The sequence below is a fragment of the Dipodomys merriami genome, unplaced genomic scaffold, assembly GCF_024711535.1.
Source record: "Dipodomys merriami isolate MVZ:Mamm:240054 unplaced genomic scaffold, mDipMer1.0.p SCAF_51, whole genome shotgun sequence".
Lineage (NCBI taxonomy): Eukaryota > Metazoa > Chordata > Mammalia > Rodentia > Heteromyidae > Dipodomys > Dipodomys merriami.
Genome location: NW_027206080.1, coordinates 8,841,095 through 8,985,273, shown reverse-complemented (window position 1 = coordinate 8,985,273; position 144,179 = coordinate 8,841,095). Strand labels below are relative to the sequence as shown.

Sequence of the window (144,179 nt, the reverse complement as noted above, 5' to 3'; positions counted from 1 at the left end):
AACAAAAAAGCTGGGCATTGTAGTCCATGCCTTCAATCCCAACTACATTGGAGGCATAGGCAGGATGATTGTGGTTTGAGGCTAACCCCAGGCAGAACAAACAAACAAAAGCAACAACAGACCTTATCCATAAAATAACTAAAACCTTTTAAAAGGGTTAGGGGCATGGTTGAATGATAGAACCACCTAGCAGAGACAAGACCTGAGTTCAAACATGAGTACCACCCCTCCCCTCCAAAAGAATGTGTCCCAGTCTCTCGAGGAAAATGTAGTAAGTTCCATGATGATAGGAATAAGGTCTGTCTCTAGAATCCACCCTGCATTTGACCAAGAGTAGATATTCAATATATTTTATTGATAGTATCATGGTTGATAGTATATTTGGCAGAAATCAATCTTAACAGAATAATGAGAATCAGTATTTGTATCTGAAAACAAAATATCCATATTGTTTTGTGGGGTTTTTTTGTTTTTGCTTTTGCTGGTCCTGGGGCTGAACTCAGGGTCTGGGCACTGTCTCTGAGCTTAATTTGCTCAAGACTTGTGCTCTACCACTTGAGCCATAGCACCACTTCCAGCTTTTTCTGTGTATGTGGTACTGAGGAATTGAACCCAGGGCTTCATGCATGCTAGGTGAGCACTCTACCACTAAGCCATATTCCTAGCCCCAATATTGTTTTTTACCCCTATGTTATGGAGATCTCTCTCTCTCTCTCTCTCTCTCTCTCTCTCTCTCTCTCTCTCTCTCTCTCTCTCTCTCTCTCTCCCCCTCCCCCCTCCCCTCTCTCTCTGTCTCTGTCTTATTTCTCAGTCTTGGGATTCTTGCTTGCTTGCTTGCTTGCTTGCTTTTTTGTTGGTTGTGGGGCCTGAAGTCTGGGCCTGGGCCCTGTTCCTCAGCTCTTCAGCTCAAGGCTAGCGCTCTGCCACTTGAGCCACAGCACCATTTCTAGCTTTTTCTGCTTATGTGGTGCTGAGGAATCAAACCCAGGGTCTCATGCATACAAGGCGAACACGCTACCACTGAGCCACCTTCGCAGCCCATCTTGGGATTATTTTTATTCTTTCTTGTGGGGGCATATCCTGTGCACATAGAAGTTTGGCAGAATCTCTGATTGTTAGCAGTGCCTTACTCTCGCAGTTGAGTTCATAAAAATGTCTGCAGAGGGCTGGGAACATAGCTCCCAGCTTGCCTTGCATGCATGAGGCCCTGGGTTTGATTCCTCAGCACCACATAAACAGAAAAAGCTGGAAGTGGTGCTATGGCTCAAGTGGTAGAGCACTAGAGTCTGTAGACTTGGTCTCTATCCCTGAGCAGAAAGCAAGAGGTGAGTAGGTAAGGAATACATTCTAGTTGAAAACTGCTCACTCTTACTGTATGAACACAAAATCAGAGCTCAAGGAATGAGTAATTCCAGGCATAAGAATTCTTTCAAATGATAACATTACTAAGAAGCCATAAATTTAAAGGCAATATTGGTTTCATAAGTAGGAATAGTTACCTCAGTTTGAAGGAAAGAAATAACTACTTGTTTTGATATTAACTCAGTTATGAAAGAGGTATATAATAATAAAAAGTAACTACTTTGAAGGAGTCTTATGTTCATTTTACTCAGTCATTTATATACTTGGCCTTTAAGAAATTGTGATCAGAAATCAAATTAGCATCAATACCTCTAATTAAAATACGTTTAAAATCCTTCCAATAAGATTCCTTGCTAGTTAATGACATTCTTGTTTTCTTAATCATGCGCAGTTCAGGCTCCATTAGCCACAGAGGGCAAACTCTACAGATGACTGGTTTTATCTTGTGGGTGTTGTTTGTTTATGCCTGGACTTGGTTTCTTCATTGCTAAATGGAGACAGTGTTCATATCTACGTACATGTTGCCAGACTTCAAAATCCCACAAGTAAATTGCTTAAAATAGTGACTAACACTCAGAAAATCTCCAATTACCCATTTCCAATGAGTGTTTAACATTAAAGGAAGCATTTTCCCACTTCTTTTCTGTATAACATTTCTGGCTCATCCATTCCACTAAATCACAGTAAGCCAAGGAAAACAACTTTTAAGATTTGATGGGTGCCAGTGGCTCACACTTGTAATCCTAGCTACTAAGGAGACTGAGATCTGAGGATTGTGGTTCAAAGCCAAGACTAGGCTGAAAGATCCGCAAATTCTTATGTCTAAAAAACGCAGCAAAATGCAGAAGTGACATGGTGGCTCAAAAGGTAGAGTGTCAAACTTGAGCAAAAAAAGCTAAGCAAGACCACAAAATCCTTTGTTCAAGCCTCTATACTAGCACACACATGTACACACACACATACTGATCTATACACTGTATATTCTCAGTCCCAGTAATATATTTCTGAATAAAATAGACACAGTCTCTTACCTAATGGTGCTTCCAGCATAGTGAAAAAGATAAGTATTTAAAATCATATAAGCTGCAAGAAGGTAATAAATAATGTATATCGTATATAACTTATATTAAGACATCTTTAAAGGCATGGCATTTAGGTGAGATGTGAAGCATGAGTAGGTGGTAGACAAAGACAGAAGGCTACAAACAGAGAAAATGCATCACAAATGCTCCTGGGCAGTTAGATGAGAAAACTAGAGAAGGAATAAGATTGGATGCACAAATCTGTGCCAGTATTCTTTTTTCATAATTATTTTATTTTTATTATTATTGGTATGTGCCATTTGTCTTCTTTGCTATTGTAAATGGAAAGTCAAGAATGCATGAGAAAAGCACAGTTACATTAACCATTTCTTAATGGTTTGCCCCAAGTTAAGAATCTATTTCTGTACCAGCACAACAATATTTATTGCAGCATTATTTACCATAGCTAAGATATGGAACCAACCCAGATGCCCCTCAGTAGATGAATGGATCAAGAAAATGTGGTATATATACACAATGGAATTCTATGCCTCCATCAGAAAGAATGACATTGCCCCATTTGTTAGGAAATGGAAAAACTTGGAAAAAATTATATTAAGTGAAGTAAGCCAGGCCCAAAGAAACATAGGTCCCATGGTTTCCCTTATTTGCAATATCTAGTATATGTATGAGTCAAGCGGAAAAGGTCAGATAATGTGATGTCAGGAAAATGAACCCTTAGATATGTATTTTAATGTTTTTTTCTTTCATGCATGTGTTTCTAACGCATTTATAAGATTATCTCTTTGTTGCTTTGTATGTCCCTCCCCCACAGTATAACCCCTGCTTTCACTATATTTGATGTTAGTATAACTTGAGGAGGAGATGGGGAAAAACCAGTTGTTTAAGGATACAGGTGGACCTGTTGCAACAATGAGAAGTACAAGTTGTCATGTCCAAAACGAGCTTTACAATGTCGGTGCGGAGGGGGGGGGGAGGGGGGGAAGGAGAAGGATTGGGATTGGGGGGGAGGGGGGAGGCTGGGAAGGGATGTGAAGGGTAAACAAAAGGAGGAGGCTGCAATGCTTGGTAAGAAATGTACGCATTATCCTGCCCATGTAATTGTAACCCCTCTGTACAGTATGTTCACAAATAAAATAAAATAAAAATAAAAAAGCATTTGCAAACATGGAATCTTAAAAAAAAAAAAGAATCTATTTCTGATTTACGTTTCAGGGCATAACTTCTTTTTTTCTAGGTGAATCGTATCAATAACAGTAACAAGTACTTACATGGCATTTGTTCTCTGCCAGGCATTTTTGTTTTGTTTTGTTTGGTAGTACTGTGGCTTGAACTCAGGGATATGACACACTTGCTAGGCTGGCACTCTATCACTTGAGCCACACCTCCAGCTGGCTTCTTTATTCAGTGGAGTGGTTGTACAAAGAGGTTTTGATTCCACGTCAGGGTATGAATGTAGTGGATCTGGATCCATGCCACCCTTGCCATCATTCTCCCCTAGCTGGCTTTTTTGCTGGTTAATTGAAGATGGAGTCATAAAGACTTTCTGCCTGGCCTGACTTTGAACCATGATCCTTCAGGTCTCAGCGTCCTGTGTAACTAGGGTCACAGGCATGAGTTGCTGGTGCTTTGTATTCTTTTAATGATTCAAATAAAAACCTGTATATGATTTTTTTTGTAGGTGGCAGTCCTGGAGCTCGAACTCGGCCAAGACACTAATGCTCAACTTCTTTTGCTCAAGGCTAGCACCCTACCACTTTGAGCCACAGCTCCATTTCCAGCTTTTTCAGTGGTTAATTGAAGATAAGAGTCTCATGGACTATTCCTGCCAGGGCTGTCAGGCAATCCTCAGATCTTAGCCTCTGAGTAGCCAGGATAATAGTCTCATGGACTATTCCTGCCAGGGCTGTCAGGCAATCCTCAGATCTTAGCCTCTGAGTAGCCAGGATAATAGGTATGAGGCACCAGCCTGGCTTCTACCAGATTTGTTTGTTTCTTTTTTGTTGGTCTTGGGGCCTGAACTCTTGGCCTGGGCGCTGTCTGAGCGATTCAGCTCAAGGCTAGCGCTCTACCACTTGAGCCACAGCACCACTTCCAGCATTTTCTGCTTATGTGCTGTTGAGGAATCAAACCCAGGGTCTCATGCATGCAAAGCAAGAACCACCTTCCCAGCCCAGGATTTTTTTTTTCAAGTATCAACAGAATGCTCTCTTTTATACAGCATTTTTTAAAAATGTATTTACTTAGTGATCTTTTTTGCTTTTTGTTTATGTGGTACCAAGATACCCAGGGCCTCATGCATGCTAGGCAAGCATTCTACCACTAAGCCACTTCCCAGCCCTATACAGGCATTGTTATGGATTAAATGGTGGTGTTCTCTCCAAAACTTATAGTGAAATTTAACCCTTATGGCGCAGCCACAAGAAGTGATTAAATCACTATAGCTCTGCTGTCATGTGTGAGATACACAAGGCCACTGTTAATGGGGGCTTGAGGTTGAGGAGAGGTCTCCTTCCATCTTCTTCCCTTCTGCAACATGAGTGATCTCCTTAGACAGCCTTCACTGTCTAGTGAAGTGAAGCCTCTTGACCTTAGGCTTCCTAGTCTCCAGAACTGGGGTAAATATGTTCCTATAGTTTATAAATTACCCAGTTGAGATACTTTGTTACAGCATCACAAGTAGATGAAGACAGGTACTAATTTGATTCATAAGGGCACAAAGCATTAGCTATGCATTTTATCATTTCATAGTCTTGAAGTTCACTGATCAATATAGATCATATAGGAATATAAATTACATCAAACATGAAGAATATGGGATCATGATTTTTAAATAGTCTTCCTACTACCACCTCTCTTCCCACAATCCTCTCCTTCCAGATCCCATTTACACACGTTGTGCTGCCTTAAGTTTCTTCACAGCTGGCTGAACTCTGCTCATTTCTCTTTCTACTTGTTTCCTCTCTTTGTGCTTTATTTTAGATAGTTTTTACTACTATGTGTTTAAACGTACTAACCTGTTTTTATTTTTTTCTCCTATGGTGTCCAATCTACTGTTAATTCCCTCCAGGGATTTTTTTTTTTTATGTCTACAACATTTATAAGTTTACTGTGAGTTGTAGCATCTATGTATTTATGAATTTGTGATCATTTCTTTGATATTATTTTACTGTCTACTAATTCTGTGTCATAGGTGCCATTTCTAGGTATGTTTCTATAGACTGACATCATTTTCAGTTGTCAAATGATCCTCTTCCCATATTTTGAGCTTTGTCCTGCGATGCAATTAAGTGACTTTAAAATCATTTGATCTTTCCAGGGCTGATTTCTAAATATGGGTGCCTGAAACCAAAACAATCTTTAACTAGTTCTCATTTGGCCCCTCTAAATGACAATAGCCTTTTAAGCACTCTATTCAATATCGCCTAATTATGATCATTTTTAAAAAATTCTGTTTGGTGGGAACACAAATTATTACAAGCCAAGAGGGAACTTGAAAGGCTGCTCCACTTCCTCCTTCTTGGTGGTATGTTCTGTAGCCTCAGGAGCTTTCCTCCCTAGTGTGTGCATAGGGGACCCCAAGCCATTCTTTCTGCACAGTCCTTTCCTAAACAGTAATGCAAATTGTAACATTCTCCATCTTGGTTCTCCCTTTCCACTCTGCTTTCTTGCTCAAGGAATCCAAGTGGGCTTTGTTTTGGGTTTCTTCTTCATGAGTTACAGCCCAGACACTCTTTTTTTCTTTTTTCCTTTTTTTTTTGAACTCAGGACCTGGGCACTGACCCTGCTCAAGGTGAGTGCTCTACCACTTTGAGCCACAGTACCACTTCTGGTTTTCTGGTGGTTAATCGGAGATAAGGTTCTCACAGACTCTCCTACCCAGGCTGGCTTTGAACCACGATCCTCAGATGGCAGCCTCCTGAGTAGCTAGGATTAAAGGTGAGAGCCACCAGCACCTGGCTTCCACACACTCTGTAGGTAATAGCAGGGACAAGGGTACAACTCATCTGTTTTCCTTCTTCTAAGGAACACTGTCCTGAGCATCCATGTTGCCCACTGGGTGGAAACCAGTTCTTCCTATCTGTGACTCAGTTTCTTGATTAAGGAAGGAAGATTGAGCCAATTCCTATGGCCTCACCACAGTTGCAAGCAGAAACTACTTCATGCTTTTAATCTGTCTCGGTGAGCTCACTCATAGTCTGACCTCTAGTAATAAGGTAAGTAGGTCTATAATTTGAGTCATGCACATAGTCAATTTTCCACTGTTGATCAGTGATATTTTTTGCCTTGTTTTTGGTTATAGAGATTAAATTCAGAACCTCATATATGCTAAACACTCTGCATTCCCAGTGCAGTGATATTTTATTATGTGCAAGGAATTACAGCATTTTGAGTATTTTTGAAAACCATTATGTTTGCTTGTCTTTTCCCCCTCCTCATCCTTCCTCTTCCTATCTTTCTTTCCCCTCCTCTTCTTCCTCTCCTCTTCCTTTTCCTCCTCTTCTTTTCCTTTTCATACAGTGTGCTACTAAATAGCTCAAGCTGGCCTGGAACCAGCAATCCTTCTGTTTCTGCTTCTAGGGAGGTAGGATTGATTACCAGTATATACCAAATGCCTGGCTCTACCAACTTTATCATTATTGTTCTTATCTTGCACAAATACTGGGGCTTGAATTCAAGGTCTGGGAACTGTCCCCTAGCTTTCTCAGTTGAGATTGAGGCTTTACCACTTGAGCCACAGATCCACTTCTAGGTTTTGGTGATTAGTTTTTTTTTTTTGGGGGGGGGGTCCAGTCGTGGGGCCTGAACTCTGGGCCTGGGCGCTGTCCCTCAGCTCTTCAGCTCAAGGCTAGCGCTCTACCACTTTAGCCACAGTGCCACTTTCGGCTTTTTTCTTTTTGCTTATGTGGTGCTGAGGAATCAAACCCAGAGCCTCAGGCATGCAAGGCAAGCACTCTACCACTGAGCCACCTTCCCAGCCCCTTGGTTATTAGTTTGAGGTAAGAGTCTCATGAACTTTCTAGGCTGAGCTGATTTCGAGCCACAGTCCTCAGATCTCAGCTCTCTGAGTAGCCAGGTGACTCTTTAATTTTTAAAAATGTGAGGCCTGGGGCTGGGAATGTGGCCTAGTGGTAGAGTGCTTGTCTAGCATGCATGAAGCCCTGGGTTCCATTCTTCAGTACCACATAAACACAAAAAGCTGGAAGTGGTGCTGAGGCTTAAGTGGTGGAGTACTAGCCTTGAGCAAATGAAGCTCACAGACAGTGCTCAGGCCCAGAGCTCAAGTGCCAGGACTGGCAAAAAAAAAACGTGAGGTCTATGTAAAATCTGAAAACAACAAATAATACACCTCTGTAAGCCCTTTGTCTGGATTCTCCAGTAACAACTGGTGGTATTTTGCCTCATATGCCTTATCCATCTTTTGATATTAAAAAAAAAATCATCCTCGCATGTCACGACCGCCTCCACCAGCAAGGAAGACGCAACACTGAGCTCTTCTCTCTGCAGTTTATTCAGGACCTTTGAGTAATCTTCTGACCCCAACCCCGGGGAGAATTCCCCACAGCCTTAAGTACCCGCTGGGTAGCCAACCCTGATACACCACGTGGGAACCACCAATGGGTTCAGGTGCGCAGAAGCCAGATTCTTTGCCTTAGCCATATAAGGAGTTGTTTACCATAGAGAGCACTTCCATCGGGAAGGCGGAGGGCGGAAGCCGGCGCCATCTTCCAGGTGCAGCTGCACACAGCTCTCTACACTCGCATCTTCCAAGAAGAAATTCTTGGACTGGGAATATGGCCCAGTGTTAAAGTGCTTGCCTCATGAATGAAGCCCTGGGTTCTATTCCTCAGTATCACATGAATAGAAAAGCCGGAAGTGGCACTATGGCTCAAGTGGTAGAGTACTAGCCTTGAGCAAAAGCAGCTCAGGGACAGAGCCCAGGCCCAAAGTTCATGCCCAGGTCAGGCAAAAAAAAAAAAAAAATTCTCGTACAAACCACAATAGCAAGGCTGAAGGTGTGGCTTAGTAGTATGATGCCAGCCTAGCCAGTCTGAGGCCCTGAGTTCAAATTCCCAGTATCTCCAAAAAACTAGAATCACAACAGCACTGCTAAAAACCTACGATGTATTATACTGACACAGTATTAGCTCATATATAGCTCATGTTTAAATTCTTTCCTTCCTTCCTTCCTTCCTTCCTTCCTTCCTTCCTTCCTTCCTTCCTTCCTTCCTTCCTTCTTTCCTTCCTTCCTTCTGTCCTTTCCATGATTCTGGGGCTTGGATTCAATACCTGGGCATTGTCCTGAAGCTTTTTAGGCTCAAGGCTAGTGCTCTACCATTTGAGCCACAGCTCCACTTTCTGGCTTTTTTGGTGTTTAATTGGAGATAAGAGTCTCATAGACTTTCTTGCTGGCTTTGAACCAAGACCCTCAGATCTTAGCCTCTTGAATAGCTAGGTTTACAGGCATGAACCACACTTTTCTTTTTCCTAAATTATAATCCAATCAAGAATCACTCACTGCATTTGGTAATTATGTCTTCCTTCCTTACCTCTTTCCCTCTTTTCATTTTTTGACAATACTGCAGTTTGAATTCAGGGCAAAATGTTTACCAAGGAGGTGCTCTATCTACTGCTTGATCTATGCTCTCAGACTGGGTTTGTTTGTTTTTGTTTTGTTTTGTTGTTGTTGATTTTGCTTTAGCTGTTTTTCTGATAGGGTCTTCTGCTTTTTGCCAGGCCTGGCTTCAGACTACAATCCTCTCAGGTAACTAAGATTACAGGCATATTAGCACTACAGCTGAGTTGTTGGGTTAAGGTGGCCTCTAACTTTTTGCCTGAGGGGCTTCAAACTGTGATCCTCCCAGTCTCTCAGTTTCCAGAGTAGCTGGGATTAGAAACTGTTCCTGTACTTTGTAGTTTTCTTTTTCTTTCCAAAGAAATGGCCCTCCCAATACCTTCCTCTTTTGGCCTCTAGAGTGCTGAGATTACAGATGAGCACTGCCAGGCCTGGCTTCATTCATTTCTTTATATATGGAACAATCCCTGGCATGATTTTAGTATTTGTCATCCCATCCCAATTTATATGTTAAAAACATGAACTTCAAGGTGAGCCTTCATGAATTAGATGTCTTTATAAAATAAGCCCAAGGAGCCTCCCTAGCACCCTCCACCATGTAAGTACCTAGGCCCATGAGGCTATCTATGAGTCAGAGAGTCTCTGTGGAACACCAAATCTGCTACCCCAGGATCTTAGACTCCAGGACCATGAGAATTTCTGTTGCTTAGAACTATTTTGCTTATTCAATTTGGTTAGAGCAGCATCAACAGGCTAAGAAAATGTCTATTACTTTTCTTACATAATACTGACAGTGTTGAGGAGCACAGGCCTGCTATCATCTTATTTTAGATTCTAAAGAACTGTGACAGAAACAGTAAATTTTATGACAATTTAAAAAGAGAAATACTTCATTATTTTGGACTTACACTCATCCTGTCACTTCGAAGAAGATTCTAAATTTTGAACATGAGTAGGTCTTCTTTTACAAATTAATATTACCCTAAAATTGCTCAGTGACTCAACCAAGCTATTAGAGAACTTAGAACTAGGAAATAGCTAATACCACATTTTTTTTTTCCTTAGTGAAAGGAGAAGCAGTAGAGATGTTTTAGCTCTATTTGATTTTGTCATTTTTTTCTCCACATTAAAAAGAAATCAGGAGGCTAGGAAGGTGGCTCAGTGGTAGAGCGCTTGCCTTGCATGCCTGAGGCCCTGGGTTCGATTCCTCAGCACCACATAAGAAAAAAGAAAAAAGCCGGAAGTGGCGCTGTGGCTCAAGTGGTAGAGTACTAGCCTTGAGCTGAAGAACTGAGGGACAGTGCCCAGGCCCAGAGTTCAGGCCCCATGACCGGACCCCCCCCCCAAAAAAATAAAATCAGGCTGGGCTGTCATCTTAACTACTCAGGAGGCTGAAATCTGAGGATCGCAGTTGAAAGCCAGCCCGGCAGGAAAGTCCTTGAGAGTCTTATCTCCAATTTACCACCAGAAAACTGGAAGTGGTGCTGTGGCTGAAGTGGTAGAGTGCTTGCCTTGAGGTGAAGAGCTGAGGGACAGCGCCCAGGCCCAGAGTCGAAGGCCCACAACCGATCAAGAAAAAAAAAAAAAAAGAAGAAGAAAGAGAAGAAGAGGAGGAGGGAGAGGAGGAGGGGGAGGAGGAGGAGGAAAAAGAAGAAGGAAGACAAAGAAGAAGAGGAGAAGGAGGAGGAGGAGGAGAAGAGGAGGAAGAGAAAAAAAGGAAAGAAAGAAAGAAAGAAAGAAAGAAGGAATCAGTATCATTAGCTTTAAAAGCAGGTTTCATTGTTTGATATTAAAAAAAAAACAACAATTAATGAGGCCAGGCCTGGTGGTTTTATGTCCGTTTATGCAGACAGTAGACCTTGATCAGACTCACCCTCTCTCTCTCTCTCCTGTCACCCTTCCCCTGTGTCCAAGCCAATTTCAATAAGCTTCATGGGTACTTAAAAACGTGGCCCAACTTTTTTCAGTTACCTGTTTAGCAGCTCATCTGATCACATATATCCCTAAATGAAATGGAAGAGGAAAATGCTTATGTTTTAGAACCCCCGATATGAGGATCAGACAAGTAAACTTACCTTTTTCCTTTGAGGAAAAAAACGACTTCACTTTGCTTCCGGAAATTTCAAAACTGCCATCTGGTAGTCAACCCTGTTTTTCCACCAGATGGCAATAAATAACCCATAAAAGGATGAGCAGGCGGAATGGAATGTACACAAGGGCACCTCGTACACTAGGGCACCCTGTGAGGGCACGCCCTCGTGAGCATGAGAAGGGCTGTGAGCGCTCACTGCGGTGGTGTCGGGGCTACCGAGTCCCAGAAGAGGATAAATAATGCATTGCTAAATCTAGCATGCTGGCAGCCAGCCACACCCATCATGGGAGGGTCATGCCATTAAGTTTTGGGCTATTAGTGCAAAAGTCAAGAGCAAAAAGGGTTGTGGCATTTGTTACTCCCTGCACCCCCACCCCCCACGCCTGCCTGGCATTTGTTACTTTTTACATTTTGTTTTTGGAATCACTTATTATGGAACAGCTGTGGAGAAGTTGTTGAAATTCAAACAGAATTAAGATGCGATAGCAAAAAGATATTGTTTGTTCCTAACAGAAGTAGTGAGATCAGAGAGAGTATTTTAGGACAAAAGAAGAGAAAGAAAGCTGAGAAGTTGCAGATGCTATTTCATTGGTTTTTGCTTGTTTGGTTGGTTGGGTTTTTTTTTTTTTTTTTTTTTTAACTCAGGACCTGGGTGCTGTTTTAAGGCTAGTTACTGGTCTGCCATTTGAGTCACAGCTCCACTTCTAGCTTTTGGTGGTTAATTGGAGATAAGAGTGTCACAGACTTTCCTGCTGGGGCTGGCTTCAAACCACCATCTCAAATGTCAGCCTCCTAAATAGCTAGGATGACAAAATCCTCAGATTTCAGCCTCTTCAATAGCTAGAATTACAGGTGTAAGCCACTAGCCACTAGGCTAGGTGCTGTTTTCCTTCTCTGAACCTCTAACTCATTTGAAAGTTCGCAGACTTTCTCTTTCCAACTCTGTTTGAGTATATCCACTGGTTTTGATTTTAAGTATGTACTAGAAATCCAATCCAGCCAGGTGCCAGTGGCTCACACCTGTAATCCTAGCAACTCAGGAAGCTGAGATCTGAGAGGATCTCGGCTCAAAGCCAGCCAGGGTAGGAAAGGCTGTGAGATTCCAATCTCCAAATAACCACCAGAAAATGGGATGTGTCATTGTGGCTCAAACTGGTAGAATGCTAGCCTTGAGTGAAAAAGCTCAAAGACAGCACCCAGGCCCTGAGTTCAAGTCCCATGACTACCACTTACCACCACCACCACCACCACCAACAACAACAATAACAACAACAATGAAAAAGAAAGAAATCCAATCCAATATTTACTATCTTCTGCAAATAATTTGTAGTGTGCTAGAGTCCAACATTGATAGGTTTTATGTTTAAGTCATTTTAGTTCTATTTCCTAGGAACTATAAATTCCCTAGATGCTCTGCTTTCTTGAAGACTAAACTATGAAATTTTATTACTGTTATGATTTTATCATTTTACTTTTTAAAAGTAACAACATGGCCAGTCAACTGAATTTTGAACCCAAGTTTCTGGCTTGTCAGATAAAAATTTGAACTTTAAGTAGAGTTCAAACTCAACTAAAGAATCTAAACAAAGATGTTCATTAAGGGACCACACCTATATAATTCTCCATTCATGGAACTGAGGATTGAACCCAGGGCCTTTAGCTATATTCCTGGCCCTTTTTGTTTTTATTTCATTTTTCAGATAAGCTCTTGTTGCCTTTGTGTAAAAATAAATTGTAATTTATTTATTTACTTTTGCCAGTTTGGGGCTTGAATGCAAGGCCTGTGCACTGTCCCTGGTCATCTTCATGCTCAAAGCTAGTATCTACCACTTAAGATGCAGTGTCACTTCTGGCTTTTTTGAGTAATTTATTGGATATCGTCTCACGAGGGACTTTTCTGCCTGGGCTAGATTCGAACTGTGATCCTCAGATCTCAGTCTCCTGAGTAGCTAGGATTATAGGTGTGAGCCACAGGCACCTGGCTTGGAATTACATTTGTTTTTATTAGTATACATTAGTTACATAAGGTGGGGTTTCATTGTGACATTTTCACACATGCATACAGAGTATTCCAATCAATCTCTCCCCTCCATCACTCTCTCTTGCCCCTCTCCCCATTCCCAAAACAATTCCACTAAATTGCATTATTCTCTTTTATTTTCTTTTAATTAAAAAATTTTAAAGCCAGGTGCCAGTGGCTCATGCCTATAATCCTAGCTACTCAGGAGGCTGAGATCTGAGGATTAGGATTCAAAGCCAGCCTGGGCAAGAAAGTCCCCGTGACACTCTTATCTCCAATTAACCACTCAAAAAACAGAAGTGGTCCTGTGGCTCAAGTGGCAGAGCACTAGCCTTGAACTGAAGAGCTCAGGGACAGCACCCAGGTCCTGAGTTCAAGCCCCACGACCAACAAAAAAATAAAAAAGAAATTAAGTCATCTTTAAACAGTTGTACAAAGGGGTTTCAATTCATATATCAATGTATCTTGTATCATGTACAGTGTATCTTGATCAATGTCTGTTTTCATACATGCGAACCATCTATTTGGTTTCAGGACCTTTATCATGGGCTGGTCTTGAACATCTATCTTCCTGCCCCTGCCCCTCGGCTAAATGGGTTTATGCCACCTCATGGGTCATATACCTCTAAGGAAATTTAGGAATATTTTCTTTTGTTTTGGCAAGGAGATTGTTTGTTTAATACAGGTGAAGCTGTACACAAAACAAAAAGACAATTGTAATGTTGTCAAGTGGTGAGATCCAGAGAATTGTTTTTCCTTTTATTTTGTCGGTTGTGGGCTTGAACTCTGGGCTTGGGCACTGTCCCTGCACTTTTCAGCTCAAGGCGAGCACTCTACCACTTAAGCCACAGCACCACTTCCGGTTTTCTAGTGGTTTACTGGAGATAAGAGTCTCATGGACTTTAATGCCCAGGATGGCTTTGAACTGCCATCCTCAGATCTCAGCCTCCTGAGTAGTTACTATACAAGTATGAGCCACCGGCACCCAGCTGTACTTGTTTTTAATGTAGCTGAAAACACTTCACAAACTGTCAATTGCTTCACGCTGTATGGGTCAGACAAAGCGAACTTTACTAGACATTTATTTTATTTCTTCATTGTTTGCTACTATAAATAGCACTGTGACAAACTGTTTAGGGTGCACAAAATAGTTTCTACATTGTAAGTTCCATAAAATAGATTCCCAAGTGTGAAATTGCTAGTTTACACAGCATAAAAAATGTATGCTTTCATTTTGCTTTGCATCACTCTCAATTTTCTTTTTAACACAGCTGAATCTATTTATAGAGCTACTAACCATGTGTAAGAAAACAGCTTTCATCTGATGCCAGGGCAGAGCGGGGTCCCCCAAACAACCAGCCAAACACTCTGGGAAGTGGCCTCTCACTTTATTGTGTTTTATTCTGCATGCTTTTTGCTTACTTAGAAAATAGCTAACCTTCTCAAATTATTTATTAAGCAATGGAATTTCCTCTTTGGTCGATTGTCCACTATGTCCTTTGTCAGTTGATTTCTTGGGGTCTTTGTTAACCCTATGTACATAGAAAACTAAGAAGCTCTGCTCAGAAAAAGGCTTTCGGTGTGTGTGGCATTCTTCTCCATCCCAATTATTACATACTCAGCCTTTAGACAGCAACATGGAGGGGAAACTAGCAAGAGCAAGAAAGGTGAGTGACATATTTTTCTCTGCTAGGGAAATAAAATCAAAGTTGATGTTACTGCAGCAAATGGATTCTCTTCCTTTATTTAAGCCAGAGCTCATTTTATTACTATATATGATAAGTTATCTAACAGTGTATCCTGTATACTATGCAATAACAGGGGGACAAAGTAACCTAGCTCACTGTGTGGGAGACACCATGGTTCCTCTGAATAGTGCCGTTCCAGACTCTTCTCTTAAAATGATTTCATTAGAGTGTTTAACTAGATGGAATTCAAATTGATTCTACAGCCATTTCCTGAATTGCTGAAAGTTCTGCATGTAATTTTTCTTCCAGATACAATTAGATCAAGGGCAAGAGGGAAACATTAATATAGGCTGCCTGGCTTTGAAATGAAGGTAGATCAACTGAACTATTTTCATTCCAGACTGGTGAATTAGTATCCAAAGCCAGGCTTTAAGACCAGTCCATTGGATTCAACTGCTACTAAGATCACTTCACCATCTAAGGAACTTTCCTGAGTTTTTCTATTCAAAACATGGGGATAACAGTAGTTCCTTTCCCTATTCAAGGACTGTTTTATAATTCATTCATTCAGGCACATATTAGGCAAGCATTCTATCACTAAGCTACATTACCAGCTCCAAGGGGAACAAGGTAAAGGGTATGTTAGAGTCCTAGAGTGTGGCTGAGTAGAAGCCGCAGGGTTCAAAATAAGCAGCTTTAAAAAAGATAAGCTTCTTGAAGATATTTCAAGAGAAAAATATTTTTGAGAATGAATAGGGTTAAGTACTATTATATGTTAACAAACAGCTTATTTATTGTGTGTGTGTGCGCGTGTGCCAGCATTGGGGCTTGAACTCAGGGCCTTCTTTCTCACTTGGTTTTTTCACTTGAGACTGGCACTCTACTGCTTGAGCCATATCTCCATTTCTGTTTGTTTTTTTTTTTGCTGGTTAATTGGACATAAGAGTCTCATAAACATTTCTGCCTAGACTGGCTTCAAATCTTGACACTCAGATCTCAGCATCCCGAGTAGCTAGGACTGCAGGTGTGAGCCACCAGTACCCTGAACAAATTGATTTTTTGTAAGTATAAGTTAAAAAACAAAAATGACTTACTTTTCCTGCTTACTTTGGAGGTCCTCACAGGTCCTCCTAAGAGGGAATAGGTCCCCCCTAAAAGGGAATATTGGGACTGAATAGGCTCTTAGAATCATCTAAGCCAACACCCCCATTTGTCAGAGGAAGAAACTGAAGCCAGGAGAGGTAATATCCAAGGTGACACTTGTCCAAGATGGTACTGCTAGCTAGTAACAGCTAGAATGTTCATTTGGAAGGCCTGAATCCCCTCAAGAAATGCCTCTCTTCCCACCTACGGTAGCTAAGAAGTTACAAAGTACCATCAAGTAAAGAATATCATGTTATTTCCTTACTATTATTATTGTTGTTGTTGTTGTTAGTATTTTGAGGCAAGGTCTGACAATGTAGCCCAGGCTGCTCTCAAACTAGTAATCCTCCTGCCGCAATGCTGAAGTGATAGGATCACTGGTATGCTCAGTTCTTTAACTTCTTTAATAGAAATTTCTTTCAGCAGCCCCTTCCCTGCAGCAAAATCCCTTCCATTTTAAAAAGGTTACAAATATGTACACAAAGTTTTTGATGACGGAATGAGCTTATGTAAACATGAAACCTATGTCTAAAGGTTTGAAAAATAAGTAGCAGAGAACAGATTTTAATCAAACCAAATCCTCTTTTTAGAGTCAGACATAATATTTTCTCTCAGCCAGTGGATAGTGCAAACACACAGAACGAAGGTCACTGAAATGAAGTGGAACCAGTTTGACAGAGAGTATGTAATCTCATTTCAACAGATTGATTAATATGAGAAAAAAATACAGTTGTTAGCCACTAAGGAGACAGGTTCTAGAGGCTTTGTCATTTAAGAGAAGCTCATTAGGAAAGGGAATAGAACCCCCTTCCCTCCCTTAAAAAAAAGTTAACCATTTAAGTAAAAGTGAAATAAAATTCTCTATAGTACAGATTGCAATAGGGAAACAGTATCTGATTGGGAAAACAGGCAGCAAGCTAGTTTGTGTGAAGCCACGAGAAATTACATGAACAGATATTGATGAATGAGGGTTAAAAATTCAATTGTTTGCTAGGTGCTGTAATCCTAGCTTGTAATCCTAGCTACTCAGGAGGCTGAGATCTGAGGAGTGAGGTTTAAAGCCAGTCCAGGCAGAAAAACCTGTGAAACTCTCATCTCCAATTAACCACTGAAAAGTTGGAAGTGAAGCTGTGGTTCAGTGGTGGTACAATGCTAGTCTTCAAGTGAAAAAGCTAAGGGACAGTGCCCAGACATTAAGTTCACGCCCCAGTATTGGCATACATGCCATTATACAGACACAGACACACACACATGTTAATAAAGCTAGATGCTTAGATGTAGAGCTGATACAATTTTTCAAAATCAAGAATGAGGATTTTTCTTTCCTTCAATTTCTTTCATATTCAACAAATTCCCTTTTTCTTTCATATATTTTCCCCAATGTAAATAGGATTTAACATGTATCTATATAAACAGAATTCTCTTTCACTGCATACACATGCACGTGCATACACACACACACAAAATAGTACAAAAAGTTACTCAAATGAAACAGAATGATAAATTTTGTATGATAAGAACAATTATGGTACTTTTTCAGAGCAGCCCATTTTTACTCCTTTATTTGAAATAAGATGTTCAAGTTTAGCACACCGTGGATACTCAAAAGTTGTTTCAGAATCCAAAGTTCACTTTGATCTCACAGATCTTATGGAACGTGCAAAAGATAGGAATTTATAACCAAAGATTTGAATTTGGTACACCTGACAAATTCCAGCTCTTCTGATGTTATGCCAGAAAATAAACACTTAACAGAGTTCATGTGTCAGCGAGTACTTTCAACGTCTTCAATTAAGACCAAGGCAATAGAACAGAGCTGTCAGTTTCACATTCTCATTGACCTTTCAACCCCCAGACAAGTGACGAATATGATGGTGATTTTCCTAAAAGACAAACATAAGAAAAATAAAGGCAAAAATAAAGAAAAATTAGGACATATTAGATTTTATCTCAATAGCAAGGGCTATCAAGTTAATGACAAGAGTGAATGAGAATATCAAATTTATGACCAATGAATGAAGCTGACACTTTGTTCCTGTGGAAACTCTCACAGATTGCATAGTGGCTGCATTTTATGTTTCCTATAATGGTGCCTTCTAGCAAGGCTGAGTGAGAGCACTGGTATTTTTCTGACTCATGGGGAGAGCAGTGTGCCGCCTTCTGAATCACCCTCCTCGTTTCCTGGGGTGCCTGGGTGTTCCAAGACATTAATGGAGGATTAGATTAAGGTTGCCATGACAGCTACCTAAATTCTGTTATGATAATATCAGCAGATTAGTCCAGTGTTCCCTAGAAGTTTGAGTTCTTTCCCTTCCAAAAACTTTCGATAGTTTTAGTAAGTAAATTTCTTCAATAAGCAAAGTTGACTTAAAGAAAGGTAAATCTTTTTTTGGACTAAACTACATAGCTTGACCTACTAACATCTAACTCATCTTTTTTTTTTTTTTGTCGGTCGTGGGGCTTGAACTCTGGTCTTGGACGCTGTCCCTCAGCTCTTTACTCAAAGCTAGTGCTCTACCACTTGAGCCACAGTGCCACTTCCGGATTTCTGGTGGTAGTCTGCCACTTGAATTATGCCCCTCATTTATCCATTTCCATCTAAAAACGCACTAAGTAACATCAGCAAGTTCCAGACAGAATAAATTTTATGTAAAAAAAAAAAAAGCTGGGCGCTGGTGGCTCACGCCTGTAATCCTAGCTACTCAGGAGGCTGAGATCTGAGGACTGAGGCTCAAAGCCAGCCTGGGCAGGAAAGTCCGGGAGACTCATCTCCAATTAACTACCAGAAAACCGGAAGTGATGATGTGGCTTGAGCTGAAGAGCTGAGGGACAGTGCCCAAGCCCTGAGTTCAAATCTCAATACTGCAAAAAAAAAAAAAAAAAAAAAGAAATTAAAATGAATAATATCAAAGTTGAGGTAAAAAACAGTAGTATTTTTTTTTTAAATATGGAAGTTCTAATTTGAGAAAATGTAATACCTTAAGTATTAGCTAGCATTACTTTGGGGGTGAGAGAGCTGGTTTTATGAGTGCCAATGTTTATGCAAACTACCTTTTGTCACAACCCACCTATGGGTCAATAGAGCCCTCAGTGAGAGCAGAAGGAGTTCCTACGAAGCCTCTATTTTTACTTTTAGTATCCCATTCTGGGCAGGTTTCCAGAACCTTCTGGGAGGATTACCCTAAAGCCTCAGCTCCTCAGAAACATAGTGAGTCATCAAACTGGACATTACAAAAAAATTCAGTGACCTCAAGGCTTATTAAAATGCTGTCACTAAATTTTTTTAACTGAGTAGGTCTTGAGCCCTTCATTTTTGTTTGTTGTTTGTTTTGGGTTGTTTTGCTTTGCTTTATATTTTGAGATAGGGTCTTGCCACGTAGCCCAGGCTGAGTTCAAACTTGTAATCCCATTACCTTACCCTTCTGAGTGCTGAAATTACAAACATCTGCCACCATGCCAGGCTGCTGATGAGTTTTATATAATTGTTTTCTCTTTTTGTTTTTGTTTGGCCTTAGGATGTAGGAGTGAAAAGCTGAGTCTCCAGAAAGGGTGCCAAAAGTCTGACTGGGGCTATATTCAGAATGGAACCCAGTAGCCATTTGTTAATGGGGAGATGGCTGTCACATGTATTTTGTATTCCTGGAAGAACTATAAACTGGATTTTTCAGCCCTTTTCAGACATGTTCCCATGTTATCTAATAAGGTGAATAGCCCTTACACATGTAAGTCTCATTTTGCCACTCAGAAAGCTTTCTGATCAGTTATGATCTCTAATCAACCAATTAGGACTAAGTAGCCAGTGGTCACGGCCATATTGGATTTTTTTTTCTTAGTCATGGGGCTTGAACTCAGGGCCTGGGAGCTGCCCTGTGCTCTTTCTCTCAAGACTAGTGCTTACCCTCCCCCATGGTATAACCCCTGTTTTCACTGTATTTGATGTTGGTATACTTTGTGGAGGGGAAGGGAAAAAACAAATTGTTTAACTAGGGATGGACCCATCGCAACAATGAGATGTACAAGATATTATGTCGAAAAACCAACTTTACAACTTTGGTGGGGTGGATGGGAAGGGATGGGAAGGGGAAACAAAGGAGGAAGCAACAATGCTTGATAAGAAATGTGTTCTGGGGCTGGGAAGGTAGCTCAGTGGTAGAGCGCTTGCCTTGCATGCCTGGGTTTGATTCCTCCACCACCACATAAGCAAAAAAGAAAAAAGCCGGAAGTGGCGCTGTGGCTCAAGTGGTAGAGCACTAGCCTTGAGCTGAAGAGCTGAGGGACAGTGCCCAGGCCCAGAGTTCAGGCCCCACAACCGGACACCCCCGCCCCCCAAAAAAGAAATGTGTTCATTACCTTGTTCATGTAATTGTAACCTCTCTGTATGGTATTTTCACAATTTTTTAAAAAAAGACTAGTGCTTAACCACTTTTTTTTTTTTTTTTTTTTTTTGGTCGGTCGTGGGGGCTGAACTCTGGGCCTGGGTGCTGTCCCTCAGCTCTTCAGCTCAAGGCTAGCGCTTTACCACTTGAGCCACAGTGCCACTTCCAGCCTTTTTTTGCTTCTGTGGTGCTGAGGAATCGAACCCAGGGCCTCATGCATGCGAGGCAAGCACTCTACCACTGAGCCAACTTCCCAGCCCATCACTTTTTTGGGGTGGGGGTCCAGTCGTGGGGCTTGAACTCTGGGTCTGGGCACTGTCCCTCAGCTCTTCAGCTCAAGGCTAGCACTCTACCACTTGAGCCACAGTGCCACTTCTGGGTTTTTTCTTTTTGCTTATGTGGTGCTGAGGGAGGAATTGAACCCAGGGCCTCATGCATGCAAGGCAAGCGCTCTACCACTGAGCCACTTTCCCAGCCCTGCTTAAGCATTTTGAGCCACTGTGCCAGTTCTGGTTTTCTAGTGGTTAATTGAAGATAAGGGTCTCACAGACGTTCCTAGCTGGGCTGGCTTTAAACTGTGATCCTCAGCTCTGTGATCTCAACCTCCTGAGTAGCTAGGATTACAGGAGTGAGCCACCAGTGCCTGGACCAAACTAGATATTGTATAGTTTCCCTTGATTATAGACTGGGCCTTTTCTGAGCCCAGATCCACAGAGCAAGCTGAACTCTATGACCTCCCCAGAATGTGCCTCCAAGCTAAGGCTCAGACTGCTAACCTCTATACAGACAATAGAGATGAAGCACATGACTTTAGCATACTCTGGAAGCAGAGAATTTTAACTTTCTGAGGCTAATAGTAAAAAAAAAAAAAAAAAAAAAAGGCCCATGTCTTTGTCCTCTTGGTTGCCATTCCAGCTTGAAGAATTATTATTACCACTAAAGTCCAAGGTCACTCCTCTGCCCAGATGGAAGAAAGCAAAGCTACTGCCCAAGTGGCTGCATTCACATCTCTCCTGCCGCCTTAACTCCAGACTTAGCCACTAGCCAATAAAGACTGAAGCTACTTCTCCCACAGCCAGGAGAGAGAAATGGGGGAAAGCAGGCCTGTCTCTTTGATAATGAGACATCTTTTTTATTTCGTTTGTTTGTCTTTATTTTTGGTTGAGACAGGGTATTACTATATAATCTAGGCTTGTTTTGAAAATTCATGGTTCTTCTGCCTCTGCTTTTCCAATGCTGGGATTACAAGCATATGTGATGATGCCTGGCAAATAGAGATGGGCTCAAATCAGGGCCTTGCCCTCCAGTCAACCTTGAAAAAGAAAACTTATTACTGTTGGTGAGTGTGTGTGTGTGTGTGTGTGTGTGTGTGTGTGTGTGTGTGTGTGTGTGTGTGTGTGTGTGTGTGTGTGTGTGTGTGTGTGTCTTACCCTTTATTTCTGACTTAACTGGCTGTAATATTGACAAGATTGCGACGAGGAAAGCAACATTAGAAGAAGTCTGCACCAACTGCTTGTAATTCAGGAAATGGAGGCAAGAGGATGGTAAATTGGAAGTAACAGATCCTGTCTTAAACAAATTGACCAAATAAGAAACCCTGTCTCAAAGAAAAAAAAAAGAAAAAAAGAGTCCCACAAGAAATGTGCTCATTCCCTTATTGATGTAACTATAACCTCTCTGTACAGCATCTTTACAAGAAAATAAAATTTAAAAAAATGTCTGTACTATAACCTGGAAAGTTATTTCATGCTTCTTTTTTTTTTCTTTTTTTTTTTTTTGGTCGGTCATGGGGCTTGAACTCTGGGCCTGGGCACTGTCCCTCAGCTCTTCAGCTCAAGGTGAGCACTCTACCACTTGAGCTACAGCGCCACTTCCGGTTTTCTGGTGGTTTATTGGAGATAGGAGTCTCACGGTCTCTCCTGCCCGGGCTGGCTTTGAACCTCGATCCTCAGATCTCAGCCTCCTGAGTAGCTAGGATTACAGGCGTGAGCCACCAGCGCCCGGCTATTTCATGCTTCTATGAGTTACTTTTCCTTGTCAGCTGGTCCTTTCACAGTCTAGCAATTAGACTTTATCCAACTTCTCGCCTTTTGAGGATATAAATATACATTGCATATGTATTGAGCTTTGTATGTTTTTACATTGGGCTTGAGCTTTCCTCTGCATCTAGGCTATGGCCATGCAATACCTAAGGCCTTAATAGTTCCTTGATCAGGAACTTCATAGTGACTAAGTGACTCATTTTATAGGACAATTGTTCAAAATGTTTATAAAATCTAGATGATCTGCATTCCCATTGTGTTTATCATCTCCTATCTTAGTGAAATGAATCAATGGAATAATAAAAGCTAGTGGGCAAAAGTTAGTTACGACATTTAGTCAGCCTGAGGTCCTTCTCTTAGTTCTTAAACGTTGTCCCAGTCTTCCAAGAAAACATAACTCATATCCTTTTGAGATCACACCACTGTGACAACAAACCTGGACAAAGAACTTCTCTAGCCTGTGTTCTGTGAAAGGACACAAGTATAGTTTTGAGCTGAAATGGCCCATAAGGAGCCATTTGATAAATGATTACTTCCCAGCATATGCTGCTACTGGGAGGTGGTGGGGGCTAGGAGAAGGAAGTAAGGTCATTTTGGGTGTGCCCTCGTAGGGGGAACTGTTTTCCTCTCTTTTTTGTTTCCTGCCTACCATGAGGTGAGCCCTTTGGCTCAATTTTGTGTTCCTACCATCACATCATCTTTTGCCTTGTTCCAACTGACCATGGAACTCAACTGACCAGGGACTGAAACCAAGGACAAAGTATATCTTTCCTGTTAACACGAGAACTCCCTCGTCACCACAAGGAGCTAATTAACATCCTAAACCATAATACGTTGTTAAAGTTGTTGTCAGTGATATGCTCCCAGGAGGTAAAGACCACTCTCACAACTTTAGGCCTTGAGATTGACATTATGTCTATTGAAAAAAGATACTAGCTCAAGGATTCCTTCTTGCCCCCAAAGAACGTGTGTGTGTGTGTGTGTGTGTGTGTGTGTGTGTGTCTGTGTGTGTGTCTGTGTGTGTCTGTGTCTGTGTGTCTGTGTGTCTGTGTTCCAGTACCAGGGGTTAAATGCAGGATCTGGTGCTCTCTCTTGGTTACTTTCGCTCAAGGCTGGCTCTACCACTTGAGCTACTGTTCCATTTCTGGCTTTTTCCTAGTTAATTGGAGATGAGAGTCTCACAGATTTTGCTGCCTCAGTTGGCTTTGAATCTCAATCCTCAGATCTCAGCCTCCTGATTAGCTAGCATTAAGGTGTGAGCCATGAGTACCTGGCTTATTAGATACTCTTAACTACCCTATGTACCACTACATTCAATGGTGGCTACTCACTGATTTGTACCTCTCACTTAAAATAAGCTCTTGGTTTACCTGCCCAGTGAACTCCTGATCTCATCATGATACTAAGATCAAGTTGACCAGAAACCAGACAACTAGGACAAGAAGACAGATGATAGTTGAGATAGACAATGAACCTAAACTCTTGGAAAAGGCCAGGAAAAAAAATCTCATGTCCCTTGCTGCTTCTTTTGGGGTTCTCTAATACTACCCACGCCACTCCCTATTCATGGAGGGACATCACTATCATTCAGCTCTTGTATTGTGGTTTCCTATTAGCAGCCTGACTGCTGGATCAATCATGCCTTACCTTTAATTCTTTTTTTTTTTTTTCCCGGGGGTCCGGTCGTGGGGCCTGAACTCTGGGCCTGGGCGCTGTCCCTCAGCTCTTCAGCTCAAGGCTAGCACTCTACCACTTGAGCCGCAGTGCCACTTCCGGGTTTTTTCTTTTTGCTTATGTGGTGCTGAGGAATCGAATCCAGGGCATCAGGCATGCAAGGCAAGTGCTCTACCACTGATCCACCTTCCCAGCCCCTACCTTTAATTCTTTTAATTCTTTCTCAAGGGATAATGGTTCCCTAGGCATATTATATTTCTAACCAATTTCTCTTCAATTCCCATGTTTTATATATCTAAGGAGGTTACCTACTGAGTTTATCTCTATGTCCTCACAGCTAATATGCCTAATGTCATCGGAAAACTCACCTATAATGCTTTCTGGGCCTATATGCAACAGTCCCATGTGCTATAGTTTAAAAAACTGTAAGAGCACTAACAGCTGTCTTCTAAACATTACCTACATACTGGCCCACAGTTTATTAGATTCTTTTTTTTTTTTTTTAGTTTATTAGATTCTTACAGGGGACTTGTTGTGAGAGGAGACACACTATATCAAACTTCCCTATGTACACATGCAACCCACAGAGATTCTTCTTTCTTCATCCCTAGTATTCCTTCAACTATGTTAGATTAATTTAATCTAACCTCATCTGAGTATGCATCTTTGCCGCCATAATCTCACCAAACTTTCACCTAAAAATTAAACACCAGGCTTCCAAACTTGGGAACATGATTGACTGAATTCTTGGCAAATGGGAGGACAGAACTTACTGAGGTGTTTTATCTTCCCACTTTTCATTCTCCAGTAAATGATTCATATGGTACCCCATTGCAATCCACATCCTTGCCAAAGGGGAGATCATCCCATTATCTCTATCCTTGTCAAAGGAAGGATCATTATTACTGTATAAGGATCATTATATCTGTTATGATTTGTTACAGTAACAACAATCTCTAAGAAAAGAATGGCCGCCCTTGAGAATAATTCATTCCCTTTACTAGGAGGGGGTTGATTTTATGTCTGAACTAGATTTGGAAAAATGTTAGGATCCTTTCTAAGAACTGGCACAGCTAAATGAATGCAAGATTAAAAACTTTCCCCATACTGTTAAAAACAACAAGGACAACAACAAACCTTTCTACAGACCAAAGAGCTGTGATCTGCAATCAACCAATCAGTACTGAGTGATTCCTACAAACCTACATACTTGCTCTTGGTTTACATACTCTGGGTGGATGGATAGCAATGATCTGTCTATGTTTAAGTTTCTTGATGTTACCAGAGTCATCGTGTCCAGCATGGACTTTTTTGCCCAGAATGGCCTGGTACTGAGTTCCTCCCAATATTAGAACACTGTGTAGTTCGGGATGTTAGGTATGGGTTGAGAAGAGGTCTCACAAGCTTCTCCCTGGCTTGGCCTTAAATTTTGATATTCTTGTTCTCAGCCTCCGAAGTAGCTAGGATTACAAGCATGACACCAGTGCCTTGCTTGGCTATTTTGTTTTGCTGAGTTGTTCCCTAGAATCCTTCGGATTTCACTTGTATAAACACTTACCAGAGAGATCTGACATGTTTCGAAACTGCTCTTTGTTAGGAAAACAGTTAACTGTCATCAGTTGGGATTTTTGTCAAGAAAAAGTTCACTCAAGTAAATTTAATGCAAATGAACTTAAGGAAGGGGCTGCTAACAGAGGGGTGAGCAAGGTTATGGGAAACAAAGGGGATGGTGAGGCACCCTGAGACTTCTAGAGTCAGAGCCCACTTCTACTTTTATGTCTTTGGGTAGAAGAGGAAAGAACAGTACTAGAGAGCCTGGAGGGACTGCACAGTGGGAAGGAACTGCTTTGGTGGAGGTAAGCAGCTATTTCTAGGACCTTGGCAAGGTCATATGTCCTCTTACCTCTGCTTCTTGTCAATGCCTCCCAATGAAAAGAAAGGAAGGAAGCAAGGAAGCCGAGTTGGTATAATTCCTAGTAATGAGCCTTTCGGACACAGAATGAAAGAGGGGTGGAGAGTGGATGGAGAGATGGTGGTAGACCAAATGAATAAGTACAAGTTTTGTGCATGAACTCTGTTCCACTGGGATGCCAACCTTTGCCTCACTTTCTTTTCCTTCTTTTGTTACTTTTTGGTTCTAACTATAGTTAGATGGTACGACTTACAGTTTTGTAGTTGTATTATCACAGTTGAATTGGTACTGGGAAATGAAAAAGTTTATGTTTCATGTAGCAATAAAGGTAACAGTGTATATTTTCTAATTTCTTTACCCCTTTTTCTTTTCTTTTTTTTTTGAGACAGTCTTTTTGTAGAGCAGACTGACTGGCCTTGGACTTGTGATATTCCTGTCTTAGGGTTCTGGGTGCTGGGATCACCATACTCAGCTCTATTCTATTTTTTTTTTTAAATATCATTCTGTTTCTTTTTAAGTATAGAACTGAGAAAGTTACCTGAAATGGATTCCTTAAGCCATCATTATATTCAAGTATCAGGGTGAAGTGGAGGTATATAACTTGCATACAGTATAAACCTCACATCATCAGTTAAATATTTCAGAGGAATGCCAAGCACTGGTGGCTGATATCTGTAATCTTAGCTACTCAAGAGGCTGAGATCTGGAGACTGAGGTTTGAAGTCAGCCCAGGCAGAAAAGTCTATAAGACTCTTATCTCTAATTAACCAGTAAAAAGCCAGCAATGGAACTGTGGCTCAAGTGGTAGAATGCCAGCATTGAGTAACAAGGCTCAGAAACAGCACCTAGGCTCTGAGTTCAAACCCTAGTACTAGAAAAAATATAGTAGCAGAGGTTACTGTGGAGTTGGAGGAGTCATTTAGCATCTCTAGGACACTGGTTTACTGCATACTATATAGATTGAAAATCTCACAAAGTCAAATTTATATTTGACCTTAGACTGCTACATTTTTTGTTTAAAATTCCTCTCTGTTCTCAGGATTAGCTCTAGTTGTCTTGAATGGCTTAATTATGTATCCCTTATTGGCTACCTACTTCCTACCTCTCTTCCTCATTCTAGAAAAAACTCTTGCATTCTAATTCTTGCCTCAAAGTCAGCTTCTGGAGGAACCCAAATTAAAAAGGAGTATATTCTTATCTTGGATCTGAATAAGTCTGTTAAAAAGTTGATTTTACACTACTTTCTACCAAATTATCCTCTTATTAGGAGTTGAAAAATCTCCATAGAATTTCAGCTTGATCATTTACTGCCCAGTTTTGCTTCTGGCAGTATTTTAGATGATGCCTCTGAGTCTATTCCTATATATTCCCATTATAATTGCTTTCTAAAACCAAACCAAGGGCAGTTGCAACAAAGGAAATTGTGACTTGATAAGAATGTGCTGATATATGTTATTCATTTCACACTCTACCAAGTGTGGTAGACTAATCAAAAAGATTTTATTTTTTTATTTATAAGTCACGGGGCTTAAAATCAAGGCCTGGGCACTGTCCCTGAATTCTTTTGCTCAAGGCAAGTGCTCTACCACTTTGAGGCACAATGGCACTTCCGGTTTTCTGGTGGTGAATTGGAGATAAGAGTCTCACAGACTTTCCTGTTTAGGCTGGCTTCAAACCATGTCCTCAGATCTCAGCTTCCTAAGAAGGTGGGACTACAGGTGTAAGCCACTTGTGCCTGGCTCATAGGGATTTTAATAATGTGACTTATTTGGAAGTTTTATCTACTATACTAAATTATACAAATTTGCATAATTTGCATATCATCCATTCAAATGTGATATAACTCAAAGTCACTTATCAAGACCTTCAATACATATTGACTGGAACTGGAGAAAGCAAATTATTTGCTTTGTTTTTGATATTAAGGAATCTCAAAAAATGCGATTTCTATTTTAGCTGTTTCTTTTTTTTTTTTTTGTCGGTCACGGGGCTTGAACTCTGGGCCTGAGCGCTGTCCATCAGCTTTTCAGCTCAAGTCGAGCGCTCTACCACTTGAGCTACAGCGCCACTATTTTAGCTGTTTCAAATAGAAATTCTGCACTACTTTGACCTAAATGTGACAAATAATGAATGTTTTATGTGCAGTGTAAGTAGGCTTAAGCGATGAATTTTCAATTACTACCTAATGGTTGCATGAGACGTGTAAACTGAGTTCATTTTTAATTTAAAGGCTATGATGAGAATAAATTAGTTTAATTATAATTTCTTATATACTTTAATTATATACCTGAACTATTGATTGGCTGATCACATAAATTTGAAGTCCAATTACTAACTTTTCTCCCTCTCTTTCTCTCTCTCTCAGACACTCACACTATGTAGCCCAGGGTGGCCTAGAAGTTGTTATACAACTTAGGCTGGCCTTAAATTCATAGTCCTTCTGCCTTATCCTTCTGAGTTCTAGGATTATAGGTGTGTGCTACCAGAGTAGATAATTTTGCAAATAAAGCTGTAGGTATCAATTTACAAAGCAGATCATGTAAGTTTACATAGTAAAAACAGTGAGATCTCATAAGAAAATATTAATAATCTCTAGAGAGATGGTGTTCTGTAAATTTGATCACTATTGCAGTTGTAACCATAATTCTCTTTGAAACTTCTGGAAATTAAGGACACATAAAAGTATATTCAAACAGTAAAAGATAAAGGCAAAAATCATTTGCAGGGCATATGTCTAACCCATGGAGACAAGAGGCCATTGACATTACAAAGTGAGTGCACAAATGCACACAGAAACACATATCTTTATTTATTTATTTTTATTTATTTATTTATTTTTTGTCGGTCGTTGAGCTTAAACTCTGGGCCTGGGCGCTGTCCCTGCACTCTTCAGCTCAAGGCGAACACTCTACCGCTTGAGCCACAGCACCACTTCCGGTTTTCTAGTGGTTTATTGGAGATAAGAGTCTCACAGCCTTTCCTGCCTGGGCTGGCTTTGAATCGTGATCCTCAGATCTCAACCTCCTGAGTATCTAGGATTATAGGCGTGAGTCACTGGTGCCTGGCTACACATATCTTTAATATTTATTCAAACACATATTTTTCTTGACCTTAACAAAACAATGGTTTGTGAAATTCCCATTTTATTGTTTAAAACAGAAGATCCAAAGATCCTTAAAACTTGTTTAGGACCTACTATAAGAAAATTACTTTTAAAAATTTACAGAACCTGGGGCTTAGTGTTAGAGGATTTGCCTAACATATATGAGGCCCTATGTGGAACTCTCCAGCACTGCAAAAAATAAGTATATAATTACATATAAATAAATAAAAAATAGCAACAGACATTTGATAAGATACATATAAGCCTCTAACTGTGATACCTAGACCTTAAACTATTAGTCAGAAATAGGGATTATTCATTCTTAAGAAAAATTAAAAGATTTTTAAAAGTTTTCTTGACATATGTACTAGATTGTCTGATACAATTATTCTAATCAAGTAAATTTAAAATAGGAACACTAGAACACTAGCCTTGAGTAAAAATGCTCAGTGATAGCATCCAGAATAGCACAATGAAAAAAAAGTTCTTTTCTTTTCCTTTCTTCTTTCCTTTTTCTTTCCTCTTTATATTTTTTTGTTAACAGCTGTATAATTCAATGTCTGTCTCTACCAAAATTAAAAAAGTGCCCTACTGATTTATGTTATTCCAGTATTTTACTATTTTCAATAATATTATATACATTCTTTTTCCATTAATACCAGCCCTACTTTGGCTCACAGGTATTTTGGATTCTGTTCTTGATTCATCGGTCCTGTTGTGTAGGAACTGCAGTCAGGGTGCATATTATGGTAGGAGTATGTAATGGAGCTAAACTGCTCACCTCATGGCCAAGATGAGAAAGATAAAGGGACTGGGGTCCCACAATTTCCTTCAAAGTCACCTGTTCCCAATGACCTGAACACCTTCTACTAGTTCCATCATATTCCTATGTGACCATCCTGGGGCCCAAGCCTTTAAAACACTTATTCAAGCAATGGCACTATCAGAAATACTGTATCTTTCTTATGTGTGGAATGATATCTTTGGGATAAATCCCTAGAAGTGAAATTGGAGGTTCCAAGTATATGCATTTGTAATTTTGATAAATGTTGCCAAATTCCTGTTTCTAGTAGCTCAGCCAAAGTAGTGATGCCAGACATAAATTTAAAGTCTTTTCAGTGAGGAATAAATATACAATGAAAGTAGGTTACCTATTAAAGAATTGGAAGAAATTAGGACAAGTTTAATTCAGCAATTCAGAGCTCATTTTCACTGAAAAATACATTCAAAAGAACTTCTGATGCATTTAAGGTGTGCCAAGAGCTTTTAAGAACTTGGGATATGTTACACAAACAGATCAGACTAAAATCTCTGCCTACTGTGAAACTTACATTTAAGTTCTACATGCTGGAACTCTCTGCTACTTCCTAAGAAGCCAGTTAAATGTCACAATCCTGAAAATGATCTGTTGAGATCCTGAGCATGGGTGCCAGACATATGCTACAAGTGTTATTTAAAAACCAACTAGAGGCAATGTTGCATATGATTTCGTAACTCTCCATCAGGTCCTTTAAAAACACACACTAGCAAGAGAGCTCTTTTTATCTGACTCCATCTGCTGTTGCTGGTGATCAGCATACTGTGGACATTGTGGTATCATCTGAGATTAGGTTGTGAAATAGGAAGTGGAGTTACAAGTGGAGTTGCAAGTGTATGCAAACTGTTGGGTTTCTATGGCTTGCAGAAGCTAAGGGTGCCGGATTCAGGTTTGGGAAGTAGGGAAGAGAAAAGTTATCAGCACATTCTTATCAGGGCACAGTTTCCTTTTTGAGACTGTCCTTGTTTTGATTTCAGAAAGAGATTTCAGGGGATTCTATGGAAAATAGCTTCACAAGCTTACAGCAGCAATACTCTGTAGGCTGAACAAAGGCATACTTGTACATGCTGAACAAAGGCATGGAAAAGGGAACATATTAGAAACTGAAGGAGACAGGACGGTGAAAGCCAAGGAAAGGGAGTAGGTTAAGTGTAAGAATGTTTGTATAGTCTCAAGGTCTTTGTGCTGGAACTCGGGCTGGAACTATCCTTTAGCTTTTTGGCTAAATGGAGGAGCTGTTACTTTACCATTTGAGAATTACACCTCCATTTACTGCTTTTTGCTGATTAGCTGGAGATATGAATGTTGTGGACTTTTCTGGCCTGGCCAGCTTAGTACCGGGATCCTTAGATCTCAGCCTCCTGTCTAGCTAGGATTAGAGGTGAGCTGAGCCACTGATGCTCAGCTTCAAGATTATTAAAAAAAAATCTCATTTTAAGCATCTTAGAGGAGGATATTTAAAAATGTTAGCCCCCACTAGTTAATAAGGTTCTGAGCCACAGCTTACAACGTTGAAAGCCTTGCCAACACCTCAGTGGATTTTTTTTTAAACATCCTTGAAGAACAATTGGAAGTTTAAATTGTGAAAAGGAAGTCAGACATGGTGGCCTTTTTAAGTATGTAACAAAAGCACAGAGAGCCATCTCCAGCGAACGCCTCTGAAATCATATGCTCGCTTCCTTCCTCCCTCCCCCCTCACCCCCACTTTTCTGGTCTGTATTAACTTTTCATCCGAGCACCACAGTCAACCCAATCAACAAGTGGTTTATAAATATGTCTGATGTCCCGAAGGGTTGTTTTTCCTGTCAACACATTCTAGAACTAGAAGAATGAGGCTTTAAGTCAATCTTCCCATTTGACAGTTGGAATCCGACGGGGGAAGTGGCAATTCCTGGCAGAAGCCAGGTCTCTTTCCCAATGCTCTTTCGGTCCCATCCAAACCCTTCCACCCGGGGAGACCTTCGGGTGGGGGGGACGGGGGCCCAGCGGGCACGCGCCGCAGGCTGGGGCCAGGGCGACGCGGCGGCCCCCACTGGACAAGCCGCGGGGCCCCGGGGTTCTTTAGGCCGAGGAGGCACAGCAGGTCAAGCCCCGGCGGCCCGACCCCAGCACGCCGCTCGCAGACCTCGTACCAAGGGGCTCGGCGCTCCGTGTGGCGCCGCTTCCAGCCTCCCCGGGCGGTGTGGGGCTGGCGGGCAGTGACGCCCCTCCGGGCAGGGCCCACGGCCTCGCCGCCGCTTCCCGGGCTCCATTCCTAACACCCCAGCCCTCCGCTGGCTTCTCGCTCGCCCTCCTTCCCTCGTTTCCCCTCACGGCGTTTGCACCACACTTCCCACTACATGTTTACAAAGTGCGGACGCCCACACCGCCGCCCGAGTGCCCCCCAGCTGCTCCCGCGCTCTTCCCGCTCCGCCTCTCCCTGGCCCCGCCCACTCCGCGATTTCCTCCCCCCCCTCCCACCTCTCCCCCCCCCCCCCCCCCAGCGGTGGCCTCTTCCCGGCGCGCGCCCGGCCCACCCGAAGGCCTCGCGCCCCCCGCCCCGCCTCGCCTCGCCTCCGCGCCCACTCCGGCTGTCACGTGAGCCTCCCGCCCCGCCGACCACGTGACCCCAGCCCCGCCCCACCCCCCGCCGGCGCCCGCCCCGCCCCCGCGCCGGCGCGCTCCGACGTGCCCTGGAACTTACCCTCCCTCAGAGACCAGCCTGCGGGGACGCCGGGCTGCGGCGGCCGCCTTGTGGGAGCTCTCCGGCCTCGCTGTGGTGTTTCCGCGGCCGCGAGGAGGGAGAGCTGCCCGCCTCGAGGCCCCGGGGCCTGCCTTCGGTAAGGTGTCTGGGAGGCGGGCCCCCCGCGGACCCAGGGTAGTCAGCGCGGCGGTGCACAAAGGCGCTCGAGGGCTCGGGCTGTGCCCCGCGAGGGCAGCGGAGCCTGGAGTGGGGGCGGGGGCGTGTGCGGGGGGGGGGGGGCGGCGTGCGGCGCGCGCGCGCGAGGTGCGGCCGGAGCGCGAGGGGGTCCGCGCCGGGGGAGGTGGGCGCGCGGAGGGGGGCGGCGCCGACAGCCCGCTCGCCGACGGGGGGGAGGGCACCCCCGGGTTTAAATGGGCCCGAAGTTGTGGCTCCTATGCCCCCTGGGTTTCCTGACTTCCTGTGTGAGGGCAGCGGCCGCCCCGCCCCCCGGGAGGGAGGGTGGCTGGGTGGCGTGTGCGCGTGTGTGTGTGTGTGTGTGTGTGTGTGTGTGTGTGGTGGAGGTGAAAGGCCGTGCAGGTGCCGTCCTCCCTCCCGGGCCTCCCTCTTTGCCCAGCAGGGAAACCCACCTGGGGCATCGCTGGAGGGCTCCTGACCTTAAACAGGACACTTTTCTTCTCCGCAGTCTTCAGATGTGCCCCGCCCCTAATGCATAGACATTTGCTGCCCTCCCAGCTCGGCTTGGCGGAATCTCCTCCCAAATCCTTGAATTAAAAAACCCTTTCCCCCGCCTCAGTGCACTATCCTCTTCCCATCTCCAGATTTGTGTTCCCAGGGTGACTGTCCCTTTGACGTGTCGTGTCGTGTCGTGTCGGTGAACTGCAGACCCTCTGGGGTAGAAGAAATGGCCACAGGGTGGTTGTTAGAGAAAAAGGCACGCCCTTCACTTTTCCAGGCCAGTGATGTTTTCCTTTTGCCTGAAGCAGCAGTTTAAAATGCTTTTGCAAAGGTTAAAGCCGAATGTATGAAAGAATACCTTTGTCCAGAAAGTTCTCACGTCATTCCAAATGCGATGTTGTTGTGGTTTGTAAGGGTTTTTCTTTATTTTTTTTTTTAAAAGCACTGTTAGGCTTGGTTGTGTATTGCTTTATGGTTTGTGATGACACACGGAAGTAGATTTTATTGATCATTGAGGCACACATTCTTCAGGAGAGGTAAATTGGAGGAAGGAGCATTGAGTTCTAGTCCAAATTCTGCCTCCAACTTGTAAAGGTGAGGCCTTGTAAGACAGGATGTTGCAATGAGAAATTATTCAAAAATATGTAGCTCTTAGCATTGCCTCGTCCACACTTAAAAGTTGAGAAATGATGGCCTAGAGACATTTGTTCAAAATACCTACTTTTCCTTACCTGCTCTTTATGAGTAAGACTGTCTGACTGCTGTATTTTTGTCTTTCACTCCCTGGGAAACATTTCTGAGCTGGCCTTTGGGAGCCCTAAGGGCAGGTAATGAACCCAGCTACCTGAAGAATTAGACAAACTGGAAACAGTAACCGCTGTTCTGGAGGGGTTTCTGTGTTGGGAAAATGCAAATAAGAATTTAAGTGAATTGTAGCAGGTTATGTGTTTATCTGTGTCTTAGTATTTGGTAGACTGTCACTCATATAAAGCTCATTGACTCCTTTGTACAGCTATTTAGAGATAATAAAAAAAAGTCAGAATGAAAGTAATGAGACAAACCACAATAATGTTTTTGAAAAAACAAAGTGGGGTGTTGCTTATTGGTTCCTAATATGCCACCAGTTCAATGAGTTATGATTATGTAATTGTTAGTACTTTTTTGGGGGTGGGTGGGTATTGGGGCTTGTACTCAGGGACCCCCATCTTTTTACTCAAGGCTAGCCTAGCACTCTACCACTTTGAGCCTTAGTGCTACTTGCGGTTTTCTGGTGGTTAATTGGAGATAAGAGTCTCATGGACTTACCTGCCCCGGTTGGCTTTCAACCTCGAGCCTCAGATCTCAGTCTCCTCAGCAGCTAAGCTTACAGGCATAGCAACCAGTGCCCTTCTCCTCTTCCTTCTCTTCCTCCTCTTCCTCCTCTTCCTCCTCTTCCTCCTCTTCCTCCTCCTCCTCTTCCTCACTTCTCCTCCTCCTCCTTTTCCTTATCCTTGTTCTTTCTTCTTTTTCTTCCTTTTCTTTTTTACTATAAACAGTTGAGTCATGCATATATATTTATATAAATAGTGTAGGAACTGGTATATTATTTGTACCTATCAGCCAAAGTTTCTTTCATTAAGTAGAGGATATCTGCTCAGTGCTTTTTTTCAATAGACTGATAAAAAGGAAGCTTTATAAGTTTAAATTCAACAGATGCCATTATTGAGAAAAAAGATAATAATCTGGGTTTTTGCTTTTCATATTCAATAGTTTAAAAAAATTAATCCAATAGGAATAATTATTAAGGATGTATGTGCCATACACAGACCATGAAACTAACTAGAAAAGTTACATGTATTCATAACCTTATCACTCTAACAGGGTAATCAATTTAAGTGGACTAGAATAACACAGTGAGCCAATAATCATGACCTGTGAAATTATTAAGTGGTTCTGGTGTTTAACTTTTCAGAGAAAATTTGCATTTTAATTTTATAATAAAGAGTGGGAAAGAAAAGTAAAATGAAAACTTTCTATATTTTAACAATTTTATGTGTGAAGATATTCTCCTGCTGCTGGTGCTAGAGATTAATCCAGTCTTGCAGTTAGTTTTGGGCAAGTGTTTTACCACCAAGGCACACACCCTTTGCCCAGTAATTTTAGTTATCATAAATATGCGTAATTTTGTAGCATGAATCACATAGGAAAAGGTATCATGCTAACACATAGCATCCTTGTATCTTACATCATTCTTAGTGGAGGACCTGTCAGCCAGCATCCTTGGGGCTTTTCTTTTCTTCAGTTAACCTGTCCACTTGTCAGAACTTTTTTGTAGATGGCTTTGCTGTGACCCAGTCATTTCCCTCCTGTTTTGCAGTTTGATTTTGCAAATGATTTGCTTTATATTTAAAGTGAACTGATAAATGCTGTTTCTAAACTTGTCTCCTCTGTTGAAAATCTAGAGCTTCTCAAGCTTTAAGGTGCATGGGAATCACCTGTACTTCTAACAAGTTCCCAGATTTTGTGGGTGCTGTTCTTCTGCCTAAATCACAGACCACTGCTGTCTCATAGAAACCTTGTAATTTTAAGGTTTCTAGTACTCATTAGAAGCAAAGTGAGAAAAGTCAAATGAAATAAATTTAACAGTATGTTCAAATTATTTGAACATATAAACAAGGAAATTGTTCTTCTTTTGGGCTTTTTACATATTTTTACACATATTTTACACTTGCTGCACATTTCAGCTTATGCTGCTCATATTTCAAATTTTTAGTAGCTACATTAACGGCTATTGTATTGAACAAGAGATCTGGGTCTAAAATCTAGACTGGAAGCAGTTGGCCTATGGCTAGTGACAATTGTATTGTGCAACATATCTGAGTGCAAAATCTAGACCATTGCTCTTCTAAATGTATTTTTCAGTCATCCCAACAGTAATCCTTGGGCCCCACCTCAAACTTAACTGTCATTAGAATAGCTGGGCCTGGAAACTCCTACTGTGAAGGGTATACCTCTGAAATGTACACTGAATGAGATCTGGAACACAGGAATAAATTATGGACATTAGAATAAATTATGGACATCATTAAATATATTTGCATGTGACAAATAAGCCATGTTACTATAAGATTAATATTGGGGATGGGAAGGGGAAACAAAGGAGGCAACAATGCTTGATAAGAAATGTACTCATTACCTTGCTCATGTAATTGTAACCCCTCTTTACCGGTATTTTCACAATAAAAAAAAGATTAATATTGGGAAGCTGAGTTTTAGGTATATGGAAACTCTGGACTGTCTTTGTAGTAATTCTGTAACTTACTAAACTCTTCTAAAGTAAGTTTTTTTTTTTTTTTTTTTTTTAAGATTTTGTTTAAATGATGCCATTGCTCACTAAGAGCATGTGAATCACTACATCATGAATGACTTGTCCACTGCAGTTCAGATGGGCAGGCTAGAATTAGGTCTGGTAGGGTAATAGTATTTTTGCCATCAGTGCTAAAACTTACATAGTGCCTGCTATATTAAGAGTTTTATGCATATTTGCTCATTTAATCATTCTAATTTGTGGTATGTACCACTATTAAGCTCCATTTTGCTGATGGAAGAGTATGAGGCTGAGTTCAAATGACATGTCTTAGGTTACCCACATACAGAGACAAGATATTTGAGGAGGGATTAATTTCATAAATGATTACTTGTGAATATTTTCTATTCACAGCTTTTGCTTCCTAGAGAATACAGTGATTAAAAATTGTTACTCTGTGTCAAGCTTTACCATTTTCATAGTTCTTTTTCTGTTCTCACAAGGATCTTTTGAGGATTATATTGTTTCATTTGTTTTATTGATAAGGTATCCGGGGTCTGAGAACTGATAAATGCAAAGCCTAGAATTAGATTTCAAGCCTCTGACTGACCCTGAATTCTGTGCCTTTTCTGTTCTTCTCCAGCAGGTTAGAATGTTATGAGGTAAGAGTGATACCTTTGAAACTTGGCTGAAAATAGTTTTTAAAAAAATTGTTTTATTTAGATACGTTATCCATATACTAACGTATATGGATACTCAATAATAAGAAAGAAATGAATAACAGATACAGAAGGGTGCACCTCAGCAGTATTATTCTATTTGTTGTTGTTGTTGTTGTTGTAGGGCTTGAACTCTGGGTCTGGGTGTTGTCCCTGCACTTTTCAGCTCAAGGGGAGGGCTCCACCGCTTGTACCACAGTGCCACTTCGGTTTTCTGGTGGTTTATTGGAGATAAGAGTTCTATGGGGTTGGGAAGTTGGCTCAGTGGTAGAGTGCTTGCCTCGCATGCATGAGTTCCTGGGTTCAATTCCTCAGCACCACATAAGCAGAAAAAAGCCAGAAGTGGCGCTGTGGCTCAAGTGGTAAGGCACTAGCCTTGAGCTGAAGAGCTGAGGGACAGCGCCCAGGCCCAGAGTACAGCCCCCACTATTGACCAAAAAAAAAAAAAAAAAAGAGTTCTATGGACTTTACTGCCTTTGAACTGCAATCCTCAGATCTCAGCCTCCTGAGTAGCTAGGATTTCAGGCGTGATCCACCAGCGCCAGGCATCAGTATTATTCTTAGTGAAATGAGTCAGACAGGGAAGGCTGCAATACCCTGTGATTGGCATTTTTCTACTAACAACTTTTACTTGAATAAGCAACGATCATCTTAGTACTATCATGCTTTAACTAAGTACTTCTTTTTTTTTTTTTTGGTCCTGTTGTGGGGCCTGAACTCTGGGCCTGGGCGCTGTCCCTCAGCTCTTCAGCTCAAGGCTAGCGCTCTACCACTTGAGCCACAGTGCCACTTGCGGCTTTTTTCTTTTTGCTTATGTGGTGCTGAGGAATCGAACCCAGGGCCTCAGGCATGCAAGGCAAGCGCTCTACCACTGAGCCACCTTCCTAGCCCCTTAACTAAGTACTTTGCTCACATTTTCTCTTTTTGTTTACAAGACTCTTGGAATTTGTATTTGATGTTTTACAGAGGAATATACCATTGGCATTCATGAGTTCATATGCCTGAGTCGTTTACAATTTGCGGCTATTATAAATGGTCATGTAAGGCCTTTGTGTGGGCTTTCATTTCTACATCTCTTGGATAAATACCTAGAAAGGAGATTGGTATATTGTATAATAAGTTTCTCTCTACCTAGAATATGCCAGATTTTTTTTCCAGAATGGCAATACTGTTTTTACATTCTACCTTCAATGAATGTGAATTTACTTTGCTGGTATTCTTCACATTAAAAATACTTTTTTTTTTGTATTTCTTAAAATCATTTTGGTAAATGGGTAATGATACTGTTGGTTTTAATTTGCATTAAGAGTTTTGTTTAATAGTATGTAGAGGTATATTGCTGCAAAATGAGCTCTACATATTTAAGAGTACAGTTTGGTGAGTGTGGACATATGTATATTCTTGTGAACATACTGTAGTTCGAATATGGGATTTGAGTGTGTCCAGAAGGGTTTATACATTGGAGTTCGGTCTCCACTGTCGTAGTTTTAAGGTGATATGGAGCCTTTTAAGAGGTGGTACTAAGTAGGAAGTAATTAGGTCCTTTGGAAGGACCATAGGGCCCGAGTGGTTTTGGCAAGAGAGTTGAGCAAGCCTGCTGCCTCCCATTAGGCTTTAGCTTCCAATTTTGCCATGTGATCTCTTCATCTCGTTCTTGTTCCTGCCTTTGTGAAGCAATTTACTATGAAGTCCTCACCAGAGTTTAGCAGATGGTTTATAATTGTGAGCTAAATAAACCTCTTTATGAAGTATTCAGCTTCAGGTATTTAGTTGACTAATGGAAAACTAATACAGAAAGCATGTCCATTATCAAGATAATGACCATATCCAATTAGTGATCTGCTTGCTGTCCTGATAACATAGTTTGCAGTTTTTATAGGTTTATACATCTTAGGTGCTTTCTTGAGTTTTATCAGCAAAATTTTTTTGCGATTTAACTCCTTTTGTGTTTTAGTAGGTCATTTCTTTTCATTGTTAGGCACTATCTGTGTATATAACAATTGTTTTGTCCATTTGTCTGTTCATTGACATTTGAGTTGTTTCTAGTTGTTACAAATAAACCCGCTGTCCTTGTGTGAAAGGATAATTTTGTTGCATAAGCACCTAAGAATAGGATTCTTGGGTCACACCATAGAGGTATATTTTAACTTTTAGACACTTGCCTACATTATTCTCAAGTGGGTTGTATTCTTACACCCCATCAGCCATATGACTACTGATTAGTTTATAATTTCCAGAAACCATAGTATGATTGATATTCCAGTAGATGTGGTGGTATTTCTTTTTATTTTTTGGATTAAAGTTGGTCTTGTCTTTTCTTGCCTTGTATTGTCTTTTCTTTTTTGTTCAAGGCTGATGTACTATCCAGTTGAGCCAAATCTCTACTTCTGGTCCTTTCATGAGTTTATTTACTATTGGTAAAAAATTCTTTGGAAAAGTCTCTTTAAATCTTTTGCTTTTTATTAGGCTGTTTGTCTTCTTGTTAACTTGTAACAAGTTCTTTTATATATTCTAGATAAGAGTTTAAAAAATACATTTTTGCAAGCATATTCTCCAAATCTGCAGTAATTCTGTTCATTTTCTTAATGGTGTCTTTTTAGTGGCCAACCAGAGGTCTCTGCTTCCAGCACAGTGGAGCCAATTGTTTCCTGATGGAAGCATTTGATGTTGGGGGATTATGACCTCTAAAGTTGGTAGAATACAAACACAATTGATGTATTCAGCCTAGAAAGAAGAACCTTTTATTTTCCGTACCTGTGAATTCTGGCTAAGAGAGCAACTTTTTCAAGTCCATGAGGTGGTTATAGCACCCTTACGCTATGGAGGTCTGGCTTCAAATAAAGGCTTGGTGATGAGCCAAATTAGAAATAAAGGATTAATTTAAACATTTTATTTGCTCACTTATTTTGCCCTTCTATTAAATTTTTTTTCCTTTGTTGGTTGTGGGGTTTGAATTCAAGGCCTGGGTGCTTTCCCTGAGCTCTTTTGCTCAAGGATAGTGCCCTACCACTGAGCCACAGGGACATTTCCTTTTTATATTTTTTATTGTTATTATAAAAGTGACGTGCAGAGGGGTTACAGTTACATAAGTCAAGTAAAGAGTACATTTCTTTTTCACCCTTCACTTGCTTTCTCCCAGTTTAAATATGCTATTTTAAATGAGACAAAGTGGACTTGGCTAGTTTGAGAGCAGTTGGCATCTTCCTTACTCCTGCCTTTCTGTGATCATGATCGCTGCTATCCCAGCGCTAAACACCTTGTCACATATTGAGGGAGACCAGGAAGAATTCTGTGAAGAAAACATTTTAATTTTGATGAAATCCTTTTTTACCCTACATGCTTCCCCTCCGCATCCCCACCCCCTCAGTCGTGGGGCTTGAACTCTGGGCCTGGGCTCTGTCCTTCAGCAATTCAGCTCAAGGTGAAGGCTCTACCACTTGAGCCACGGCACCACTTCCGGTTTTCTGTTGGTTAATTGGAGATCAGAGTGTCACAGACTTTCCTGCTCTTGCTGGCTTTGAACCGTGATCCTTTTGAGTAGCCAGAATTACAGGCGTGAGCCACCAGCATCCGGTCTCCCACTTGCTTTTTGTTTTTGCAAGGAACTTTTGTCAAAGTTGTGTGAAGGTACATTTCTGTAATCTCAGTATTTGGAAGTGGAAGTGGGAGGACACAGGGTCCAGTCCAGCCTGGGCTGGAGACAGTGAAACTTTGTAACAAACAAATATAAACAAATAGAATGGGAAGGGGAAGAAAAGACATGTCTGCTAATCTAAGAGCCACTAATATTTTCCACATGTCTCTAGAAGCTATATAGTTTTTAGGTCTTCTATTTAAGTGTACTATCAGTTTTGAATAATCTGTGTATGATTTGTGGTAATGAATGAAGTCTTCTCTCCCTCCCACATATGTCTGCCAAGTTGTTCACAGTTTGAAAAGTTTATTGTTGCCCAGTTGAACTGCTTTATCACCTTTGTTGAAAATTAATTGAACACATGGGCCTATTCCTGTATTTCCTGTTGTGTTTTATTTTTGTGTATATTTGTATCAGTTCTACATTACTTTAATTACTGTAGCCTTATATTAATTCTTGCCATCAAGTCACTTTCCAACTTTGTTACTTTTTGTGTATAGGGTTTGGATTTGTTTTTGCTATTTTGCACAGGCTAACCTTGAATTTGTAACCTTCCTGCCCCTGCCCCCCCCTCCCCCCCCCCCCCCCGCCCCCGCCCCTCTGCCCCCCTGCCCCTGCCCTGGCCTCTGGAGTGCTTGGATTACAGGCTAGGATTCTGTAACAATCGTTTTAGTTATTCTAGGTTCTTTTTTAGATTTTTAGAGTCCTCTTGTTTTCTTCCTTTTCTTCTCTTTTTTATTTTTTAAAATAAAGTCTTCTGGGGCTGAAGGTGTAGCTTCAGTGATAGAGTATTTGCCTAGCATTCACAAGGCCTCTAGTTGGATCTCCATATGGCAAAAGAAAAAAAAAGAAAAAAGAAAAAAAGAAAAAAAAAAGAACAAAACACTGCCTCAAAACCTTCTGGAATGTTGGTTTGGATTTCAGCGAATTTATAAATGGGTGGAAGAGCTGAGTGCCGGTGGCTCACGTCTGTAATCCTAGCTACTCAGGAGGCTAAGATCTGAGGATAGCGGTTCAAAGCCAGCTGGGGCCAGAAAGTCCATGAGACTCTTATCTCCAATAAACTACTAGAAAACTGGAAGTGGTGCTATGGCTCAAGTGGTAGAGCGCTACCCTTGAGCTGAAGAGCTGAGGAACAGCGCTCAGGCCCAGAGTTCAGGCCCCACAACTGACAAAAACAAAACAAACAAAAAAAAAAGGGTGGAAGAATTGACATCTTACTCAGACTTTTTTTTTTTAATTCATAATCACAGTAAAACTATATTCTTTTGAAATTTGCATACATTTGTTATACATGGAGTGATTTCATTGTGACATTTCCAGATGTTTTTGTAGTATATTCCAATCAGTCTCACCCATTCTATCACTCTCCCTTCTCTTTCTCCTATTTTTATTTTTTGAGTTGAGATCTCTTTAAAAAAAATTTAAATTGTTTTTATAAAGGTGATGTGCAGAGAGGTTACAGTTGCACAAGTCAGGTAAAAGTGTATTTTTTTTTTTTGGCCAATGGTACCCCTTCCCTCACACCCAGTTTTTCCCTTCCATCTGCACCTACAAGTTCTGTAGTTCATTCAGAGTGTCTAGTGAGTACCATTGCTGCATTTGTATACTCCTTGTCCCTCCATTTCTGCCTCCCTTACACTCCTAAAGACATTCTCACATTGCTTATGGCCTCAAATAAAAATTGTCCTATTTCAATCTCCCAAGTACTAGTATTATAGACATGTCCACCACATATAGCTGTTTTCTTTTAGGTTGTTTTTTGTTTTTATCTTTAAATAGTTGTACAGAGGTGTTTAATTCACCCCATTCTAAGTCTTTTATTATTTATTTATTTATGTTTGCCAGTCCTGGGGTTTGAACCCAGGCCTGGGCACTGTCCCTGAGCTTCATTTGCTCAAGGCTAGCACTATACTACTTGAGCCACAGCACCACTTCTGGCCTTTCCTGTTTATGTGATGCCGAGGAATGGAACCTGGGGCTTCATGCATACTAGCATTCTACTAAGCCACATTCCCAGCACCCACTTTAAGTCTTTTAAAATGACTTTCAGTAGTTTTTTGCATTTCTCAGTATGTAGGTCTTGTATACCTTTTGTCTTTGTATTTAATGTGGTTTTCTTTGAAATTTTAAAATTTTAATTTCTGTTTTCTTGTGCCTACTATATAAAATTAGATTTTAAACACATATCATGTATATAATATGATCTTAATTTTTAAAATTTTTTGGGGTCTGGTCACGGGGCCTGAACTCTGGGCCTGGGCGCTGTCCCTCAGCTCTTCAGCTCAAGGCTAGCAGTCTACCACTTGAGCCACAGCACCACTTCTGGCTTTTTTTTTTTTCTGCTTATGTGGTGCTGAGGAATGGAACCCAGGGCCTCATGCATGCAAGCAAGGCAAGCGCTCTACCATTGAGCCACCTTCCCAGCCCCTACTTAGCCCTTTTCTTAAGATTTTCTACATATAGGATAATGTATCTGCCAATGAAAACATTTTACTTATTTTCTATTCTTTATTTGCCTTCATTTTTTTTTTTTTCTGTCTTATACTGGCTAGAACCCTTGTAAAAAGAATTGGAAAGAGAGTTAACCCCTTTCCTTCTCTCTGATCTTAGGTGAGAAGAATTCAGTTTTTTTTTAAAGTCTTTTACCATGGATAATGTAACTTTTAATTGTGTGTGTGTGTGTGTGTGTGTGTGTGTGTGTGTGTGTGTGTGTGTGTGTGTGTATGTTTTTGTAGATTTCCTTTAGCTGAGTAATGATTTGATTTGTATTTTGATGTTTTTTTTTTTTTGGTCGGTCATGGGGCTTGAATTCTGGGCCTGGGCACTGTCCCTCAGCTCTTCAGCCCAAGGCGAGCACTCTTATCACTTGAGCTATAGCACCACTTCCTTGATTTGTATTTTGAAACAGTAGGCCTACTTACTATAGCCTCAGAATTATTATGTACCCCAGGCTGGTTTTGAACTTGTGATACTTTTGCCTCAGTTCTCCAAATTCTGCTATTACAGGTGTCTACTATATCTGGCTGTGGTTTGATACTTTAAAAGACTACTTTGTTGTTGTTGCTTTAAAAGACTATTTTGTTGTTGTTTCAGTTTCAGAACAAAATTGAGAGCAAAATAACAGATATTACTTAGTTCTTGCCCTCACATATGTATTGTTTTCTTCATGATCAATGTCCCCTAATGTAGTGGTACTTTTTTAAAAAAGTGAGTCTGTGTTACATATTGTTATCACCCAAATCTATTAATTTACATTAGAGTTCATATTCTACATTCCATGAGTTTGAGCAAATGTGTAGCATCACATATTCATCTTTATAATATCATACAGAGTAATATTGCTGTTTCCAATATTCTTGTGATCAATATAGTTAACAATTATATTTACCTCACTTGCCACCACTGGTACCCTTGCCAGCACTTTGTGTGTGTGTGTGTGTGTCTGTGTCTGTGTCTCTTTTTTGTGTGTGTGTGTGTGTGAGAGAGAGAGAGAGAATATAGTTGGTATGCAGTTATAATCTTGTTTTGATTTTAACACATAATTTTTTTTGGCTAAAATTAACATTTGAATAAAATCATGAATTACGGAGTATTTTCTTTTTTTTTTCTAGTAGAAGACAGCTCTATAGGATTTGTGTGCCTACTTAAGTGTTACTTCTCTCCCTTCCCTTCCCTTCCCCTCCCCTCCCCTCCCCTCCCTTTCCCTTCCCTCCCCTCCCCTTCCTTTCCCTCCCCTTCCTCCGTCCCTCCCTCCCTCTCCCCCCTCCCTCCCTCTCCCCCCTTCCTCCCTTCCTCCCTCCCTCCCTCCCTCTCTCTCTCCCTCCCTCCCTCCCTCTCCCTCCCTCCCTCCCTCTCCCTCCCTCCCTCTCTCCCTCTCTCCCTCTCTCCCTCTCTCTCTCTCTCTCTCTCTCTCTCTCTCTCTCTCTCTCTCTCTCTGCCTGGGTACTGTCTCTGAGCTCCTTTTTGTTCAAGGCTAGCACTCTACCACTTGAGCCACAAGGCCACTTCAGCTTTTTCTGGTGGTTAATTGGAGCTAGAGTTTCAGGGCCTTTCCTGCCAAGACTGGCTTTGAACCATGATCCCCAGTTCTCAGCTTCCTGAGTAGCTAGGATTATAGGCATGAGCCACCAGCACACAAATACTTCTCAGTTCCTTAGGAAAAGTTTATATGCTTGATTGTAACATTTATTTTGCACTTTTGTGTGTTTTGAGTAGGTAGGTTAGTAGTATTTTAAATTGTATTTTACATTTACTCAGTTACTCTTTTTTTTTGTGTGTGTGGTTAATTGGAGATAAGAGTCATAGATTTGATCCCCATCACCATGAAGGAAATTGTGTGTTTTAGCTTCTAAAGAGTAATTGTAGCCAGTAGCTAGCTACAATTACGCCAGTGGCTCATGCTTATAACCCTAACTACTAAGGAAACTAAGATCTAGAATATTGTGGTTTGAAGCTAGGCTGGGCCAACAAAAAATTCTTTTTTTTAACTTTCCCAAGTGCTTCTTTTGTTGATTCTTTTTTGTTTCAGCTTTAAATCTTGATTTTGTATTTCCTTTGTGGATTTTCACTTGATTGTATTGTCTGTTACTTTCCAGCTACTCAGTTCCTGTAATCTATTTTTGCTATTTCTTTATGGCCAGCCTGGTTTATTTTTTTTTCCCCTATGTATATTTTCCACCCCTTCTTTAGACAGTCTATTAAATTCAGATGTGAAATACTTTATATTTTATAAATATTTTATATTGTGTATCTATTTATCCTAAGAACACAAATCATTAAGAAAAACATGTTTTAAGAGTATAATAGTGTCCTATGTTTTCTTGTAAAGTGTACAATTTAGGAAATTACTGGCTTGAATAATTTCTGTTATAACTTGTTAGAGTTATTCTTTTTTTTTTGTTGCTCATTTAAGTTTAACAGCAACCTGTTCAAAAATTATTCTTTTATTTATTTTTAAATATTTTTGTTTTTATGGTGCTGGAATTGAACTCAGGTCCTGCATATGCTAGAGAAAAGATCTCCCACTGAGCCATAACCCCAGCCCTTCATTATTAAAGTTTGAAAGAATACTCGATGGAGTTAATGTCAAGAGTAAGTGCTTAATATGTTTAAAAATAATATCTTATTGCTGAATTGATTATACACATTGAGGTTGGCCTTCTATTGTAAACTTACTCATTGTGGTTATATTTACTATATCTCAAGATTTGGTGTACATGTTTCCTTTTTTTTTTTTGATGTACCTAGTAAAACAGGGTTTTTAAAAACAGATGTCTTGGGGGAGGAAGATAACATTTGCCAACGTTTGCTGTATAATTTGTGGTAGGCTTCTTGGTTGTTTAAATGGGAAAGATTTTTTAAAAAAAAATTTATTTATTTAATTTATCAGTTGTGGGGCCTGAACTTTGGGCCTAGGGGCTGTCTCTCAGCTCTTCAGCTCAAGGCTAGTGCTGTACCACTTGGGCCACAGCACCACTTATGGCTTTTTCTGCTTATGTGGTACTGAGGAATCAAACCCAGGACTTCATGAATGCAAGGCAAGCACACTACCACTGAGCTGCCTTCCCAGCCTGGGAAAGATTTTTTTTTTTTAAATGGCAGATGGAAAGAGCAGTGTATTTGATCATAAAAAGTAGTGTGACAGTTCTGAGTCTGACTTGGGGAAGAAGTGAAAGGTGTAAGCACTTCTGTGTGTGAGTTTGTATGTCTGTGTTCTTGTTGGAACGTGAGGAAGAAATGATTGGAATGGGGAGGAAGTAGACCAGTCAAAAGCAGGCAAAGCTTATGTGGGCATTTTTTAAACCCCTAAAATAACAGGGGATGTGCACTGGGCATTGGATATACAAAACTTTTATTTCCTGGTGATTTGGGTACCTAGAAGTTGTAAATTACACATTTACTGATAATTTCCACTTGAATCTAGTTTTTTAGTGCTACATTATAATTATTTTAATTTGTGTGCGTGTCTGTGTTTTTTGGTAGTATTAGTGTGTGAACTCTAGGCCTTGTGCTTGCTAGGCAGGCACTTTGCCACTTGAGCCATTCCTCATGTCCCTTTGGTTTAATTTTTCTAGTAGGGTCTCAAGTTTTGCCGGAGCTGGCCTTAGATTGCCATCTTTCTGCTAAAACTTCACATGCAGTTGGTATTACAGGAGTAGCTACGGAGCCCAATTATTTTAATTCTTTTTTTAGTAAAGTCTAATAAAGACTTTTTTGGGGGGCTCTTTGAACTATAGGCCCGGGCTTTGTTCCTGAGCCTCTTTGTGTTTAAGGCTAGTGTTCTACCATTTGAGCCATAGTGCCACTTCCAGCTTTTTCCAAGTAGTTTATTTATCCAAGAGTCTCACAGACATTCTTGTGTAGGTGGTTTTGAATTGCAATCCTCAGATCTCATCCTCCTGAGTAGCAAGGATTAAAGACATGAGCCACCAGGACCCAGCTGACTCTTCATTTTTATTTTATCTAACTTTTCCTAGACCTTGGATTGTAATACATAATTGCTGCTGTGTATCTTTCTAGAGATGTATTTTTTTAATTTTTAAAATAATTTTTATTGAGATTAGGTATTACATAAATTTCACAGTATTGTAAAAAGTCACCAACACATTTTAAAATTGTCATTATGTTTTTAATAGTTTCTTTTTTGCCAGTCCTGGGGCTTGAACTCAGGGCCTGGGCACTGTCCCTGAGCTTTATTTGCTCAAAATAGCACTCTACCACTTGAGCTGTAGCACAACTTCTGGCTTTTTGTGTTTATGTGGTACTGAGGAATGGAACTCAAGGCTTCATGCATGCTAGACAAGCACTCTACCTCTAGGCCACATCCCCAGCCCCTTTAATAGTTTCTTTAAGGTGGGTTACAGTTTTATTCTCTACCCCTCAACCCAAGGATGACTATTAATCAACCTCAGCTCCTATTCTGTTTTCTTACTATATTTACTTTTGCTCATTTCTTCTGCCTGGGTATCTAACTACCTTTCTATATAGATTGTATCTTTCGACTCCCTTTCTATATAGATTATATCTTTTGACTACTTCATCTACTTTCATTTTTTGTTTGTTTTTGCCAGTCTTGGGGCTCAAACTCAGGGCCTGAGCACTGTCTCTGAGCTCTTTTTTCAAGGCTAGCACTCTACCACTTGAACTACAGTGCCATTTCTGGCCTTTTCTGTTTATGTGGTACTGAGCAATTGAACCCAGGACTTCATGCATGCTAGGTAATCACTATACCGCTAAGCTACATTCTCAGTCCCCCTTTAGTTGGTTTTAACTAAAACTGTAGATTATATACCTTATATTGAACTAGTGAGACTGATTTTCTTCTTGTGCCATCTAATCCTCATTTTTCTCCCTGATTTCTCCTTCATATCTATTTCTGTAGTCATTCCAGGAGGTGTGATCATAAAACCTGACAGTGACAGAGATAGAACAGGAACTGGTCTTTTAATCCATTGTTCTCCCTTTCTTACTAGCACAAAATGAAACATTTGATATATTTAAATCTATATTTAATATCTGATACATTTAAGCTACACTAACCTTAGTTTAGCTGCATGTTAACTTACTGACCCTTCATACCTTGAAGATATATCTAAGTTAAAGTTGTTTTATTACTTCCCTGGAAAAACAAGAGCTCCAAGTCAGCCAAGGATAAACACAGTCATATGTCCCTTAGTGGAATATATTATGAGACATGGATGAGGTCCTCATTGTTGGAATCCCATATATTTACACAAATGTAGATTTGGAGTTTGTTTTTATCTTTGGCTGTGAGATGGGTCTCTTGAAGACAACAAATGGATGGATCTTGTTCTCTGATCCAGTCTGCAGTTCTTTATCTTTTTTATTCTTTTTCTTTCTTTTTTTTTGTCGGTCATGGGGCTTGAACTCTGGGCCTAGGCACTGTCCCTGAGCTCTTCAGCTAAAGGCGCGCGCTCTACCACTTGAGCCACAGCGCCATTTCCAGTCTTCTTGTGGTTTATTAGAGATAAGAGTATCACGGACTAGCCGGGCGCTGGTGGCTCACGCCTATAATCCTAGCTACTCAGGAGGCTGAGATCTGAGGATCGCGGTTCAAAGCCAGCCCGGGCAGGAGAGACCGTGAGACTCCTATCTCCAATAAACCACCAGAAAACCGGAAGTGGCGCTGTAGCTCAAGTGGTAGAGTGCTCGCCTTGAGCTGAAGAGCTGAGGGACAGCGCTCAGGCCCAGAGTTCAAGCCCCACGACTGACAAAAAAAAAAAAAAAAGAGTATCACGGACTTTCCTTTCTGGGCTGGCTTTGAACCATGATCCTCAGATCTCAGCCTCCTGAGTAGCTAGGATTATAGTCCTGAGCCACCAGTGCCCAGCTAGTTCTTTTTCTTTTGATTGATGAATTGAGTCCAGTAATATTTATGATTATTGGAGAGAGGTGTCTTGTGTTTCCTGTAATTTTCCTGCTTTCCTAAGTTTTTCTTCTTTCCTTTCTTCCTGTGCTTACTAAGTTGGTCTTCTAGTGATGTCTGTTTGATTTGGATCCCTGATCTTGATTGATTTCTTCAGATTGTGTTTCCCCTCTTAGTAGTCTTTTTTTTTTTTTTTTTGTCATGGGGCTTGAACTCTGGGCCTGGGCACTGTCCCCTTGCTCTTCAGCTAAAGGCGAGCACTCTACCACTTGAGCCACAGTGCCACTTGCAATTTTCTAGTGGTTTATTGGAGATAAGAGTCTCACAGGGCTGGGAAGTTGGCTCAGTGATAGAGTGCTTGCCTTGCATGCCTGAGGCCCTGGGTTCGATTCCTTAGCACCACATAAGCAAAAAAGAAAAAACCCGGAAGTGGCACTGTGGCTTAAGTGGTAGAGCACTAGCCTTGAGCTGAAGAGCTAAGGGACAGCGCCCAGGCCCAGAGTTCAGGCCCCATGACCGGACACCGCCCCCCCCCCCCAAAAAAAAAAAAAAAAAAAGAGTCTCACAGACTTTCCTGCCCTAGCTGGCTTTGAACCACAATCCTCAGATCTTAGCCTCCTGAGTAGCTTAGGATCACAGGCATGAGCCACTGGCACTTGGCTCTTATTCTTTGTAGTGCTTGATTATTGTTTATGAATTAATTTAGTTTTTCTTTACTATTAAAATTTTTAGTTTCTCTGTTGAATATGAATGCTAGCTTCACTGGATATACCAATCTGGGTTGCAGTTATTGGTTCTCAGGGCTGGTACTTTCCCAGGCTTTCCTTGAATTCATTGTCTGTGTGGAGAGATCTACAGTGATTCTTATTTTTTTTTCCCATTCTAGTATAGCTCCTTTGTTTTTGCTGTGTGCAAGATCATTTCTTTATTGTTAAAATCTAGTGTTTTTACTATGATGTAACTAAAAGTGTTCCTCCTGAGATCCTGACAAATGTAGATTTGGTCATAATTCTGTTACCTTTTTTTTTTTTTTTTTTTTTGTTGTTGTTGTTGTGATACAGCATCTCATTAAGTTGCCCAGGATGGCCTAAATTTTTTTTTTATTCTTCTTTCTCAATTTCCTGAGGTTTGGGATTACAGATGTGCTCTATCATGCTAGATTCCTTGTGATCTCTTGATGTAGTAGGAAACGCAGTTTTTTTTGCAGGGGAGGGGAACAGTTCTGGGGCTTACACTCAGGACCTGGGCACTGTCCCTGAGCCTCTTTGTGCTCAAGGCTAGTGCTCTACCACTTGAGCCACAGCACCACTACTGGCTTTTTCTGAGTAGTTTATTGGAGATAAGCATCTCATGGACTTTCCTGATTGGGCTGACCTTGAAACATGGTCCTCAGAGCTCAGCCTCCTGAGTTGGTAAGATTACAGGCATGAGCCACTGGTGCCCAGCTTTGGTGACACAGTTTATATGTGTTTGCTGCCTGTATAACTTGGCTTGCTGTTTTATGGCTAACATTTTAAAAAATGAGTATAAGGTACACTCTAAAATAACAATAAAAAGTGTAGTATAATAAACACACACCAGTAACAGTTATTATCATCAAGTATTGTGTACTGTATTTAATTATATGTGCTGTACTTCATATATTACTGTCAGCCTGGTAGGTTTGTGTATACCAGCATCACCAAAGGCAGATGAATAATGTGTTACAGTGCAATATTACGAATACTATGATGGGAATTTTTCAAGTCCATTGGGAGCTGAAAATCTTATGGGACCACTATTGTGTATGTTGTCTATGTTTGATTGAAATGATATTATATAGGACATGACTAAGTGAGCATAGATTTTTTTTTTTTTTTTTTGGGTACGGTCGTGGGGCCTGAACTCTGGGCCTGGGCGCTGTCCCTCAGCTCTTCAGCTCAAGGTTAGGGCTCTACCACTTGAGCCACAGCGCCACTTGCGGCTTTTTTCTTTTTGCTTATGTGGTGCTGAGGAATGGAACCCGGGGCCTCATGCATGCAAGGCAAGCACTCTACCACTGAGCTACCTTCCCAGCCCCATGAGCATAGATTTTTTGAAAATTTGCAGTAATAACATTTTGTAGGATTAAAGAACAGAGTGACTAATATACCCTTGTGTGAAAGTAAAGCTTGAACATTTGGAATGCTAGATGTGTGTGTGTGTGTGTGTGTGTGTGTGTGTGTGTACAGGTGTACAGGTGTACATGTACTGGGGCTTGGTCTCAGGTTCTGAGTGCTGTCTTTGAGCTTTTTTTTGCTCAAGTCTAGTGTTCTACCAGTTGAGCCACAGCTTCCCTTCTGGCTTTTGAGTGGTTAACTTGGAGGTAAGAGTCTCATGGACTTCCACGATCCTCAGATCTCAGATCTCATGAAACCTCCATCCTCAGACCTCAGTCTCCTGAGTAACTAGGATTACATGTGTGAGTCACTGGTACTCAACTTCTATTTATTATGATAGGAAAAACCATGGGGTAAGCAAATTTGTTAGACTACCAGGTAGTTTTAATTGTTAATGTGTCAGTAGTCCTTTTTTTAATCTTGAGGAATCTTTCCTTCTTTTTATTTTTTCATGACATAAACACTTGAAGAGTTAGGTTTTATACACTAATAAATGTCTCACTTATTGGGTTTGTTTTCTAATAATTGTCTTAAGTAAATATGCTTTTGATAAAAATACAATGCAGGTGCCATTATGTATGTTTTATTTAATCATACTAGAAGGAATGTATCATCAGGGTGTCTCACTATTGGTGTTGCTAAGTTTGATCATTTTGTTAATTGTAGAACTTTCATTATAAAGGTCTGTTTTTCTTTTCATAACTAGTGAGCGTTCTGTGGAGGAAATATGTTAAGACTCCCAATAACTTCATAAAAAGTTATGTGTTTTCACGGTATTTTCCCACTTAGTACTGTAAAGTTACTTTTTAAAAATTTTGCCGAAGTTGTTTCTTATATAATTAGAAGTGTTAAGTGACATTTCTGTTTGGCACAGTAAAAAGTAAGGGGCAGAAATGACGTTGGAACAGTGTGAGGCAGATGAGGGCAGTGGTAAAGCATGCCTCAGTGGCTCTTAGTGATTATGTTTATGTTTGGAGTGGGTGCTGTACAATCATAATAGATATTATACTGTCTTGTGTTTCTTATAGCTATTATTAAAAATTATGCTTCTAAAATTATAAACAAGATTATGTGTTTAGCCTCTTTAAGGAATCTTGGTTAGAGTTAATAAACATGTTTTATCTTGTAGGTTTAAATGTAACACCACGTATTTGCATCTCTTCATTCTAAGGTAAGTTTTATACTTCCATCTTTTTTGAAACAGTGGTACTGTATATTAAACTTGTTACCCAGTATTTTTTGTAGAAATAAATTGTAGTTACCCAAATTGTGTCAGTAATTAATTTATTTACCACCTGAGCTTAGTCACAGAGAAGAAAATTACACCCAGGAGAGTGATGGTTTCTGCAGTTACACTATATATTATTAGCTATTATGGTATACTATAATAGCTTAATACTTGGATACTGAGAAAAATTGTAGGTTGCTATGGAACCTGGATTTCAGCATCTTGATAAATCTCAGTTTGCCAAAGTATTAGCGTGTTTGAACAGTGGGTTGAGTATATTAGCTACCTAGGGCTCCTGTACCAAGTACAGGTTGTATATCCCTTATCTGAAATGTTTGGGATGAGGTATTGTTTACATTTCATGTATTTTTCAAATTTTGGAATAGTTGCATGTCCATAATGAGATATCTTAGTGATAGGATCCAAGTTCAAATGTGAGATTCTTCTGTTGTTCTTGTTGTTTTGTTTTTTGGTGTCAGTACTAGGGTTTGAACTCAAGGCCTATGTGCTGTCTTGTCCCTTAGCTTTTTTTGCTTAAGGCTGGCCCTCTACCTCTTGAGACATACCTCTGCTTGTGGCTTTTTGGTGGTTAATTAGAGATAGGAGTCTTACAGACTTTCCAGTCTGGGCTGGCTTCAAACCATGATCCTCAGGTCTCAACCTCCTGAGTAGCTTGGATTACAGGTGCTTGGCTTATTTGTGTCTTATGTATACCAGATACCCATAGCCGGAAGGGAGTTTTGCATAGTATTTTATTGAACCTTTGTTTTAACTGTGATCTATCACTTGAGGGCAGGTGTAGGATTTTCTCCTTGTACTATTATTATATTGGTCTTCAAAAAGTTGCAGATTTTGAACTGGGTGTGATGGATCAGATCTGTAATCCTAGTTACTTGGAAGGCTGAGATTGGGGGGAGCTCAGTTTGAGGCTAGCCCTAGGCAGAAGAGGTTTAGAAATTCTTTCCCAACAGAAGAAGCTGAGTGTGGTGGTATGTACTGACATTCTAGCTACAGTGGGAAGCATAAAACAGAATCAATGTTAGGAGGGGGCTTAGGCAAAAAGCATGACCCTATCTTACAATAAAAAAGGAATAGAGTCATGGCTCAGCTGTAGAGCACTTCTCTAACAAGTGTCAGGCCCAGAGTGCCATTAAGAAGAAAAAAATCATATTTGGGAGAAGAAAAAAATCATATTTGGGTATTTTGAATTACGGATGCTTTACCTAATCTAAAAACAAATACAAAGGGGTTGGGAAGGTGGCTCAGTGATAGAGCGCTTGCCTTGCATGCATGAGGCCCTGGGTTTGATTCCTCAGTACCCCATAAGCAAAAAGAAAAAAACTAGAAGTGGCGCTGTGGCTCAAGTGGTAGAGTGCTAGCCTTGAGCTGAAGAGCTGAGGGACAATGCCCAGGCTCAGAGTTCAGGCCCCATGACCGGACCCAAAAAATAAAAAATAAAAACAAATACAAAGTAAAATATTAATGCAAGGTACAATATTAATGCAGGATCATTGAGCTTCAGCTTTAACTTCAAAAAGTGTTTGGGTAATGCATGTAGTGAATCTAGCCCAGTGCCTGATTCATATTGGTTACTGTTAGTGAACCTGTCAGAGAAGGTGGAGAAAATTTGAAGTAGTGTATGAAAGTTAGGAAAGTTCTCAAGTTTTTGATAGTGTTGTGTTAAGTTGCTTAGCATTTTCACGGTCTAGTCATTAGTTTTGGTGAGTCATTACATAACTGAAAAATTAGATAATTGTAGAGTCAGAGAATGTTAATGTATGATAGTACATGTGATATTTGACATGTTTACTTCCTGGGGTTTGAGATTTGAAAGAAATATTCTATAAATGACCTGTGTTATGTAATGTTTGTGAGTAATGTCAAATTTAGATTACATTAAGTTTTTTCTTTGTTCTCTTCCATTTAAATAAAATAGCTATCTTAATGCAGCAAGCCATAAAGCCATAATGTGGTATACTGTCCTTTTTGAGAGGTGAATATTATTAAATAAAAATGGCTGACAGAGGTGGGAAGATTGTTCCAGGACAAGTGTATATTGAAGTGGAATATGATTATGAATATGAAGCAAAGGACAGAAAGATTGTGATAAAACAAGGGGAGCGATACATCTTGGTGAAAAAGACCAATGATGACTGGTGGCAAGTCAAACCAGATGAGAATTCCAAAGCATTCTATGTGCCAGCCCAGTATGTTAAGGAGGTTACCCGAAAAGCTCTGATGCCACCTGTGAAACACACCATTGGTCTTCCAAATAATTCTATGAAAATGATGCAGAGCCTACATCTTCAGCGATCCACAGAAAATGTGAACAAATTGCCTGAGCTTTCCAGTTTTGGGAAACCATCATCATCTATTCAAGGAACAGGTCTTATTCGTGATGCCAATCAGAATTTTGGACCCAGTTATAATCCGAGTCAGACATTCAACCTCAGCCTGGACCTGACCCATAATAATGGAAAATTTAACAATGACTCACATTCTCCTAAAGTTTCCAGCCAGAGTAGGACACGCTTATTTGGACACTTTCCTGGTCCCGAGTTCTTGGACATAGAGAAAACTAGCTTCTCCCAGGAACAGTCTTGTGATTCAGCTGGAGAAGGCTCAGAAAGAATACATCAAGATTCTGAATCTGGAGATGAGCTTAGCAGCAGTTCAACTGAACAAATAAGGGTAAGATTAAAAGTAGAATGATGAAATTTGCATACCACCTTGATGAAAAATGTGTATTTTAATTGTTAGTAAGGGTTATGACTTGTTTAGCTTTATATTTCCAGAATGCATAAACTCTCTTCTGATTTAAATAGCTGGAAAATACGTAAAATAACTTTTGAAGTTTACAAAGGGTCTTTTAGTGTTTTTTCCTAGTAGTTCTACCTTTGCAGGACCAGCACTAATTTGTGAGAACATTATTTCTTCTCTCTTTTGATGGTATGTGAGGTAGAAAGGGTTGACAATTTACCCAGTCTTCTAATAGAGAAGTTTTACTCTTTTCTAGCTCTTAATTGTTTTGACTTATTTCCAATAAATCTTCAGGTAATGATGGATATATAAGTTATTACTGGAATTATTAACTGCTATCTTATGCTCACTGAAATTTGTTCTTTGACTTTTAATACCAAAACAGTACAGAGGTAGTAAATCATTCCTTCCATTCATATACTTGTGTGTAGTAAGTGATTAAGGTAGATATACCCTTGACTTCAACAAATACTGGCCTGAAAAAACTTATATTTGGTCTGCTTTGTTTTCCCCCTTCATCTAACTTTATTTTGAGATGATATGTACACAGTTTATTTCTCAAAGTAAAAATCATTAAAAAAGAAATAAAATTAAAACAAGTATATTTGGAAAAGCCTTAATTTTTAAGTAAACTTAAAGATTAATTTTTTCGTCTGAAAGTCAACTTGGTAATGTAAGTAAGCTTATTAGAAGGTTGTGTGGTGAAGTTGTCTGGCATGGTGGTCTTGGAAGTTCTGTTCTTTCTGTAGGTTGTAACTTTCCTTGTTAGCTTTTTGAACAGAAATAGGAAAAAGTGCAGAAAAGTTCTCTAGAAAAACTTGTGGTGTTTGAGATTAGCTCATTAGGTAGCACTGTTTATCACTAGTTCCTAGTAGGCTTTTCCTCAGTGTTTGCCTGATGCTTTCACTGGGAATATATGATATAGAACATGACACAACTCCTTATAGAATGAATGAGCATTGAGAAAGATGTATTTTCTATTTCATCTAGCCATTACCATGATTTCACACTTCAAAGTATATTTTATATTTGTGTACACAAGCAATCTTGCTTTTTTCTTTTTTTGTTTTGTCGGTTGTGGGGTTTGAACTCGGGGCGTGAGTGTGGTTGCTTACATTTGCTCAAGGCTAGCGCTCTATCATTTTTAGCCACAAGTGGGTAGCTAATTGGAGAAAAAGAGTTTCATAGATTTTCCTTCTCAGGCTGGCTTTGAACCGCAATCTTACATTTTAGCTGCCTGAGTAGCTAGGATTATAGGCATGAGTCACCTGTGCCTGGCCAATCCTACTTTTATAGCCAGTGTTTTCATTATGGTCATTTAAAGTTCATTGCTCTTGAAGTTCAGAGTTTCTGACTACTGCTGGACCTTAGTAATATTTGGAAATCTTAATATAGTTCTCTGGCCACCTGTTTGCCTAATTCTTCACAAGAGCTGTTTTAAGCCTTTTCCTTTTTCTTTATTTTGCTGGTTCACTTACTTTCTCCTGTCCCTTAGCAGTGTAATACATTTTGAGACAAGGATGAGGTCCTCATTGTTGGAACCCCATATATTTACACAAATGTAGATTTGGAGTTTGTTTTTATCTTTGGCTGTGAGATGGGACTTGAAGACAACAAATGGATGGATCTTGTTTTCTGATCCAATCTGCAGTTCTTTTTCTTTCTTTCTTTTTTTTTTGTTGGTCATGGGGCTTGAACTCTGGGCTTGGGTGCTGCTTCAGCTCTTCAGCTCAAGGCTAGCACTCTACCACTTGAGCCACAGCGCCACTTCCGGTTTTCTGGTGGTTTATTGGAGGTAATAGTATCATGGACTTTCCTGTCTGGGCTGGCTTTGAACTGTGATCTTCAGGTCTTAGTCTTCTCTTAGTAGTTAGGATTACAGGTGTGAGCCACTGGTGCCTGGCCAGGCTTGCTTTCTTGTTTTAACAATTCTGATATGTAAGTAAGGTATCATATTGTTATTTTGATTCACATTTCTCTAATGATTGTCAATATGGACCGTCTTTTTTTTTTTTGGTGTGAGGGATTGAATCCAAAGCCCTGTTGATGCTGAGCATATGCTTTACCATTGAGTTACATTCATCTTGATATGTATGCGTATCTGTGAGATTTGCCATTTTGTCAGGTTTGCAAATATTTTCTCCTAGTGTGTGGCTTGTCCTTCCATCCTTTTAGTTAAAGTCTCTTGCAGAGAAAGTTTTTATTTTAGTTTTTGTTTATTTGTTTATTTATTGCCAGTCCTGGGGCTTGAACTCAGGCTGGGCACTGTCCCTGAGCTTCTTTTACTCCAGACTAGCACTCTACCACTTGAGCTACAGTGCCACTCTGGCTTTTTGTGTGTATGTGGTACTGAGGAATTGAACCCAGGGCTTCATGAATACAAGGCAAGCACTCCACCACTATGCCACATTCCCAGCCCAAGTTTTTTTATTTTGATGAATTTATATTTATCAATTTTTCATTTATAGATTATGCTTTTAAGTTTTAAAAGTCACCGCATAGACATTTTAGGCTTCCTAGAGAAACGGAACCAGTAAATTCATACATGTGTATATACATCCATAGAACTATTTTAAGAATTTGGTTCTTGTAATTATAGAGACTTGCAAATTTAGAATCTCTTGAGTGGACTGTCAGGCTAGATGCACCGGGAAAGTGATGCAGAACTTCAACGTTTGAAGACTGATGGTAAAATTTTCTTTTGTTTGGGGAGGAAGTGTGAAGGTCATTCTTACTCAATTCAGATCTTCACCTGATTGGATGAGGGCCTCTGCAGTATGTAAAGTCCACTTTTAAAAATGTTGATCTCTTCTAAAAGCATCTTCATGGAAATATTCAGGATTACATAATCAATTATCTGGGTGTTTTGGGCCCTCCAAATTGACAGATAATCAAGATGTAGTGGCAAAAGCCAGTAATCCCAGTACTCCTGAGTGGAGACCTGTGGATTGATAAGGACAGCTTGGGCTACCTAGCAGGTTTGAAATTAGCCTGGCACTTAGGGAGACCTTGTCATAAACAGAAATGCTCCAACCAAATTGACCCATAAAATTAACCATTACTTAAGCCCAAGATCTTGAGTGTTTCCTTTAGTAATTTTTCACTTTAACAGTTTATAGTTTCAATATTTAAATTTGTGATGTTTCTATTTTTAATTTTGTACACAGTTTGAGACTTAAATCACGGTCTTTCTGTTTATGGTTACCATAGTTATCAAAGTACAATTGGTTGAAAAGTCTGTCTTTCCTTTAATAAGTTGTTCTTTACACATTTTTGAAAAATCAAGAGTGAGCATATTTCTGTTTTTAATACTATGTACCCTTTCTCTGTCCCAAAGCTATACAATAACTTGAAATTAGTTAAACTGATTTTTTTTTTTCTTTGGTCAGTCATGGGGCTTGAACTCTGGGCCTGGGCGCTGTCCCTCAGCTCTTCAGCTCAAGGTGAGCGCTCTACCACTTGAGCTACAGCGCCACTTCCAGTTTTCTAATGGTTTATTGGAGATAGAAGTCTCACAGTCTTTCCTGCCCAGGCTGGCTTTGAACCGCAATCCTCAGATCTCAGCCTCCTGAGTAGCTAGGATTACAGGCGTGAGCCACCAGTGCCTGGCTAAATCGATTTGTTTTATTCCACTTGCTCTTTTTAATAGTTGCAATAGGCAGACTTATGTCTATCAAAGATACTAGTTTCTAATCTCTGAAACCTGTAAATGCTACCTCATTTGGAAAAGGAGACTTTGAAAATGTGAGTAAGGATTTTAAGGTGAGGAAAGATTATTTAGCGTCTTATAAGTAATCATAAATGTCCTTTTTTTTTTTTTTGTTGGTCGTGGGGCTTGAACTCTGGGCCTGAGTGCTGTACCTGCACTCTTCAGCTCAAGGTGAACGCTACCGCTTGAGCCACAGTGCCACTTCTGGTTTTATGTCCTTTATGTCCTTCTGGTTTAAATGTCCTTTTAAGAGAGGCAAAGGAGAGGGCACCACATAAACAGAAGATAAAAAGATGAAGCAGAGAAATATTTGACAATGCTAGCCTTGAAGATAAATGTTTTATAGCTGTAAGTCATAAGACTTGCATACCTGAAGCTGAAAGAGGCAAAGAATATGCTCCTGGAGTATCCTGTGTGTGTGTGTGTGTGTGTGTGTGTGTGTGTGTGTGTGTGTGTGTGTGTGTGTGTGTGTGTGTGTGTGTGTGTGTGTGTGTGTGTGTGTGTGTGTGTGTGTGTGTGTGTTATAAATTAAATAGAATATAACATTTTTTTTCTTGTCTTTAGTTTGAAATGCACACATTTTTCAATTCTGAATAAGAGTGTTATAAACGTTCATCATCTATCTGGCTGCCTATGTATCTAGTGTGTGCCTGTCCTGGGGCTTGAACTCAGGACCCCAGGTGCTGTCCCTGAGGTTATTGTTTTTGTTTTTATTTATTTATTTATTTATTTTTTTTGTCTGGTAGTGGGGCCTGAACTCTGGGCCTAGGCGCTGTCCCTCAGCTCTTCAGCTCAAGGCTAGTGCTCTACCACTTGAGCCACAGCGCCACTTCCAGCTTTTTTCTTTTTGCTTATGTGGTGTTGAGGAGTCGAACCTGGGCCTCATATATGCAAAGCAAGCGCTCTACCATTGAGCCACCTTCCCAGCCCTTATTTTTTATTTTTTGATCAAGATTAGTTCTACAACTTGAGCCACAGTTCCTTTTGAGTGGTTAATCAGACTTGCCTGTCCTGGCCGGCTTCCCTTCAACCCAGTGATCCTTAGATGTCAGCCTTCTGAGTAGCTAGGATTATAGGCGTGAGCCATTGGTGCTGGGCAAACACTCATTCTTTTGTGGGGAAATAAATTTTAGATCAGTTGTCCATTTGTTCCTTTCTAGCCTTACCATATTGATGATAATATTTCAAATTCCTTGTCTGGTAATCCCAACATCTCATTTATATCTGAATTTGATTCTGTTATATCTGACTTTGCTTATGGACTGTGTTTTCTTACCTTTTGGAATGCCTTGTAAATTTTTTGAAAGCAAGAAGTGTTGAATCAAGCAATAGGAACTGATAAAGGCCTGTAGTGTTTGTTAGGTATTAGCTTAATCTGGCTAGCTATTGGACAGTTTAATGTTTACTGTAGTTCTACATACCTGAGGCTTTGAATTCTCAAGTATCCATGCTTTTGTGTCCATTGTTTCTCAACTTTCTCTGAGAGCTACTTATTATGCATCTTGCAGATCTTTTCTTTATGATCCACTATGACTATATTGAAGCCCTGTTTGTGTGGCAATAAAGTCTATATTTGGATGGAGAAGAGGGGTGTAGTACATTCTGTAATCCTGTGATTAAATCTTAGTCTTGTAGGGTTTAGCTATTACTGTTTTGAGAACTTCTGCAGTGTCTCTTAGCTAGCTTTCCTTCAGGTGAGACCCAAGTCTGAGAAATGCCCTTTTTCTACCTTAGATAAGCTTTCCTTAGGTCTTGTACCCTAGTTGAACAGGTTTTTTTTTGTTTTTTGTTTTTTGTTTTTGTTATGTGAACTACTTGGGCTTTTTACACTTGGCTCAGTTTTCTTTACTATGTCAGAGCCATGGGTGTTTCTTTTTTGTCTCTCTACTGAAAGAACTTTAGTGGTGTTTCTGGAAGCAGAAATTAATGGAAGTATAGGGTCTTGCTTAAGACGATGGCTCCCAGATGTTAGTCATTACCATGCTAGTCCCTATTCAGCCTCCAACAACTCATTAAAATGATTACTGAAGTGTTCCTGTCAGTTTATAACTTCAGCAGTTTCTGTTCCAGGTGACTAGATCTCTTCAGTCTGGATTGGCCCCTTCCCAGATTTTGGGGTAGTGGTTTCTTCTTAAACAGATAGGCTTCAGAAATCCTTGATTTTCAGTTTGTTCAGTTTTTGTCTTAATTTTAGCATAGGAATAATCACTTCTGAATTAAGTTGATTGCAGTAGAGACACCTGTGTATGAGTGTGAGAGAGAGAGAGAGAGAATTCTGGCTTGAACTCAAGGCCTTCAGCTTTGCACATAATTAATGCTCTTCTAGGTCTGGCTTCTTTTTCCTGATTAACTGGAGACAAGAGTCTTGAAGATTTGTCTGCTCAGGCTGACTTCAAATCCCAGGGCTTGAACTCAGGGCCTGGGTGCTGTCCCTGAGTTTTTTTGCTTAAGGCTAGCATAGCAGTCCGCCACTTGAGCCATCATGCCACTTCTGTTAGTCAGTTGGAGATAAGAGTGTCTTGGATTTTCCTGCCTAGGCTGGCTTCAAATTGTAATCCTCAGATCTCAGCCTACTCTGTAGCTAGGATTACAGGTGTGAGCCACCGCAAGTATCTTGTTTAGTTTCCACTCGTTTGGAGATTTTCTGTGTATGTTTTCATTATTCACTTCTAGTTGGATTACATTGTGGTTGGAGAACAATGTCTGATTTAATTTAAAAAAATGTTATTTGTTTAATGACCAGGACTTGATCTCTTTGTTAAATTTTTTTTTTTGTTTGCTTGTTTGGGGCATGAACTCTGGGTCTGAGTACTGTCCCTCAGCTCTTCAGCTCATGGCTAGTGCTCTATCACTTGAGCCATAGCACCACTTCCAGCTTTTTCTGCTCTTATATGGTACTAAGGAATCGAACTCAGGGCCTCATGCATGCAAGGCAAGCACGCTACCACTGAGCCATCTTCCCAGCCTTTGTTCATGTTTTATAGATACTAAAGATGTTTATTATGCTGTTGTTGGGAAGTATGATTAATAATTTCAATAAGATCATCTGGTTGATGGTGTTATTTTATAGCTTTATTCTTTGCTTTTGCTGTGTGTGGTACTAGGTAACTCAGGCCTTGCAGGTGCTTTAACCCTTGAGACCCCCCCCCCCCCCCCCCCCCCCCCCCCCGCCCCAGCCCTTTAGGCCTTTGTTATGTTTTTGTATTAGGGCCTTAGATGTATGCCTGGACTGACCTGGAATTTTGATCCTCCTAATCTCAGCCTTCCACTGCAGTGACAAGTATATATCAGTGTCCAACTCTTGGTTGAGATTGGGGTTTCTTATTTATGCCTGGCTGGTTTTGAACTGTGGTCCTCTTGATCTCTGCCTCCTGTCTAGCTAGGATTATAAATAATGAGTCATCAGTAACTAAATGTTCTTTACTTTTTATTTATTTTTTGGTGATACTGGGATTTGAGCTAGGGACCTAGGCCTCACAACTTGCTAGTCAGGTACTCACCACTTAACCATCCCCAGCTCTTTCGTTTTTATCTTTAGTCTAATTTCTCTCTGTTGTTGAGATGGGATAATCTCAGTTAAAAGTTCCAATGTGTGGATTCTTTCCACAGTGTACTCCACAATGACCTGTTGTTCTCTTCTCTTGTTTTCATGTTATGCCCCCTTTTCTAATCCTTTTGCTTAGATTACACAGTAGACTTGAAGGGCTATGTTGGTCTATGCCTGTTGGTTTCTACTTTGCCAGATCTGAAGCCAATACATGAAGCCAAATTCACAAAACTCCTTACCGTGTCATTCGTTGGATCCTAAAGTCTCCATTGGTCCTGCCTACTTTGTACTTTTTAGGGAGTTCCTATTTGTTTCATATATTAAAGCTAGGTTTAAATTTGTATTTAGTGAGGGAATTAGGAAGAAGTACCATCAGTTTTTTCTCCTTGGAATTGTGTTTTTAAATAATTTTTATGCTATTTTAATCTCTTAACAAGTTTTTTTTTTTCTTTTTTTTTGGTCGGTTGTGGGGCTTGAACTCTGGGCCTGGGCACTGTCCCTGAGCTCTTCAGCTGAAGGCTAGTGGTGTACCACTTGAGCCACAGCGCCACTTCAGGTTTTCTGAGTGGTTTATGGCAGATAAGAGTCTCACAGACTTTCCTGCCTGGACTGGCTTTGAGCCACGATCCTCAGATCTCAGCCTCCTGAGTAGCTAGGATTACAGGTGTGAGCCACCGGTGCCCAGCTTCAGTGGTTTTTCTTGAGAAACTGACTAGCTAAATTGTCATGTTACTGACTTTTTATGTTTCTTACCCAGAATGCATTATACTACCCCCTTAGCTTTTGAAAAAAATATTTCTAAAATTAGTGATGGAAAGTGTGTTAAGTGGGTTAAATCTTTCAAAAATAAGTGAAATAGCTGGGCGCTGGTGGCTCACACCTATAATCCTAGCTACTTAGGAGGCTGAGATCTGAGGAGTGCAGTTCAAAGCCAGCCCTGGCAGGAAATTCCTCTGAGACTCTTATCTCCAATTAACCACCAGAAAATTGGAAGTGGTGCTGTGGTTCAAGGGGTAGAGCGCTCACCTTGAGCTGAAGAGCTCAGAGACAGTGCCCAGGCCAAGATTCAAGCCCTATGACCAACAACAATAACAAGTGAACTATTGATAACCAGAATGGACACTTAAGTTAAATAACTAAAAAGAATGCCCAGTATAAGAACAGATACATATGAAATTGAAGATATTGTAGTCAGCCTTTGATGTCTGCCTGTATATGTAGTAATATGTACATAATTAAAATCTGCAGATGAAATAATAAGATCATAGTTTTTTTTTTCACTTTCTTTTTAATGTTGCATTGTTCTTCAACTGAATGTGTCAGTATAAATGTGGATTGATGGTCATTTAATTCCATTCCCTTATTTTTATTTATTTATTTATTTATTTATTTTTGGGTCCGGTCATGGGGCCTGAACTCTGGGCCTGGGCGCTGTCCCTCAGCTCTTCAGCTCAAGGCTAGCGCTCTACCACTTGAGCCACAGTGTCACTTCCGGCTTTTTTCTTTTTTGCTTATGTGGTGCTGAGGAATCGAACCCAGGGCCTCAGGCATGCAAGGCAAGCGCTCTACCACTGAGCCACCTTCCCAGCCCTCCATTCCCTTATTACTTCTCCATTATTATCCTTTGCTTTGAGCATAGAAAATACTTCTGTGGAATAAGACTCCTAATAATCTACAAAAGTGATTATCATTTTTATTTAATGAGGTATTTGTTGTATTAAAATTGAATTTTATTTCAGTAGTGTTTTAATTAGTGAGAGTAACAAAATCAATATGTTTTTGTTATTGTTAGTTTGACTGCTTTGGGTTTATGTATCACCCTAAACTTACTGTAAGTAAAAAGAGACATATTTATGCAAACTTAAATTTTTCTAGAGTTCTTATGCTTTCCTTTTTTTGTATTTTTCTCCTTTGAATAGCATCTGAGAGGTTTCATGTTCTGTTTCTATTTCCTGGAGTTGTTATCTTTCAAATCTTCTAAACAAGAGAAAACACTGTTCTTAGGTTTGGGGATGTATATGCGTGTGTATGAGTGTGTGTAAAGTCACAGGACTTTGGAATTGCATGAAAATTGTGAGCCCTTTTCTCAAGATATGCACATTTACGTGTGCTTTACTATAATTTTAAAGTGTCCAGAAATCAAAATTGTTTTGAAGGTCTGGGCAAATAATTATGGAGTAAAAATATTAAAAAACTTCCAGGAGAGTTCAGACATAAACTAGTATACAGAAGAAAAATTGAGAGGAGTTAGACTATTATGATGTTAAATTTGCACCAAACTTGAAGGTAAAATTGAGCCTATTTATTCCTAATGATCTTACAAAGGCCATATAGCTTCCACTCACCAGGTAAATCTGGTTACAGTGACAGATGGGAGTCTTTCTTAAAAAACTGATAATTATGAAGTAAATACTTTAGGCAGTTTCCTTCTGGGGTAGAGAACCTTCTTATTTATCATAGATCTGTTCATCTGACTCCTTCCTTCCTAATAGTTGCTTGGTTTTTTACTTTTATGAGGATCTAGTAAAAAACCTGGACTATTGGTCCAAGAGAATGTCTGTAGTGTGCATTCATGCATACAAATTCATTGACCTACAGTCCATGTGAAAGTCCTCTATGTTCCCCTCTCTTATACCTGTTCCAAATCAGGTCACAAATAACTGTTGACCTTTTTCTCACCTCTTCCTTTTCTAATATAATCTGGTCTTTTTTTTTTTTCTTTTTTTGTAAATTCTACATGTCTCTTCGCTTTGTGTCTTAGACACTCTATTTTATTTTGCATTTATTTGCGTCTTGTTTTTTCTTCTTTCTTTGTCAGAACGGTGAGATGTAATTCCAGAAACCCAACTGTGACTAGTTTAGATGAAAGAGAATTTACTGTCTTCTGAAACAAAATTACAAGCTGGGTTTATTCATCAGGCTTTAGAGGCCATTGTAGCTAGGGTTTGTTTACTGTTCGTTTACTGTCCTCAGACTTTTTATTTCTCGGTTCTCTTTCTGTGGTCTTGTCACTCAGTTTTTTTTTGATAAATTTCTGGTCTTTTTTTTTTTTTTTTGGATGAATTGCTGGTAATTGCCAGAGGCATACCTTAGTTTTTCTTTTTCTTTTTTCTTTTTTTTTTTGGGTCCGGTCATGGGGCCTGAACTCTGGGCCTGGGAGTTGTCCCTCAGCACTTTAGCTCAAGGCTAGTGCTCTACCACTTGAGCCACAGTGCCACTTCAGGCCTTTTTCTTTTTGCTTATGTGGTGCTGAGGAATCGAATCCAGGGCCTCATGCAGGCAAGGCAAGCGCTCTACCACTGAGCCACCTTCCCAAACCTAGTTTTTCTGTTTGGTTATAATTGAGGAGAGAAGTTTTATTTACTTGCCTAGGCTTGGATTGGGATGTGCTTACAGTAAAGGCTAGAGACTTGATTGTACCTCATCCAAATGGCATAGTTAGAATTTGAGGAGAAAGAATCCCCCTAAAGAAGTGATATGTATGTTCTCAGAATAAGGGAGAGATGCCAAATAAACAACATTGTCTTCTCTATCCTCTTTCTTTTTTTTAATTGTGAAAATATAGAGAGGTTACAATTACATGGGCAAGGAAATGAGTACATTTCTTATTAAGCATTATTGCCTCCTCCTTTGTTTCCCCTTCCCATCCCTTCCTATCCCCTGACCAAAGTTGTAAAGTTCATTTTTCGACATAATGTCTTGTACATCTCATTGTTGCAATGGGTCCACCTGTATCCCTATTTAAACAATTTTTTCCCTTCCCCTCCATAAGTTATACCAATATCAAATACAGTGAAAACAGGGGTTATACCATGGGGGAGGGACATACAAAGCAACAAGGAAATCGTCTTATAAATATGTTAGAAATAATCGCAAGAAAGAAAAACATTGGAGTCCTTGTCTTGGGGTTCATTTCGCCTAACATCAACTTATCTGACCGTTTCTGCTTGTCTCAGCCATATACTAATTATTGCAAATAAGGGAAACCATGGGACCTATGTTTCTTTGGGCCTGGCTTACTTCACTTAATATAATTTTTTTCCAAGTCTTTCCATTTCCTAACAAATGGGTCAATGTCATTCTTTCTGATGGAGGTGTAGAATTCCATTGTGTGTATATACATTTTCTTGATCCATTTGTCTACTGAGGGGCATCTGGTTGGTTCCATTCTATATCCTCTTTCTGATGGAAAGAAAGATCTTCCCATATCATACCCATTCTATACCAGGTTGTTAACATCAAGTGTTGTTAAGGCTAGGGTGTGCAGGGAAGGTTAGAATTCCTAAGCTTATTTTGCTTCCCCATAGGAAGTTTGAAAGTACAGGGCTTCTGTATTCTATAAAATAGGAAAAACAAATACCATCTGAATGAGTTTGTGTAAGTTTTTAACTCTTCAAATTGTAAAGTCCAATGATACTATCCTATGTATCTCTATAGTACCACTATACTTTTGACAACCAATAATGTAGTACATCATCTATGAATAAAGAAACTTGTGTTAAAAAACCCAGAAACCTTAATAAGAGATGTCCTATTGAAGGGTGTATGGGGAAAAAATGCCCAGATACTTGGCCCAGCTTTATTCTGAAAGTGTCTTTAAAGGTAACTCTTAAGCCAGGCATTGGTGGCTTATCCTTGTAATCCTAGCTATTCAGGAGGCTAAGATCTGAGAATTGCAGTTTGAAGCCACCCTGGGCAGGAAAGCCCATGAGACTCTTATCTCCAATAAACTACTCAGAAAAAGCCAGGGGCTAGGAAGGTGGCTCAGTGGTAGAGCGCTTGCCTCGCATACGTGAAGCCCTGGGTTCGATTCCTTAGCAAAAAAAGCTGGAAGTGGCACTGTGGCCCAAGTGGTATGGCGCTCCTTGAGCTGAAGGACAGCGCCCAGGCCCAGACCAAAAAAAAAGAAAAAGAAAAAGCCAGAAGTGGCAGTGTGGCTCAAGTGGAAGAGCACTAGCCTTGAGCACAAAGAGGCTCAAGGATGGCACCCATGCACGGAGTTCAAAGCACAAGGACTAGGTACCCCTGCCCCCCCCAAAGATATCTCTTAGATGAGATTAACCTAAAAGTCAGTGGATTTTGAATGAATCATTAACTTTTATAGGGTGGATGATCTCATCTAGTTAATTGAAAGATGTGATAGAACAAAGGCTGATATGCTGAGCAGGAAGAAATTCTGCTAACCCACCACTTTTGGATTCAAATGACAATTCTTCCATGGAACTCATCCCACTGGTAACCCTCAGATCTTGGTCTGCCATGCTTTCACAATCATGAGAGGCAATTCCTTGAAATATATCTCTCCCTCAATCCCTCTTTTTTTTCTTCTTGAATATACTCACACACATATACACACATGTATGCATGCTTGTATGTATAGTATATGTATGTACACACACATCTTGTTGGATTTGTTACTCTGGAAGTACTTGACCTCTATACACAGTATAGTGCTTGAATACTCTAGACAGTTCATCACTGTAGATACTCTGAGGAAAGCTTGTAGTTCATATATAAAATTTTTTAGGGAACTTATGTTCTTGGCTTACATTATATGCTTGTTTATGGTCAGTTACTCTGGCAGGTAGATTGAAGCACTCAGATATTGAATTTGTGCCAGCACCTTAGCTTAGGGTATATGCAGGGAATTATGATTGGCAAGATTGGAATCATATCAGTCTGCCTAGAGCAGACACCAAAGGAAGGATACTAGAATAAAAATTGAATTCTGAGTCAGGGTAAATAATAGTGCTTATGTAGCATAGTTACCTGCTGTATACAGGGATGTACTTCTCTTTTGGAATATTCTTTATACCTCAGAAGTCTTGGATTAGGATTCTGATAGGCTGGAATATTCATGTACTTAATCTATAATTAACAAAATTGAGATTTCTATTTAAGAATAAATTCACGTTTAGTGGACTTTGACAAAGCAAAAATTTTTCCTTGTGTAAATACACATGTGCAGACACATGCTTATGTTATTGTAGTAAAGTAGCAGTGGAAAAATGGTTTAAAACATGGGTTATACTCTTAATAGAGGCATTAAAAGTGTGTACATTAAAAATGTTCTGTGTTTTCACCCTGAGTAAGAATTTTCCAATGTAGGTGACATATCAACAAAAACAACAGATGTGGAAACATTTTTGCATTTTTGTTGAGAAAAATCTCATTTGTATGCATAGAAGATCTTTAGCAATTCCTTCAGTAAATGCCAGACAGATGGTTTAAACTCATAATGACTACTCAGTTTTATCACAACAATTATTTTGAAACCTAGTATACATAATACTTAAGATCTGATTTTTGAAAGTAATGAATGTCACTTGAGACACATTAAAGAAGTATATGACTAGGCTTCTAAATCAGATAAATAGATGTCACAAACCTTTTGTATAAAAGATAATTTGAAGCTAGGCCCTGGTGCCTCAAACCTGTAATCCTGGCTACTCAGGAGGCTGAGATCTGAGGATCTCTGTTCTAAACCAGCCCAGGCAGGAAAGTCCATGAGACTCTTATCTCCAATTAGTCATATAAAAAGCTGAAAGTGGTGCTGTGGCTGAAGTGGGAGAGCACTAGCCTTGAGCAAAAGGAGCCCAGGAACTGGCCCAGGTCCAGAGTTTGAGCCCCATGATCAGCAAAAACAAAAGAGAGAGAGAGAGAGAAAGAGAGAGAGAGAGAGAGAGAGAGAGAAAAGAGAGATAAAACTTGAGTGTGTGTATGTCTGTGTGTCTGTTTTGTTGCTAGTACTGGGGCCTAAACTCAGATCTTGAGTGCTGTTCCTGGATTCAATCTCCAACACTACCTCCCCTCTTCCCCCTCTCCCCCCATATATGTGTGTGTGCATATATATATATATATATATGTATATACATATATATGTTTATATATATGACTGGAACAAAAAAAGAATGGTTTTTTGATGACATGGTCTATATTTTTGTTAGGGGAAAGTAGTATTAGATTGGAACCTTTCAAGTCTAATCTCCCTTCATGTCATAGGCTTTTTGTAAATATTAGTAATTTAAAGTTGACAGTTTAACTTTTCCTAAAATATTTTAGAATTTGATAACATACCTTTAAAATACATTAAAATACATTTACCCAAAGAACTCATTTTTATAGTTACAGAAGCAACTGGTAGATGAATTCTTAGGAAAGTCCATAAGACTCTTATCTCCAAGTAACCAAAAAAGAAAAAGAGCTGGAACTGTAGCTGTGGCTTAGTTGGGAGAATGCTATCTATGAGCAAAAAAGCTCAAGGCCAGTGTCTAGGTTCTGAGTTCAAGCCACAGAATCAGCATTAAAAAAAATCTATTAGTTAATATAGTAACCTTTTAATCACAAATAATTTTACTTTTTTTGGTTTAAGTATATATGTAGTAATACTGTGGGCTAATTCAACTTTTAGAGATTTTTATGGGTTATGAATGGCTGATACTTAAATTATCTTGTATGAAGTCACATTACCTCAAGGAAAGCACATTGTAAAAAATACTCAATTTCAGAATGTGAAAATGCAAAATTAGAATGACAAGAATTGAAAGACAAGGATGGAAAGAGGAAGAAAAGATTTCCTGTAGTTTTTGGTCAGACTATTTAAAATATTTTAAATAGTGCTGAAGTTGGAAAATGAGAAGCTTAAGAAAAACCTGACTATTCTTGATTCTTCTTCTAGAATAATGTGCAGTGTAGGAGATGCTTTAATTAATGGTAGAATTATTTTTTAATACTTTGACATAAGATGAATTGATACTATTTCTCCCCTTATATCTGTTTAGCTTGTTGAATTAAACTTTGAAGCAAATTTGGGCAAGAGATTAATTGTAAATCTTTAGGGAATAAATATTTTTTTCCTTTTTCGTTACTGTCTTGAAACAAAGATGACATTTATGTAGTGCCTATGCTTATTTGACACAAAGGTGATTTATATACAAAAATAGTGTATATTTACGGAGTACCATATATTTTCATGCATATATAAATTGCCTAATGTTCCAATCAGAATAATCTATTGAAGTATCATTTCTTTCTAATGAAAATATTTCAATCCTTTCCTCTAGCCTTTAAAAATATACATTATTGTTATGTATTGACACCCTAGTATGCACTGGAACACAAAGTTATTTCTCCCATCTTGTTTTAATTTAGTACCTATCAATAAACCTTTCCTCATTTTTGCTTGTAACTTACTGATGCCAGCCTCTTATAATGGTCATTTTACTTTCAACTTTTTTTTTTCTGCTGGTCCTGGGGCTTGAACTCCATCGTCCTAGTTCTGTCCGTGAGCTTTTTTGCTCCAGGCTAGTGCTCTACTACTTGAGCCACAGCTCCACTTCCAGTTTTTTTTGTGTGTGTGTGATTAGTTGGAGATCATCAACTACCTTTATGAGAATAGTCTACCTTTGTTTAAAGAACAGTTGGAAAAGAAGATAGAGAAAGAAGGCACCAAAATTCCAACTCCCTCAACACCCAAGCAGGATTTCCTATTTAAAGATAGCTTCTATTGTGAAGAAGATAGTGAGGGAGAAGACATGTAGGAGCACAGTTAACCAGAGACACTCAAATGTGCATCCTCAGGGTGGCAAGTTCAAGGATGTGGATCTGCTCTTCCCTCACTCAGTATCTGTTGTGCTCTCTGCCTTGTGTGTATTTCCTCATCCCAAGCAGAACATTGGCCTCTGATCTGCATCTCATAGAAATTGTCCACTCTGAGCAAGTCACTGAATGATATTTTCAGTTACATTAATTACAAAATAAAATGAAAAAAAAAAGTCTCAGGGATTTTCCTGCCTGTGCTAGCTTCATGATCCTTAGATCTCAGATTACAGGCCTCAGCTGGGGGCTTTCAGCTTCTTTAAAAGATTATATATGACAGTGAAATCATGTGATTTCTCCTTTTCCGGCTAGTTATTTCACTTAACCTAATGTCGTACATGTTTTTCTATGTTTGCAAATGACAAGATTTCCTTTTATAGATAAATAGCATTCCACCATGTACTACATATACCATGTTTTACTTATCCATTTTATCAATTGATGCACATCTTGATTGGCTTTATATGTTTGCTCTTGTGACTAACATGAAACATGGGAGTACAGATGTTACTTTAGCCTAGTGATTTCATTTCCTTTGAATATGTACTCAGGAATCAGATTGCTAGACCATATGGTGGTGCTTTTTGAAGTTTTCTTACGAATTCCCATGCTGCTTGTACTAATTTACATTCTTATTGACAGTGTGTTTTCTTTATTCCATGTACTTGCCAGTATTTACACTTAGAAATACTGAAGAACCATGAGTATTAATCTTGACAATCATCTGCCTCCTCCTCCTCCTCAAAACTAGTACTTCTTAACAGGTACTTTTAATAAGTTGGATGATACCATTATAAATCAAGTAAAATATTTGTTAGGGGAACACATTTTTAGAGTGTTGTCTTTTACATATCAAAAAGTAGTTGGAGAGTCAAAAACATTTCAAGCAGGGACTTCCGATAGTGTAATGGGTATGTCAAGCATAATTTTCAGACCAAAAGGTAGAATATTTTTTCTGATGAGTTTGAATAATGAGGCTGTATTTCTGAGACAGCGGGAGAGAGAATATTTGAAATTGAACTGGCCTGGGTAATAGCCAGGTTCACAGACAGAATAGGACTGTTTAAACCATTTGAAATATTTATTTCCTATACTGTGCCAGACTTGTTTAAAAAAGAAGTTAGATGCCAAGTACCAGTGGCTCATACCTGTAATCTTAGCCATTCAGAAAGCTAAGATCTAGAGGATCACAGTTTGAAGTCAGCCCCGGCAAAAAAGCCCTTGAGACTTTCTCTCCAATTAAAATGTCTATCTGGATGTATGGCTCATGTGGTAGAGCAAGCAAGATGAGCAAGAGCTTAGGATTTCAAATGCCACATACCTACACAAAAAATAATGGAAAAGAAAAATTGGAATATTCATGCCAATTTACTAAAAGTTGGTGAACTGAAATTAACTAGAATAATGTAATGCTAATGTCTCAATAGTATTTCTCTAACTATAGGAAGAAAGGTATACGTGTGTGTGTGTGTGTGTGTGTGTGTGTGTGTGTGTGTGTGTGTGTGTGTGTGTGTGTGTGTGTGTGTGTGTGTGTGTGTGTGTGTGTGTGTGTGTGTGTGTGTGTGTGTGTGTGTGTGTGTGTGTGTGTGTGTGTGTTTATAGGGCTTGACCTCAGGGCTTAGGTGCTGTCCCTGAGCTCTTTCACTCAAAGCTAGTGCTCTACCACTTTGAGCCATAGCTCCACTTTTGGTTTTCTGGTGGTTAATTGGAGATAGGAATCTCACATACTTTCCTGCCCAGGCTGGCTTTGAACTGTGATCCTCAGATCTCAACTTCTTGAGTAGCTAGGATTACAGGCGTATGAATCACCAGCATCTGGCAACCAACCAGTTCTTACATATGAAGATACTTTATATTGTGGTAACAAAAGAAAATTTCAACACAGCTCTAAGAAATGATTACTAATACTTCTATTTGGTAGGGACAATATGAATGACTTAACAGTCTGGACTTTGGAATCAAACAGACCTGGTATGAATGTTGGTATAGCAACTTCCTCATGAAGGGTTTTGAAGTAGTTAATGTCTCAGAGTAAATGTTTAATAAGTATTAATTATTACTTATTGGTTTGCTCTTAAGAGTTGCAGTATGAAATTCTAGAATAGTAAAATATTTAAAAGTTGGGAATTCTGTGTAAAGGCTCAGAGCTTGTACCTATTATGTAGTTGCTTCATTGAAGACATGGAACAGAAGTTACGTTGAGTGATTTATGATATTTTTCATCATTAATTCTGTTCTGTTTATTCCATTTCTTTAAAGATTGCTTTGCCTTTTGCATATACATAATACATTTTATAATTTAAGGAAGTATAGCTGAAGATATGGCTCAAGTGGTAGAAAGGTAAAGTACTTGCTTAGCAAATTCAAAGTCCTGAGTTCAAACCCCAGTACTATCTTCTACCCACTCCATTTTAACAGTTTGATGCACACCTTTTCTAATCAGGAAATTGTGACTTTAAAATTATGTTAGTTAATTGCTAGATATTTTCCTTGCTGTATTTATTTTATTTTATTATTTATTTTTTATTGTGAAAATACTGTACAGAGGGGTTACAATTACATGGGCGAGATAATGAGTACATTTCTTATCAAGTATTGTAGCCTCCTCATTGTTTCCCCTTCCCATCCCTTCCCATCCTCCCCCTGTCCCCCCACCCAATCTTCCCTGCTCCCCCTCCCCCTCCCCCCTTTCCTTGCTGTATTTTAGAATGTTATTTTGAGGCACATTTTTAAGTACCTGTGTTATATGGGTTGTATTCATTGTATAATAAAAATTAGAGCTTGTATAGAAACATTTTTTCTTCTTGACTGTTTTGCCTGATGTATAATTTAAATGAGAGAATTTTTAATTTTCTTTTCTGTTATATTATTACTAGCTAGCTGACATTACAGTCCAGTGGGAAAGTGTGTGCTCTCTTGTTAAGTTCAAAGCTACAGATTTGAAGGTAAAGTAGAAATTGGCAAATGTCAGTATTTTTTACATACTATAGAGAACATTCTTTGCTTATGAATGTTGTTTGTTTTCTTGTTAAAATAGAATACGAGACTGAAAACTGAGCTAACCCAAACTTGTTCCTTCCTATGGGTGGTACTTTCTTCCATTAAAAGTAACCAGTCATCTTTATGACACTTTCATTATGTTTCATTCTAAAGAGAAACAGTATTTCTAAAGGAAATGCTGAGCAACAATCTGAGCTTAAATCTCTGCTCCAGATTTTCTCCTTTATCTGTTGCATTTCTCCTATGTATGTTTTTAATACTCTAAGAAGAGAAGCAAGTATGTTAAATAACTGATTTGGTAGCACAGGAAGCTAGTGTGCCTTTGAATAGGACAGTGAATCTTAGATGAGGAGTATGGGTTCATTTAACTTTTGGAAAGCTGTCTTTTGTATTTATGATTTTTCTTCCCCCAAAACAGGCTGAGGTGGTTTTTTTTTTTCTGATTTTTTTTTTCTTTTTCTTTTTGATGAGGAAGAGAGGTTTTGATGACCCTAAGGAAATTAAACACCTTGGAAAATAAACTGCCATTTTTACTAGTTCTGACTCTCTGTAAAGCTGGACTATATTTACCAAAAGCTTCAAATGTCTTCTGAACTTTGAAATATGAGTAGAATGTTCTACATTTCTCTCCTGGGGGATGAGGATATTTGAAAAAGTGGGAGACGGACTAAGTTAAATGACTTTTAAGCTTAGCTGCTGATTGACTTCCTTCCTCCTCTTTTTGGATTAATTGACTTCAGTATATGTATAAGATATTACAAAATAAAAAACAGGTTAGATTATTACTGTTTTCTTAAATTGGTGATCTTTAAGTTTAAAAGTAAAGTTTCTTTGAGGAGTTTCAAAAGAGAAAGCATTTGTACACCCATATTCATAGCACTGCTATTCATAAGCGCCAAAAGGAGGAAGCACTGTGTCTATTCAAGGACGAACAGACATATAATGTGGTATATGCCTATATTGGAATTAAATCACACAAGCTACAACATGGATGAATTTTGAGGACTTTATATTATCTGAAGTAATTTAGTCACAAAAGAACAAATAATACATGACTCCAATTTATAAGGTACCAAGACTAGTCAAATTTATAGAGACAGAATATGGAATGGAGGTTATCCAGGAGCTTGGGGAGGGACAGCAAGAGTTACTGTTTAATGGTTGTGGAGTTTCACTTTTGCTGAAGAAAGTCCTGGAAATGGACAAGAGTAATCATCAACAGAATGATGATGCCATTGAATTGTACAATTAAAAATGATTAAAATGATCAATTTTATGTGAGATGTATTTTACCACAACTTTAAAGGGAGAAGACAAGTGCTAGGATTATTTGTGTCTGGACAAGCCTGAGTTTATGGAACTTTAGGATGTACTACCTTATTAGAGAACTATTAAGCTTTTAACCAGTATTGTTACAGAATAGAATTCTATTCCATATCAACCATCCTACCTTTCCTGAACTCCAAACCTTTAGCAGTTTGGAGAACTTACTGACAGGAATTGCATTTTTGTGACTTACTATGAGTAAACTTACTATATATTTTGTTTAGAATGAGGCTATTGATGACCTTGAACCAGTCCTTCCTGTCTGCTCTAGGTTTTCAGGACCAACTTGGAAGTTTTGAGTATTGAGCTTCAATGGGAGCTGTCATAAGTGCTAAAAATTATCTCAGAATTATTACATGGATTTAATACTGATAGCCTTTCTCTTCCACAAATGTTTCTGCTTTTCTTTTTAATATCATTTCAAAATAAACATTCCTTGTAAAATAAATTAAAAATATAAGTAAAACCAAAAGAAAACAACCCAGCCACAATTCTGTGACTCAAAAATAGTTACAAAAGCTTCCATATGGTATTCTGCTGTTCTTCATACATATGTTGATGTGTTGGGCTGGGAAGGTGGCTCAGTGGTAGAGCACTTGCCTTACATATGTTGATGTGTCAATACATGTATTTTTAGATTCATGCAACATGTCTAAATACCTGAATTAAATATCTTTTGCTTAAAGAATTTTAGGACTCTTGCTTTGATATATGATTGCCATTAACATGTGGAATGTTATCTTTTTTGTTTTGTTTTCTTTTTTTTTCTTTTTGCTTATGTGGTGCTGAGGAATTGAACTCAGGGCCTCAGGCATGCAAAGCAAGCTCTCTACCACTGAGCCACCTTCCCAGCCCCTCTTTTTTGTTTTCTTTATGATAGGTTTTCAAGACAGCTTTAAGAAAATGAAACTTAAAATTTGTAAATTTGAAGTTAATGAGAAAATTGCAGTTTGGAATTAATAAACTTATTAAAAAAGCTATGTTACAGTGTTCTTATGAATACTGACTAATGAATTGGTACATGTGGTATGATAGTCCTTTATTCATTTGTGTTCATTTGAAGTGACATTTAAAAATTTTGTCCCTTAAGCAATATGTTTGAAAGTTTTTTTCATTTCAGAATCTTCTGATAAAAAGGCAAGAAAGGAGGAAAAGAAAGAAGTGTGAGTCAGCTATTTAAATATGAACTATAAAACTATGTATTAATTTGTATCTTGTAGGAAATCATAAACCCAATTTCTAAATTTACTAGACTTATGAATTAAGTGTGTGTGCATTCAACAAATAATCATAGATGCCTTCTCTTTTTTTCTTTTCATTTGTAATTCCACTATTAACTTTTTAATCTCTAGAAGTTTCAGGACAAAGTATGCTTTAAACATTCTCTGAATGCTGATGATAGCGTTACCATTGAAGTTACTAGGGAGGGAGATTTGTAATAATGAATGGCAGTGTACCAGGTCATTGCATGTTGCTTCTTCAGCATAAAATAGCAACTAAGTCTTGCTATCTCAGCATAATGTCCTATTGAAGAATTTTGTTTGCTTTACTGGCCAACAAGGACAAATATATCTGTCTGAATGTATTTGACACATTAATAATGAGGTTTCGTCAGTAAATAGTTTCTGCTGGATGTTTCCGTTGCATTTCCATTTCTTGCAGTAGTCTGTGGATTGGGTAAATAGTTGCTAAAAATAAGATTTACCAGAGTCCAAAGCAGAGATTTAGAAGTAAGGACACTTCATTCTATATTTTTCTTCTGTATTTGAGAATACATAATTACCAAGACATAGTCTCGTTTTTAATGAGTAAGGAACTTACAATTTTGTGGGATAGAAAAAATAACTATATAGTATAATTGTGACAGTTTTATATGTGTATAAAAATGGTGTAGATTAGTTCTGTTCAATATAGTACTAGTAGCCTTGTGTGGCTAGTGAGACCAAAGGGCTGAATTTTTAGTTTTATTTACTGTAAGTTGAAATTTTTGATTGATCAATTTACTATTTATTGGAAACCTTCTAAGAATGTTAACCAACTTGGGTATGTGAATCTGTACTTTGAGCTGAAAATTTTATGAAACTTGAATATAAATCAAGTATTTATGATCAGAGTTTAAGATTTGAATTGAGATGCTATAATATACATTAGGTTCTGAAAACTTAAAAAATCTTCAATATTTCTATGTTAATTATGTAGTGATATGAAATGATAGTATTTTGGACATCTTAGGTTAAATGAATTACTATAATTTAATCTCTTTTTTACCTTGCTAATGTGATTACTGGAAAATTATATACTTGGCTTCTGGTGTATTTTTCTATTCAATAAAGCTGTGCTACATGTGCAGCAAATCTATGAGTTTTAACTTTGGTGATGGAGAGCACCTCAAAGAGTTTGAGGCAACAGTTTATGTATGGGTTTTGTCTCTTTTGGGTTTTTGTTTGTTTGTTTGTTTTTTGTTTTGGTCCGGTTGTGGGGCCTGAACTCTGGGTCTGTGCACTGTTCCTCAGCTCTTCAGCTCAAGGCGAGTGTTCTACCACTTGAGCCACATTGCCACTTCCGGCCTTTTTTTCCCTGCTTATCTGGTGCTGAGGAATCGAACCCAGGGCCTCAAGCATGCAAGGCTCTACCACTTAGCCACCTTCCCAGCCCGGTTTTGTCTCTTTTGTTGTTGTTGTTGTTATATTGAATCCAGGATCTCACACATGCTAAGCATATGCTCTGATACAGAGCCATATTCCCACCCTGCTCTCTCTTTCTCTCTCTCTCTCTCTCTCTCTCTCTCTCTCTCTCTCATGCGCGCGCGTGCGCGCATGCATGTGCGTGCGTGCGTGTGTGTGTGTGTGTGTGTGTGTGTGTGTGTGTGTGTGTGTGTGTGTGTCCTGAGGCTTGAACTCATGGTCTAGGCACTGACCCTGGGTTTTTTGCTCAAGGCTGGTACTCTAGAACTTAAGCTACAGCTCCACTTCTGGTTTTTTGATCGTTAATTGGAGATGAGTCTCATAGCCCAGACATTCCTGCCAGGTCTGGCTTTGAACAATGATCCTCAGAGCTCAGTCTCTTGAGTAGTAAGGATTACATGGTGACTCTTACAGTTTTATTTGTGGTTTGTGAATGCGAATGAGACATCTTGATAAAGATTTCAGGGTATGGCAGAAAAATAATGTAGTATTAAATAAAAGTTTGAGGAGCATGGGGTTTTGGAGCAAAGAATATAGGGAGAATGGCAATAAGTGATAAAAAATGATGACTGAGGGCTGGGAAGGTGGCTCAGTGGTAGAGCGCTTGCCTTGCATGCCTGAGGCCCTGGGTTCGATTCCTCAGCACCACATAAGCAAAAAGAAAAAAGCCGCAAGTGGCACTGTGGCTCAAGTGGTAGAGCGCTAGCCTTGAGCTGAAGAGCTGAGGGACAGCGCCCAGGCCCAGAGTTCAGGCTCCACGACCAGATTCCCCCCCCCCCCCCCCAAATGACTGGTTAAATACCTTCTTCTGTCAAGATATTTGGAGTTATTTTGTAATTAGTGAAATATTCATTTGTGTTTTTTAATTAGGTGAATTATAAGGATAGTTGTGTTTTTTTTAAAAGAAACTAATGGTACTTTGAATATTGATTGTACAGGGAAGACATGGGGTCACTAGACCCCACAGACATCATTGTTTGTCAAAAGAAGAGAGCCTGAAATATTTAGTTATCTTAGAGGAGCAGAGGAAAAAAAATTCAAGTCATATTATGATGGAGAATTAGTAGAATTTTGTTAGGTTAAAGAGATGAAGCACAAAATATCATTGAAGTTTGCAGTTAAGTATATGCTGTTATTTAAATTGATGACTATGATCAAATAGTATGTTGTGGAAAGACATGGAGGCAAAGTGCTCAGTGAATTTGAGGTATATGTGGAGTTTGAGTCTATCTATACTACATGTTTGTACCTAGGAAGAAATTGAGGGAGAGATTTTTGGTTTTATTGAAGCAGTGGAATTGGGCAAGGTTTCCCAAGGAGACTGTAAAAATCAGAATAGGGAATTAATTTGAGTGTCTGAATTCCATGACAGCTTCTTCTGTTACATAAAAGGAGTTTTCATCAAGGAAATAACTATTTTCTTATTTGCAAGGTGCTATGCTAGGCTATGAAGATGAAGGGATAAGCAAGACAAATGTTTCTGTCTTAAAGATAATAAAATTCTGCAGGGAAAGGCAGACAAGTAAATGTGGGGTTGTAGTGTCATAAGTATACTGATAAGTTATGGAACTGTAAGACTGGAGGAAAGAATGCACGTGAGGACACCACAGATGAGGTTTGAGAGATGGGGCCTTGATCTTGAAGGAAAAGATTTTTGTTTGGTTCTCTTTGGCAAATTTTTCTAACTGCTGAACTTTCTGACTTCCCTCCAATGTCTGTGATGTGTTGTTCCCACCACTCAAGCTTTTCATCATGGTGTCTATTAATTCTCAAGTGTCCATATCTAGGTCTGGACAATCTGTAACTCCTAGTGGCTCTAGTTTATGTAATGGCATGATAACTGCGGCTGTTATTGGAAGTTGATAGCACAGAAATTACTTTGTAAATATATTTGTCTATGGCTTTCTAGAAATAAGCATTCATCAGGCTGCATAGCTTTTTACCTATGGCCAGTTTTGTTATTGTCTGTCAGAGGAGAAGGGAGAAATAGTGACAATCTGTAATATTGAAGAGATTTGTTTAAGCTTTTGACTACAGTTGTACAAGGAGGCTAGTACATAAACAAGTCAGAAGGCATATAAGAACCGAAGATAAGCCAGTGTGTGAGGTATCAAACCTATAGCAATTGAACAGCCTTAATTTGGGGTAATGAGAAAAGACCTAAAAAAAAATCAGTATAAAAATCATCTATCTGCTGTGTGTGTTAGACTTTTCATTGCTGTGTTAAAACACCTATCATGAACATGGTGGAAGTGTATAGACAGGCTACTTCCCTTAGGATGAACAGGAAGAAGAGAGAGGAGGAGAACCAGGAAGGACACAGCTCTCAAGTGTCCTACTTTCTGCAGCTAGGCCCCACCTATTATAGTTTCCAGAATCTTCCAAAATGGCTCAACTAGGGGTTTACCTTTTCATTCCCCACCCTGTTAGGCCATATAAGGTCCTTGAAATCATCTGGCATATAATGGGAAAGACCCATTAATAATGGTTATATAATGGTATAATATATAATCTATAATGGTATAATAATAGTATATAATGCCTATATTGGTAATTTTATATGGCCTAAGAATGATGTTATAAATATAATGTTCAAATGGCCTTGGAAAAACGTTCCTCACTCTTCATATCAGCATTTGGGAGGGTGGGGGATACTTCATATTTAAACCATAATACTATGAAAATTGCTTACAATTAGTGATATAGCAATACTGAGTTTACTTAATTACAATTGTATTTCCTTACTAAAAGGCAGTTTTTGTTTTTGTTTTTTTTTAATGCTGCAAGCTAAGAACAGTAATGTTTAGTGTGCTTGGAGAGCTCTATCACTTCCCTTGGCTGGTCCCAACTTTCCTGTAAAAATCCTGTTACACCTCTGCTGTGAAGATCCATTAAACCTCTTTCTGAATTCTGTGTTTGCCCTCCTTTCCCTGCTCAGTGCTGCTTTGAGTGGGTCTCCAGAGCATCCTGTGCACATCTCTCGCTACCCTTAGCTCTACTACTGGATTGGGGCTTTTGTTTTTGTGTTTTAACTTTTCCTTACTGGCATTAAGGACAGAAACTGTCCTATTTTCATTTCCTGCCTAGCTCATCATTAGGATTTAAGTGACAGTTAAATAAGTAAACAATAGCAAACAATAGTATACAGCGAGGTTGTGCTTTAAGGTAGGAGCATTACAGTTTGTAAGTTCTTGTATAATTGTTAGGAAGAAGGTAGTATATTTTTCCTAAACTTTGGTTTAAGTGAAAAACTGTCTTTTGGGAAGTTACACTTTTTTTCACCTAAAATTGACATGCAACTTATAGTTTTTAACACAAACACATTTTTAGCCCTATTTTGATTGTTAATTTTCTTTTTCCCTTTATTAAGTTCTCAATTGGCCTAGCATCATAATAAACAATTATGGCGATGCACATTTTGTTTAAGGAGTTAAATTATAGGGAATATGTTTTATTTTCTGCATGAATTAAAATAGAATTTAAAAAGCAGTATGTATTCTGTTTTGGAGCCTGATAATTCAACAAATCTTTCCTTTATAAATCTAAGTAAAAGTGTGATTACTGGCTGTTAAGGGTTTATACTAATAAGTATAAATATATTTCTGCATTTATGGTGAAGTAGGTATCTAGCAAGAGATGTTGCTCCCTGGTTGATAGGATTCTGCCATTCTCTAAAGTTCATTATAAAACAATTCTTAAATTGCTGTCAAAGATAAAAAGACAACTGTCAGTATTTTCTGTATTAAAACTAACTATTCAGAGACAGCCTAAGTTTAAAGTTAGTCTTGTGTATATCATTCCCCAGTTTTTCCTTGCTATGGAGAGAGGATTATTTTAGTCTATCTATAGATAAAATGGGACAGGCCAAATCTTTTTTTGAATATAAAATTGGGTCATGTGCAATGGTACTGGTCCCAATTCAGCTGTTAATTAATGATGGATATAACCCATAAAATTAACTTTTGTTTTCTTGTTCTCCTTTTCATGTTTTTTTCAAGTATAAAACCCTTTTGTTTATGAATGAGATTTTTCTTACAATTGTTAGTAAACCAAACTTTGACATATATGTGTATATATATGTGTATGTGCATACTATATATGTATATATATTATATATGTATATATAATATATATGAATATTATATATGTATACATATAGCATATATACATATGTGTAATATATACACACAGTATATACGTATTTACACATATGCTATGTATATATGTGTATGTATATATACATATATGTACTATGTATATGTGCATGTGTGTATGTTTTCTTAGAGTGCAGATTTAGTGGCTTGAGGACCAGTTTTTTTCTAAATCCACTCAAGATAAATGAATTTTATCAGTGTATTTTGTAGTGTACATAAAAATGACATAGGGCATTCAGAAAACTAAAAGAAAAACCAAACAAACATGAATCTCCAGTAACTCTGGGATATGGTCCAAGAATTTTAATATATACCTATAGATGATTTCTATATAAGCTAATCTATTGACTGCCCTTTACAAAACACTTATTTTTATTCTAATATAGCATTGTCACTCTTGTGAGTCCAAAAAATAAAGCTTGTAAGGTTTTAGTTTTTATTAATACTTTGAATTTTTAGATGGCATCTTTTTTCTTTGGAAAGATAGGGCAGTTACTGGGGTTTGAACTTAAGAGCTTTGTATTTGCCAGGCAGGAGTTAAACTACCTGAGCCACACACCCAGTTCCTTTTTAGATAGGGTCTCCTTTTTGCCTGGGCCTGGTTGCACTTATATCCTCCTATTTATCCTTTCTTTATACTTTGTGCTGTAGCTAGGATCACAGGTGTGTATTATCATGCCCAGGTTTTTTTTTTTTTTCTGTTGAGATAACGGGTCCTGGGAACTTTTTTTGCCAGGCTTGTCTGGAACTGCAATCCTCCCCACCTTAATATATGTGTAGCTGGGATGACAGGTATGAACCACTGTATCCAGCAATTGATTGAGATAAAAAAGCTCTCAGATTTTTTTGCTCAGACTTGCTTTGAGCTTCAGTAACTCTGATTTTCACCTGCTTAAGTAAGTAGGATTGTAGTTGTGAGCCATTGGCATGTGGCTTTTTAGTAGGTTTTTGGATATGGGAGTGTGGATACCATTTGGATGACAAATGATAGTTTTTTCCTCCCTTAGATATGTGGGAGCTTATTTTTTTTTTCCGTGAGGCTTGAACTTGGCTGTATTCTTCAGTTCAAGGCTAATGCTCTACCACTTGAGCCTCAGTGCCACTTCTGGTTTTCTGAGGTTTTATTGGAGATAAGAGTCTCACAGACTTTCCTGCCTGGGCTGGCTTTGAACCATGATCCTCAGATCTCAGCCTCCTGAGCAGCTAGGATTACAGGCGTGTGCCACTGGCACTCGGCTTGAGTTTATGTTTTAATATTGTATTATTTAGAACTTCATGGTTGAATAGAAGTAGTGATACTTGGTGTCCTTGGGTTATTCTTTCTGTGCTAATCCTGGGGCTTGAACACAGGGCCTGGGCGCAGTCCCCGAGCTCCTTTTTCTCAAGGCCAGCACTCTTCCACTTGTGCCACAGCACCACTTCTGGCCTTTTCTGTTTATGTGGTACTGAGGAACTGAACCCAGGGCTTCATGCATGCTAGGCAAGCACTCTACCACTATGCCACCTTCCCAGTCCTGGATTATTATTATTTTTTTTTTTTTTTTGGTCCGGTAGTGGGGCCTGAACTCTGGGCCTGGGCACTGTCCCTCAACTCTTCAGCTAAAGGCTAGCACTCTACCACTTGAGCCACAGTGCCATTTCCGGCCTTTTTTTTTTTTTTTTCTGCTTATGTGGTGCTGAGGAATCGAACCCAGGGCCTCAGGCATGCAAGGCAAGTGCTCTACCACTGAGCCACCTTCCCAGCCCTGGATTATTCTTAAAGTACTTTTATCTGCCTTAGATATGACACTTAGTTTGGATTTTAATAATTTCTAAAAATCAATTTAAAGAAGGATCACCTGTTCCTAAATTTTGAAAAGTTTTATCTGGAATCCAAGTTGAGTTTTATCAGATTTTCTGGATGTTTGTGCAGATAATCATGTTAGCCAAAAGAATTATAGTATGAAGTTTCTTTTAAACAGATTTTCTTAACATCTCTGTTTTTCCTGATTTATTTAATGAAGTCTTGGATTTTATTGCTGAATTTTTTTTAGAATATTTTCATCTATGCAAGTGATGTTTAAGATATTCTTTTATTTAATTCTTCATGATTTTAAAATTATGCTGGCCTTGTTGTTGAAGCATATCAATTTTCAGTTGTAAAAATTTTAAATTTGAGCTGCTTAAATAACATGAATTGTTTCTCAAAGATTTAGTAGACTTTGTCTCTGATTTAAAAGACAGCTATTTGTTCTTGTCTTTTCCCCAAAGTTCTAGTGAAGAATTAGGAGCAAAGTAAGAATTCTTTTAATACTTCTTAAATTAATATTCTCTAGATAAAATTCTAAAAGACAATTTACAGAATTATTTTTACAGAATGTTTTTTTTCCTTTTGCAGAAAACATGGTGATTATTTTTTAGGATATGAAATTAGTCTAAGAAAAATAAATGGATACCTATCTCTATGAGTGTGTTTTCTTCACAGAAATAATGTTGTTGGGTATGGTCTAGTTTTGACAATAACATGTTTAGGAAAGCAGTCTAACTTGCAGCATCAAAAACAGTACTGGCATAACTAGCATGTGTGAAAAGACCAAAGGTAACCATTTTATAATCACGTACTCATGGTTTGGGGTTACTTTTATTATTGGCTCTTTTTTTTTTAAGTTTGTCCTGTGATTTAGACTCACTAAAACTATTTTATATGCAAATACTATTTTAGAAGTTAAAGTACTTTGAGTAAAACTGATTCATAGTATAGTATTTTTCTTTTTAAATGTATTACCTAAATTTTATTACTTTTAGTAATTTAACTTAGTGCAATGTTTCCATTCATGCATATAGCATGCATTGATCATATCTAGCTATCCAATCTATCTTTCAGTTTCCTGTTCCTCACACCCTTTTTATTGTCTAGTAATGACTATTTTCTTTTCAGACCAAGTTCATTTTTTTTAAAGTTTCCTTATATATAAGAGAGAGAACATCTGATAGTGAAAATTTTCTGTGTGTTTTTGTGTTTGGCTTATTTCACTATCATAATTCAAGTTGGATTTAGTGTATTTTGTACACCGGGATCAAATTGGTTTCATTCCAAGACTTAAAGATGGTTCGATATACACTAATCATTCACCATAATATATCACACAATACAATAGTAAAATTAACTGCTAGACTTTTTTTTTTTTTTGCCAGTTCTGGGGCTTGAACTCAAGGCCTGGGTACTGTCCCTGAGCTTCTTTTGCTTAAGGCTAGCACCCTACTACTTGAGCCATAGCGCCACTTCTGGCTTTTTTCTGTTTATGTGGAACTGAGCAACTGAACCCAGGTATTCATGCATTCTAGGCAAGCACTCTACCACTAAGTCAGATTCCCAGCCCTGTTAGACATTCTTACAACTCTGGCTGGATACATGACAACTTATTGAACATCTCTGACTCTTAAGTCTTTACCATAGATAGGCTTCCACTCAGGCACACTTTTTGTCCCCAGATACAGTTTCTGGAGACTTTGGTTGCTATAATGGAAGTATTTGTATGTGACCTAGTGGGCAGAAGCCATGGGTGCTAGTGAACGTTTCAGTGCACAGACAGTGGTGCTGAGCTTGAGAAACTTGTTCTCAAAAGAAAATATGGACATAAATATGAATATAGAATATAAACAGTCCTGAAATGTGAACTTTTCCCTTTAAGCAACTGGAATTCAGTATAAGTTAATATAATCTGTAGTGTCTTTATGCAGTATCTGAAGAGTGTTCTGCTTTTTTACTGACACATAGTAAAAAAATATAAAAAGTAGTATGGGAGATGTTGCTCAGTGGTAGAGTGCATATCTAGCATATACAACAAACACTTCAGCACTGGAAAAAAAAACCTGTAAAAAGTAAAAATGTAGGTTAAGATTAAACATGTATATCAGTGAGTTACAGCTCATTTTCAATTTTTTACTGGTAAGAAATTCACAGAGGAACTAGCTAGATTAAATTATTTGTGGTTATAGGGAAAGTATTACTGAAAAGAAATGGAATCCAGAAAGTTCTTAGCTCTTTTTTTACCATTTCTATTCCTGATGTAATAGTATAACTTAGCCTATAAAATTTTTCTTGTGATAGCTTTCTGAATAAAAGCTGAATTATATATGTGTTAGACTTCTTATGTTTTCAAAATGTTGCCTAAGAGGCTAGAATTTTAGAGCCAAGAAAACATTGTTTAGTCTAGTTCTTTCATTTACAGAAATTAAATATCTCACGTTCAGAGAAGTGAAGTGACCCTGTCTAGTGGCACACATCTTTTAGAGCCAGGTCTTGAATTAGAATCCACAACTTCTAGTTCAGTATGCTATACTTTGCATTCCATTTGAAATTTTTCTGTACTCATTTTCAAACTTTGAATGATAAATTCATTTTTTAGCATATATCCTTGTCATTTTTACTAATTTTTAAATTGATAGTCCTTCCTCTTAATTTTTTTTTTTTACTTTCATGTTTTTGTGTGTTTTCTTGCAGTGCTAATTATCAGTGTGGAGCATCTCACATGCTAGCCAAATACTTTCTTATAGACTTATACTCCCAGATCCTCTTAATGTTTTTTGTATATTTTAAAATGAGTTAGTATGCATATTTATAAATCTCTTCTTAAATATCATTTCAATTTTTAAATGTTACACAATTTTAAACATGAAATTTAAAACTTTTATTTCACAGGCAAATACACCTCCAAATCAAGGAAGGCCAGATTCTCCTGTTTATGCTAACCTACAAGAACTGAAAATATCTCAGTCTGCTCTTCCTCCACTTCCTGGGAGCCCAGCAATCCAGATTAATGGAGAATGGGAAACTCACAAAGATAGTTCAGGGCGTTGCTATTACTATAACCGAGGAACACAGGAAAGAACTTGGAAACCACCTCGATGGACTCGGGATGCAAGTATAAGCAAAGGAGATTTCCAGAGTTCAGGAGATCAAGAGGTATGGGTAATTAAGGATTCAACCAGTATGTTTCCCAATTTTGTCTCTTCATTACTCGGAAACAAAAGAATAAATGGCTTTATTTCTTGTTATTAGCATGGTAGAACACTTAAGCCTCTGAGATACTAAAAATTCTTTCAAAGCTTTATTAGTTTAAAGCCCTTCTAATCTCTTAACTAGTGGGAAGTAGCTAACATTGAGCTAACATTGTGCTTACTGTTTCTAGAACTGGAACAAAGTTGTCTATTGCCAATGCTTCCCTTTATATGTTAGAGGACACTAACTTATTATATAAGCTAGTGAAAAAGAAGGGAAATGTGTGTGACCTCGCCAGTTAAGTACAAAGCTGTTGAACGGATTTAAACAAATACTTTTATGTGTGAGAGGAGCTACCAAGCTCCTTCTCCTTTTTCTCTTGTGTCAGAGGCACAAGGATACCTTTTATTTATATTTCTACATAAAGGAACTAAGGATAATACCTTTGCTGCATTAGGTCATTCTGTAAGTGTGACAGTTCATTCTAAGATTACTGTTTTCTCTAACATGTTTATAATGTTTCCTATGCTTTGTTTTCATTTTCTCCCACATCCTCTCCAGGGTGATGTAGAGGATTTACCAGTTATATTTTGAGAAACACTTAATTTTGAGATCTGATGAAATGTCTTGGGAATGCGTAGGTTTCCAGGAAAAAGGTAGTAGGATTGGTGGAATGGAATGAAAACTTGCCATTTTATAAACTGGAGCCAACCCCTACACATACAAGTTACATGCTTTTCTTAGAGGAAGCATCTAGTGAGTGTAACTAAATGTGGAACTCCAGGAAAGTAGGAGCTGAAGAAGTCAGGTGACGTTTAATGTAACCTAAAAAAACTTTCTTTGTGATAAATAACTCACATCTTGTCCTGTTTTTCAGTTGGGTATTCATAGCTTTTGTTTGGCAATGACTTGTACGTTTTAGTGTTCGAAAATGAGCATAAAAATAGAGACCTGGTTTCTGCTGACCTATAAGAAGTTAGGAAATTTTTGTTTCAATTTCTAGGACTAGAAAGATTTGAAAATAAACTGCCCATGTATCATATAATACTAAAGTAAAATCTGATAATTTGGAAGAATTAGGGAAAAGTTTAAGTTAGAGAACAAGTTTAAACATACACAGAAACTTTGAATATGTTTCTTAGCTTTCTATTTTAGTAAGAGACGAAAGTGATTTGTCTGTCAGGGTCTTAGCTTATACTTCTAGTCTCTGCATCAGTTATGTAATAATATTTCCCAAGTAGCTAGAGCACATCTTCTATCACTTCTTGGGAAACATTGCATATGGAAGATAAAATTGAGACCGTGTATATGTGTATGAAAATGTCCTTGTTCTGTTGTCATATGTAATTGATCACAGGCCATCTGTGTTGGAAATAATTTCCCTCACAATTACAAAGCATTTTGACTTTGACTTGAATGAGATTCTGGGTCATTTGCTTGTTGGGGAATCTCCAATATTGGATCTTTTGGGTCTTCCCATTTGGACTAATTATAGTCTACATAGAAATTTTTAGCTCATCTGTCCAGAAGACAAAGTCTGTTGGGGTCTTAGTGTCAGCGTTCAATATGTAGATGTTGTGAAGTCTGTTAGTGTCTTAGCATCAGCATTCAGTTTGTAGATGGTCTCTTAGTTTCTACTATCTCTGGTACCCATGTCTTTTGTGTCACAACAGAGGGTATTACTGTTTTCACCTCTTCAGAGTATGTTTCACTCCATATTGCTGGGTAAGAGATGGGCACATACCTAATGTTATGTATTAAGAAGGGATCATGACAATTTCTACCCTTCTGATTTTAGCACACTCCTGCCTTCATCCTTCCTTCCCACCGTAGTTTCAGAGGTTCCTAATGCTAACAGTTTCTATTTGTGGATTTCTCTTTGTACAATTGCTGGCTTTCATTTGCCCTCACATTCCTTGGTAAAGATTCTGTTGTATTGGTAAAGATTCTGCTGTATTCTGCATGGGTAGTCGAGGTTTTGTTCATCTACTAACTCTTGTCTCCATTTGTGTTCTCTCTGTTTTTGTTACATCTTCTTAAGCATATATCACTACTCTAAATTTTCATGGCATTTGAAGGGGAATAGACATTCACATTTCTGTCTTTTTTTTTTTTTTTTTTTTTTGTTGGTCGTGGGGCTTGAACTCTGGGCCTGAGTGCTGTCTCTCAGCTCTTCAGCTCAAGGCGAGCGCTCTACCACTTGAGCTACAGTGCCACTTCCGGTTTTCTGGTGGTTTATTGGAGGTAGGAGTCTCATGGTCTTTCCTGCCCAGGCTGGCTTTGAACCGCGATCCTCATATCTCAGCCTCCTGAGTAGCTAGGATTACAGGCGTGAGCCACCAGCGCCCGGCTTCACATTTCTGTCTTAAACAGATAAACTTAGTATCTTAGTGGTTATGCTTGACTAGGCTCTTACCTAGAGACAAATATTGCTTGCAGGGACATTTGGAAATGTTTGGGACTTTCTGATTTATCACAGGGGTTGTACTATTGATCTACTGTACAGTGGCAAAAGGTGCTGCTGAATCTCTGTAAAAGACAAAGGGTTGAGGCTGGGAAGGTGGCTCAGTGGTAGAGTGCTTGCCTTGCATGCATGAGGCCATGGGTTCGATTCCTCAGCACCACATAAGCAAAAAGAAAAAAAGCCAGAAGTGGCGCTGTGGCTCAAGTGGTAGAGCGCTAGCCTTGAGCTGAAGAGCTGAGGGACAGCACCCAGGCCCAGAGTTCAGACCCCACGACCGGACCAAAAAAAAAAAAAAAAAAAAAAAGACAAAGGGTTATCTAGCCTGACATGTCAACAGTGCTGCTGCCTTAGACATTTCAACATCTGTTTATATCAAAGTCTAACATTTACTGGTTTATTTTGCTCTGTAAAGACTTGTAAGAACTATATAAGTGGTTGTGTTATTGTTCTTACGTATTTTATTTGTTTTTAGTCCCCTTGTACAAGATTACTCACTTTTTTTTTTTTTTTTTTTTTTTTGTCAGTCATGGGTCTTGAACTCTGGGCACTGTCCCTCAGCTCTTCAGCTCAAGGCTTAGCACTCTACCACTTGAGCCACAGCACCACTTCTGATTTTTCTGCTTATGTAGTGCTGAGGAATTGAACCTGGGCCTCATACATGCAAGGCAAGCACTCTACCACTGAGGCACCTTCCCAGCCCGATTACTCACTTTTAAAAAAAGATTTTTCCTTTTTATTATTAGATGTGAGTAGTTGTACAAAGGAGTTGCTATTTAATAAAGCAGTTTATGAATACACTGTATCTTGATCAATATCACCTTAATTTTACTTTCTCACATTTTTTTGTTCTCATATTTTCTTCTGTCTTAAGTGCATATGTTTAAATTCTTTACTGACTACTAGTTTTTGTTTCCTAACTTTCTATTAGTTTTTGTTTGGAACTTTATTTTTGGAGAATATTTGTTACTGAACATAGAAGTTCAAATTTAATATTTACTTGTTTCATTTCTAATTCTAATGTTTTTTGGCTTCTATTATTAATGCTTAAAGTCCAGTTGGCATTCTAATTGTCTTTAACTTTTTTTGGGGGTGTGGGGGATCTGGTCATGGGGCCTGAACTTTGGGCCTGTCCCTCAGCTCTTCAGCTGAAGGCTAGCGCTCTACCACTTGAGCCACAGTGCCACTTCCGGCTTTTTTTCTTTTTGCTTATGTGGTGCTGGGGAATCGAACCCAGGGCCTCGAGCATGCAAGGCAAGTGCTCTACCACTGAGCCACCTTCCCAGCCCAGCTTTTTTTTTCTTTTTTAATTTTAAGACAAACTTTTGCCGTATAGTCTTGGCTATCTCCAAACTCACAATCCTCCTGCCTCACCTTCCTAAGTACTGAGATTACAGGTGTATACTTTTATATTCAGCTTGCTAGTGTCTTCTTTGCTGGTAGCTTTTAAGATCTGTGATTTCATATATGAGTGGGTGTTAGTATCTTTTCCATTGTTGTGACAGCTTTAGGAAATCTACCCAGTGGAGGAAAAAGTTCATTTTGGTTCATGGTTTTTTAGGTCTGTTATATCTGAGGCTGGGTAAGGCAGAATATCATGACAGGAGAGGATGGCAGAGTAAAACTGATGGCTTCATGGTGGCCAGAAAGCAGAAAGGAAAGAGAAAGAGACCAGGGGCAAAATATAACATTAGAAGACACATCCACAGTGATCTACTGCCTCCAATTAGGCCCCATCTCTATTGATTAGGTTAATGTTGTCATGGTTTAGTCAACTTAGCACTATTAGCTGGTCCTAAGCCTTCAATACATGAGCTTATGGGGCCATTTTCTTTATCCTGATCATTACAGGATTAAAAAAAAAATCCTGCTGGAGTTTAGAATTTGAGTAGTTCTTTTTTTTTTTTTTTTTAACCTGGCACCTTTTTTTTTTTATTAACTTCTCAATCATCATCTGGAAAGAAAACATTCTTGAGTAACATCATTAAAAACAGCTCTGATAAAGCACAGTCACTACTACGTATCATAAAGCAGGTACAAGGTATTTATATTCACAGAGGGATGATACAGTACTGTCCTACGTCTATAATACTAGAGGATACAATTAAAAAGGCATTATTGAGATAGTAGTTCTGTCTTTTAGCAGTTTTGGCAAGTTCTGAGGTTTTATAGCCTCTGCTCCATTTTCTCTTCTTCTTCTAGAACTCTGTGCTCACTGTCTGTATGTCTGTGTGCTTCATTTTTACTACCTACAGATCTCGCTCTGCTTATTGTTTTTCACTTTTTAGTATCTACCTCTTTGAACCCACAAAAATGTTGAAAGAATAGTACAGTGAACATCAGAATACCATATACAGATATCCTCAAAATAAATAAAGTTTAATTTGTCTTGCAAAAAAATACTGTACATAATATATCTTTACTTACACTTGTTTCAGTTGCTAACATTTGATACTTACTTTCTCATCCTTCCTTGAGTTTACACACACACACACACACACACACACACACACACGTAATTTGCTTCTGATTTAAAGAAAACGTATTTTATTTCTTAAGTATGAAGACAATCTTCAGCAAAGCTATACTAATGTTTAAAAAATTTATTATTGATATATTATTTAATATCTTATTTATAGTCAGTGTTTCTCATTTGCCAAGTAATATCCTTTATATTTTCTTGGAATGAAGAATCATATTTTGCATTCATTTATCATATCTCCCTTTAGTCTCGTGTTAGTTCAGTATATGAAGTTTCTGATTATACTGCTTGTCTGTTGATTCTTGTTTATGGTGCTTTTGTTTCCTGTCATTGTATGTGTATGTGTGTTTTAGTGTTGACATTTTATAAATGGCATGTCCTTAGTGAGCTGAAAATGGGTTCCTTCAGAAAAGAGTTGGCTTTTGTTTCTGTCTAGGGAAACTAGTATTCCATGAATGTTTAGTTGTTGTTGTTGTTTTTTTTTTTTTGCAGGCTACATAGGGTAGTAGTATTTGGATTGTTATGAAGACTACCTTGTGGTCTTCTCCCAGCCTCTCATTTTTTTCTCCTCAGTTATTGCAGAAAGATTGCTATGATTTGTCTAGTGTGAAATACAGGGTCAGCATTTGTTTGCAGCTCCCTCACAATAGTGAGTTTGATTTCTTGGTGGTGGTGGTAGTGGTGGGGGTCTCAGTTCAGATTTATGGGTTATCTTTTGAGACTCATGACAGTATTCCTGAGTCTGCCTCCACAATTTTCTTTTCATGAGTTTAAGAACTGACATTCTACTTTGGGGTTTGGCAGGTATCTCCAAGCAAAAAGCAGGTCTTTTGTTTTTATTTCTTCTTCCTTTTGCTGGTCTTAGGGCTTGAGCTCAGCTGGCTTTCTTGCTCTGCTGACACTGACAAGTTACCCATGTCTCCAGCCTGAATTCTTGCTAGTTAATTGGATGACTGGCTTCAGATGGTAATCCTCCAGATCCCAGCCTTCAGAGTGGTCCCAGAATAGCTAGGATTGCATGCATGAACCACCTGTGCCCAACAGAAACAGATCTCTTTTTAAACTGTACTTTGTGGATTCTTTTCTTTCTACTTAGTATTTACCTCTGAATGTTTTCTGACTAACCTCCTAATTACTGTTTTTTATAAAGTAACATTTTCAGCAGTTTTTCATCCTGCTGAGCAATTGGAATATAATTTTGTCATTCTTCCATATAGAATGTATGATAGCCACTGATATATCTGCTAAAGTACATTTGTTGCAGAATATATCCCAAAGTTACTATGCCAGTTCGCCTCTTGAATAGAGTTATGTGTACTGTAGAAACGTTATCATGGAGAATTCTTGCCAGTACTGTTCTTAATTTTTATTTAACTGTATTAAACTGCTGTTTTCTAGCAGTAGATGTTATGATCTTAAAGCTGTTCCTGGTTTTGTAATATAGTAAAACATACAACGATACTTAAAGTTACTTTTCTTGGCAGTAGAAGTCATCTTATCAGACAAAAATAGTAACATTTTGATGAGTGCCTTGTCAATTACAAAGTTGTCTTTCTGAAAAACTTCTTTAGTGATTTTGTTAATTTAATTTTTACTAGTTAGCTTGCCTCTTTTTCTTTTTGTAAAAGATTTTATTGTGATCTTACATGTTGTCTAATAAATAAATATCTCAATTTTGAGTTAGGTTGTATATTTTTGAAAGTGTTATTATTGCAAAATACATGCAGCTTATTTCATATAGTACTACTGCAGTTTTTCTTTCCTGTTTGTTTTTGTAAACATCCTGTTAGGCTGTATATACTTTTATAAACACTGAGAATTTACTTACCATCATGTTTCACAACTAATTATGGTGGTAGAAAATACAGTCTAATTCAGTACTCACTGTACCAATCTAGTAAATAGTTGAATAAATGAAATTTAAATAGAGTATGAAAAAGCCACCAAAGTCATAATATAGTGCCCTTTGCTTGTTATGCACCATCAAAGTTTTTTTTTCAAGTTTTCTGTCATCTACTTTGTTCCTCTTCTTTGACTGGAATATTTTTTATGCATGCCTGTCTTATTTACATTCTGAATTTCTAATCTTTATATATCTGAATGTTCTCAGTACTTTGTTTGTTTTGAAATTTGACTTCCAGTCAACTTTAATCAGCATTTGGTTGAATGAATTAAATAACTTGCTAATAAATTAGAATATTAAGTACAGAGTTAAAAGCCAAATGTCTTTTCTATCCTCTTCTATGTACTTTAAAAATATATATTTATTTGCCATATTTGGTTTTGTACTTGTGATACACTAATGAACAAGAATTTATAAGAGGCTTAGTCTAGTGATGTTCTCTCATTTCCTTCATTGTTTACATATGGATATCTGTATACATACATACCCTTTAGTTTATAATGAGATTTCTCTTTGAAAGCAACATTAAATAAAAAGTAGCATTTTATTGTTCCTCTAACTAGAAAGCATGTTTCCAGTCTTATTATGGTAATTGATTTCTAAGGTTGCATTAATATTAAGTAACTAACAGTTATTAACTTTATGTCCTGACTTACTTGTACTATTTAAAAATATCAATTTGTCTTGAGAATGAAATAGTCAAATATATGTCCTAGTACTGGCCAAGGACTGGCCAAGTAAATTCAGTCTCTTAGATTTTTCACTTGCTGCATATTTATATTCAAAGAAGAAAAATCCTTATGTTTCTGACTATTTATAGCTTCTTTCATCAGAAGAAAACTACCACAGCATTTGTTACAGCCAGTCAGATAGTCAGTGTGGTTCTCCTCCAAGGGGTTGGTCAGAAGAGTTGGATGAACGTGGGCATACCTTATATACCAGTGACTATACTAATGAAAAGGTACTTTCTTTTTTTTCTCATCTAGTATTACTTGGCAGAATCCTCTCATAAAATATAATTGTGTAATGAAGTTTTAGTAGTATTTAAAAACTCAGCCAGGTTGGTGGTGCATTCCTATAATCTCAGTACTCTGGAGGCTGAGGCAGGATTATTTTTAGTTCCAAGCTAACCTGAATGGCATAGTTCAAGGCCATCCTGCAATATACAGCAAGATAGATACATGCATACATACATACACACATCCTGGTAATTCTACAGTCATGTGAATTGAAAACGTGAAAACTTAGTATAACTACTGACTCATGGTTTTGCTTATTTATTTATTTATTTATTTTTGCCGGGGGGGAGGGGGGTCCTGTCGTGGGACCTGAACTCTGGGCCTGGGCGCTGTCCTTCAGCTCTTCAGCTCAAGGCTAGTGCTCTACCACTTGAGCCACAGCGCCACTTGCGGCTTTTTTCATTTTTGTTTATGTGGTGCTGAGGAATCGAACCCAGGGCCTCAGGCATGCAAGGCAAGTGCTCTACCACTGAGCCACCTTCCCAACCCTTGCTTATTTATTTTGATGGTGTTGAGGATGGAACCTATGACCTTGGACATGCGAGGCAAGTGCTAAACCATTTGTCTATCCCAGTCCTGGTTCATTATTGTAAACTGTTAAAATAGCAGTGATTTTTGTGATGATGACACATTTCAAATTAATCAGGGTATATTGTGACATGTCATTTGTTGCAATTTATCCAATAAAAAAATATTTTCTGGAGGAAAGTTTTGAAAATTGTGTTTCCAACCTATTATGTATGTCTTACTACCAGTACTCTTTTTTTCATTATCACCAAATTTCTGTAAAACTAAAGCACGAATCTAATGTTTTTGTGATTTAATTGGGTTGGAAGTGAATGTTGAAATTTTGTGTTACATATGGTATCATTTAAGAAGATAACTAGTTAATTTGCTAGTTTAGAGATTCTTGATGATAAATGGGAATAAGCTTTCATTCTACTTCCTGCCTCAGTTATTTGACATTAAAAAAAATATATAGAAGAGGTAGTTTTCAATTATAGCATAATGAAGATAGATCATAGGTTGGTGGTGTTGGTGGTAGTCTTTTTTTTTGTACGTTTTTTATTGTAAAAATAGGTGGTACTTAGTCTTTTCTCCATCATATAACCTGTGTTATACTGCATGAAGTTCTTTTATTTCTGTTATTTAATTGCATTAAGATACATTGATTGGCTAAGGGAAGTAATTCCGAGAGTTTGTAGAAAACAGATTTAAGTTGTTATGTTTTATATTTGAAGATTGAGAAATAATTCATCTTGCATTAATGTTTCAAGCTTGTCTTCAGGATAAAAGTGTATCTGTGTTTTAGTATACATGTATATCTGTGCGTCTGGGTCCTGTGTTTCTTATTTATGATGTTAGATGATGCTAGAATCACTGTCCTGAAATTAGGGAAAGAAAAATTCACAATAATATTAAGTACTATATATTTTTTTGACAAACTTAACTCTTTTTGGTGTTGTTATTATTGGTTGTGAGGCTTGAACTCAGGTCCTGGGCATTGTCCTTGAACCTCTTTGTTCTTTATGCTAGCACTTAACTATTTGAGCCATAGCACCACTCCCAGTTTGGGGCTAGTTTTGAACCGTGAATCTTAGATCTCAACCTCCTGAGTAGCTAGGATTATAGGTGTGAGCAACTGGCTTGTTGTGATAAGTAGAATAATAAAATTTATAAGAACAGTATATAATATATCTGGTAGTAGCAACTTAAATTTACTTTTTTTTAAATAAAAAAATAACATTCTGCTTTTATAGTGGCTCAAGCATGTTGATGATCAAGGCAGACAATATTACTACAGTGCGGATGGATCTCGATCAGAATGGGAATTGCCAAAGGTAAGCTTTAACATTGAACTTGTATTTAAGGTAATTTATGAAATAATATCTCCATCCATTCTGTGTCTGGCACAGAATGTTTTTTGTGGCCTTTAAGTATTGTCATTGTTTAGTATAGAAATGGTCCCTTGGTAAACTTCTTTCTTAAGATTGCTTTTTGTCAAAAAAAACCAAACACCTAAATTAAAAAACAAACACTACCTTTCTATGATTGCCTAACTTTAGCAAGTTTTGTGAAGGCAAGGGGAGTATCAGCTTTGAGAAACAATTGGAGAGGCTCCTGTGGATTGATTTTGGAGAAAGAAAAAAAATGCCACATATTGTGGAGACAAAAATGTAGCAAGAGGGACTGGGAAGGTGGCTCAGTGGTAGAGCGCTTGCCTTGCATGCATGAGGCCCTGGGTTCCATTCCTCAGCACCACATAAGCAGAAAAAAAAAAAGCCAGAAGTGGCGCTGTGGCTCAAGTAGTCGAGTGCTAGCCTTTAGCTGAAGAGCTGAGGGACAGCGCCCAGGCCCAGAGTTCAGGCCCCACAACTGGACCTCCACCCTCCCCCTCCAAAAAATGTAGCAAGACTTTTTTAGATATTAAAACATGACTAAAATGCAGCTGTGTTGAGATATATCCAAAGTCATTAAAAGTTTAAGAGTTAAGAGTTTAAGGGTGAAGGGAGTTGTTGTTGGGTCCCTGTAGTTTTAGAAAAGAATGTTACCTGTCAAAAAGAAGATTTCTAAAAAAATATATTTTATTTTGTTTATATAAGATAGCATATTTCTCTCAAGGTGTTAACATTTCCCAATGTTTTTTTCTTGGTAATCTATTTGGCATTTCAAATTCTTACACGATTTAGTAAACTACTGACTTTCTTAAGTTTATTTGCATTCTTTTGGGAGGGGCTGTGGTTATCTTGTACACAATTGATGTATTCAGAATTGACCATTAGAACTAGTGTTACTTGGGAAAAACAAGTAATAGTATGCTTGAGCTTTAAGTGAAAACAAAGATAAATTCTAAAACCCAGCAACACACAAATATAAGGATACTTTAAGTATGTAATCATTAAAGACTTATACCAAAAATTAAATTCATGTAGATTTTAGAAGTATATTCAGTGTTACAAAATATTTGTTCACTGAACGTATTTATAAATTACGATAGTTATTATTTATGGAGAACATACTGCCAGACAATATTGATAGATTTTAGACTTTGTTTACTCTGTGGAGCAATGCTATGAAGAGATGTTTCTGTTATCTCTATTTTTCATTTGATGAAAGATAATACTACTGGGTCTCTCTGTCCCTAAAGTCTGTGATCTTTTGGGTTGTGTCACAATGCTGGTCAAAGATAAGAAAAACCAGAAAATTCATGGTGGTGTCATATGATCAGCCTTAACTAAAAATCATTTAGATTCCGTATTTGTTTCTATTATTTATAAAGTATATATATTTTTTCTTCAGTATAATGCTTCATCCCAGCAGCAAAGAGACATAATTAAAAGTAGAAGTCTGGACAGGCGGCTGCAAGAACCAATAGTGCTAACAAAGTGGAGACATAGCACCATTGTATTGGACACCAATGACAAGGTAGGGCTTTTAGGGAAAAAACTATTGAGAATTTCAAAACATTTTTTGTGCATTATACAGTGAATTATAATAATTGAACTAATAGCTCATTTATGTGTAATGTTGCTTTTATTAAATATGATTCTTTGCTAAATAATTTGATTTTGTACCAATTAACTTTTCTTTTTCTAGTACTGGTGTTTGAAATCAGGACCTTGTGCTTAGGCAGGTACTCTACTACTACTGAGTTATACCTCCATCCCTTTTTGTATTGGTTATTATTATTTTTTGGGGGGGTCCGGTTGTGGGGCCTGAACTCTTGGCCTGGGTGCTGTCCCTCAGCTCTTCAGCTCAAGGCTAGCACTCTACCACTTGAGCCACAGCGCCACTTCCGGCTTTTTTTTTTTCTGCTTATGTGGTGCTGAGGAATCGAACCCAGGGCGTTAAGCATGCAAGGTGAGCGCTCTACCACTGAGCCAACTTCCCAGCCCCTGTATTGATTATTTTGAGATAGGGTCTTACTTCTTGCCCAGGTGACCACCTGGGCCATGATCTACCTGCTCTAGGCTTCGTATCATGGATAGGGTGACAAGTACATGCCACCACACTCAAATTCTTTACATTGAGATGGAATCTCCTGAACTTCTCTACCTGGCCTGGCCTCAAACAGCATTGCTCTCATCCCCAGTCTCCTGCATAGCTAGAATTACAGGTGGGAGCTACTGGGGCCTGGTTTAATGATGAAATTATATGTATAATGAAGTTACTTATCTCCTTAATTAAAGTGCATATCTTAGTGATTACTGTTTTATGTGTTTAACATCAGTTTATCATGTAGTTGGTTTGGGCTTTGAGGTTTTGTTTTACTTTTTGCACAATGGACTTAATTTATCTGTGGTTTAATGATACCTTCATGTGATAGATTTGAACATAGTAGATGATAAATTCTTTTATTCTACCTGATTTTAAAGCTACCTTTGTTATCTTTTGTCTGTCTTCAAAGCTACTTTTATTATCCTTTGTCTTCAATCTTGGGGAAGTTTCAAAGTAAAGACATTTAATACATTTTGTTTTGTTTCTCTAAATATTCTGCACACAGTGCTTCTTTTATTAGTTTGAGAAATTATGTCCTCTCTAGAGTTTATGTAGGGGATGAATTTTGATGCACATAGTAAAAGGGATGTTTCAAAACATTCCTTAGGAGAAGTACAACTTTATGATCTGGCTTTACTTTTGAGATGAGGTGGGTATGTTCTGAGCATCAAGGATAATGTTAAAATTTGAATGTGAAATAGTGGTAGCATCCCCAAAATGAAATAAAGCCAGTGGATTGACTCAAGTGAGTGAAAAGCTCTAACTTCACAAAATAGCACCACAAAATAAATACTTGTTATTGGCACACACACACACACACACACACACACGCACACGCACACACACGCACGCACGCACGCACGCACGCACCCACACGCTCCTTTGCTCGCATTGGGTTTTTTGGGGTTTGAGCTCAGCGCCTGGTGCTGTCCCCTGAACTTTTTTTTTCACTTAATGCTAGCACTGTACCACTTCAGCCACAGCTCTACTTCCAGCTTTTAGATGGTTAATAAGTGATAATAGTCTCAGGGACTTTTCTGCCCACGCTGGCTTTGAATTGTGATCCTCAGATCTCAGCCTCTTGCATAACTAGGATTACAGGCATGAGCCACCAGCTCCTGGTTCCCCCTCACAATTTTGTATTGCAGTTTTTCTTTGTGCCTGGATACTTTCAATTGGTTATTTAAAGAAAGTGTGCTGTTTTGTTAGTACAAATGACTGCATATTAGTCTTTGTATATTTAGTCTAAAATCTAAGTGTGTTTATAAGCTGAGTTTAAAGAACAGCAATGAAAGCAGACCAATTTCTAGCTTTTATTTTGAAGGATGTTACATAGTTGAATGTAGACAGCATACTAAAGGGATGGCATTTTGGAGTTACTGTTGAAGATAATGGTTGGAAATACTGAAATTACTCTAGGCAGATAAAATTTCTATAGAAAGTGTTAAATAGAAAAATTTAACTCTAGGAATCAGATTGCAATGCAGGGTATTAGAAAGCTCTTAAATATCTTACATGACAAGAGCCTAATTACCTCCATTGTGAAAGTAGTAAGAACTCCTAGCAAGCCCAAGGCTCAAGTTCAAACCCTGTCCTGCCAAAAAATAAAAAGAAAGAGAAATATACCACTAGAACAAAGAATATTTTGGTGGTCTATTCTTAAAGTATTAGTACCCTCCTCCCCTTTTTGGTGCCAGTCCAGGTGTTTAAACTTAAAGCTTTCAAACATTGACTCAGCTTTCTTGCTCATAGCTGGTACTCTACCACCTGAGCCCTGCCTCCTCAGTCTGATATTTTAGTGGTGGTTAGTTAAAGGTAGAGTCTCAGACTTTTTTTTCCTGGACTGGCTTTGAACTGTGATCCTCCAAATCTCAGCCTCTGAGCAGCAAGGATTACAGGGGTGAGCTACCAATACTTGCTGTTTTGATATTTCTTAATTGTCCCAGAATTCCAAGAATATGTTTGCCTCAAAAGTAGAAATTTACTTGATTTTAATAGAAATGTCTTTTCCCCTTCTTACTCTTTCTAAATGTATCTATAGCTAATTGCTTCATCAGGTAAACTTTTCTATTATCACCTTAAAATAAATCAGTCTTGCTAAGTACTGGTGGCCCACACCTGTAATCCTAGTTACTCAGGAGACTGAGATCTAAGGATTGCTGTTCAAAGCCAGCCCTGATAGGAAAAAGTCTGTAAGATTCTTTATCTCCAGTAAACTACCAAAAAAGTTTAAAGTAGCTGGGCGCCGGTGGCTCATGCCTGTAATCCTAGCTACTCAGGAGGCTGAAATCTGAGGATCACGATTCAAAGCCAGCCCAGGCAGAAAAGTCTGTGAGACTCTTGCCTCCAATAAACCACTAGAAAACTGGAAGTGGCACTGTGGCTCAAGCAGTAGAGCACTCGCCTTGAGCAGAAGAGTTGAGGGACAGTGCCCAGGCCCAGAGTTCAAGCCCCATGACCGACAAAAAAAAAAAAATTGAAAGTAGAGCTATGGCTCAAGTGGTAGAGCATTAGCCTTGAGCAAAACTAGCACAGGGACAACACCTAAGCCCTGAGTTCAAACCCCAGGACCTGCACACAAAAAATAAATCTTTGAGGTTGTGGAAAAGTGTCTAAACTGGAACAAACTAGCTAAAGCTTAAGAAAGTAATTGTATATACAACTTGAAATATAATGAAGGAAGTCTAACGATAGCAAGTGTTATGATGACATAGGTTCAAATTCAGCTGGCAGATAGTCCTGGAAAAAGATAGTTGTATGTATGACTGTGAGTATCTTTGTTCCTGATTATATATGGTTTTTAATCTATTTGTAGGTATACAAGATATATATCCATATACATTTATAAATGTGCATATATGTATAAGTATAAAATTATTTCTTGTTTAGAGTAGTTTTAATAGTCTCATGTACAGTATTAATCCTTATGTGTGTTTTTTTGTTTCTGTAGGACTGAATACCATGAAAAATGAATCATAATTTTTATTTTATTCAGTTATTTTCTAGGTTGGCTTATCAAATCTTTCCTCTTTCTTACTTTTAACAATATTTAGTTTTCTAAAAGTCACAAAATTGATCAGGAGTGGTCAGACAAAAATTCTAAGTGAGCTAGGCATCCATGGCTCACATCTGTGATCTTAGCTACTCAGGAGGCTGATATCTGAAGATCATGGTTTGAAGCCAGACTGGGCAGGAAAGTTTGTGAGACTCTTTATTTCCAGTTAACCACTAAAGAACAAAAAAGTAGCAATTGGAGCTGATGCTCAAGTCGTAGAGTGCTAGTTTTGAGCAAAAAAGTCCAACTTTGCACCCAGTGGCACCAACTCCCACCTCCCCCGACTCCCCTCACACACACACACACACACAAAATAAGGCTAAACTGAAATTTAGACAATATGTTTAATTCTTTTTTTATATAAATTATTTTGATATGATTTTAATATTTTCTCCATTAGTCATGTGCCTTTGGTATTTGATTTTTAAAATAAGAGGGTTCCTTCAAGGGTAATATGCCTGTAAAATTTCATTGCTTTCTGTGTTTACAATCTTCATAGGATGTAAACCTGAAGACCGTTTTACAAATGAGTGAATGTTGAGTTAAAAACTTCCACAGAAAAGTCAGGCGCCAGTGGCTCATGCCTGTAATCCTAGCTACAGAGGAGGCTGAGATCTGAGGATCACGTTCAAAGCCAGCCCGGGCAGAAAAGTCTGTGAGACTCTTACCTCCAATTAACCACTAGAAAACTGGAAGTGGTGCAGTGGCTCAAGCATTAGAGCGGTTGCCTTGAGCTGAAGAGCGCAGGGACAGTGCCCAGGCCAGGTTCAAGCCCCAGGACCGACAAAAACAAAACCTTTCACAGTTCCATAAGCATAGACAACTGAATGTTACAAATAATGAGGCAAATGATTTGAATGTATTATTGGATTGGAAAATTAATAACTTTGGCATGTGATTTTTTTCTGATTCATTTTTTTTTGTGAAATTATTTGAAGTAAAGTAGCAAGAGAAAATTGAAATGGAATCAGACTATTGCTACCAAGAAATGTTTTCTAGTCTTGTCCTCTAAGAGTAGTCTTGGAAATAGTTGTAGACATACAATTATTATTATTTTTTTATTTTGACAATAACCTGCTTTAAAGCCATCCTGGTAAGCTCTTACGATGTTCTTGTAGGCTTAGACTTTAAAACATTTTTTCCTCTAATCTTTGGATCTTACGTTTCTTCTTTACAATCTTCAGTCTTACTTACATCCAATCATTGGAAAAGTAGCTAGCAATTTCTTGAAATATTAATAGCAATTCAGTTCTAATTTCTTATATAGCTGTTGACTAAATAACATTTCTTTCTGGTAGTTAATAATTCCTGCGACTATTCATTGCCTAACCTTGAATATTTAAATTAGTTGACAAGAGTTTGAATTTTTAAGGTAATTTTTTAAGTACGAGAGTTGAACTCAAGGTCTTGCTGTTTTTCTGCTTGCTTGCTCAATTGGTATTCTAACACTTATTGGAACCATACCTGCCGTCTTGTATTTTGCTGGTTATTTAGGAATGTTTCAGACTGTTCTGTCTATGCTGGTTTTAAACCACAATCCTTTGGCTCTCAGTCTCTTGAGTTAGCTAGACATGAGCCATTGACACCTGGCAAAAATTTTTACTTAAACATGGTTAATTCAAACTGAGAGAACATCATAATTCTCAGGCAATATGCTTCATTTTTTGAATAATGTATGTATTATTTATATTTTAAGTGTTATAAAATATGCCATATTTCATAAAATTTTTTGGCATCTAGTTTTCAAGTAAGTACCATATTAGTTTTAGACTTGAGTAATCAAAGAAAATTAACAACGAAAGTTTTTATTAGATGGCCTTATTAAACTTTCCACTGTGAGTATAGAAATAGAATTTTATAAAATAGAGTAACTTTTTTCATTACTTATTTCTCGTAGGAATGTCCAACTGCCTCAAAACCCTGCTTTCCTGAAAATGAATCTTCTCCCTCCTCACCAAAGCACCAAGATCCAGTTAGTATGATAGAAACATACAGTATAATACAATCCAATAACTTCAATCAATTTTGATAATTAGCTTTGTCAAATGTAATGTTTATCTTGGCTTCTGTTAAATTTCATTTTTTTAAAAAATTACAATTAAAAGCTAAAATTAAGATAACAGATTTTACTCATTTTAATGCTCCTTTATATAAAATATGGTATTGAGAGCAATCAATTTAGATACACCATTTTAAGTGACAAGTTTATATTTTGTTTAAAAAAATATAAAAATTCCCAGAGAATACTACCAAAGTATTCATGAATCTTTCTCAGGTCAGCAGTCCAAAGGTAAGAAGAATTCCCCTCCTTCCTAATAAGCATAGACATCTTTATTCTGTGCTATGCAGTATGTTGTTCCATCTATTGGAGATGATCGATCTCAGCTGTTACTTTTCCTCAACTGAAAAGCCCTCAAAAGTGACTCTTCTGTAACCTGTCTTAACTTTGGCATAGTTTTAGTTGATCTGTGTATTTACTGTCACTCCCTATCTTTCTGGCATATGGACCCTGCCAGTGGCCTGAACTGACTTTTTCTTTTAGACTAGAATCTAAAATTTTAGATAAGATCCTACCTGCCCTTGCACTTGACTTTTTCCCTAGCCTCATCTCAGGCTTTCACAATCCCCATCTGCCTTTCTTGCCTATTTCTTTCTACATGATGTTTCTTTCAGTTCTTCAGCAGAACCTGCTTTTCAGCTCAAGATCTTTGCAAATGGCCTTTTATCTGCCACTGATATAGTACTCTCCCACATCTTTGCTTATTCAACTTCTCATTCATTAGGGCTCAGGGCAAGCTTTACTTTATTAGAGAGTTTTATTCTAATCCTCTGGATTGGGTAAGATATTTCTGTGGTAGTCTTCATAGCATTAAATTATATTTATAAAATGCAATAACTTTTAAATACATATATCCTATAATACTCATTCTCTTTTACTCTCTCTTCCCATGAGAGAAACTTTGTAAGAACAGAAACAGTAACTTTAGACCTGCTGCAAGACCATACAGTAACCACTTAGCATGTATTTGCTGAATGAATAAATGAAAGTTTAAAGATTGTTAAAAGACAAACTTTTTAGCACTACATTCTTATTTTATAAAATTACAAAAAGGCTATTATTTATTGCTCAGATTTTAGATTTCTTAGAGGCAAATATTTCCATAGTAACTTTACTTTTCAGAGTCTCCATTCCTGATTTTTTTTGTGGTTTCTTTAAAATATGTACTTGGTATACACATTTCCTTTTTTAAAAAAACACAAGATGCCCCTCAGTAGGTGAATGGATCAAGAAAATATGATCTATCTATCTTATCTATCTATCGATTGATCTATCTACCTACCTGTCTGTCTGTCTGTCTGTCTAGTGAAATTCTATGATTCCATCAGAAAGAATGACACTGCCTCATTTGTAAGAAAATGGAAGGACTTGGAAAAAATCATATTAAGTGAAGTAAGCCAGACTCAAACATAGGTCCCATGGTCTCCCTTATTTGTAATAATTAGTATATATCCAGGATAATTTTTAGCAGATGAGCAGAATAGCTCAATAGCTATGTACATATGACCATATAAGATGATGCTAAGCAAAATGAATTCCAAGACATGGACGCAGGAGGTTTTTCTTTGTTATTGTTCTCAATGTACCACATGATTTCTTTTTTTTAAAAAAGAAAACTTTTAATTGTGACAGTAATTGTTTGAATATACAGGATACAGTGTGATGTTATACAATGTATGTGATTAGATCAAGGTGTAATTAGTGTGTCTATCTCCTTAAATGTTTATCATTTCTTTATACATTTTCTTCTGAGGTTGGCTAAGGTACTGTCCCTGTGAAGGATGGGTTTGGCTTTTGTATATGTACAACTAAGTCCTGTACCTCTTTCAGAACTAACCTCTTAGAAGGCCTTGCCACACTACCTTCCATTATATTGAACTCTATTTCTGAGCTACCATGTCACATTTTGCATTGAATCAGTACAAATTATTTTATATACCACAAATCTTCACACTAGATTACATCATCTGTATCAAATGAAGACAGATAGGAACTATGTTTGTACTTTATATTTTCTGTATTATCTAATACAATATTAGGTTTATAAAACCACAAAAAAATAAGAATGAACATGATTTTAGGATGTTGTGTAAGTCTTACCATAAACCTAAGATATGGTTACTACAAAACTCTTAACCAGTCAATCCATGCAAAAAAGAAAGCATAAAACCCTTTTTCATATTACCAGTTTAGGTAATATGTTATCTATTGAAAGCTCTTATAAATTATTTATGTTTTGGTCAAATTCCTAGGAACAGGAATTTGTAAATCTTATACATTCAATTTCAAAGGACTGTACTATGTACATTATCTCTCCACCTGCGTCTGTTTTCTGAAGTTTGACAGCAGCTAGACTATCCTGGATTCATGGTACCCTCTGATGGCCACCAGAGGAACTGCCTCACTTGTGTATGTTTCTTACCATCATTTTTTACCTTCAGCTGAAAAAAAATGAAGAGCTGGGTCGCTTCCACATAAACAGAGGCTGTACCTTCCTATCCCTTCCTAAATACTCCTCTTCCATGCAGCCTTTCTTTCCCCATCACAGCTTTTGCCCCTTAGATTTCCTTCCTTCTGTCCTCAAGGTCCCTCTTCTTTGTTTGCCTTGCTTCCCACTTTCTTTCATTCTTACCTAATTACCACCCCCCCTTTCTTTGTAAATTAAAATTTGGGCTTGATAAGGTCTTGGTAATAAGAAGAAGGAAGTTTCAAATTTAGATCTAAAAATAATACTGTAATGAATATTAACCACCTGGTGTTATCTTAAAATCTCTTCAAGTTTTCTATGTCTCTCTCTCTCTTCTACTCAAAGTTTAAAATTCCATCCTTAGTATAAATTTTTTAACATTTAAACATATGCTTTTCTTTCATTTTCATGATTTCTTCAAATATTTTAAAAATAGGCATATATATTTTTTTTCCTACAAGACAGTTAAAATATGTATTTGTGAGGTTTTTATGGAATGACTTCAGAGGCTATTCTGTATTTTCCTAGTATGTTTATGAGAGTATGCATTTTAAAGTTTCCAATTACTGTTGAATAAAAATTTAGGCTACAGGGGCTGGGAAGGTGGCTCAGTGGTAGACCACTTGCCTTGCATGCATGAGGCCCTGGGTTCGATTCCTCAGCACCACATAAGCACAAAGAAAAAAGCCGGAAGTGGTGCTGTGACTCAAGTGGTAGAGCGCTAGCCTTGAGCTGAAGAGTTCAGGCCCCATGACCGGACTCCCCCCCCCCCCCAAAAAAAAAAAATTAGGATACATAATTTGGAAATTGGAGTTTTTGGCCTTGTATTCCCAATGCATTGATTTTTTTTTTTTTATAGAAAAGGATATTTCAATATTTCTTTAACAGGTGGCAAATTTACTATTTAAAATTGACTATTACTTATTTTAAAGCCATTGTAAATACAGGATTTAAATATCTAATTTTAATAAAAATAATAAAAATTTTAGAATTTTTTTATTGAGGTTAAAAATGTAAAATAAACTATTTTCCATTTTAAGCATGCAATTCAGAGGTATTTGTACTTTGTACTGAGTGTAGCTATCACCTCTGTCTGGTTATAGGACATTTTCATTACTTCAAAAGGAAACCCATACCCAGTAGGCATTTCCCTCCCTTCAGTAGCCACTAACCTGCCTCCAACCCTGTGGACTTATCAGTTTCCCAGCACTGTTTCCCCACCCCCCTCTCCCAGCATTGTATTACACAAGCTAGCTTAGTTAGAAGAATCTTATTGCCAGACATGGTGACACATTCCTGTAGACACATTCTTAGCACACTTTGGAGGTTGATACATGAAATCAAAACTAACCTGGGATACATAGCAAAATCAAGGCTAGTGTAATTTGTGTCCGTCCGTCCCTCCGTCCGTCCGTCCCTCCCTCCCTCCATCCTGGGGCCTGAACTCTGGGCCTGGGCATTGTCCCTCAGCTCTTCAACTGAGGGCAAGTGCTCTATCGCTTGAGCCACAGATGCTGAGGAATTGAACTCAGGGCCGCTTGCATTCAAGACAAGCACTCTACCACTGAGCCACCTTCCCAGCCCCAGGACCCTATCTCTTAATCCTTTGTCTCTAAGATCCCTCTCGTGGACTAACAAATACTCAGGTAGGAACTTCGGCATATTCAATTGTTTAATACATTTTTTTTCAGTGTCTCCTTTTTTTTTTTTGGCTACTTCTCACCACATCCATACTTTGAGGGAAATTTAAGGTTAGTTTACTCACATTTTTGGAATACAAAGAAATTGGAAATAACTTGTGAAATTTTACTGTAATTGTTTCACAAAATAATATGACATGTATATTTCTTTTTTTTTTTTTTTTTTTTTTTTTTTTTTTTTAGCGGTTGTGGGCCTTGAACTCTGGGCCTGGGCGCTGTCCCTCAGCTCTTCAGCTCAAGGCAAGCACTCTGCCACTTGAGCTACAGCGCCACTTCCGGTTTTCTAGTGGTTTATTGGAGATAGGAGTCTCACGGTCTCTCCTGCCCAGGCTGGCTTTGAACCGTGATCCTCAGATCTCAGCCTCCTGAGTAGCTAGGATTACAGGCGTGAGCCACCGGCGCCTGGCTTATATTTAATTTTTTATGTTCAACTTAAGAGTGCATAATATTTAGAGAATTAGTACTTAGATTTTGATCTTCGTGAAAATCTGGTGATGCTTCGTTTTGTATCTGGTTTGGTTTATTCATTGACTCAAGTAAGAATTCTTATGTTAGGCAGTTTGTCTTATCCTTAGGCTTACACTGTCATGCCTGCTGTTCCATCCATTTTTCTTCCTATTACAGTATCTGTATTTCTTTCTGGCCTCTGCTTCTCTTACACTATCCTGACAGTTCCATTTTTAAATATCCTTAATTCTCACCTATCAACCTTTTTAATTCTAGTTCACATAATTAGTGTCTACCATTCAGATTAATATTGTCACTTAGCTCTCATATCATTGAAAGATTACTTCTTCGATGGCAAGTGACAGTTCAGAATACTGTTGATGCTGTTTTATGAGAGGTAACTGCTCTTATGAAAAGTATAAAATATTTATCTGAGGAGATTTTAAAAACTATGACTTTGTGAAACAATTACTATAAAACTTCAAATGAGTTATTTCCAAGATCTTAGTATTCCAAAAATCTGAGTAAAATAATAACTTGTTAGATTTCACCGTATACAAGTTTTTCAGACAAAGCAAACTTTTAAAGAAGTACTTAGTATTATGTTTATCTCCCATAGCCAAAAAAAAAAAAAAAAAAGATACTTCCCGATTAAAGTACATAGGGAATGGAGATTTTTTTTCTTTTGTGTGTGTGTGTTCTATGTCTGTGTTTCAATTGAGTTAAAGTCCATGTGTGTTACAGTGTTTACTAATGTTAATAATTAGGTACCAACTCATTTTAAGTTTATTTGAATACAGGAAACTAAAACCAGTGTTTTTTACTTCTACTTGGAAGAATTTTAAGATAGTATTAACTAGTATAGTGGGCTTTTGCCTTCACAGGGTTTGAGGAGAAAGCTTGTGTCACTATTAATGATATTAGCTGTCTAATAAGTCTAGTTTGTCCAGAGCCTGGCTTGCGATGTAAGATGTTTAAATAAAGCCCATTGAGACTTCCATGCCACATTAGCCAGTTTTATGGAGAGTACCAGTTACTTTTGAGTAATTTATTAGTCACTGTACTTGTTTTACATAGTTACTTTTACATTCTTACAAATAGGTTATTACGTTTTTCAAATTTTCATTTGCTCTTTTGTGCTAGTTATCATTATAGTATTTTGTCACCTTTTGAAGAAGAAGACACAAGTCATTTTTCTAGTGCTGATTCATTGGTAGTAAAGTAACTTAAGGAGAAGTGTTATAAAATTACTGAAAATATTGTAAAAGTATTAGGAAAATTATTAATGTCCACTAAAAATAAGTATGTTACATACTAAATCTTTCTATTGTTATCATTACTCAGTTTTACTTGCTTCACATTTTTAATTAGTGTATATTAATTAGTGTATATTTAATTAGTGTATATTAATTGTATAATGTAAGGGAAGTTCTGCATGCACTTAATATACTTTGGTTGCAATCAATTATTCTTTCTTATCCTCCCCTTTTTACGTTTCTCTCTAGAAACCTTTTTTAAGATTCTCTTTGTGACTTTTCTACACAGGGAACAGGTGCTTCAAACATATTCCCTCCTTTCCTATGTCTATCTCATCCCACTTCCCCCTAGTCTTCTTCCATATAATGTTCATGTCAATTTCTTTTTTTTATTGTTATTATAAAAGTGATTTACAGAGCAGTTAACAGTTACATTAAGTCAGATAATTAGTACATTTCTTTTTGGACAATTTCACTTCTTCCCTACCTCTCTCTCCCTCATGTCCATTTTTGAAGAAAGTCTTTTAAACTACATTTTAGGTTACCAGATCAATTTGATTTGATAGTGTCTTAAAACTTGGCCATCATTGTCTATACAAATGATAGATGAACAGTATTACTCTGTTTTCTAGGGTCAAGAAAAGTACGGGTTGCTAAATGTAACAAAAATTACTGAAAATGGGAAAAAGGTTCGGTAAGTACATAAATCTTTAATATTCTTACATGGACTCATCTGATTGAAGTAAATGGAAATTTATAATTGTATTTTAATAGAAGCAGTTAAAAGAATTAGAAGTTATAATTGTATATTTTCTAGTCTAATATAATGTGAGATTGTGGTAAAATATGTCTTAAGTCATATTAAATTCAGAGATAATAAGAGGATTCTGAAGAAGCAATTACTGGTTATTTTCAGCAAGCAATGGTTTAAAAAGCCAAAAGCACACTGAGTAGTATGTGAAAAATAAGTTTACCATTTCCCCTTTCTAGTGGAAGTCAGCATTGAGTCTCTTCAATTTTGGTGCTTTCCTTCAGAGATTGTGTGTGTGCAAATGTTTGCTTATAGTAGATTGAATTTGTATTTGTCTATTTGTTTGTTTAGTATAGGGCTTGAACTTAGGACCTTGCTCACTCACTTGGCTTTTCCTATTAAGGATAGAGCCACAACTCCATTTATGGCTTTTTTCTGGTTAATTGGTCTGGCTTTGAACTGAGATCCTTAGATTCATCTTCCCGAGTACCTAGGATTACAGGCTTAAGCCACCAGTGCCTAGCAAGTCGTTTAGTTCTTGGTGGTACTAGGGTTTGAACTTCTCAGAGCCTTGTGCTTACTAGACAAAGGTTCAGCCACTTGAGCCATACCATTAGTCCTTTTTGCTTCAGTTATTTTTTAGATAGGGTCTCTACATTTTGCTAAAGCCAATCTTGGACCAACAAAATCTTCCTGCCTTCTGTGGAGCTGGAGTTACAGATATGAACCACCATGCCCAGTTTGTTTGATAACATGGTCTCATTAACTTTTTGCCTAGGTTGTCCTTGAACGTTCATCCTCTGAATCATTCTCTAGTAGCTGGGATTATAGGCATGCCTGACTTATTTTATTTTTATTTTTATTTTTTTGTTGGTTGTGGGACTTGAAATCTGGGTCTGGGCGCTGTCCCTGAGCTCTTCAGCTCAAGGCTGGCACTCTACCACTTGAGTCAAGCTCTCCACTTTGGTTTTCTAATGGGTTATTGGAGATAAGAGTTAATGGACTTTTCCTGCCTTGGCTGGCTTGGAACTGCCATCCTCAGATTTCAGTTTGAGCCACCAGCACCTGGCTTAAAAGTCCTTTTACAGTTTGTCTTGGAGATGGTTCCATTTCATTGCATGTAGAGCTGCTACAGCATACTTACATGTTGTGTCACTGTGTCAGTTACTTTAGCCATTATTCATTTGCAAGTATGTAACTATGTCTGGCTATTGGCAGATATTTAGCAATTTTACAATTTTACAATGTTTCCTATTCTCAGCAGTTAAACGTTTTGTATGGTTCCTGTATGTAAAGATGCTTGTAGGATAGATTTTACAAAGTTGGCATTGCTAGGTCACATCCTAGGTTACCATATCATAGTACTCTGGAAATTGAATCATTTCTTGCCTACAATAGCAGTGCATTTCCCACATATTTTAGTCCTTTCCAATGGAGATTCAAAAGCAAATGATATGTTTATTTGTATTCTTTTTTAGTGGAAAATTATAAGTCATTTCAGTTTTTTGTTTAATTATCTCTTTATACTCTTTCTGTTGAGTGTTGGCATTTTGGGTTGATATTTCACGCCTCCAAATGAATTAAGGAAATTAAGGTAAATTGTATTTCTCCCAGGTTTTAAAAAGCAGCTAACATTTGTGATTTTTTTTCATAAGTGGAATCGGTCTGTTAATAGTTTACAAGTATTTGAATTTTTTCATGTTTTTTTTTAAGTGAACTATCTTCGTCAGATTGATATTTGAAAGTTTTTTAAGTGCTCTAAAAAAAACAGCTTTACAGATTCTACAATTCTGTGTTCCTAAACCAGTTTCTTGGTAGAATTCACTTACAAATCATGCCTTTATTTTTCTCATTTTCTGCTTTTGGCATGTGTCTTGTGAATAGACCTTGGCCGTGTTTTATTCGTGGAGAGGGGATGTTGTTGTTTGGTATTTTGTTTGTTATGTTTTGTGACCTAGGCTTGCCTGGAAATTAAGGTTCCTCTTATCTCAGCTCTGGGGTTACAGGCATGTACCACAACATCCCACCTCTGAACCTGCCTCCCTCTCCTTCTCCCTCTCCCTCTCCCAGCTTGTAGTCTGTTGTGGCATACAATTTTAGTTAAAATACATGAAAATTTCCCCATATACATCTTAAATTGGAAAAGGTAGGATTGTTTTAATAGCCTTTGAAAATAACTGTATGTTTTTATGTTACTCTAACTCTACATAGTAGTTTCTTAACAGTAGAACTGAAGACTAAAACTCAATGAACTCTTCATACTCAATTACAAAAGCCATTGACCTTTTTTGAACTTGGTTGAATTTTTGTACATAATTTCACTCCAATTTGTAGATCAATAAGTAAACTCAGTGAACTACCAATCCTCTATTTTTTCCATGTTTCAAGTATCTAAAAGTACTTGTTGAGCCTGACACTAATGGTTCACACCTGTAATCCTAGCTACTGGAGAGGCTGAGATCTGAGGATTGTGATTCAAAGCTAGTCCGGGCATGAAAGTCTGTGAGACTCTTAATCTTCAATTAACCACCAGAAAACTGAAGTGGAGCTGTGTCTCAAAGTAGTGGAACACTAGTCTTCAGTAAAAGAGGTCAGGGACAGTGCCCAGGCCCTGAGTTCAAGCCCCATAACCAACAACAACAACAAAGGAAAATTTGAGGTTTGTCAAAGTATAAAAAGTAAAATAAATAAAAATCCCATTTGGATTACCAAAGTGCTAGTAATTTACACTTGTAATCCTAGCTTCTCAGGAGGCTGATATCTGGAGGATTGTGGTTTAAAGTCTAGTAGCCTTTCTCTGTAAAGTAACAAGGAAAAAGTCAGGCTGGAGGCATGGCTCAAGTGGTAGAGCAGCAACAGAGCAAGCAAAGCCCCCCTGTATCTCTCCCAAAGTTGGGATTAGTAATAACTAAATTGTAGATAATTATTAGCAACTAGGGAGAATTATTAGCAACTAGGGAGATTTATTTTTTTTAATTTGGTTGACTAGTGGGAGCTTTAATTGAATATTTTTATCATTACAGAAAGAACTGGTTGTCTTCTTGGGCTGTGTTACAGGGTTCATCTTTACTTTTTACCAAAACTCAAGGAAGTAGTACAAGTTGGGTAAGTATTTCTTCTCTGTAGGAAGTTTATACACTTAAGTTATGTGGATAGTATTATGCCTAAATTTCAGGAAGTAATTCTCAAAGTCCTTGTTATATCAAGTGTATATGTAAAAATAAATGAAGGTTTCATAAATATTTGTTTTTATTCTAAGAGAAAGAAGACTAATTAGTTGTATGAAGTTAAGTCTAATTAGTTATGCATAATAAATATGAAGCAAACTGCATAATGGTCATTTATTTGAGAATTACTGATACTAAAAGTTGAAAGTTTGGTATGTAGGCCAAGGCAGGTGGGATAGAGCAGTGTGTTTGAGAAATAGTCATCATCTAATGAGCATTATTTAATGAGGCAGGTTAAAGAAAAAAAAACAAAACTTTAAAAATTTAAAGATGGCAAGAGAATATTCCAGCACTTAATCATTTACAGGATGGTAGCATTTTATTTGATGTTTTCGCTGTAGAACCCCTTGTATAAATCAGAGCTCAGAACATTTTAATGCTGACAAAAGGTGCAGAGTTTTTGTATTTACAGTCTAAAGTTGTGTTATTGTGCTATTATGTGTCAGTAGTGAAACACAGGTTAAAAATCTACTGAGGTAGCCAATTTTGAAATTGTATAATTCTTAGGAGATTAAATTTAGGTATTTAATTATTTGTTTTTTTTGCCTTCAAATGAAATTTTACTAATATTGTTACAAAAATGTAATAATTTCAGGCAGATAACTAAATAAAACATAGTCTTGAGTTTAATTCTCTAAAGACTGAATGGATTTAGAATAAGGTGAAATGCATGGCTCTACAGTGAATTTTTAAATTTTAAGACCTCAGACTATCTTGCTTTACCTATTCACATATATTAAAGAAATGAAAATAAAGTTAAATGACCCAAGTAAAAGCAAGTATTATTATTTCACTAAAAAGCATGTAAGTCTGTATAATGTATTTTAGTTACTACTGCATTCATTAATACCAAAATTTGACAGAAAATAGAAGCTGTTTCTTAATCCTGGAACTAGGGGTATTGGAAAGGATTTGAAAGAATTCTAGTTTTGTTTTTCCCCTCAATTACCAACTATATCTATTGTATGTAAAATGTGTACAGTTTCTACAGTGAACCCTATCTGACCTGAGGAGGAGTCTCAAAGGCTAGCAGAAAATTCCAAAAGACAAAAATCATCTATAGTGAACACATCTGTCCAGGAGCCCTTAGGAAAGTGCTTCATTGAGGCTGGTTTCAAGAGCCATTTTTATTCCTTTGGTGTCCTTCAATTTGAGTTTGATGATTTCTGTTAAGGCGCCATTATTGTAAAAGAATGTGTAGCTTTATTTTTTATTTTTTTATTTATTTATTTTTTTGGTCGGTCCTGGGCCTGAACTCTGGGCCTGGGCGCTGTCCCTCAGCTCTTCAGCTCAAGGCTAGCGCTCTACCACTTGAGCCACAGTGCCACTCCCAGCTTTTTCTGCTTATGTGGTGCCGAGGAATTGAACCCAGGGCTTAATGCATGCAGGGCAAGCGCTCTACCACTGAGCCACCTTCCCAGCCTGAATGTGTAGCTTTAAAAAGCTGGTGGTTCATGCCTGTAATCCTAGCTACACAGTATGCTGAGATCTGAGGATCAAGGTTCAAAGCCAGCGGAGGGAAGGGAAGTCCATGAGATTCTGATCTCCATTTTATCACCAAAAACTCAGCAGTGGAGCTATGGCTCAGTGGTAGAATGTTAGCCTTGAGCTGAAGAGCACAGGGCCAGTGCCTAGACCCAGAGTTCAAGCCTTACAACTTAAACCAAGTTCAAGCCTTACAACCAAAAAAAAATTATATCCATACTGAGTGTAAAAATCTAAGTGATCCACTTGAAGAAATAGCAGGTTCAGATCTTAGCCTCACCTCAGGGCACATGCTTATTGGTGGAATTGCTAAGAAAATGACCTATACTGCTCAAAATTATTTTAAATAATTATCCATGCCTTGTATTTCTTTTTCCTTTTTGCAGAGAATAGATAGAATTGAGTAAATCAGATACACATATGCCACTTGCAATTCCATTTGTAAGGTGAATTTTATGTACATACTCTATCAGCCAAAGCTGTAGTGAGCCTTTCCTTCTCCCTTAGAATAGTTTTCTGAAAAATGCTAGTCATCTACAAGACTATTCATTCAGAAACATGAACATACATGTTTGTTCCTCCCCCTCTCCTTGACCTCATTTCACATCAGAAATGTCTGTAAATATCTATTGTTTGTTCAACTGACATAAAAGCCTTCAGTCCTCTTGGCATTGTGTTAAGCTTGGGAATTTAAAAGTAAATAGCACAGTCTTGGTCTTCATTGTTTACATTGGAGTCAGGAAGACTGGCAAGTGAACAGTTATAATATAACACAACATATGTTGTGTTCCTTCTCAGTTACAGTTTATCATATTTCTTGAGTACTAAAAAACGCCCCTTTCCCCCATAAGTATCAGTATTAAAACATTCATTTGTACATGCTTCAACTTTCTAAATATAGTTATTCTTTTAGTCCAGCTAATGCTTTTTTGTGAGGGGTTATCCTATGCATTATAGAGCATCTTAGTAGATGACTCTCACCTTCACCTCTACTTGTGAGTACTAAAAATGTCTCCAGACATTTCCATGTATAGCCAGAGGACAAAATCACATCTGCTCTAGAGGAAGAACCAGTATCCTAGAAGAAGGGAAAAATCAAGCTAGATGGTAAGAGCACTTGAAAGAGATGACTTGGAAAGTGATACCAGAGGACATTGCCCAGTAGGTCACCATGTGGAAGCCCAGAGATTTCAGAACACATGATAGAGGCCCAGATATGAGTCCTTCTTATTACTCTTCAGGTATAATATAAGCTGTGTGTGAATATAAGCTATGAAACTTCAGTTTAAATCTGTAAAGCATCCATCTTAAAAATAAAACATGAATGTATGTAATAACAAAGACAAGATGCTCTGAGCTGGGCATTAGTGGCTGACAACTGTAATGCTAGTTATTGAGGAGGCCATCTGAAGATTGAGATTTGAAGCCTGCCCAGACGGGAAAATACACATGGCTGTTAACCTACATTGAGCCACTAGAAAACTGGAAGTGTGGCTCAAATGATAAAAGCACCCCTCAGCATTGAGTGAAAAAACCAAGGAATAACTGGGCCCTGAGTTCAAACTCGAATACCACCACCTTCCCCCTACCTAAAACAAAACAAGTTCTAGGGCTTTTCCAAAATTGCCTAGTTTAGCTTTGCTTGTGTTGTGTCTGCTCATTGAATTGTATTCTTGTCTATCGAGTTTTGTTGTATTTTTCTTCCCTTGTGTGCCATTTTGCCATTGAGCATTGACATGATCATTTTCTTCCCTTTTCTCATCAAGTCATTTTGCCAACCCGGCTCAATCTCTGAATTCTTGCTTTCGCTGCTTTCTTCCTGGAAAAATACTGTCAGTCATCGGCCTGCTGTCGCATATATAAAGTCTGATCCTGTTTCAGCTGTCACTGTATGTGTTCTTGTTGCATACCCTTTGCTACAATCTATCTCTCTATATATACATATTTTTCTCTGGCCATGAGTAAATTGGTGGGGAAGCCAGGGTATACATGTATTTGTCAATTTGCAAATAAGAACATTATCAAATTTTCCTCTATAGGAGTTAGGCTTTCTATCCACTTGCATCTGAGTGTGTATTATACCCTTACCAAATAGTGCTGTATTTTTTCCTACTCTGATGGTGAAAAAAAGATTTCAGTGTGATTTATGTGCACACACATTCATAGATCTATATACTGTGATATATTTTAGATGCACACACACATGCATATATGTACACACACACTGTGATAGAAGTTGAGCCATTTCCTTTCTGTGAACTAAACTAACTTCTAGGTATTTTTCCATTTTAAAATAGGAATTGTTACTTTATAATAGAGGTAAATACAAGGTAATTTATTTGATTTATTGCTGATATAAAATTAGATTTAATTCTTTGTGAATAAGCATATATGCATGAAAACCACATAAAGATTTTTCCCTTTTTCTAAAATGAAGTTTGGGAGTAATCAGTCCAAACCAGAATTCACAGTGGACCTAAAAGGGGCAACAATTGAGATGGCATCTAAGGATAAATCCAGCAAAAAGAATGTATTTGAGGTAAGACTTTTTTTAAGAATATTCTTGCATCTTGATAAGTCACTTTATATCATTACTTAAGAAGAAAATAGTGGTATAAAATAGGAACTTTGTTTACATGTTACTGATTTTTCAGGCCTTTCATAAATCCTGTCATTCCTCGTGACAATGAAAATGACGTGGCTTGTTTTACCTGCCAAATCTAATGCTACAGATTAAAAATGGGAAGTATTGACATTGGGGAGGCTGTGCATGTTTGAAGACAGGGATGTCTCCTACCTTCCTCTCAGTTTTGCTGGCAAATTAAAACCAGTCTTAAAAAACTAAACAACCGTCACCCTTTGTTATTCAAAACCCTCCACAGTAGTAAGATTTGAAAATCTCTAACAGAGTATGATTGTAGGGTGGTTGACTGGCTTGACCAGCTCTCTAGAAGGATGCATAAAGGATAAGCACTGTTTTATGAAGTAACTCTGCAACCTCATTAGTGGATTGCTGATGGTAAGGGCTCTATGTTCAAATAAGTTCAGCAAATACATGTATACTTAATCCCTATCTCAAAAAAATTACAGTTTGAGGTCTTAAAAGCTTCCTAAGCTTTCTAATCAAGTATTTTCCAAGTTCATAATAAGTAAGTTTTTAAAGTTCATTTGTTTTTAGCACAGTACCTTTCTTGGTATTCCAAGAAATACAAATAATTTCTTTCTTGGTATTTTTTTGTTGTGAAAGTATGTTTGAAGAAATGGCTTCTGAGACTGCTGTTTGGTACACATATTCTTCCACGAAAAGCAAACTCCCTTAGAGAGAAAATGTGAGGATTATTTTTTATAATTGCCTCAACATTTATGCTTAGTCAAGTGTAAGAAACTTGAAAGAGATGATACATCAGTTAATTTTTATACTTCTTGTAAAATAAAATATGTATCCTTATTTCATTTCATCATTTGACACTTAATTTAGGAAAATTTCTGCCCAAAAGATACAATATTTATTGATTGTATCCTGTCCTTATACTTAGCTATTACATTTGCCTAGTAAGTGGGAAATATTGAAAATCTTATCATTTTTTTCTGTTTTCATAGCCACATAGATAAAGTTTTCAAGCTATGTAAAAATGTCTTAGATGTTTATTTCTTTATGAATGTATTTTATTTCAATTCCAGGTCACAACTTTGATATTTGACATACATTTAAGTGATAAACTACAATTTCTGCATTTTTTATTGTATTTCTCTGTTGGCATTGAGATCCTGAACAATTAGTTTAATTGAGATTTTATTATGAAAACAACTTCATATTTTATAAACTATTGTGATACTATTTTACACTATAAAAAAGATATTCCATAGCTGTCTAGTATCTTTCATTGCTATTAATACACAATACTTAATTGGTTGTTTGGTAAACGTTGAATTTTGGTTGAAAGCACTGACTATACTCTTTCCTCGCCCTTTTCCTTTTTCCTAAAGTTGAAGACTCGTCAAGGAACAGAATTGCTAATTCAATCTGATAATGATGCTATTATTAATGACTGGTTTAAAGTTCTTACTAGTACTATCAGTAATCAGGTAAGTGTTTGGCTTCGTTAAAACTTTTATTTCAGAGCTGTTTTAATTTTATAATTGCTTATTTCATATCCAGGCTCCAGTTGATATATGAAAAATCTGTTTCATATATAGACACATACAGAATATATTACTCTATAGAAATGAGAATGACAGTGATCACTCCATCACTGCAGTGACTGTTGACATAGATGATTTATGTTTGCACTTGTATAATGTTTACTGAGTCACTGAGTTTGAAACAGTATTTCTACTAGGTATTCCTCAGAAAAGAAATGGTTCAAGGAGATGGAACAAGTAGTGCATATACTTATTATCTGGCTGAGTGAATAAAATGACAGTTCATAGTGGAATGAAGTCCCAGACAAAACAGTAAAATGATGTAGCTACTCTCTCTTCATTAGTACCCCTTTCTAGTGACATCTGTCTATAGTTTTTCTACCCTGTCCCTTCTGAAAGTATTCAGTACCCTCATGTTACTGGGTCAATTTCGTACTTAACAACCAAAAATACCTTCACATTTGTATTCTGCAACCATGCTTGTAAAAGTATTAATAGGCAGCCCAGCTTATGTACTTTTATTCTTAACCTTTTGCCATATGGGGACATGCCTTCACATGACTAGCATTTATCAGTGACAGAAATGAAAAATGATATGAAAGTTATATCTCTTCTAGCAAATAAGTCCTGAAGCTGTATATAAATACTTATTTTGTAGCTTCTAGCATTATATGGTATTTATGAATTTTATCCCTTTTCATTTATTCCCAAACTGTGGGCAGGCATATATTCATACCACAATAAGAATGATCTTTTAACAGTTTGACTTCTTTAATAATGGCTCTTTGATTGATTAATTGATTGATTGTATCTGTCATGGAGTGTGAACTTGGGGCTTGGGCACTGTCTCTTGGCTTTTTTGTTCAAGGCCAATGCTCTGCCACTTGAGCCACAGCTCTACTTCTGGCTTTTTCTGTGATTAATTGGAGATAAGACTCTCTCATGAGTGGGCACTTTTCCTGCCAGGCCTTGCTTCAAACCAAAATCCTCAGATCTCAGCCTCCTGAGTAGCTAGGATTGAAGGCATGAATCACCAGTGCCCAGCTATTTTTATTTTTAATGTTTTTAATAATGCAGTGGATTGAACTCAGAATCTTCCACATGCCAGACAAGCACTCTACTCCTGAGCTACATCCCCAGCCCTAAATGCCATTGCTTATATGAAACTTCCTAATGTCGAAACCTTTTGTGGCACTCATTAAAATTAATCTAAGCCAAATCTAACTATTCAGATGTACTTTGTACTCTATCCACTGTAGGTTTTCAGCTGTAATTGCAGTAATCCATTCACTTTACCTTGAAAGCATATTATACAGTCAGTTTGATGTGAGTGCCTTGTTCACTGGCCAGATGGCAACATGCAGTCAAGTACTGCACCTTTCTGTGTATAGGTTACAGTGAAAGGTAAAATTGCCAAATACAGATAATGAAACAGTAAATAAAATGTGTTGAGTGTTAAATTGGTATTATGAAAAGACTGATTTTTAAGGATCAACCTAGTGGTTGGTCAGAGATGTGTACTGTTTTAAATTGAGACCTGTAGGATCAGGAAATAAGCAGAGGGAAGAGAGAACAATTATTTACTATAACTTTAAAAAATACTGTTTACGAAGTGTCAAAAGATAGGATTGCAAGATGTGCACAATCTCTTAAAGAAAAAGTACAAGGAGAGGGGGGGACCAAGATGGCGACGGGGCAGTAGGGAAACGCCACAGCTCTCTCCAACCAAAAAGAGAGTTCGAGCTCCAACGCTTAATCTCCCCAAGAGACCGACAACAACAAAAAGACGAACACTCAGAGAAAAACCAGAGGCGGAGAATAACAAAAAAGAAACAGAGGAAAAGAAGAATTTCAGAAGAAAAGCGAAGACCCCTCCCCCAACCTTTACTGGCCGCGCGGCAGTGCGCCAAGCCGCCGGCCAGCCGGCCCGGCGGGGGCTGCGGGAGCCCCAAGAGACACAGCAGAGACACAGGGGGCCGCTTTCAGATCACCAGGTACTGGTTTACAGAACAGCGGATCGCCAGGAACAGAGAAGCCTACCAGCCGGGAGTCTCCAGGAGGATCCCACCCCCACCCCTCACTCTCCACCTGAGCAGAGAGGCTCCATCCCGCCAAAACCGCTCGGCACCAGCAGCGCGCCCGCCCAATCGCGATCGCAACGACCCGGCACTCTCCACCCGAGCAGAGAGGTTCCATCCCGCCAAAACCGCCAGCAGCGCGCAAAGGGAACTGTCTGCAGACCACCCACCCGCCCGCCCGATCACGATCGCAACGACCCGGCGGGGCCACTCGGGCCCCAGAGGTACCGCGAAGAAGCTGTCTGAGCGGGGACACTCTTGACCCGACAGCTTCGACAGAGGCAGAGACAGAAAAGAATCACACAGAGCCACCACCGCCCAACCCAGCCCGGATTGCAACAACAACTGACGACCTACACCACACAGAAACAACCAGCTCCAGGGTGAGTACCCCACAGGGGAAGTGTATCCCTCAAGGGAGACCAGAGCTGGAGGGAATCCCCAGACCCTGACCTAGACTCCCTACCCCAGCACCCGGACCACAGGACCCACTAAAACTGGGAACTGTTTGAGAGCTCCACCAGCCCGTGGAGCACACTCAGCTGGCCAGGCTAGAGCAAGAGCACCCCTGGAAGGGAGCTTAAATGCCCAAGCCAGGAACAGCGCCCCTGGGTCAAGACTACCAACAGTAGAAGAAATTTGAACTGTGTCCCCCAGGCTGTATAACCTAGGTGGTATACACATCAGCACAGGCCTAACGAGTGCGCTCCAGGCTGCATAACCTAGGTGGTATACACATCAGCACAGGCCTAACAAGCGCGCTCCAGGCTGGGGCCGGAACCAGGCCCGGGGATCCGGCGCCTGAACAACACAACCAACTCCTCCCAATTGAAGTAAAAAGCTGAGCATACGCCTCAACAGAGGGGAGAAAACCAGGAAACAACACTCCCCCGGGAAGCACGCCTGTGACAACAAAAGACCTGGAGGCCCAGGACAAGAGAAGCCCAAACCCCACCAAAACTCCACCCATATACCCTAGACTGGGAATTGGACAACACAGGCTGCCAGCACCTGATAGTAAGCAGGAGCTCAGACTGTTAAGGCGGCTCAGCAATAGAGTGATAGTCTTGGATGTATGAGGCCCTGGATCTGATTCCTCAGCATCACAAAAGCAAAAAGGGTCAGAAGTGGTGCTGTGGCTCAAACGGTAGGGTGCCAGCCTTGAGCTGAAAAGCTGAGGGACAGCACCCAAACCTAGAGTTCAAGCCCACAACCAGCCCAAAACAAACAAACAAAAACACATCAGGAGCCCATAGCAGACTCCAGCATTTGGGAGAGTGCATGCAGAGCATCTGTTCTTCACAAGAGCACCCGTAGGAGCAAACACAAGCAGTCTAGGCTGCTCAACCCTTCCAAAGGAGGGAACTGCCAGCAATCTACAGCAGAGAGCTGAGAATCCTAAGTAAGACAGAATAGCAGCTGGAAATAGGCTCCCAACAGAACCCAGATCAGGCACAGACTCTCTCTACCAATACAGAATCAGCAACCAAGCAAAGACAGACACACCAAAACAAAATTGAAGAGCAGTCTCCTGAACCTCCATGCGAAAATCACAGAGAAAAATCACAAGGTTTACTACCACCCAGGACAGCAAGCTCACCTCAAAAGCCAGCAGCCACACAGGGGAGAGCCCCAGTGGGAGCAAAGCAGGAATGGAAGACAAAGGCTACTTCCAAGGGTTGCTGGAGGCAATGACTCAAGAAATAAAGCGAGAAATTGATCAGAAATTGAAAGAGCACAAGGATGATCTATCCAAAGAGATACAGGGTATCAAACAAGAGATGCATGCAAAAATAGAAGCTGCACAAACCTCAGTAAGAAGTGAGATAAACGCCAAATTAGAGGTAATGCATACCTCATTGAGAGGTGAGATCAGTACTCTGAGAACCAACATTGAATCCATAAAGGGATCCATTTCCTCCATGCAAACCACAATAGAAGCCACTGTCAACAGAGTGAATGAAATGGAAGGTCGAGTGTCAGATACAGAAGACAGAATACACCAACTGGACCAAAAAGTGACAGATATGGAAAAATTACTCAAATTAAACCAAAGGGATATTCAAGAGCAAGCAGATAATGCTAAAAAATTTAACCTTCGCATAATTGGAGTGGACGAAGGTGAGGAATTCCAGAGCAAGGGAATGCACCACCTATTTAACAATATAATCAATGAAAATTTTCCCCACCTCAAAAACGACCATCTTAACTACATCACAAAAGCTTATCGAACACCCAACAAGCAAGACCCCAGGAGAAACACTTCTAGACACATTATAGTAAAAATGATAGATCTGAATAATAAGGAAACAATCCTGCATGCAGCAAAAATGAAGAAGGAGCTATACTACAATGGGAAAAAAATAAGAATTACTGCAGATCTCTCCACACAAACAATGAATGCAAGAAAAGCCTGGGAAAGCACCATACGAGCCCTGAGAGCCAATAACTGCCAACCCAGACTGATCTACCCGGCAAAGCTAGCATTCACATTTGATGGAGAACTGAAAACTTTTAATAGCAAAGAAAAACTAAATGAATACATAAACATTAAGCCAGCATTACAAAGAATTCTAAGAGGGGGGACACAACCTGAAGAAAGCAGCCAGGAACTGGGGCCTGCCCCAAACAGGCGTTACTCAAAGTCTAACTGAGCAAGCACAGGAGGAAAGGAAAAAAGAAAAACTTAGGAAAACGGAATGGCAGGGACAACAATGCATCTCTCTATACTTTCTCTTAATATAAATGGGCTGAATTCGCCAATTAAAAGAAAACGAACTGAGGACTGGATCAGAAAACAAGACGCATCCATCTGTTGCCTTCAGGAGACCCACCTCTCAGCCAAACATACAAACAAACTCAGAGTGAAGGGGTGGAAAAGGATCTACCAATCAAACGCCCCCAGTAAGAAAGCAGGTGTAGCTATCCTGATATCTGACAAAATAAACTTTTCATTAAAATCAGTACAGAAAGACAAGGACGGACACTACATATTAATAAAGGGAACAATCCAAGAGGAGGATATAACCATCATCAACTTATATGCCCCAAATATTGGTGCACCCAGATATGTCAAACAAATGCTCTCAAACTTACAGAATAAAATAGATCCCAATACGATAATACTAGGAGACTTTAACACACCACTCTCACCAAAGGACAGGTCTACCAACCAGAGGATTGGCAAAGAAGCTACCGAATTAAGAGAGGCCATACTGCAAGCGGAATTAACTGACATCTACCGAGTATTTCACCCTAAAACAACACAGTACACATTCTTCTCAGCAGCTCATGGAACTTTCTCCAAAATAGACCATATCATAGTTCATGCAAGGAACTTAAGCAAATACAAAGGGATCGACATAATCCCCTGTATCCTATCTGACCACAGTGGAATCAAGCTAGCTCTCAATAACAAAGCATACCGCAGAAATTTCTCCAATACATGGAAATTGAACAGCACACTCCTTAACAATGCCTGGATAACAGAAGAGATCAGAGAAGAAATAAAGCATTTCCTACAACTCAATGAAAATGAAAACACCTCACAAAGAAACTTGTGGGACACAGCAAAAGCAGTCCTGAGGGGCAAATTTATTGCCCTCAGTGCCCACATCAAGAGAATGGAGACAGACCAAGTAAATAATCTCATGTTGCAATTAAAACAGCTAGAAAAACAGGAAAAAATGGGACCTAAAGCTACTAGAAGAAGCCAGATAACCAAATTAAAAGCAGAGATTAACCAATTAGAAAATCAGAAAACCATAACCAAAATAAACCAAACAAAAAGCTGGTTCTTTGAAAAAATAAACAAAATTGATGGCCCATTGGCTAGATTAATTAAAAAAAGAAGAGAGGAAACCCATATTAATAGGATTAGGGATGCCACGGGAAACATCACCACACGTACCCAAGATATCCAAACAATTCTAACAGACTACTTTCAAAAGCTATACTCTCTAAAGGAAGAAAATCGGGCAGAAATGGATGCATTTTTAGAGAAATACAAGTTGCCCAAACTGAGCAAAGAAGAAGTTAACCAATTAAATAAGCCAATATCCTATAATGAGATACAGGAAGCTATCAAAAGTCTTCCAACAAAAAAAAGCCCAGGACCAGATGGATTCACAGCAGAATTCTATAAGACCTTCAAACAAGAACTAATACCCATACTCCTCAAGCTCTTCAGAGAAACAGAGAAGGAAGGAGCTATCCCAAACTCATTCTACGAAGCCAATATCACACTCATCCCCAAACCAGGCAAAGACCCAACCAAAAAGGAGAATTACAGGCCAATCTCCTTGATGAACACAGATGCAAAGATCCTTAACAAGATTCTAGCTAACAGAATCCAGAAACACATAAAAAAAATAATTCACTATGACCAGGTAGGCTTCATCCCAGAGACACAGGGATGGTTTAACATACGTAAGTCAATAAATGTAATCCAACATATCAACAGAGCCAAGGTCAAGAATCACATGATTATCGCTACAGATGCAGAAAAGGCCTTTGACAAAATTCAACATTCATTCATGCTAAAAGCTCTGGAGAAAATAGGAATAGAAGGAACATTTCTAAAAACAATAAAAGCCATTTATGACAGACCAATAGCCAATATTATACTTAATGGGGAAAAGCTACAACCAATTCTCCTAAAATCAGGAACAAGGCAAGGATGCCCACTGTCTCCACTCCTCTTCAATATAGTCCTAGAACCCTTAGCCAGGGCAATAAGGCAAGAAAAAGACATTAAAGGGATCCGCATAGGAAAAGAAGAAGTTAAACTATCCCTTTTTGCAGACGACATGATACTATACCTCCAAGATCCCAAAAACTCCATCCCCAAACTCTTAGAAATCATAAATCACTTTGGCAAAATAGCAGGATACAAAATAAACCCACAAAAATCAGTTGCCTTCCTATACACTGATAATGTACAGGAAGAGAGGGAAATAAAGGGAGCAACCCCATTCACAATAACCTCCCGAAAAATAAAATATTTAGGAATTAACCTAACCAAAGATGTAAAAGAACTATTTAATGAGAACTATAAAAAGTTAAAGAAAGAAATTGCAGAAGACACTAGGAAATGGAAAGACCTCCCATGCTCCTGGATAGGCCGACTTAATATAGTAAAGATGGTAATACTTCCAAAACTAATATACAAATTCAACGCAATTCCTATTAAAATCCCAATGACGTACATCTCTGAAATACAGAAAACAGTCCAAAAATTCATATGGAACAACAAAAGACCTAGAATAGCCAAAACAATTCTAGGGGATAAAGACAATATGGGAGGGCTATCCATGCCGAACTTCAAACTCTACTACAGAGCTATAATAACAAAGACAGCATGGTACTGGCACAAAAACAGACCCGAAGACCAATGGAACAGAATAGAAGATCCAGAAATAAATCCACAGGCCTACAGCCAGCTGATATTCGACAAAGGAGCCAAAGACATACAATGGAAGAAACACAGCCTCTTCAACCGCTGGTGCTGGGAAAACTGGGCAGCCACATGCAGAAAACTAAAAGTGGACCCCAGCCTATCACCATGCACCAACATCAACTCAAAATGGATTAAAGACCTTAACATTAAACCTGAATCTCTGAAACTACTGCAGGACAGAGTAGGAGAGACACTTGAACTAATAGGCACAGGAAGGAACTTCCTGAACAGAGTCCCAGGGTCACAACAAATTGGAGAGAGACTCGACAAATGGGACTACCTTAAAATAAAAAGCTTCTGCACAGATAAAGCTATCGCAACCAAGCTAGAAAGACAACCAACTAATTGGGAAAAAATATTTACCAGCAATATATCAGACAAGGGGTTAACATCCTGTATATACAGGGAACTCAAGAAACTAATCCCTCCCAAACCCAACAAACCAATTACTAAATGGGCAAGGGAACTAAAGAGGGACTTCTCAAATGAAGAAATAAAAATGGCAAAGAAACACATGAGGAAATGTTCATCATCCCTGGTGGTGAAGGAAATGCAAATAAAGACAACCCTGAGATACCACCTTACCCCAGTCAGAATGTCCCACATCCACAAATCAGCCAACGACAAATGCTGGAGGGGATGTGGAGAACGAGGAACGCTATTACACTGCTGGTGGGAATGTACACTCATACAACCACTTTGGAAAGCAGTCTGGAGGGTCCTTAGAAAGCTAAAGATTGACCTCCCTTACGACCCAGTCATACCACTTCTAGGCATCTACCCTGAACAACAGGAACCAATATACAAAGACACATGCACCTCCATGTTTATTGCAGCACTGTTCGCAATAGCTAGGATATGGAAACAACCTAGATGCCCCACCACAGATGAATGGATCCAAAAATTGTGGTATCTATACACAATGGAATATTATGCAGCCATTAGAAATGACAAAATAATGGCATTTGCAGGGAAATGGATGGAGCTAGAAGGAATCATGTTGAGCGAGGTAAGCCAAGAACGAAGAGACAAACAGTACATGGTCTCCCTGATAAGTGGATGATGAATCCAAAATGTTAGGTGATATGACAAAACTAACAGGACTTAAGAAACAAAGAACTCCCACTCATCTGGTTGAACCACTACTAAATATCCCCATGCTGCTGATCACGTGTATGGTATATAACATATGAACACCGTTATATATTACAGACTGTGATAGACAATTTGCTCCAGGAAAGTTAGAATGAACGTGTGACTTTAAATGAGCATCATTATTCCACAATACTGTGAATTTCCGGAAATTAAGTAATCACTTAATCACAATCAAAAAAAAAAAAAAAAAAAAAAAAAAAAAAAAAAAAAAAGAACCTTGGGGAAGGGAGGGAGGGAGGGGATGGTAGGGAGAAAACAATGGAGGGGGTAACAATGTTCAAGAGGAAGTGTACTCATTACCCCACTCATGTAACTGTAACCCTCTGTATAGAATCTTTACAATAAAAAAATTAAAAAAAAAAAAAAAAAAAAAAAAAAAGAAAAAGTACAAGGAAAACGGCAAAACTTTTCTTGAGAGACATTAAAGAAAAGCCTAATTAAATGAGAACTATATTGTGTTCACGGACTAAAAGATTGAATCATGTATGAATATAATTTACTTTACAGATTTACGAGATTTTTGAGCCTCATTCAAAATCTAAGTAATTTTTCTGGTAGAACATGATAAACTTACTTCAAAATTATACAGAAATACAAAGGGATAAACAATGTCCAAGACACTTTTAAGTGAGAAAGTAAAAGGACTTCTGTATCATATATTACAACATTTTAAAGCTATATTAATTAATATAGTGTGTTACAATGTAGGAATAGACATCCAAACCTGTGGAATAGAATAAGGAACCTAGAAACAGACTGCCATGCCTGTAGACTATTTATGCCAATTATAACACTGTAGAACCATGAGGAAGAATGAGCTTTTCAGTAAGTAGCGTTAGTGGGATCTCTAAGAAGAAACAGGAGCTAGCCCTTACACAAAAATTTATTTAGATACAAATGGAGTAAAGACCTCAGGATGGAATACAAAGTATTTAGTTTCAAGAATTCGGTCCGGGTTTTAACCTGTAAAAGTTACCTTGGTAGTAACCAGTTGTCAATGAGTTCTAAATTTCTTTTACTTCTTAATCTTCAGGAGTCTGTGAGTAAAAGTCTTTCACTTTTACCACAGCAAATACTGTCATCATAGATAGTGTGATTGTCATATTCATGGGTATAAGTCCTCCTGTCTTGTCACAGAATGTAGGTGATGGTATCTGATAGTGTAGCCTGGCTTTCTAACTGCTGCTAGTGCCACTCAAACATACACTAGATCAAATGGGGCAGGATAGTATTGCCAACAATATACAACTACTTTCCTGTGAGCTACTAGCAGTATTTTGTCTCTCTCTCTCTCTCTTTTTCTTTTTACTTATTTTTTCTTGTCGGTTGTGGGGCTTGAACTCGGGGCCTAGGCGCTGTCCCTGAGCTCTTCAGCTCAAGGCCAGCACTCTACTTCTTGAGCCACAGCGCCACTTCCGGTTTTCTGGTGGTTAATTGGAGATAAGACTCTCAGGTACTTTCCTGCCCTAGCTGGCTTTGAACTGCGATCCTCAGATCTTAGTCTCCTGAGTAGTTGGGATTACAGGTATGAACTACCAGTGCCTGTCTGTCTGTCTCTGTCTCTCTCTCTGTCTCTCTCTCTCAATTACATCAAGAGGAAGAAACAGTAAAGATGTATCAAATCTTTTTTCTTTTTTGCAGTACTGATGTTTGAATTCAGGGCCTTAGTCATCCTAGGCAGGCACTGTATTGTTTAAGCTACACCCCAGAGCTCTCAAATCTTTAAATTGAACATACTGTACACTCGCTTTTTCTCCCAAATTCAATCAGAAGTCAATTACTGGTCATTTGGAGAATTATACTACTTCAAATTACGTTATACTAGAAGTAATGTTATTTGGGAAACTTCTCACCAATAGGCAGTAGAAACTGATGAAGCGGTTGAAGAGGAGGTACCAGATTCACCAGGATTAGAAAAGCAGGATAAAGAAAAAGATCAAAAGGAGCTTAAAAAACTTCGTTGTAAGTAGTTATTTTCCTTATTTTGTTAATTGTTTGAGTGAGCATCTTAGTTTTCATAGTGTTTAAATAAGCTTTATGCAACAGCCAATATCTGAAAAAGTTACAATATTAAGTAGTTGCAGCTCAGTACTCCAGTAATCTTTCTTCTTGCAAACTCATTATTGTCATTGTTCAACTTCATAGTTTATATTATATGATAACATTTTTGTCATCATAATTCATATGAATACTGTTCAGGTGTTGTTAAACTTGAAGGGAAAATTGTACATATGGAATCATTTGTAGGTATTTATTGACTGTTTAAAGATTTTACATAAACTCTTAAGAAGTCCATAGTCATGGAATATATTACATTCTGGCCACCAGGCAGCTGTGTCTACACTATGACATCTGTCCATGTGCACAGATACATTTAGCTTGTTACAAATAAGAGTAAGTAACAGCAATTAGATATTGTTCTTTGTTACCATTTAGTGAAAGGGACAGAGCTAAAGCCAGAAGTTTTAAGAAGAGTATTTTCTAATATAAACTATGAAGTGTATTATTGAAATAGGCCATTTGCTGTGACTCTGTACTTTTCAATCTATTTGAATTATAATTCATATGTTTCATAGTTTCTGGTCTTTAGACTGAATGATAGAAAAGACGTTTTTCTCTTATTCTAATGAAGGTTAAGGCTTTTATTGACATTGTTACCATGTAGTAGTGTCAGTAGAAAAATTATTTTTATTCTTTGCCTAATATATTCTTGGTTCTTAGGTTTCCCCAAACACAATTATTTGTAGGAAATACAACTTAGTATTTTTCTGTAGTGCTCCTAAGTCAGTACCAGAGAAGACAATGCAAAACATTTTGCAGGTAGTCCCATTCTTACAGAGTACAGATACTTACTGTGAGAGTTGACTTCAAATATGAGTGTGTTTATTAATGAGACTTGAATAGATAGAGATTTTGTTTTTATGGATTTTCCCTTTTTTTGGTGTTGTTTTGTTTTGTTTTTTGTTTTGTCGGTCATGGGGCTTGAACTCTGGGCGTGAGCACTGTCCTTCAGCTCCTCAGCTCAAGGCTAGCACTCTACCACTTGAGCCATAGTGCCACTTCTGGTTTTCTGGTGGTTTATTGGGGATAAAAGTTTCACTGCCAGCTGGGCGCTGGTGGCTCACGCCTGTAATCCTAGCTACTCAGGAGGCTGAGACCTGAGGATCGCGGTTCAAAGCCAGCCCGGGCAGGAGAGACCGTGAGACTCCTATCTCCAATAAACCACCAGAAAACCAGAAGTGGCGCTGTAGCTCAAGTGGTAGAGTGCTTGCCTTGAGCTGAAGAGCTGAGGGACAGCACTCAGGCCCAGAGTTCAAGCCCCATGACCGACCAAAAAAAAAAAAAAAAAAGTTTCACTGCCTTTCCTGCCCAGGCTGGCTTTGAACTGTGATCCTCGGATCTCAGCCTCCTGAGTAGCTAGGATTACAGGCGTGAACCACCACGCCTGGCTTTTCATGGATTTTCTGTAGTCATTTTACTTTTTAAAATGATGGAGATTCAAAAATATTAGTAGAATCACTTATGAAATAATATTAAAATCTGATTACATAAGGACATCATGATATCAACAGTGAAGGCATAGCAGTAGTTTTTAGTGATAAAAATAAAAATTTTGCTATAAGCTGTGTCTCTGTTCATTTTCTTTATCGCATATCTTCTTTAAACTACATTAAAGATAGAATAATTTGTACTGTGATTTTGACATAGGAAATTAAAATGTTTTGAATTCTCTATGGAAAACTTCTATCAGAAAAAATTTTTATTTTATGAAATGCCTAATATCTATTTTTTTAAGCCATGAAAGTATCTAGCATAGATTCTTCAGAGCAGAAAAAAACCAAGAAAAATTTAAAGAAGTTTCTTACCCGACGCCCTACTTTGCAAGCTGTTCGTGAAAAAGGTTATATAAAAGGTAGGTAGGTGAAGTGATTTTTATAATGCATGTTATGCAAAACCAGAAATAAGATGTTTGGAATTGAAATTACTAAATATCCTGTTTGGAAATTTCTTGTTTGTAAAAATGTTGCAATTTTTTAATCATAGAATTTTCAAGTACAGTGATTATAAGATATTAGAATAATTAACATTTTTAAAATTTACATACAAACTTCACTTTAAACATCATACAGAAATAAATGCCAAACAGTTTTAGAAACCCTGTATCTGAGAATGACAAGATATAAAGAGCTTTGGTTTTGTTATGTAAAGATCAGAAGTATAAATTTTTTATTAAGATGCATTATATTGATAAACTACTTTGTTAAATATGAACTCTTTTGTACAGCTCCTTAAAGATAATTAAAAAATAAATTGACAATGTAGAATAAAAGAAAGAGTGAACTAATCTTGACTACTTTATTAATTTCATTATTTTGTATATTTTTTTCATTTATAAGTACCATGTGCACTAACAAGATCTTTTTAAATAGGAAAGCATTCTTTATAATCATTTATGCCTACGTATGCCTGTAGTTTTTGTGAATGTGTTAATTCTCAAGATAAAAACTTCTTAAGTTCAAAATAGTGATATCCAGAAATAACGATAAAAATAATATTATAAGATGAACTGTAAACATAATATATTATAAGATGTACTATTTGCATCTGATTATGAGGTTTCTACCAAAAGCTATCACCAGAACATCTGCTTGTAAAAACATCTAAATTAAAATACAAAAATGATTCTCATTCAAAAGACATTTAAGGACTGCTGATTATCATCCTTAAAAATTACATATCAACAAGTCTTCTTGAATAAAGCACATGAAGTGGTATATCTAGCTTAGAGCCTTTTATTGCGGGGGATGGGGGGTGGTCCGGTTGTGGGCCTGAACTCTGGGCTTGAGTGCTGTCCCTCAGCTCTTCAGCTCAAGGCCAGCACTCTACCACTTGAGCCACAGCACCTCTTCCGGATTTTCTTTTTTTTCTGCTTATGTGATGCTGAGGAATGGAACCCAGGGCCTCATGAATGGAACGCAAGTGCTCTACCACTGAGCCACTTCCCAGCCCCACTTAGAGCCTTTAAAAAACAAAAGACTGACAATAAGTTAATAGACATTGTTATTAATTTATCACTTTCACTGAGAAAAAATAAGCCATTGTTGCCAGGTACCAGTGGCTCATGCCTGTAATCAAGCTACTCAGAAGGCTGGGTCAAGGTTCAAAGCCACCCATGTAATTGTAGCCCCTCTGTACAGTATGTTCTCAAATAAAATAAAATTAAATTAAAAAAAAAAAAAAAAGGTTCAAAGCCAGTCCAGGCAGAAAAGTCAGTGAGAGTCTTAACTACCATTAACCACCAGAAAATTAGAAGTAGCACTGTAGCTCAAAATGGTAGAGCACTAGCCTTGAGAGAGAGAAGTCAGGGACAGCACCCAGACCCTTAGTTCAAGCCCTATAACCAACATACACACACACACACACACACACACACACACACACACACACTCACTTTATGAGGTTATTCATCACTTCAAATAATTTTGCTTGTTTTCCTGAGTAATTAGCATTGATGTATAATTTCTATTTTTTTAAATTTTTTTTTTTTAACCAGGGCTGAGAACCGAACCCAGGGCCTTGCACACGCCAGGCGGGCGCCCTTCCGCTGGGCTAAACCCCCAGCCCCTTGATTTATAATTTCTAAACTGTTGGAAAAGGATTAGTGGAACAGTTTTTGAAGTATATTTCTTGGAATTAAGTGTCAGCACGTGGTGGGAGTGTTTGTTTTCATAGTGTTCAAAATGTTTGGATTTTTAAGAGCTAGACATGAGCATAGGAGCCCATCAATACCCATTTGCCTTCAAGAACTGCAAGGTCCGTCTCTAATGGAACTGGTACTAAAGTGGGACGTCAGACAAGATTGAAGCAGTACCAAGTGCTGTGAATCTAAGGTAGTAATAAAAAAGAAGTGACTAGAATTGAATTATTTTAGATAAACATAGTTACTGATAAAGAGGTGACGTTTTAGCTGAGAACCAGGAGTAAAGAAGAAATCGTTCTCTGCAGAGGACATACAAAGACTCTCCAGCATGAGTGAGTTGTATTCATGGAGTTTTGTAAGAAGCATTATTTGAAGTGAAATTGGACAAGTAGGGTGCTGTGCTGACCAAATAAGACATAGGTCATGGGAAACAGTGTGAGATACCACTGCACATGTTCTAGTGCACTTAGCCATTTAGCTCATTTAGTCAAATGAACTACATTTTAAGCAAGTGGTTCATCTAAAACAAACTCTCTTTCAGATCAGGTATTTGGATCTAATCTTGCTAATCTGTGTCAGAGAGAGAACGTCACAGTGCCAAAATTTGTGAAGTTATGCATTGAACACGTTGAAGAACATGGTAAGACAGTTTTTTTTGGGGGGGGGGTGTTGGTCATGGGGCTTGAACTGTAGGCCTGGGTACTGTCCCTGAGCTTGTCAGCCCAAGGCGAGCACTCTACCACTTGAGCCACAGCGCCATTTCCAACAGTTTTTTATTTTTTATTTTTCTAGCAAGCCAAACCCAAACTCTTTCTTTTGCCATCAAAATATGTAGGGTTTTTGAGATTTTGAGGGAGACCATCAAAAGTTCATTGTGATTCTAAGATTTTCTTTTTAAAGTATCTTGTTTATTAAAAAAAACAACAAAACATATGAGTAGTTAAGTGTATGGAATTTCTGGAAGCCACTTGGAGTTGCCTGTTGCTTAAAATACAAACAGCAGCAATTTTGAGGAGATTACATTTTCTTACTAAGAGAATGTTCTGTAATAAAATTGAGATGATATTTTAAAGTTGTTAAATCAGCTAATATTTCTAAATAGAGAAATCTTTCTTGTGTTTCCTGAAAATGAGACATTAATTTTTATTTTGTTGAACTTAAAAATTTATAGTATTTATGCTAGTATGTATGAATTAACAGTATAATAACATTAACTTGTACCTATCTAATTAGAAATATTTTGTAAAAATGAGAAAATACTTTTAATTTATTGTAATTTCTGCCAGTTTTAGATTCTTTTTTACTTTTTTCCATTAACTTTTTTTTTGTCAGTATGACAGTAAAGACACCATACTGTTTATCTTTATTCGTAAGGAGCTAAATGAATAGCCGTTAGAGATACTGTGCTTTGTTAAATTAAAGGCATTGTATACTTACCCCAGCACTATAGTTTTATAAGATTAATTTATCATAAACATTTACTATGATACCTTAGAGGAAAGTTCTTCAGATGTGATTTTACATTGTAAAATTCTATGCAAAATTATGGATCAGTTGACTTATATTGCTTCTTTTGCTTTTTAAAGTTATCTCCAGGTATTTGCAGAGGTTTACCTTTAAATTGTTAGTATTTTATGTTTCAAGAGATGTTTTCCTTGACCTAACCCACAGTAACCCACAGTCAGTGTGATAAACAAAATGGAGTTATTGCTGCTTATTAAGCAGAATTGAGAGTGACTTGTCATCCATCTCTTCCTGCTAAGAGTCTTAGCCATAAAAAGCCATTTGATTTTAGGCTAAGGCTAATGAGTGAGAATTCTGTAGCCAGGTGTGACAGTAAGTGCCTCTAGTCCCAGTGATTTGAGTGACTTCTGAAACAAGAGGTTTGCTTGAGCTCCTGCCTTCAACATAGACATTTCTAAAAAAGAATAATGGGTAGGGGAGGGGAAACACCTTTTAAAAAAAGCCAAAGTGTTTTTGTTTGTTTTTTCTCTAGCCCTGGGGTATGAACTCAGAGCCTGGGTGCTGAGCTTCTTTTGCTCAAGGCTAGCATTCTACCACTTGAATCAGAGTGCCACTTCCAGCCTTTTCTGAATAGTTTATTGGAGATAAGAGTCTCATAGTGGGAAGTGGCACAGTGGCTCAAGTGGTAGAGAGCTAGCCTTGAACTGAAGAGCTGAGTGACAGTGTCCAGGCCCAGAGTTCAAGGCCCATGACCCACCCAACAAAACAAAACAACAAAAAAATAAAACTAGAGGAGTCTCAATGTCTTCCCTGCCCTTCCTGTCTTTGAACCCTGATTCTCAGGTAGCTAGGATTACAGGTGTGAACCATGAGTGTCAGGCTCAACAAATACTTTTAAATGTACAATGTTGTTGTTATCTCTTAGGTCTGGATGTTGATGGGATCTATAGAGTAAGTGGCAATCTTGCAGTGATCCAGAAGCTGAGATTTGCAGTCAATCATGGTAAGATTATACTCTCTTGTGATATCCAATGTGTTACTTGTAATCTTTAGAATTGGTTTAAAGTAACTTGAAATATCCTGTTCCTACTTATTTTCAGATGAGAAATTGGATCTGAATGATAGCAAGTGGGAAGACATTCATGTTATCACTGGAGCACTCAAAATGTTTTTTCGAGAACTACCAGAACCCCTCTTTACATTTAATCATTTTAATGATTTTGTTAATGCAATTAGTAAGTATAATGTTTCTCTATAAAATGGCTTGTTTTTTAGTGGGTTGTTTTATTCCAGAAATTCTAAATGTGACCACAAGATGTCACTGTATATTATGAAATCTCAGCTTCCAAACCATGTCATTGCTTTCAGTTTCATAAGCATTTGCTGCAAGTTGAAATCTTTTTTTCAGAACAAGAACCAAGACAACGTGTTGCTGCTGTTAAGGACTTAATCAGACAGTTGCCAAAGCCAAATCAAGACACAATGCAGATTCTTTTTAGACACCTCAAAAGGTAAGAGAACTGCAGGCTTAGGAGCTATGATGTGATGTAACATACTGGGAGGCCCACAAGCGCCACCCACATGCAGATTTGGTTCCCAGTTGGGCCACTTGATGTCTTTGTAACTTAAAAAGATGTTCAACTTCCTGTAGCTTTGGTTTCTTATAGATAAAGGGGGTTGGTATTAAAGCAGGTTATTAAATGCAAAATATTTATATAGTGATTAGCAAGCACATGGTAAGTATGCAAAAATTGTCACTTAATTAGTATGAAGATGAAATTATTAATTAGAGAATATTATTACCCTAAAAAAAGCCATCATAGCTCTAGGTTATCATGGCTACTTAAGTAACTGATTTTTGTTCATCTTATTCTAAGAATAGTAGAATACTAAAATGACAACAATTAGAAAATTAACATAAACTTAATTTTAATATTTAATAAAAATGTTTTCCTCATAAACTGGAATTGTAACATATTCAAGACTGTGTCTCTGTCCAGTCTTTAAAATTAAGCTGAAATGTCATGTGTTTAAAGTTTGTTAAAGGATATCTATATATATCTAGGCCTCTCAGCTGTGTTTATACAAAGCGACTTCAATGTAGCATGCAGGTGGAATTCTACGTGTTTAAAAAGTTTGGTGCAACCTAGCACAGTGATTATTTTTGTTTTCTAAATGCAGACTTAATGTTTATAATACAATTTGAAATTTTTTTCTGTATTTTTTATTTTCTCTTGTTTTTTCTCTTTAGAGTTGTAGAAAATGGAGAGAAAAATCGAATGACTTACCAGAGTATAGCAATTGTTTTTGGTCCCACTCTGTTAAAACCAGAAAAAGAGACTGGCAATATAGCGGTTCATACTGTGTACCAAAATCAAATTGTAGAACTAATTCTGCTGGAATTAAGTGCCATCTTTGGACGTTGATTCTTATGGAAGACAACCTGTGGAAGAGAAGCTGTATTTCATCAGATTTCAAATTTTTATGTACGATGTATTTTGTTTTGGACCAAGCAGTGACTCTTTGATTTTGCACTTTTTTTTAATTTGAGGGATCATACAGGAAGGGGAGAATGAAGATGTCTGCTAGGCCCTCATATTTGCTGCTTTGTTTCAAGGTGATATGATTGTGTAGTTTTGGATCCATTTTATCTGAATGTGTGCATTTAATACTCTGAATTTCAGTACAAATTAAAGCTCAGATTTCTAACCTGTCATACACACTGGATCATTTGGTAAGAAAAGCTACATTTTTCCCCCCTCAAACTGGATAATGTAGAATTTCTTCTCTTGATCTGTAAGTTCTTCACTTGGTAGAAGAGTACTTAATATCAGTTACTTTGAAACATACTTGGGCATTTAAAACAAAATGAAGTATATTCATTCTGAAACCTGTGTATTTCTTTTTCAGGGTTTCTGCATGCAGTAGCAGTCTTAAGTGCTAAAATTCATTATAATCCAGACATAATCCCATTGGATGAAGGCTTGCTGTCTGTCTTGTATTGCACAGCATCCTTACTGGGATATCTTAGTTGCTTGTTTGGGCAGCACACTAATATTACCTAAAACACTGTGATTTACTGGAGTTTTACTTAGATAAGTCAGTTCAGGGTATTTGAGAACTGTCTTGGTAAACTGAATTGTAACTAACAATCCTAATTATATCTAGTGCCATATTGAGTTCTTGGTATCACCCTGTGGAAATGGACATTATTTGATGTAAATAGCTAAAGACTTAATGTCCTTTAGCTTATGTATATAATTGTGTTGTATAGTTTCAGAGCACATTCTAACTCTACATTTCTAATCATGATATTGGTAATATTTTCCATGAATATTAGGTTTCCTCCAGAAATAGGCTGATATTTGAGAAAATTAACAATGTGCACTTTTAGATTTTAATTACCTTTACAAGCAGATCACTGTAATATGAATGGTACTAGAAAAAAAGCTGAATATACTTGCTAAGTGATAAATGCACTACAAGAGGAACCTTTTAGATCATAATATTTAATATGTATAGAAAACATTAGAAAAAATATTACAGAGTCCTAACTCCAGTTTGAATAGTGGAAATCCACATGTATATTAGATAGATATTGGGTGGAAAATGATGTTGTTAAAATTGAGAATTTCCTTTTACATTACTAATGTAGATTGATTTGTACAATAAAACAGGGTTTGGAAGGTTTTGTTACAGGGAGCATGGTCTGTTGAAAATTTTTTAAATGTATTTTTCTAGATTAACTACTGTATATGAAATGTCTAATCTAATAAAAAAACTATAAGAAGCTTAGAGATTTTCCCATTAGTGATATGCATTTTGGCTCTTAATTTTTTTGTTTACTGTCATTTTCTTACATCTCATTTTTTTAAAATAGTTAACTGAACCCAGTGTTTCCTCTGGCAAATACATTTTCCTTAATTCATATCTTTTCTGTTCCTTTCCATGTCAACACCTCCCTGTGCCCAACACACTTTATTTTTCTTTAAATTTCTTTATCAGTATTTGAGAATGATTTGTGTCCACTATTCTTTTTCCCTTGGATTGCATTTATAATTTATAGATTGCCTTCCTTAGGAACAACTATCTTTGTATAATCTGTCTAAAAAATTTCTAAGTTGTGGTTAAGATACTGTATTTGTTGTTGTGATACTGTTAAATAGATATCAGACCAAACTACTTGACAGCTAAAGCAGATTGTTTCAAGTGGGGAGAAAAAGTCCCAAATCAGAATGTGTGTGTTTGCTTAAAGATGTCATTTATAACACAGTATGCTTTAGGACTGCCTGTTTCTTGATTGTATACCAGGAAAACAATTAGATTTAAATCTGTGATGTTCTTTCTCTTGGTGGTCATGAACATATCAAAGATTAAAATTGTCCTGTGCTCCTTGTTTCAAAGTACATATGTGTGTATGTGAAGTCTTAAATGTTTCATTGGTCTACAGCTAGTCATTTTATTGTAATATTATATGTACAATGAGATCTGTGTCTTGTGTTTTCATCCTTTGTGAATTAAAAAAAACTCACTTGTTTTTGTAATAACAAAACCAGTAATATTTTCCTGTCTTGGCAGCCTGATTTTTAGTAGAAAACATATTAAAAGCTAAAAATAAATCATCAGTGGAATTTCATTTACCAATAGGCCTTCTTCAAAATACCATTTAAAAATTGAAACAAAAATAGTTTAAATATACTAGTACAATTAGAATTAAAGAAAAATATTTACTTTGAAATTTTATAGCAATAGGAACTTTTACTTTTTCTTCTGGAGAATGTAATTATGAAATCTCTGAAAAAAATGATACAAATGTGTAAATTTTTAAATTCTTGTTTGAAAAGAACAAATGGAATAAGTCAGCCAAACTTTGGGCTTAGGGGCAGATAGGCCATATGTGTGTTTATAACAGATATACCAATCCCCACATATATGGATATAAAATGTATATTTATGCCATAGAAGTGAATAACCCATATCACTTACATATAAGTAAAAAAAAACCATCAATAATACAATAATAATGGGAATAACAGGTGCCTGGAGACCTTTGTACTATCTTAGTTTCACATGAATCTTTGCAAGCCCATAGTGTTGGATATTAAGTTAGAAGTAGGAGAAAATACTACTCCAAAGTCACGTCATGTAAAATGATTTCCAAATCATGGAAGAGGCTTCTAATTAAACTTTTAATGTAAACATGTAGTTTCCCCGGGATATTGATTCCTCAAACATCTTTATGCATTTTTTAAAGAATATTCAGAGGAGTCTACAACATGTTATTTTAATAAAGAAGAAAATAAAAATACTGAAATGGGTTTTAATGATCTAGTCAAAGTCAAAAAGTTCTTCTTACATCTGTATCTAAGGTTGGATCTGGTGAGGAAATAGGCTTTGTGGAGTTTTCTCTCTTGAATTCCAGCCATCGGCTCTGATGGGTTCTTGTTTATAGCATACACCTCTCCAGTGTGTTGCTAGAGAAGGCATTGAATGGGCACTTGGGCCTGTATTGCATTGCTGGAGGTGGGGCATGGCTTTCTCTTTGTTGTTGTTTTAAACTATGCCAGTGTAACTAGTGTAGTCCTCTTAAATGTAACGGTGTGAGATTAAAAAACAAAACAAAAAACAAGCAAACCGTTGCAAACCAAACCAATAGTCTCAAAATAACAGTGTATTTGAGTCTATTCAAAAATTTCAAGCTGTAAACTCAGGCCATGTGGAGTGTGACTTAGTATTCCAGAGAAGAGGGAGGCACAGAATGCGTAATGAGACATTCTGTAACTGCTAAGACAAGGGACGTCTCCCAAAGAATCTCAATTAGTCTTCTCAACTGAAGTTCTGCCGGCCAGGGGTGGCGGTAAGTAGACTCAGCTGGATTGAGCTTTTACAAATTGGCCCTATGTGACTATGGCACTTAAATGAACTCTTTCATTTCCTTCATTGCTTTCCTTCTCTCACAGGAAAAAAAAAGAAAGGGAGGAAAAAGCATTTTAGTAATACACTCATAATCAGAGCACTTACAAACAAGGTAATTGTTTTAACCAAACACTACAATACATACTCAAAAAAATGTTGGTTTGTTATTTTCGCTTTCTCGTTGACCTTCACTTTTATTTTCTGTCCTCAGTGTTTTCAGAAAAGCAGTTTTTGGTAAAAATGCTCAATTATTGATACTGATCAGCAATTTTTTCAGGTGGTTCTGATATGGCTTGTAGGGCAAGCTTGTAATATTGTCATGAATCTTATAATGTTGATGGAATTTGTAGGAGTATCAGAATGACATGGTGCTGAAGAAAGTGTTATCAACAGCATTCGTAGAGGGACAGATCAAAACCACCACAAGGTCATGGTAAAGTGACCTAGAATAATATGTATAAACTTACTTTTTCCCTTGGGCATTTTGGAAATTTATATTTCCGTGAGAATTGGTATCTTAGATGCTCTTGTAAACCATAGTCTTGATTGTGACCAATTTGAGTACAATGGCATCCTGTGTTCACAGATTTATTCTAAGACCTATGCTAAAAATAACCAGCGAAAAATAGTTGGGAGCATAGCTCAGCTGTACCCCAGCCTAGCAATATTAAGGCCCTGAGCTCAAACCCTCGTACTGTCAATAATTTAGTTTACTGAGGGGTGTTAATACACTAGAACCCTCATGACAATAGATTTCCCTGTTGGTGAGAACATAAAATAGTATAGCCTTTAAGGGATACTATATGGTGTTTTTTCCACTGAAAGTTTTTTCAGTTCAAAATCTTTAGCTCCCTGATCACAACCACATTTCAGATACTCAGTGAATACGGAGTTAATGCCTGCCAAATTGGATGGAACAGCAACTATCACTTCTATGCTCAGAATTTTTTTTTTTTTTTTTTGGTCATGAGGCTTAAACTCGGCCTGGGTGCTGTCCCTGAACTCTTCAGTTCAAGGCTAGTGCTCTGCTACTTGAGACACAGCGCCACTTCTGGTTTTCTGAGTGGTTTATTGGAGATAAGAGTCTCACAGACTTTTCCTTCCTCAGGCTGGCTTTGAACCACTATCCTCAGATCTCAGCCTCCTGAGTAGCTAGGATTACAGGCATGAGCCACCTGCGCCTGGCTGCTCAGAAAATTATTATGAGGAATAAGTGAGAAATGAAAAAAATTTTTTAAATGAAAGATGTAAAACATACATTGTTCTATAATTGTCCCCCCCCCCTCCATAGTTGTCTCAAATACACAACCCCAGAAGAATTTGAAGAGAGGAAGATCTTTTCATTAGGCCTGCCAAATTTGGGATTTTTGTCGTACTTGTGCCCATATTGGGGCTGCGAAGTATGCTAAGTGTGATTTAGCTTGCAGTTAGACCTGTGTCAAAATGGTTGCAATTTGGCCAAATCTAGTTTGCAAATTGTAGCTTGAAAGAAGTGTTTTCCCATTGTTCTTTGGGTGGCAATGCTGTGCTGCGAATTAACATTTTTTGAAGCTTGTGTCACAATGTTCTTGCTGCTAAAGCTTAGAAACTCATGGGAAAGATTTTTGAAAAGTCTTATTTTAGAGACTCTGTCTAAACAATTAAAGAATGGTTATAATTGGAGTTTTCTCTTGGGTTCCAAGCTACTTACCTTTGTATTTAGGTTTTTAATACACATTGGTAATGACATCCTAGTGAAGATCTTGGAGAACTGACATAAGTTCTCTTAGTGTCCCCAGTTTACAGGCCTGCTGCTTAGGGATGGGCTCTGCCTCTGCCCACTGCACCTTGGGGAAACAGTAAAACCTTGCCCACTGCCGTCATCTGGACGAGTGATCAGGGGTACATGAAGACCTGACTGTTAAGGACACTATCTCCCAGGTGGACTGGCAACTTCCAGTAGAATAAATACCTAGAAGAAACTAGATTGCCCTGTGCTTCTAAAAATTGATAAGTAATTGTACAAATGGCTAGCTAAAGTCATTGCAATTGATTTGAAAGGGAAGCAAATGGCATGTCACATTACATGAATGTGTCAGGATGGTTCTTGGGATTACAGATGTCAGACCATAGCTATCTCTAGGAGTGGCTTGTAGCCAGGCACTGGTGGCTCACGCCTGTAATCCTAGCTACTCAGGAGGCTGAGATCTGAGGATTGAGGTTCAAAGCCAGCCCAGGCAGGAGAGACTGTGAAACTCCTATCTCCAATAAACCACCAGAAAACCGGAAGTGGCGCTGTAGCTCAAGTGGTAGAGCACTCGCCTTGAGCTGAAGAGCTGAGGGACAGCGCCCAGGCCCAGAGTTCAAGCCCCACGACCGACAAAAAAAAAAAAAAAAAAAAAAAAAAAAGAAATGACTGACTTGTAGATAGTGCACACAGCCTGGTAGGACATTTGGGGGAATGGAAACAGAGGACGTCATCTAAGGCTTCCTTAAGGTTGTAAATGAATAGTATGGACAACAGTCATCCCCAAAACTATTGGATCTGAAATCATACCTTCCACAATTCTTTAAAGAGGAATTATTTAAAGGCTAGGTGCCAGTGGTTCACACC

General features: G+C 38.2%; 1 protein-coding gene across 3 annotated transcripts; it reads left to right on the top strand.

The window, feature by feature from the left end:
* The first annotated feature begins 32,579 nt into the window (after positions 1 to 32,579).
* On the top strand, positions 32,580 to 140,157 carry Arhgap12 (Rho GTPase activating protein 12). 3 transcript variants are annotated; one of them, XM_069998263.1, is made up of 19 exons: positions 32,580 to 32,668; positions 52,503 to 52,544; positions 54,538 to 55,292; positions 87,061 to 87,324; positions 95,027 to 95,167; positions 96,986 to 97,066; positions 98,526 to 98,651; positions 104,177 to 104,251; positions 110,841 to 110,902; positions 113,983 to 114,064; positions 118,109 to 118,210; positions 119,659 to 119,757; positions 130,365 to 130,467; positions 132,302 to 132,418; positions 134,748 to 134,846; positions 136,596 to 136,673; positions 136,771 to 136,905; positions 137,079 to 137,181; positions 137,922 to 140,157. In XM_069998263.1, the coding sequence occupies exons 3-19, from the start codon at positions 54,615 to 54,617 to the stop codon at positions 138,094 to 138,096; spliced, it is 2,520 nt and encodes an 839-aa protein (XP_069854364.1). In that variant the 5' UTR covers positions 32,580 to 32,668; positions 52,503 to 52,544; positions 54,538 to 54,614; the 3' UTR covers positions 138,097 to 140,157. The 3 variants fall into 3 exon arrangements, with proteins under 3 accessions (XP_069854364.1, XP_069854366.1, XP_069854365.1); XM_069998265.1 differs by lacking the exon at positions 95,027 to 95,167; XM_069998264.1 differs by lacking the exon at positions 104,177 to 104,251.
* Positions 140,158 to 144,179: the final 4,022 nt, after the last annotated feature.

Bases quoted from the DNA above. Each gene is read 5' to 3' on its own strand.
- Arhgap12 (XM_069998263.1), top strand. From the start codon at position 54,615: ATGGCTGACAGAGGTGGGAAGATTGTTCCAGGACAAGTGTATATTGAA. The intron at 97,067-98,525 runs GTAAGCTTTAAC...TTTTTTCTTCAG, and splicing joins CAGAATGGGAATTGCCAAAG to TATAATGCTTCATCCCAGCA. The intron at 110,903-113,982 runs GTAAGTACATAA...TTATCATTACAG, and splicing joins GAAAATGGGAAAAAGGTTCG to AAAGAACTGGTTGTCTTCTT.